Source organism: Terrapene carolina, unplaced genomic scaffold, assembly GCF_002925995.2.
Source record: "Terrapene carolina triunguis isolate 2854851 unplaced genomic scaffold, T_m_triunguis-2.0 Scaffold68, whole genome shotgun sequence".
Lineage (NCBI taxonomy): Eukaryota > Metazoa > Chordata > Testudines > Emydidae > Terrapene > Terrapene triunguis.
Genome location: NW_020664419.1, coordinates 36397372 through 36504767, shown reverse-complemented (window position 1 = coordinate 36504767; position 107396 = coordinate 36397372). Strand labels below are relative to the sequence as shown.

Below are 107396 nucleotides of genomic sequence, written 5' to 3'. Positions count from 1 at the left end.
TTCCCCTGTGTCCTGGTCAAATTCTAAATCTGGGGCATTACATTCTGCCTACCTAAATGTCCCCGTTTCAGCTGGAGAAATTGCAAAGCCTGCCCTCTGTTCACAGATGTGCTAGACAGGAAGGTTTCCGGGCACACTTAGTTAATATTTTGCCACCCAGCTGCAGGGAAGGTTAAGATGATTTCCCTACCTTGAAGAAGTTTGCTCTTTCTGTTGATGTTGCTATCTTCTCTCTTCCAGAGGTGACTTACAAATGGTGCTGGAGAATAATTTGTTTGCATTTAACTAGACCCGCTTGCACCAAATGAGATGCACGCAAAAACATTCTGGGAGATGTTGTTTAGGTTAGAATGAGACTTGAGAGTTTATGTAAGGGTCTGCAAGCCTCACACAAGTGAAATATTGGCAAGGTTATGTTACTGCTTAGTTTAAAATCTCATGGGGAACAAGCAGCACCAGAAGCTTGTATTTTTCCTTGGGCCCATTTCCTGCTCGCAGTCTTAGTTCACATTCTGTACTATTCCCTTGAGTCTTCCCCATCAAGGCAGGCAAATAGTTTCCTCTGAAAGCTGACGGCCTCCTGTTTGACCTCTAAAGAATGTGATCCTTGGGTCAACTGCAGTGTATCCAGTAATCTGCTCTCCTTGAAGCTGATTGTAGACCTTACAATGGAGTCCAGCAATGCAAGTATGTTCCTTATCTGATTTCCTGAGATTCGTAGCAGGATGATGGTGGTGCTGCTATGGGACCACCTGTCTGATCACACTCAAAGCAAAGCAAGCACTTGCATAGTAAAAGGGATCTGACCTAGCAAACCTTTCCCTATTGAATCAACTGGATGGTCCAAGTGAGTAAGAACTGCAGGAAAAAGCTGACAAGGTAACCAAGATTGCTCTGCCTGGGCTGTAACAGAATGAGAAGGATCTAGGTGCAAAATTGCTGACTCACACACTACACTCCATTAGGAATGCCTTACATTACTTTTTCCTGTCATCAGCCATTGAAATGACTGAGCCACTGAAGAGCAGAGATACTGCAGTTGGATGAATAAGGAAAGTAAGGAGATTTTGCCACCCTTACTCACACTGAGCAGTACCTTTCTCTAGTGCGACCCCATTGAACTGGAGGAGTAGAGTACTACACCACGTGAGCAATGTTGGCAGACTCTGGCCCTTTAGCTTTTACATAGTTACCTGATAGTCCAGGAAAGGTGGCTGAGGTTTATAGGCAGAAGGGCAGCTTATAGGGTACATGAGATTTTACGTCACATCTTTTAAAAAATCTCATAATTTCTGTTCTAACCCCATGTGTATATCCTCACGTAAAGGGTCTGGGTAATAGCATGGTCCTCGTGCTGCAGTCTGCACACGCGCGTGGAGGGTAGCATGCAGATCCTGGTTGCGGGTGGGCAGGAATTGGGCCCCCTTGAATGATGTTCTTGAGAAGATTTGCCAAAAAACATATGGAAGACTCTGGAATTAGAGCATCTCTGAGTCTGCAGATGAAACGGCTTGCAGGCCAAAGAAGACCAAGACTAGCCAATCATCCTTACAGTGTGACACTCTTAGTTCACAGTTCTTCAGTATCAGAATTATTTGTATTTCCAATAGCATTTTCAAAGGGGCCACCAGTGGAAGCTTTACAAGATATTTTGCCTTCAGCAATACATTTTCTTTATACACAGCTAGATCCTGCCAGGTGCTGAGCCCTCTGGCCTGAACCAGCAAAGCACTTAAGCATGTGCTTAACTTTAAGCACATGAGCAGTCCAATTAACTACCCACATGCTTAAAATTAAGCTCTTGCTTAAATGCGTTGCTGCCAGAATGTTCAACGCCCTGCAGAATCAAACCCCTAATGTCCACACGTCATTGGAGTTCTAGGACAGCAATTAAAATATAAACAAGCCATAGTGCTCTGCCATTGGCTTACTGTGTAGCCTTGAGTAAGTCCCTTGGTCTTTCTGGTTTAGTTTCGCTATCCGTAAAAGGGGGATAATACGAGGATTGATCAGTTACTATCTGTGCAATGCTTTGAGCATATAAAATGTTACGTGTGATTATCCCATTGACTTCAGTGGGAGCTGAACAGGCCCATAAAAAGAAAAGGACACTCGTCATCCATTCAAATACTAATTGGGCCCAACCCTCTTTACACAATGTAATTAGACATGATCAGACCAATGACATCAGTTGTTCTGAAGCATCCAGCCACTGCTGCTTCAGTTACAGCTTTGGGACTCCTCTAATGTCTTTACCCCAGGATAGATATACAGCTGCAACTTCAGAAAAGGGTTATGCAGTGAGTAACTGGAGTACCAAGTCTAAGCTCGTTAGCAGGTGTATGTATATCTGGGCTGTAGGACAGCCAAAGGTCTGAAGGTTTGAGAGACTGCTTGTCCACAGTGGCGGATTAGCCACTGGGCCAGAGGGACCTATGCCCAGGTGCCCCTGACAATTGGGGTGCCCTGGAAAAAATGGGCACCCCTGCACCCCAACCCACTCTGCCCACCCAGCACTCCTGCCGGCGAGTGGGATCGGGGCAAGGGGGCTTGCCCCATTCCCCCTGGCGCTCCTGCTGGAGAGCAGGGGAAGCCCCCGTGCCCCAACCCCATTGCCCCTGCAGGAGCACCAGGCAGACTGCAGGTGGAAGGGGTGGGCCCAGGGCCCCACAAACCCCTAATCCGCTTTTGCTTGTCCCAGAACTTCTCTCCCCTGCCTTGCCTGAGCTGTCAATTCTCTGAAATTCTCCCACCACTGCACTAGTAGGGGTGCTGAGCTAGACTTGCAATGAAGGAGTTAAAGTATCGGGGTGGTGGGAGGGTCAGTGTAGACCAGAACTGCTGTTGGTGGAGCTGCAGCATTGGGATGATGGGAGCATTTTAGAAAATTATCCATGAAGGTATAACCTAAAATGCCACGTCATTTCAGAGAACTTGCTCCAAGTGTTGAGATAAGCTCTGTGCTGCTGCCTTGTAAGCATTCACTGGGTTCATAACATTCTGATTTTTAAAACAAAAATCCTTACTAATATGCCAAAGGCATTGAATCCTCCCTGAGGCCTTAGTCCATAGTAAGGTTGACATTTTAAAGCAAGTTACTTGAGTACAGAATGTTAGACCCCTTTTCGAAACAGGAACACGTAACTTTTATAGAGACCATCACAGTTTTAAAAGCAGCTCATCTGACTTGGTTGGAACTTTGAGCTGGGAACAACCATGAGGCAGTTCAACCACCAGATAATTTATTAAAGACAGCGTTAAAGACATTAAAAATTGGGCTTTAGACTGGAGCTGCTGTTGCAGCCGTATCTATATCATCATCTGCATCCTAAAATGGTAATATAGATGATCTAGGAAGTTTTCAAATGCAAACATTTTGGTTACCATTGGCAAGATTCCCTGGATCAGCTCAGCTCATCAGTTTTGGAGCAGGCCTCCCCATTGAAATCATTAAGGGAATTCTGCTCAATGACTGATAACATGATATATTCCATTATGTTTTTCTAGCAAGTCGAAACCTGATGTACTAGTAGTTTGTGCATCGAAAGGTGCTGGAACTAGGGGTGCTGTCGCACTACCTGGCTTGAAGTGGTTTCCATCATGTACAGGGTTTACAATTTGGTTCAGTGGCTCTCAGCACACCCACTATACACATCGTTCCAGGGCCCCTGTGTGCATCGACCGAAGGATTTTTTTTAAAGTAGTAGAGTGAGGAAGTAGTGTACATACTACAAATAAATAACCTCCCACTTCAAAGCTCTAAATCCTCACATTGACCTTACCACTACATTGTGTCTTTGAGTACATCTGGTTAGCTACTGGCACTTTTCTATTTTTTCCTCATTTCCTTTCCCATTTTTGCAACAACTACTGTCGAAGACAATCAATAATGTCCCCTTTCTCTTTTCCCACTACAGTTCAGGAAATAAGTACTTTTGTTTTACATGAAAGAGGCTTTATTTCCTCAATGTTTGCTGTGGGATATTTGTCCATTTAACTACTCCTTTCAGAAACATACATTGCACAAGAAAAGTGTAAGATTTCTTTTATCACCTTGTGCTCAGCCTACTGTATTCTAGGTCACTTTTTGCATGTAAGTATCTGTGCTGGGCTTAGCCGTGTCAGTGACAAAGCATATTGCAAAAGTTCTTAATTTTTTTCATCTCACCTGGCATTATTCCTGGCATACGAGAAGTAACTTCACTGAGGTAAAGAAAAGATGACTTTACTATTAACTAAGGGAGACTAAATCAAAAGTCCATCAAGCTGCTTTTTTCTTCCCACGTAACCTGTCTGATAAAGAAACAAAGAGTGAAGCTACTTTTGATAGAGCTGCGAGCCAGACACCCTCACACTACTTTAGAACAGAGTCATTTCATGATAAAAATACACAACAGTGAAAGATCTTCAAATCCCTGGGGTATGTTTGAGGTGGAGCATCTTGATTCCGACAGACAGAATTGTTGTCACCCGAAACAAGAGGTTCCCATAGCCAATGAAGTGATGTGAAACTGAAGCTTCCGCTGTAAACAAACAAACACTGACTAAAATGTCACAGTGGTGATGGGGGAAAGTAAGCTACTTTTAATGCAGTTCTCACTGTTTTCTTTTTTAGGAAAGCCTGCTCTCTTGATTCTCTTTAAAGTGTTTTATTAGGAAAGAGGAGGGAAATCAGAGACATTTTGCTGTACATTCACTAATGTCACATATAAACACAATTTAAGGTTCAGGAGGGAAATATATATATGATCTGTTACAAAATTTCCTATGAGAAGAATTTGATAAAATAATCTATTCCAAAACTAATAACCCTTTTGTCCTTCAAGAGAAGAATCTGCAGTATTTTCCCAGCATGCCAGTCTGCAACATTCAGAATCAGTCTTAACTGATTTCCCCTTTAAAGTATATTCTCTTTTGACAGTACTTAGATCCACGGGGATAGATTTATTGATTTTTAAATACACACAAATCTATGACAGATAAATAGGCAGCTACAAATGCTCTTAATGGCAAATGTTTTGTGGTTTGAAAGAGTTACCAAAACTGTAGCATGAACTTGTGGATTCCCTGATGTATCCTTGTCAAGGATGGTGTTTGTATGAGCCTTGATTTCATTCCTATACATGTGTGTAATCGGCAGTGCCTGAGATAATGCAACAAAACCCCTTATCACTCCTGTAATTCCAGTCTTTGTTTCTGTTTTACACAGTCTGCCAAGTGCTCATATGCGCTGCAGATAAGTTTGGTTGTTTGAATTGTACATAGTGTGCAGACTCCCTAATACTCTCCCAGCTCCTTTGCTAACTTTTGCAACCTGTACGTTGGCCCTACTCCCTCTGGTAAGATGACACACAGAGGAAAAGAAATGCTGATGAAAAGCAGAGACACCCTAACATCACATCTACTTAGGCTGCTTGTGTGCTGAGACCACTGAATATCATGCTGATCGATATAGTCTCATTGTTTCCTTGTACTTCCTGTTGGTCTTTCTGTAACCAGCTGCTGACTCTTGTCTTAAATTTTGATTGGAAGCTGATTTGATTGGCAGAAGGGACTGTCTTTTGGTTCTGTGTTTGTACAGTGCTTAACACAATGGGGTCCTGATCCATGACTGGGGCTCCCAGACCCTATCATGCAAATAAATAATACTAAAGATATGTACAGTACACTATAGAGGGAAACATCTATTGGAATTCTCAACAGATGGTAATATCACCAATTTTTGACAAGCTTGTACTTAAAGTATGACACCAATTAAGCACAAATTTTTAAATTCAGACACACATGCCAAAACCATACTAGTCAGTAAATGCAATAAAGCACGATGAAGGATTCTTTCTGCACAGGAATTCCCATTCCATCAGTACAGCAGTCCAAGAATTTAACTGATCAAGGCAGCACAAGCATTTCATTTTAATTTAATAGTTTTAATCATGTGCTTCTTTGGAAGGTTCCATGGATGGATGGCACAGTGGTTAAAGCATAGCATGGGGCATCAGGAGAAATTGGCTTGATTCTGGACTCTGCCAGAGACTTCCTTTGGGACCGTGGTCAATTCACTTAACCTTTGTTCCTTGGCTTTCCCCATCTGTAAAACAAGGAATATAATGCTTTGCTTCTGTACAGGATTACAAGGCTGTTTGAGTCTTAATTGATTAGTGTTAGTAAAATGCTTTAGAGATCCTGAGATGGCAGGTGCTACAGAAGTGCAAAGGCTTATCAGTAATTAAAATGGGTTAAAAACTCTGTGACTAACATATACATAATCTTCCGTTTTGCAAGCTCTCCTGAACAGGGCAGGAGCATGCTACCAGTTTGCCTTACATTAGCAGCACAGAAGGCCTGGGCAAAGATTTTGTTTTCCTCTTCATTCTCCAGTATTGCAAAATGGATGCTACTAAATTAGAACCTCCCTGCCTTAGTAATAATAAAACCAGTAGGTCAGATTTAAAGTGCTCTGTTTGCCCTTGTGGTTCTTGGAAGAACTCCCGGTCTCTAAGTCGACAGTGCAGCTGTTCACAGAAAATTATTCAGAAAGATTAATAAATTCTGTAGCTGGTTCTCAGAATATATAGCAAGTCTGACAGTTTGAAGTACCATATGGATCAAGCTGTTCAGCTGAAACAGAGACCAGGCACCTTTTTACCATGCCACTGTAATATTTAATGCATCAAATGTAGGTAGGAAACTATACTGGAATGTAAAAGGAAAGAAATCAATCTAATTTCAGCCCTATCCAGAATGATTTTTCCCCTAGTGTCCTAAGATGATCTGAGGGGCTGGGGATTATAGATTGTGACTGTCATCATGCAGCAAAAATGTTATCACACACTTCAGAACTATTGGCTGCCCTTGCTCAAATAAAATCAGAGCTTTAGCATGCATAGAGATGAAAACAGGATGGCCCCTTTCAAACCAGGAACGATAGGCACAGGCAAGGCAGTAAGGTGAAACCAGCAGGGGCCAACCCACACAGAGCTGCCAGTATTAAATCCATCCTATAAACAAAATGCCTTCTATACTTAAAACCTCCAGAAGCCCTTTAGTTTTTAGATGCACCACTACCGCTTGCTTTGGTCTTGCGGTTGTTAGAGGGTTCAGAAATGGAATTGATCCTTTAGTGATTTAGACCTGGTCAAATGTGATGTTGCTCTTTTATCTTTGGGGAAGAAAAACTTTGGCAACAGTTCATGGCAGCCCAATGAAAAGTCTGATTTATTACATACACAGCGCTCAGGGACATGGGAAGAGATGATACAAGTTAGACAAATACCGGTTCTGTAACAATCACAACCTTGAGCAGGAGGGAATCATCCTCACCGAGGACTTTGTGTGCAATACAAGTTTAAACCTCAACTCCTGATACTGTCAATCATACCAAGGCACATCTGGTATGGTGGGTTGGGACATGAACTGCTACAGAAACCAGAGAGTCCATTTCACTTATAAGCAAGCAGGATTAGCACTGGTTCTATAATTGAAAGCCAAAAACATGGTTCACAGAAACTCCACGTCCTTACATGTAGTTCAGTAAAACTGAATGCACTGGGAAATGTACTGCAACTGGCTCTCCAGGATTCTGCTCATGCAGGAAAGTTGGGAGAAGGGATTTTGAAAATGTCAGAAAATGAAAGTAAAAAGTAAAAAGTTTAACAGGTCAAAGTGGCCTGACTCAGGTGCTAATGTTTGCTCATCCAGCCTTAGGTTTCTAAGTTACTGGACACCCAACAAACTGATTGGAGCATGACATAGTATTTCCAGACATGGATAATGTAACTGCTCAGTTTAACTGCATGGTTTGGCACCCTGCAGTGCTTTGAGGTGCCTAGAAATAATTGCTGCTTCTGAGAATGAGACCCAGTAGCAAGAAAGAACAAAAACATTAGGTAAGATCCATTCTATGAATAAATGTGCTTAAGGTTAATGAAATCAGATTAAATTTTTTAAAAATGTACTCCCCTTACCACAGTATCTGAGTGTCTCGCAGCCTAATATAGTTATCAGCACCCGTTATTCATCACTTCCGATTAAATACTATTATAACCATTTTACAGATGAGAAACTGAGGCACAGAGAGGCTTGTCTACATGGTACTCCAGTAAGCTCCAGCAGAGGTGTCAACTGTAATGCACACCAGTGTCTCACACACTAACGGGGTCATGTGGGCCCCGCTGGCATGCACTAAAAATTTCAAACAGTCCTGCATTAACGCACACTAGGGAACTTTCAGTGCAGGCCCACATGGACCAGTTAGCATGCGACACATTGGTGTGCATTTGAGTTTACCTCCCTGATGGTGCCCATTAAAGTACTGTGTAGACAAGTCTTAAATGACTTGCCCAAAGTCATGTGGAATCTGCGGCAAAGCAGGAAACGTGAACTTTGGTCTCCTGAATCCTAAACTGGTGCTCTAACCACCAGACCATTCTTCCTCTAGGATAGCCAGAGAAGTCAGCAAATTCAGATACATGGGGCTCACCGCAACTCAATTCACTCTTGAGGCATTCGTTATGGAATTACAATTAAAGCTGATTTATGCCATATCGGCACAGTCCTTGGCAAGGGGCTGTGCAGAGATGCACCACCCTTGAGTTTGTACCAGGAGACATTCTGTCTGAAGAAGGCAACATGCCCGATACCAATGCACAGAAGAGTAGCTCACTTTCTCCCCCCCCCCGCCCCCATACCAGTCATGCTCTGCAGGTCAGTGTGAAAGGGGATGCAGGCATAGCATAGAGTCAAATTCAGCCTGCCTTTTCTATGGACCACATGAGCAGGAGGGGAAAGCTCTTATGACTCTGTCCCTGCCCCCCGACACATACATTGCATATACATAGAAAAGACTTGCAAAGTCTGGCCCTTAATGTGTGTGCCATGTGGCAGGGCTAGGGTTGATGAGGGAAGAAATGGTTACTTACCTCACAGTAACTGTGGTTCTTCAAGATGCATTGTCTCTACCTATATTCTATTGCTAGTGCACATGCATCCTACACACTTGAGTTTGGATTCTTTTGCCCAGCAGTGGTTGTTGAGGGCCATTCCTGCACCTTGAGTGTCTTCATGCTTCCACCCAGGGCATAAAGAGCAGGGCGACCCAATCACTTTTCAGTTCCTTCACCAGCAGCCTCCATGACTTATCAGATTCTATAATAGCAGGCAGGAAATGCAATACACATGGACAACACATCTCAAAGAACCACAGTTACTGTAAGGTAAGTAACAGCTTCTTATTCGAGTGCTTGTCACATGGATTCCACTTCTGGTGACCCAAAAGCAATGACCCAGACCACAGGAGGTGGCTGATAGGAGTCTACCTAAACAATGATTGTAGCACAACTCTACCAAAATGAGCATCAGATCTTGACTCTTGGAATAATGCTGGGTAAATGTGTGCACTGAACCCCAAGCAGCTGCCTTCATAGTTCTAGTTTTGGAACATTTATCAAAGAAATTCAGAAGCTGCTTGCACTCTCACAGACTGAACCTTCACTCTCCCTGCTGGGTCTATGTTGGCTAACTCATAGTACAGTAGAACCTCAGAGTTACGAACACCAGAGTTATCAACTTACTGGTCAACCACACACCTCATTTGGAACCGGAAGTACGCAACCATGCGATAGCAGAGACGAAGAAACCAAAATAAAACAAATACAATACAGTACTGTGTTAAACGTAAACTACTAAAAAAATAAAGGGGATGTTGAAAAAATATTTGACAAGATAAGGAAATTGTTTCTGTGCTTGTTTCATTTAAATTAAGCTGGTTAAAAGGTGTCCATACCTCTGTGGTTCTACTGTACAGCTTAATCCAGTTACAGTGTCTGTGTTAATATGGCCTGATCTTTTACCCTATCCCCATAACTTATGGCCTATCTGGGGGACATCTTAAATGGCTTAGTTCTATCTGAATAGAAAGAGTGTCCTCTAAGAGCACCTAGGGTGTGAAGCTTATTATTATTATTTATTTGAATTACCAATGCTTGGCCATGGCTTTGCAGCAAGTATAGGTAAGTTTGGGTGACTAACACTGATGGCTAGGTAAGCATAAGCAAGTTTCTCTCTTTCTGGAGGCAGAGTAGTAACAAGGTGACTCACCACCCTTGGCACCCCAAGAACCATCATAGGGAAATACTCCCCTTTGTGTATATAAAAATGGCTTATTGTAATGATTTCACTTGTTCAACCTTTTCAAACTGGGAGGAAAACTGATGAATGGCCCTTTGTGGCAAGCTATTTATGGGAAGCTGGGCTTCCTGAAGAGCCCACATGCCCTGTGTTTGAAGGTTGTCTAAGTAGGCTCCCCAGTGGGGACATATCTGTCACTGACATCTGTGATGGCAACAGTGGCAAACCTGCTGCCTTGATGATCATGAAGGGCTGGTGATCAGCCAAGATGGTGGATGCAGATGACTTTCTCCTGTGGAATTTTTGGTGCTTTCTTGTGTAGGCCTGAGGGGGATACGGAGTGATGTTTTGTGAAGAATATTCACCCATGGGTGATAGTGTTTTTATCTTATTTTTCTGTCCAAGTTCATTCGAGATCATAGGGATCGTCTTGTTTCACCCACATAGTTATTGGGGCAATGAGTGCACAGGATTAGGTACACACATGTGATAGGCACACATAGGACCCATGGATCTTGAAAAGTGTATTGTGTATGTGTATGTATGTGGTGTGTGTGTGTGTTGATCATCACAGCACTGGAGATATGTCTGCAGGTTTTCCATCTGTTATGGGAGAGTTGGTGCCACTTTGAGTTGGTGTGTCCTGGTCTGCGGGCAGCTTGCTTTTGACGATGAGTTTGGCAAGGTTTGGCAGGAGGGGAGATTATTTGAAGGCCAGAAAAGGGGGTTCAGGAAAGATTTATTTCAGAATGCAGTCCCCATTAAGTACGTATTGTAACTGTTTAATAATAAAGGTTGAAAGAACTGGGTATGTTTATTTTGGAAAAAGGAGGAGATTGGGGAGGGAGGGGGGGAGAAAGATGTGATAGATTTCAAGTATTCGTAGAGTACTACCATAAAAAAAAAATAAAAAGGTGGAGAAAAGTTGTTCTCTTGCCACAGAAGGCAGGACAAGAGGCAATGGGTTCAAACGACAGCACAGTAGATTTAGATTAAATCTCAGGGAAAACTTCCTAACTGTAAGACAATGGAATGAACTGGGGGTTGTGAAAGTTCCTTCACTGGAGGTTTTCCAAAGGAGGCTGGATAGCCATCTGTCTTGGATGGTTAGACAACAAATCCTGCATTGGCAGGGGGTTAGACTAGATCCTTGTGGTCCCTCTAATCCTATGATTCTATGATACCCCGGATGGCTTCCAGTGCGGGGTGGTAGGTGATAACTACAGGGGTGCAGTCAGAGGGTTTTTTCCCCTCTCAAGCTATTTAAGTGGCCTGTTCCATGATGAGCTCTCTCTCTCTGGTGGAGCATCCTTGTTTGCTGAAGGCAGTTTTAAGCGTGCTAAGGTCTGTATCCCAGACTTTCTGCTCAGAGCACATTCTAAGGTATCTTGCCTGACTGTAGATAACATTGCTTAGTGTTTGGGGTTGTTACGGATTTGTGAAGTGTGGAGATCCATGGGTTTCTTGTAGAGAGTTGGCTGTAGGATGAAACTAGATAAATCACTATGCTCTCACAAACTCACACAGAGAAATGATAAAAGACAAAACCACCATAGCACTAGTGGGCAAACAAACGCAATCATTCCATATCCAACCTTAGTCCTTGTCCTCAAAGGAAACCCTGCACTATACCTTCAAAAGACGAGCCTGGGATCTTAAATTCTTAACTTTGCTAGAGACACTAAAGAGACACAGGATTTATGGCTTATTACAACAATCTAGCCCACTAACTGCCCTTTTTTGTCCTATGACTGTAGAGATGTTAGTGGGCCACTTCATTTTGAATAGCCTCTCACAATATGAGTTACTTATACTGATCAATCTGTTCCACCTTGTATTTAAACTGTGACTGAATACTTTCCCCAGACCTGACGAAGAGCTCTGTGTAGCTCAAAAGTTTGTCTCTTTCGCCAACAGAAGTTGGCCCAATAAAAAATATTACCTCACCTACCTTGTCTCTCTAATATCCTGGGACCACCATGGCTACACCACCACAAACAATGAAAACTCAACCTCATCTCGAGTTCCTCTAAGCTGTCTATTGAGGAAACCTCCCTACTGGCTTCAGAGGCTGGAGATGAGAATGAACGGTCCTCCTCAAGAGAAGCTGTACCAGATGGTGTGCTTGGAGCATCCTCAAACTGTTCTCTGGTTGGTGTCACTTACGTTGCTCTTTACTGGTGTTGGAACATACTGCCAATGGAGATACCTTAGCTACTGCCACTAGTGGGGAGTGTGGTACCCAACAAACCAGTAGGTCCTTTGATGCATATAGGAATTTGGTGCTGAATATGTCTGTGCCTAAGTCAGATGAGTGGTGGAGGTCAGTACCAGAGTAGAGTGTACCGGGAGCCTTGGAGCTAAGAGGTGATTTTTGTAGCGTCATGGAACATGGTCTAGAGGCACAGTCACTGGCACCTGACGGGGTATGAGACCCCTCTGCTGGGCCTTGTGCTATCCTTTTCAACCAAGGATTAAGAGGATTTGTGGCTCTTCAAGGAAGGAGCCTTTGCAGGAGACCTTGATCTCTCCTCTTTCTGGTCTGAGTGCCCTTTGTTGTTCTTCTCCCAGAGCAGGAGCACCTATTGCTCATAAGTTTCTGCCCAAGGCATTCCGAAGTCTGCACTGACCGCTCCAGCGGAAGAAACGTTTTCACACTAGACTCCTACCTCTTTCAGTTCTCTTAGAAAAGGATTTATATATGGCACATCTTTCAGCTTAGCCCAGACACACTAAACATCTAGTGTGACCATCATTAAGAGGCATTACTGACTGACATTAAGGACAATTCTTAAAGCCTGGAGATGTGTTTAGTTATTGTGACTGATCCCATTACCAGAGCAGACTTTCAGGGAAAATAAATAAGATTTCTATTTAAGAGGAAAGGAAATTAACTGCTAAGTCTCAGGTTACAAAACAAAGGGTAAACTACACAGCAAGCGAAGAGGTTTGAAGATTGCAAGTTTCAACTTAGACACTGGTGGTGAGCAGCAACTGCAGGCATTTGGGATCACCCGGCTCTTTACGCCCTTGACTGGAAGGGCGAGAACAATCAGGCTGCAGCCGTGGTCCCCAACTGACACTGCTGGCCAAAAGAACCCAAACTTGAGCGTGTTCGGCACATGGATACAGACAATGGAATATATATGTACAAGAAGTCAAACAACTGAGATTTTCATGTAGAGAAGTAAACATGCGATTGTTTGCAATTTCTTTAAGTGGAGTGAGGTGGAGGAAAAGGAAATTTTGGTACAAGAAAGTGAGCAGCACTTGAAGGAAACCTCTAAATACTGCAGGAGGTTCTGCTTTCAAGAGATGGTATTCTCCCGATTTCCACTGAACCACTACCCTGCCTAGTAAGCAGTTGGGGAAATAGTTGGAAATGCCATTGTTCAGATGCAATGTAAAACTCCAGTCCCAGATATTCCTATTCATTGCAGAACTTCTATATGAAGGTGTCCCCCTTAATGGTCTAGCTAAATTGCAGTTTGGTAAGAAATTTTCTACTTACAATTTCAGTTAAGTACAATACCATGATTATAAACTGTTGTGTAGCATTGCACCAAGCTGTTGTGAAGCTGGCAGGCCTCACCCGAAACCCTCTTAGGAATAAATTGCATCCCCATTGTATTTATCACCTTAAGAGTATTTGGGGACAAAGGGATATATGTGAATATCTTCTGCACATTCTCATCACATTTATCCTTCTGAAGTTACACTCCAGACCATGTTGCATCCTAAACAGAAAATTGTAATTAGTAGCCACCCTCATTATATTTTCCCAACTTTGCAAGGAAGTCCTCAGAAATGCCTCCCATCCCCCTGCCCAAATGCAAGTTCAGCATCCAAATGGTTTGATTCAAGCCTATCAAAATAGGCAGTCAAAACCAGGGGTTGGGGGAGGATTATTTTCTTAAGTCTTCTACACAGTCATTGCTTCCCTGAGCAATTTCAGCCCAAGATGTATAACTTTCCCAAAAAGTACACCATTGACAATACTGGCTTTGAACAAAAGAGTCAACTTTACCTATTACTAGCATAGTTGCAGCACTTACTGAGTACATAATGCTTTATAAATAGTAAGCTTCAACATGTCTGAAAGGTTTGTATTATTCCCCATTTTAGGGAAGGGTAAAAGTGAGGAACAGAGGCTGTGCAAGGTACCCAAGTCCAAACATACAGCAGGCTAGCTGAGGAGAAAGCAAGTGTCCTGACCCACCATAAAAGTGGTCTACCTACTAGGCTACTCTGCAAATGGCTGTAAAATTCAGCACAAGTATCTTTTATATAGAAATAACTTCAGCTATGCTCAATTTCTTGACAATGAAGCAGTGAAATAAGCAGAATGTGTAATGCTTCTATTTTACCCTCAATGTTCTTGTTACTTTCAAATCTCTGCTTATAAAACATCCAGGAAGCAACCTTACTATGTTCAGTCAACTGCTGATTATATTGGAAAGTATCATATACTGATGAAGTTTATTACCTCTTCTCCTTAGTGAAGAGCTTTTTTTTTTTAAAAGCTTCCTCCTTAATTATGTAAACATGCGTAGAAATACTAAACAGATGATCAGAATATAAAGCAAGGTTGATGCCAGTGTTTCACCATCAAATTGAATGAAAACTGCAGTTCAAATTCTATTCTTTACTCTCCCAGCCTCAATTCTCTCCTTTCTCTCTTCCACTGCCACCCTAATTCAAGCCTCAGACAGGAAACTAATACACAATAACTTAACCTTGTCTTGTGATGTTGTAACATGACAGTGTCCTATTGTGGGGAAAAAAGAACCAAGTGTTAATTTCTCCCAAACATCCCTTAAACAATTTTTTGCTGTACTATAAATAAGACTATCACTGTACTTGAACTTCAGGAACTTTACTAACTAGACCAGGAATTCCTCTAACGATTAGATAAAAGCTGTTGTGATGAAAAGGCAACAGTATAAAAAAAACCCAAGACTCCTACACACATTTAACTCTTGAAAGTAATCCTAGTGAATACTGTCATTCAATATAAAAACATTCTTATTTCTCAATAATAACTAAATTGAGAGAATGTTAACATTAGAATGTTGTTTTTAAAATACATAAACTAATAACTTGAATTTACCTTGCCATACACTTAGGATTGTTGGGAGATATTTTGGATCTCCAAGTTTAGGAATGGAGATGTTTAGATTACAGCAGAGAAAGGCGTGAGACTGCAAACATGGGAGGATAAGGATTCAATTCGTAGTTTAAAAAAGGTCCCAAACTCTTTTTATGCTTATTGGGGTAAGAAGTGGTCCTCTGAAATTCAAACATTGCAATATTAGGTACAAAGTTTGGATTTACATCTAGAAAAGTGTGTCAAACTACATACAATACTTGTGACAAAAAACTCAAACATTTGGGGATTATTTGGGAATGCTGACTAGTCAGGCCACACTTGTTTGACCTTGAAGTGTTAATTCATTATTGCACTTGCCTGTAGCAGCCTTGTTTCCAAGGGAGCTGCTGAGCAGCTGTCACATTTGCCAGCAGGACTGGGTGTTACGATGAGTAAGAGAATGTGTTTATTCAGTGGCACAATCCAACTTTCCAGACATGAGAACTATTCAGATTTGAGGGCACTATTTATTGCTTTGTGGTCCTGGCTCAGCAACTGAAATTACTTTTAAAGTGTGTAATCAATACGTAGAGCTATTTTAAAAGCTGTGCTACAGTTAACACTTAAAAAACTACACAGTTTTACACTATTTGGGTCAAATTAATTTTATTATGCTCGATGATGAATTGCCACCAGTGCAACATCCTATTCACTGTACATTTCAAAAATTCACATACTAAAAGTTTCAATTTGATAAATGGAAAACTGAATGATTGAGAAGTTCTTATGAATTCCATACGTACAAGTGGCTAGCTGATATTCCCTATGCACATAGTGTCGAGATACTAAAAGCCTCATGCTAGTTTGTTAATTGCTAAGGCTATCTGGACAGAGTCATTTAACTGGAGTATATAGAGAGGCCTTCATTACAATGTTTAGTAATAGTGAATCAATTGCATGAAACACTCTCTTCTGCCCATACTGCAAGTGGTGGAGCACTGAAACATGCAGCCATGACATTATTTTAGCTTAATTGCACTTGCAGTCTTCATGCCTAGATTTAAGCAAATATTAATTTGGACTTTGTGCAATAAAGTGGATATATTTTTATAGAAGATCAGAATCAAATGCCTTCTTTGCTAAGCGATCCATGGATCAAACACAGTTATCCCAAGTATACAGTGTTTAACTTCCAGCTCTCCCAACACAGGGAATGGAGATTTCTTGATGAATGCTAATTATGCATTAAAGTACAGAAATCCCAACTCCATAGGGGTTAAACATGCCCTATTAAGCAATGTATTAGGAGAGCATCTGGGCCTTGTCCACTTAACTTTAAAATGCCCTTAATGCTATAAAAGAGAGAAAAAGCTAGAAGTTATATCAAAGCCATAGAATATTCTTCATATGGACATTCTTAAACCCACTGGACAGTAGCTTCCCCAGGCCTCACCCATAGTCAACTCAGAATGTTCACGCCATTACAGCAGCAAAGCCAGCAGAAGTATTTCTAGCAGCAGAGGGCAATGTGAATATTACTGATAGAAAATGAGACCACTTGCAAGAGATTTCCCAAGTTACATGCTTAAGTTACACTTGGAAGGGAGTTAGCATCGCTGGAATAATTGAACTCCTCTCACACCAGTTTTCAGCAACATAACCTTTTAAATTCTTTTCTTCTCACTCGATTAAGTACTTGATCACTAGAGACTAGATAGCTGGGTTAGAAATCCCAAGCCACATCATGCAGGTCCAGCCTGTCAAGATCAGGCCAACACTGGGTTTCAGTCAATACAACTCTGGATAACTTAAATGTAGTTTGGTACCTTGACTATAGTCAGAAAGTCTCAAGATACTATGTGTTAACTATACTCCAAATATGACTGACTTAACTAAACATTCTGTATCAGTGAGATAATATGGTTCTTTAAAAAGAGTTTCTACCTAAATCTTACTGCAAGTACAATAATTAGTGCTGCAGACATTAAATACCCAGGCTAAAGCAGAGTAGTGTATTTTAATAGGCAGATACTCCAATTTTTACCTCACTATTAAGTACATCTTATATAAAGGTGAAAGCTGTGAAACAAGAAACCCATTTTCCAATTATGTACTCAAACACTATTATGAATAGGGCCCTTGATTTTTATCACAACTCTTGGTCTTAAAGCCAACGTATGCAGACAGAATATTGCAATAATAAAGTTCAGTACATATTTAAAGTGTATATTCTGATTTATATGCTTTTTTTTTTTTTTTTTTTTTTTTTTTTTTTTTTTTTTTTTTTTTTTAAGTGTAGGACTGGTGTCTTAGTGTTTGGTATTACCATAACCCATAAAGACTGCAAAGTAACACCACGTAAGTTTACTTTATTAGTATACCAGTGCCCTACACATTTTAAAATGAATTTAAACCCAACATTATTGAAGCAAGCATTAAACGCAGCTCTTCAGCCCAAAAAATACGTAAAATTGATTTAAAAAAATCAAATGACTGTAGCAACAGCCAGATTACAGTATAGCCCCAGCAATTTAGGCTCTTCCTCATTCTGAAAGACAGCAGGACCAAACTGGTTTGCATCAAAGATGCCTTCACCATTGCTATAGTAAAAAGTCATCCTGTTTAATCTCAGGCAGAGAGTTCCCTAATTAAAGCCTTCAAATATCACTGCTATCCAATAGCAGACAATATTGCTACAGTATAATGTTATTAATTTTCATAACTAGCTGTGTATTTTTGTAGTTTTACGAAAAGCATACTGCAAAGATTCAAACAACTGCAATGTTGTGATGTATTGAAAACCGTGCAATATTATAATCAGCCTCAACATTCATGTAGCATTGTATTTGAAATGAAGGGGCTAAATAAACTAAGAGCTGCATCACTTAAAGAATGTAGTACTATACTAGGTTTTAATAAGAAAATTTAGATACAGAAAAGTAGGGTATGAAAATAGTGTTTTCCTTCTTGCATTATAACTAAATTACATTAAGGTTTTTGTCAGTCTCACATATTACATTTAAACTCCCTTATTGATGGAATGGAAAGTATTCACATGTACACTGAGCATCCAGATGTAAACTTGCACACATTAATAGGGAGTAGCTTTGTAGAGGATTATGACAAACCTTTACAGATTAAATGAGGTATTGCACAGATTAATAAAAAAGCAAAAGGCAACAAAAATATACAGCAAATTGGTAGAACATTTACATGATAATTTTACAGAATCCATAGACAGAAAGTAGTGTTTAGTATTTCATTCACCTTAAAAAATATATATATATATAATAATATAATATATTGATCAATCCTCCCATTCGTCGTCATCCTCAAAGTCTTCTTCATCATCTTCATCCTCATCTTCATCTAGAAGAGGAGCAACAGTCATTTGAGTATACAAAATTTACATGACAAAACAACAGAGGGTCCTGTGGCACCTTTAAGGCCTGGTCTACACTACGGGATTAATTCGGATTTAGCAGCGTTAATTCGTATTAACCCTTCACCCGTCCACACAACAGAGCCATTTAGTTCGAATTAAAGGGCGCTTTAAATCGATTTCTGTACTCCACCTCGACGAGCAGAGTAGCGCCAAAATCGATTTTGTTAATTCGAATTAGGGTTAGTGTGGCCGCACACCACCGAATTAATGTGATTAAAATAAATGGGGTAGTGTGGCCGCACACCACCGAATTAATGTGGTTAAAAACCGAATTAATGTGCTTAGTGTGGCCGCGCACAATCGAATTTATACAACCTGTTTCCCAAATTCGAATTATCTAAATTCGGATTAATCCCGTAGTGTAGACATAACCCAAAGACTAACAGAAGTATTGGGAGCATAAGCTTTCGTGGGTAAGAACCTCACTTCTTCAGATGCAAGAAGTGAGGTTCTTACCCACGAAAGCTTATGCTCCCAATACTTCTGTTAGTCTTAAAGGTGCCACAGGACCCTCTGTTACTTTTTACAGATTCAGACTAACACGGCTACCCCTCTGATACATGACAAAAAATATTACCTTTCCATTAGAAATCAATCCAGTGGCTGCACAGCTGAAGTATAGTTACTAGCATCACAAGAAATGAAATTTACAACTCTAAATTGCTCTCATTATCAATACCTAATATACGAGTTCCAGTTCTGGGTGTTTTCTTCTCCAAGGAAGAAAAACAAAAACAAAACAAAAAACAGTTTTTAGATATACACCTCTATCCCGATAGAACGGGACCCGATATAACACGAATTCGGATATAACGCGGTAAAGCAGTGCTCGGGGGAGGGGGGGGTGGGGCGGGGCTGCGCACTCTGGTGGATCAAAGCAAATTCAATAACGCGGTTTCACCTATAACGCGGTAAGATATTTGGCTCCCGAGGACAGCGTTATATCGAGGTAGAGGTGTAAATGTAAAAAATGTATTTTCAAATACTCCTGCCCTCCCGCTTTTTCTTTGAGTGAGGCAGGGTGAAAAACATGTTCTAAATTAGGTTTTCTACTTTTGCAAAGCTGAAAAAAGCAAGTTAGATGTTTGCCTCTCCAAATTTAAACTCCTACCAAAGGGGTTTCTTCTCCCTTCAAAAACAGACAAAAGTATTTCTATCATGTCCACAGAGCACTTGTGGTTCATGGAATACTTCTAACTTGTGTGTGAAGCTATATCTGCCTAAGCGTGAAGTATGTATCAGTCTTCGAATAGCATTGTTTGCTGCTCGTGGTAGTGCAGTCCAGAATTGCTAGAATTATTTTTTGATTAACTGAAGTTTTTTTTTTTTTTTTTTTAAATCAGCTAAGGAGGGCATGGCATTGTACTTAATGTCCTTGTGATGTTTCTCTGGAGTAAATTCAATAATGATCAAGATTGCAGAGGACATCAAAATTAGAAGGTTCCCACACAAAGATAGAACCAAAATAATCAAAATGTTCACACACAGAATCAAACTGCAAAGTGACTTGTGGATATCAAAGTAAGGGTATCTGCAGGCAGCAAGGGAAGATTTGGCAAAATGAAGCGATACAGCAAAACAGCTGTACCCACAGCATTAATAACAAGATAGTGAGAAAACTAGCCAAAAACTATCAACCTAAACCTTACTTTTTGCATGCACCCAAGTATTAAAAATTGCAACAAGGCAAACATGAGCAAGTGATGGTAGTCACTTGTTGGTTGGGCAGCACGTGACATTCAAAGAGCATAGTTACAGTTCTAACAGATGCATCTTCAGTTAGAAACAGATCCTCTGGCAATTAAAAAAGGTTTTTCTGAATGAAGGACTCCTGTATGCAGTGTTCATTAATCTGGTATTGCACCAAACACTGGGCTGGCCAAAATAATTATATTTAAGATCAGACAATTAGTAATCACTTTCTATATTCTAAGATTTTACATCAGGTGGTGGCTAGTCTTAACTGGTAATTTTCAATACAGCATTACTGCAAAGTACAAAACACTGGCCATTGCCTGATGAAGTATGCTAGATTACTGCAGATGGGTCAGTGGCTAGGTCTGGCATATTCTGTTTCACTATACATCTAGAATTCAGTATAGTCATCAGGAAAAAACAAATGTCATTAACATTTCATGGTCCACAGTATATTAACACCTACACTTTGACAAACCAAAGCAAAAGTTCCCACAAACCTACCTGAAGAATGAATGGCTTTGCTCCTTTTCTGCATAACCTCCATTAATGCACCCACAATTCCTGAGGTGGGTGCAGCTGTGGGTGGCACAGGCTCTTGGCCATCAGATACCTTGAAAGAAGAATACAATGCTATGATATAATTAAACGGAGAACCTTTATATTTCCAGGCAAATCCTCTTTTAGAAAATTGAAAACATTTTCAATTATGGAGGGAGATTAGAAATTTGTTGAAACTACAAGCTCAGATCTAGCTAGAGCTAAGAAAACTAAGAAAGAAGAAAGCTCGGAAACTCCATGTTTTCTAAATACAAGTTCTCCCACTGTTTCTTTGCATGACAACATAGTTCCAGTTAGTCAATACTGTGATTGACACAGTGATGATTAAATACATACATCTAAACTCGGCAAGCCTTATCATCAGGAAGAGACCTCCATAGCTGAGGGAAAGTTCCGTAATGTATCTGAATAGCAAGCCTTGTTCAGTTGAATAATGCTCTATGTTCGAGATAACACAAAACTTATGACATTTTTTTGCTAAAGTTTGTTGACTAGGTCCTAGCCTACGCAGATAAATCCTGCATCTCCCTAGTAGGGATTTATAAAATTGGGTACTGCACCCATGTATTAACAAGTCTATTATTTATACATCTCCATACTTTTGCATGGTGCTTTACAGAAAGACCTGGTCTGTCCCAAAGAGCTTAGAACATGCTCAGAAAAACCTAGAAGCAGACCAGGCAAGGATCCGGGGTAAGGAAAGAAACAAATATTATGTGAGTATTGCACTATCAACAAATGTTAAAAAAAAAAAAAAAAAAAAAACTGAATTTGTTTTTTTAAAGACTGTGTGACAGCAAGATGAGAGATGGTGCAGAGCGGTTTGAGAAGGGATCTGACAAGAATGAGTATGCCTGCTGCACTGGAAGAGGGACTGTTGGAGCTACAGACTGAGAAAAGTGACCAGAACGAAGGGTGTTTGCATACATGCATTAGGAGAGGAGTTGAAAGCTGGAGCAGAGCTATGAGGATGTGAAACAGTAAAGACAGGGAAACAGTGACGAGAAGTGGAGCATAAGGAGAAATCCAGGTGTTGTCTCCCATGAAACTCATTCTCTACAGTTCTTCAGAAAACTTTATTAAAGCATGGATGCTCCTGGCAAAGGTCACCATAACCTCATGAGCCATGCTGACATTACTAAACCAACATTTAATAAAAAATGTAATTTGATTGCAACGTCAGAGGTGTGGGACTGCACGTTAAATCTATACTAGATAATTCCAATAAATTAAATTTTAATTTCTGTTTTCAAACTAAAATCTGAAAGAATTATTCAATGATGATTATTTAAAATGTCACTGAAAAAGAGATTTGATTTGCCTAAAAAATAATGGAAAAATTCTCTGACGGACACAACCATAGATCACACCAGAGTTTTGTAGCCAAAATCTCCTTTAAGGATTTCAGAGGTGGGCCAAAAGTCAAATATTAGAAATGGAGAATCAATTTTAATTATGGTGTGGCAACAGCCAAGCCATAACATTAAAGAAAGGTGGCCTAGGATTTATCAAGAAACAAACAAATATACAACATGCCAATTCCCCACAACCCCCACCAAATAATAATAATAAAAAAAAACCCCAACCCATTGGCTATTGCTCTAAATTAGTTTTGGAAATTTAGAAGACGACAAACAGTAGATACTTACCGACTTCAGCTGTATACCCTGTCGTATCTGGTCTAAGAGCGCATCTCTTCCTGAGCTGGATACAGGTCGACTGTTCTGTTCTACTTTCTTTAACTGGGCCCCTTCTCTGATTTGATCTAAGAGTGCTGCTTTGTTTCCTGCAGGAGCTGGAAATTGATTATCAACCTCTGAAGTGAAGCCAGGTGGTGGAGGAGGACCAGGAGGGGGAGGTGGTGGAGGAGGCGGCGGAGGTACACATGTTCCACTTGCTGGTGGTGGAGGCGGTGGAGGTGGGCCAGACGGTGCAGATGATGAGTGCACTGGAGGTGGAGGAGGATACATCCTGTTTGGAGGAGGAGGGGGCACTGCTGCACCTGGTCTAGATGGAGGTGGGGGTGGAGGTGCTGCTGTGGGAGCTCTTGAAGGAGGAGGTGGTGGAGCTCCTCTTCCCCTTGCAGGAGGAGGAGGAGGACCTGAGCTATGTGGAGGTGGTGGTGGTGGTGGAGGGGGTCCTCCTCTGGATGGTGGTGGCGGTGGTGGAGCTGAAACAAAACACATAAGATAGTGCCTAGTTATATACTACACAAAATTCTTATCCCAAGTCATTCCAGCTGAGATGCATAGGAAGGAGTAAAATGTAACAGTGCCAAAACACCTTTGCCATGTCTTTTACAAGGATCTCTGTGCCTATACAAATTTTACTAGTCCTGATCTTGGTACGCTGAAAAATATTGTCCATGTGTCATCCTTCTCGTGTATTTTACAAGAAAAGAACTGATATTATACCAGCTATCAGCACTGCACTATGTTTGTAAAAAAACCAAATAAGCTATAAACCATAAACTGGGTCTTGATGAGTGGCTTGTGTTATCATTGGGTATGAATTTCCCTGAATATCCATAGTCCTTTTTGTATAGGGAAATATTTTAGGAAGTTAACATTAAGCTTTCCAAGACATTCACCTCAGATGCACAGGTAAGATTTCAAGACTATTTAGTTTTTGCTAAGTTAAGGATGAGCAGGTCGAAAATACTCATTAAATGGAAACCTAGTAATTACCCTAAATATGGAGAGAATAGTATATTTTTTCAAAATAGGGAAATGTGTATTTTTAAAAGCATGGCTTGTTAGTAATTCTGTAACACTTTTCTGATAATACTAACAAGAGCGACCATAATTACTTTCTTGCTAAGGCAAGATGGCACACAATATTGCACGTACAGTTATGTTGTTGTGCAGGCCAATAGCAAACAATTGCAATCTTAAGAATTTACTCTCAGCAATGCACATTAAACCAAACCTGTTAGGATTAAACAGTGCTGCAGATACAGCATCTCAAGTTATAGGCAATGTTTCTTGTTCAACATTAGTTTTTAATATGGCATTTAATATACCTCCCAAACTAGTGTCTATTAGAACCTGCTCTCTACCCCACATAGATTATGTACACAAAATTGGATTATATGCCAGTTAGTCTATGGTTTTGTCTAATTAAGTATTTCAATGCTTCTAATTTCCATATTTGAAAATACTCTGTCCTAGAGACAGCATATGTGCATTTTGATAGTTCAGCATATTTTATGTTATTCAATAACCCATCTTTGTACTCAGGCTTTTTCTGAGACAAGTTTTAGAGTTAATATTGGATGTATAGAGAGTTTCACATTGGAAAGATCTTATTTTTCTGTGACTGTGTCCCCTGAGCTCTCCAGAAGTGCTTGAACAGATGAACATTAGTCCTGGATGGACACACACATATAACTGTGGAAAATTTAATTTTGATGCTTCTCCATTTATCTGATAGAAAAAATGCTCTATGGCCATGTGATGTTTCAACTCTTACAGTTTGAGTGTCATCACTCAAAGTGAATCTGAAGTTATAATTAACTTGTAGATGCGGATTTGTGTTTTTTTTTGTTGAACTGCCTTTCATCTTGCTCAGATGACAAATTTATTCTTTATAACAATATCCTTATGTGAAAGAATGACAGAAGGAAATGACTTTTTAGATGTCTGCCTGAATAAATTTTTGATAACTCTTTAGTTTAACTGAATTTTATATTGAAATGAGTTTATTTGAACAATAGTTATCTTCAGTAGCATAGTATCACTTGCCTTTCAACTGGGCTTCTTCTAATGGCTCGTGTGATATTATAGTTTGTGTACTTTATTTAAATACTTAGCTAGATGGATGGTCTTTAGGTTGTTTGAGATGAATGTGCATTCTTTTCATTTGTTATGCTTTGGAAGAAGTCATGTTATGTGAAGTCCTGGGCTCTGGAAGGGGGAAGTACAAGAGGAGGAGTTGAAGGTGTAAGCTCAGCTCCTCTGTCCTGCGAAATGCAGAGCTAGAGCTCCCTCCCTGCCTCACAAGAAGGGGGGAGTTCATAGTAAGAAGTTTCATAAAGTTTACGACCAGAAGGGCCATTATTAAATAATTTAGTCTGTACATCACAGGCCATTAAATTTCATCCAGCTGCCCCTATACCCAAGTCAATAACTTGAATTATAGTAAAGCATTTCAGTCCTCAAAAGAGCAAACTGTTATATTCCACAGGGAAAGAACAGGAGAGACCGAGGTGCTACCAATGCTTGCAGTACCTGCAATGTCAGGAAACTGAATAGGTGAGAAGCCCACACAAACCTACCAGCGATCTATGCTACAAGGAAAGGTGAAAAAATTAGGGCTGTCAAGCGATTAAAAAAATTAATCACAATTAATTGCACTGTTAATAATAAAATATCATTTATTTAAATATTTTTGGATGTTTTCTACATTTTCAAACATTGATTTCAATTACAACACAGAATACAAAGTGTACACTGCTCATTTTATATTTTTGATTACAAATATTTGCACTGTAAAAAAAGAAATAGTATTTCAATTCTCCCATTACAAGTACTATAGTGCAATCTCTTTTTATCATGAAAGTTGAACTTACAAATGTAGAATTATGTACAAAAATAACTGCACTCAAAAACAAAACAATGTAAAACTTTAGCACCTACAAGTCCACTCAGTCCTACTTCTTGTTCAGCCAATTGCTCAGACAAACAAGTTTGTTTATATTTGCAGAAGATAATGCTGCTCGCTTCTTATTTACGTCACCTGAAAGTGCGACATTCGCATTGCACTGTTGCAGCTGGTATCACAAGATATTTACGTGCCAGATGCGTTAAAGATTCATATGTCCCTTGATGCTTCAACCACCATTCCAGAGGACATGCGTCCATGATGACGACAGATTTTGCTCGATAACAATCCAAAGTAGAGCGGACTGACGCATGTTCATTTTCATCATCTGAGTCAGATGCCACCAGCAGAAGGTTTATTTTCTTTTTTGGTGGTTTGAGTTCTGTAGTTTCCACATCAGTGTTGCTCTTTTAAGACTTCTGAAAGCATGCTCCACACCTCAACCCTCTCAGATTTTGGATGGCACTTCAGATTCTTAAACCTTGGGTCAAGTGCTGAAGCTATTTTTAGAAATCCCACATTGGTACCTTCTTTGCCTTTTGTCAAATCTGCAGTGAAAGTGTTCTTAGAACAACATGTGCTGGGTCATCATCCGAGACTGCTATAACATGTAATTTATGGCAGAATGCAGGTAAAACAGAGCAGGAGACATACTATTCTCCATGTGAGTTCAGTCACAAATTTAATTAATGCTTCAATTTTTTAACGAGCATCATCAACATGGAAGCATGTCTTCTGGAATGATGGCCAAAGCATGAAGAGGAATACAAATCTTTAGCACATCTGGCACATAAATATCTTGCGACGCCAGATACAACAGTGCACTGCGAATGTCGGACTTTCAGGTGACATTGTAAATAAGAAGCGGGCAGCATTATCTCCAGCAAATATAAACAAACTTGTTTGTCTGGCTGAACAAGCAGTAGGACTGAGTGGACTTGTAGGCTCTAAAGTTTTCCATTGTTTTGTTTCTGAGTGTAATTATGTAAAAAAAACCAAAAAAACCAAACAAAAAACCAAACAAAATAAACCACATTTGTAAGTTGCACTGTCACAACAAAAAGATTGCACTACAGTACTTGTATGAGGTGAATTGCAAAAATACTGTTTCTTTTGTTTATCATTTTTACAGTGCAAAGATTAGTAATCAAAAAGAATATAAAGTGAGCAGTGTACTCTGTGTATTCTGTGTTGTAACTGAAATCAATATATTTGAAAATGTAGAAAAACATCCAAAATATTTAAAACATTTCAATTGGTATTCTATTATTTAATAGTGCAATTAATTGTGATTCATTTTTTTAAATCACAATTAATTTTTTTGTGTTAATCACATGAGTTAACTGCGATTAATCGACAGCCCTAGAAAAAAATCCTAGTGTCCCTGCCAAGATGAACTGTGGGAAATTCCTTCTAGACCCCACATCTGCTGATCATTTGTCTCTGAGCATGTGAGCAAGACACACCAGCCAGGCATCTAAGAAAGATCATTATCTGTACCTCCTCAGAGCACTGGTCCATCCCATCTCGTGTCCAGAGTTCAGATGTGGCCAATTCCCCCAAAGGAAAAACTACCAGAACACATCTGGCCAATTTTGCACAGGGGGTGGGGATGGGGCTTCCTGACCCCTGTGTGTGACTGGCTGATGCCCTGAAGAATGAGGTTTGATTATAGTCAAATCACCAGGAAGAGGAATTTGAAGCAGGAACTGCAGGAGGCACAGGGAAGATTGGCTGGGAGCCCCTGAATCTCACTGGGAAGATTCAGGGGCTCCCAACCATTCCTCCTGTACGTGAAGCAGGAATAGCATTGACAAGAAAAGGTATGTGCCAACAGAGTTCAACATTCACTTCCTCTCCTCTAAAGGAGGGAGGATCTCTCCTTGCTATTACCTCCCCCTTCCTTCCAAAAAGAAGGAAAGGAAGATATTCTACTCCCTGCCCACACCTCAGTTTCATAGATCTATTGCATCAGAAATCAATGCTGCCAACACCCTTGGTATCATGAGTATGGGCTGTATCGGGGGAATTTTCCCCTTTGGCCGCTAGATGTCACTGTCACCATATGTAACATCCTCAGTAATAGCTATGTATATTTTTCTGGATTACTGGAAAAATATACAACTTTGCCATGCTTCAGAATTTGTGCTGCCTCCATAACTTATTGCAGTCCACTTTCCTTGACAGAGTGGTGTTAAAATCTCTCTGATTTACAGAGAAAACTGATCTACCACGTGCATTAGATTCATATTTAGAGGGGAAAAACATGCCATCTCACAGACAGCATAGTGAAACCACCAACATGATGACTGGAAATAAGAGTCCAAGGTTCTATGAGGCTCACTTGCATGCAAAGTAAGAAATTTGTTGAATAAATGTTACATACCACCAAGGGAATGGCTGAATGCCTTATGGATTTTCAAAACTGTACAACTCAAAGAGCGAGAGTAACCTCACACCAGAGAACAGAATGACGGAGTATCTCAGAGGTTTATGAGAAAAAAAGTAAGTGAAACATTCCAAGCAAAAGATAGCTTTTATCAAGACTGATATAACTGAACCAAATTACTCTATTTTTGCCAATAGTTATGTTCAAAGTTTCTTAAAACCTTCTAATGAAAACCCCCTTGCTAGCCCCCCCCACCCCCATCAATTCTGCAAGAGTTAGGGGAAATAAACCCAAGACAAATGACTTCTATTTCAAAATCAGCTAGCATCAGAATGGACTCAAACCTCTACCCAGCATCCTGTCAGGCCTAATGCCATCCATAAGCACAGAGAATCTTGCAATAAAACACAGAAAATGAAAAATTCGGGGTGGGGGAGGAGAGGAGAGGTGGTTTTTCAGTGAAAAATCACAAAACACTTCAAACCGCAGTCAAGATTAAACATTATCTTGTACATTATGTATAATAGTTATAGATAAAAGCATTCTAGCTGACAAAGTTAAGACCTTTAGGACTATTGAGCTACTTCTAACACAAAGGAGGCCCCCCATCTTATTTCTCATGCATGCTAACATGAGGCAGCAGCTTTTTAACTACACCCATGCAAAGTGGTGGAACTTTAAAGTTAATATACACGTTGTAAAAGCTAGCATTGTACGCTATCTGTAAAACACCAAGGACAAGTAAAGAAACAACTCAAAGACTAACATGGTCAGGCAGTTTCAAAATTTGGTACTTTATACATATTTTAAGATTAAAGGAGACTCAAACTTTTAAAGGAGAGAAATACAATTGAAAATTTGCAAATCCAATATTTTGAGATAAAAAGTCCTAATCCAAGCCAAATTTCAATGGTAAACCAACACAGAAAGGTAGTTTTTGACTACTTTTTTTTAGTGTCACAATTACTGTGTATTTTATTGTTAATAAATGAGTTTTTGGCCTAACACTTCTTATCCATTAAGTAAGGGTCACGCAGTCACAACATAACATATTTTTTAGTGATATAGGCTTAAGTAACAGCTCAATACATACCACTCCAACATGGGGGACCTAGAGAATAAATGTAACAAGTTACCATACTCTGAACCTGTAACTGGCGAACAAATACGAAGCAATTTACCAAGCAGCCTAAAACTGCTACAATTCCAACAGCATTAATATCGGTACTCCTTGAAAAATAATCAGGGAATTACTTTGAATTTTGATAATATCAATGTATTTTTAGCAGAATGACATGTCATATTACACCCTCCCACCACTATAGTTACATTAAGATGTTATGAAAAACAGCAGATAAATATGATGGCAACAAATATTTGAATGGAGAGAGGTAAACAGTGGTGTGTCCCCCTGGGGCCTGTGCTGGGACCAGTACTATTCAACATATTCATAAATGATCTGGAAAAAGGGGTAAACAGTGAGGTGGCAAAATTGGCAGAGGATACAAAACTACTCATGATAGTTAAGTCCAAAGCAGACTGCTAAGAACTACAAAAGGATGTCATAAAACTGAGTGATGGGCAACAAAATGGCAGATGAAATTCAAGGTTGATAAATGCAAAGTAATGCACATTGGAAAACATAATCCCAACTATCTATCTATATAAAATGATGGGGTCTAAATTAGCTGTTACCACTCAAGAAAGAGCTCTTGGCATCATTGTGGACAGTTATCTGAAAACATCCACTCAATGTGCAGTGGCAGTCAAAAAAGCTAACAATGTTGGGAATCATTAAGAAAGGGATAGATAAGATGACAGAAAATATCATATTGCCTGTATATAAATCTATGGTACGCCCACATCTTGAATACTGCATGCAGATGTGGTCACCCCATCTCAAAATAGATATATTGGAGATGGAAAAGGTTCAGAAAAGGGCAACAAAAATTATTAGGGGTATGGGATGGCTTCCGTATGGGGAGAGATTAATAAGACTGACTTTTCAGCTTGGAAAAGAGATGACTGGGGAGGAGAGGGGGGATATGATAGAGGTCTATAAAAGCATGACTGGTGTGGAGAAAGTAAATAAGGAAGTGTTATTTACTTCTTCTCATAATACAAGAACTATGGGTCACCAAATGAAATTAATAGGCACCAGGTTTAAAACAAACAAAAGGAAGTATTTTTTCACACAACGCACAGTCAACCTATGGAACTCCTTGCCAGAGGATGTTGTGAAGGCCAAGACTATAACAAAGTTCAAAAAAGAACTAGATAAGTTCATGAAGGATAAGTCCATCAAGGGCTATTAGCCAGGATGGGCAAGGATGGTGTCCCTAGCCTCTGTCGGACAGGGAATGTTCTGTTCATTCCCTCTGGGGCACCTGGCATTGATCACTGTCAGAAGACAGGATACTGGGCTAGATGGACCTTTGGTCTGACCCATTATGGCCATTCTTAAATACATTAAGTAGTATCATGCTGGAAATGGCTCATTTATGAATAAAGTTCCAGTAGAAACTTAACTCAGAGACCCTTTGATTACCAAGCAATAGTTCTGCTACCTGAGTTAAAAGGAGAACAATCTGCAGGCCTCTGTATATTAGAAGGTTCATTACCTATTGTACTAGTAAGCTTAAGTTCTTTACCTTGAACTGACAGCAGCAATGGATTTCTTGAATTCTATCTTTAAATATTTATGATTTTGCAAGACCAAAAATAAAATATGCAATGGAAACTACTTTAAAAATTCAGATGGGAGATATTGCATAGCTTTGCAGTCAGTGAAAGTGAAATTACTTATGACATGCAAAACATTTTGATCATAAAGAAAAATATTTTAGAACTATACACATGGGTGACACTGGGACACTTATGTAGTGTACTATAATGCACAGAAATCTCAAACTCAATATCCAATTTCTATTCCAATGTAAAGGCACGAGAAGACTTCCAGAAACTGCTTCAGATGAGTAACATTTTTTAATCCTTAACTCAAATAGCTCAGTCTGATGCAATAATTGCTGAAGACTTACCTTGCCTACGCAGCTCATTTTTAACAGCTTCTACTCCTCCTGTTTTTTCAATGAAATCATATATCACCTTCGATGTTTCTTTGTCTTTTAACTGAGCCTCTGAAATTCCACACAGATCAAATAGTTTTTTCAGTTCCGGGTCCAAGTTGTTCACCTGCAAATCAGACACTTAGTACTATAATTTATTTATGGATACTGTTTTTTCTCGCCTGAAGTAAACAAATAGAAGAAAGATTCTTATTTTACTTATAAACCATTTTTTTGGTTAAAAAATCCCATCTAGCTAAGAGGAACAGCTAAACAAAAAATGAGACTCAAGCACAGCTTTCTGTGCTGAATTCCTTAATAAGAACAGACTTTTCTTGGTGTGGAAAGAAAATATTAAGCACAAAATTTAAGGATTAGCTAGTCTTCTACAAATACCCCCCCCTCCAAATCCTTTTAGTATTTTCCCTCCACATATAATTTTTCCAGAGTACATCATTCTGTAGCATCACAGTAGCCATGATTTGCATGGTTTGCGATGGAACTTTTAGTTTTTGATACCATTCTTGGACACCTTAGTCAAAAACATGATGCCTTTAACCATCTGATATGTTAAGTACAATACTGAAGTTACTTACGTCAAAACCTGTGTTTGGATCCCAACCAACGTGTCCAATGTGTCTAAAAAAGCAAAATTAAAGAAATCCATTTAATCCATGTCAGAGAAATGACAGTCTTGTGGTTAGAACACTGGACTAGGACTCCAGGAGCTCTGGGTTCAATACCAGGTTATGCCACAGTCTTTTTGTGAGACACTGGGTAAGTCAACAATTAACACCTCTCAGTGCTTCAGCTCTCCATTTGTATTAGGCACTACAAAATACTTTTTCTCCCACCTGTTGTCTTGTTCATCCGGATCATGAGTCACACTCATTTGGTGGAGAGGATCGAATTCCACTACTTTTGGTTATGGAGTGTGGCATAAATTTAGGACTCCATACCCCAGAATAATACATTGACATTAACTGGAGGCTTGCACAAAACTCAAGGATAGATTTTGGCTTTTATACAGTAACTACACTTCTGGCTACTATTATTTAAGTTATTTATTGTCACATTCAATACCACACAGTGGGAAAGTATGCTGGCCCTCCTTTGGGCCACCACCATTTTTGCTCTGTTTCTTTTCCTCACCTACTGCTCCTTTCTCCATTTCTCTCCTTTTCCTTCTCTTAGCGTTTCTGTTCTACGCTGTATTTCCTTCCCTAAGCAATTCCCAGTTCTCATCAGCCCAGGTGTCTCTCCCACACCCTTCCAGCCACTAAAATAGTTAGTGTTGACATTTATGTGCCAGCATTTTATTTGACATTCCCATGAGATTAATAGGAGACAAGAGTTCACACCTCTCCAAGCCATTGTTTCAGGCTGCCTGCAGAATCAGGAAGGCAGCACTACATTAGTTTATAAGCATTTCATATTTGGAACATCTTCTGACAAAAACAAGGGCTTAAAAACACCTTTTTAAAAATCAAGCTGAGATTCTGCACAAGCTGAGTAAGTCATGATAGTCACAAAAATACATCAGGGGGGATATCCAGCTGACAAACAGCATACTTCAGATTAAGTTAATCAAGACAGGGACTGCCTTCATATGTGCCTAGCGCACTGGGGTCCCAATCTTGGTTAGGGCTTCTAGGTGCTACTCTAATACAAATATTCCCTTACAAGAATGATACAAATTCGATTAAGACCAAAAAGTAACAAAGACCATTTTTACGCAGTATAATTAGAAGTCTTTTAGATAAGACAGTCAAAATGAACAAAAAGTCTAGTCTAAAAAACCCCTTATTAATCATGCTATTATTCTAAACATTCATATGAAGTGACATGAGCTATCTCCTTGTAAAATGATTTAGCTATATTTACATAAACCTACTGTCTCATATCAACATGAAATATAATTATATATACAGTTTATTCCTAATACTTATTGTATAAAGTCAGCTGAAATTATCAGAGAAATTAAACATTTAAGCTAGTTGCATATTTCACACTGCTCCTCAAAAGACTTACAGCTGGTGGACAGAAGATCATGACTGGCACTAAATTAAAAACATTTGTATGTTCATTTGTTTCTTATATATTCATGGTTATTCCCAGTGGTATTAAAAACAGTTTTAAAAAAAAAATCTTTGGAAAAACAAACGTGGAGAAATATCACACAGATTACCTTTATGTATTGACCAAATTTATTTTGGAAAAATGCCACATTACTCTTTCCAATAAACAAACAAAAATTAATTTTTATGAAAATGCTAAAATATTTCACATACAAGTTTTATGATTGTGTGTAAGGTAAGGTCTTGTCTACACAAGAAAGTTGCAATAGTGTAACGAAGAGGGTTGTTTTTTTTTAAACCAATTCCGTTAACTCATGGGTGCACAACTAACTAAATTGGTTTCAAATGACATCTTTAGTTAGCCAGGTTCAACTTTGATTTATACAAGATATATGTAACATGAATTATGCTTAGAGCTGGCAGAGAAGCCAAATTTTAGGTTTGTGAAATTTGAGTTTCAGGAAATATTTTTTGGCCTGATAAAAATGTGGCATTTCCAAAACAAAATATATTCCCTGAAATCCCTGGCAGGTTGAAGTAGAACCAGGAACCCTGAAAGCCTTTGCAGGTGTTGACTGAAATGGACATGATTCTTATCACTTCAGTGCTGCCCATCATCAAATAGTGAAACCGACCAGATTCTGGCTAGTGTAACAAGACATGATGTTTCATTTTTGAGGAATCAGCAAATTCTGATGAAAAAATGTTTCACTGGAATTTTCCCAACCAGCTCTATTTATGATGTTCAATAGTTCAGTACTTTAACCACAGTACTTATTTATATCTATGCTGGACCAAATTATGCAACATCTACTGTGCTGTCTTGACAATATCAAGCATTAGAACTTCCCTATGTTTGTAACAAAAGCAGATATTAAACATTTATCCCACAATATTAGGTCACTTTTACTGGGAAGCTTATAATGTATGTATGTATATATACACATTACACACACACCAGAATAAGACCACGTCCCACCAAAGTAAAAAACAATGGAAAAAATTTATAAATGAATTTCTTCAGTAGGAATTTTGCCTTTGTGACAGATATGTGATTAGCCATTGGTGTGGCTGCACTAGTGCACACAGAGTGTTGGTTTAAGCAACGATAAACTCCACTAGTGCAATTGATCATTTATTATGATTTTGCTTATCTATGCTAGGGATATACATCGGTGGAGCTCCACCATTAGTGGGCCACAGATGTCTACACTGGGGATTTCAGCTAAAGCCTGATGGTCACTTGAGTTTTTCCTTCTTTTAGGTCACACAGTTCAGCTTTTCCCTATTGTCTGGTTTTCTGGCAGTAGTGCTTCTTTTATTGTTTGTATTCTGGTCGGGTCTAGGAGCCCATTGTACTAGGCACTGTACAAACAGATAAAATGATTCCTGCCTCAAAGAACTTAAGCATCACATTTGGGAAAAGGATACATTTTATCCTCTCTTTCCTCACCTTTATTGAGCTCTCACTATAGCCCACATTCTTTCCAAACACTATTACATGAGATTACTATAACGGTAGTGCTACTAGTTCCATGGGAAAGTTTACCAGGCTATCCCAGCATGCTAGTGATGGAGGATGAGGGTTCAATAAAACAGGATTGCTGGACAAGGGCATAAGCCCACACTGAAGAAAACCTTGATTTTGTATTAAGGGAATTGAAGTGGATGCCTTCTGTAGCTAACTCAGGCTCTTTAAATTCCCATTGCTATAATATGAAGCCTAGTGGATAATCGTAGAAACACAGGGCTGGAAGAGACCTCGAGAGGTCACCTAGTCCACCCCACCCTCCCCTGGGTTTTTGTTTGTCTAACCTCTTCTTAAAAATCTCTAATGACAGGGATTACACAACATCCCTTGGTAACCTATTCCAGTACTTAACTATCTTTACAGTCAGAATTTTTTCCCTAATATTTAACCTAAATATTCCTCCCTGCAGATTAAGCATCATCCTCTTCATAACAATCTTTTACATATTTGAAGACTATTACCAAGTCTTCCCCCATCCTCCAATCTTCTTTTCTCAAGACTAAAAGCTGCACATTTTTGTTTTTTAAAATGTTTCCTCACAGGTTACGTTTTCTAAACTTATTTGTATTACTCTCCTCTGGACTCTCTCCAATTTGCCCACATCTCTCTTTAAGTGTGGTAGCCACAATTCAAGCTGAGACCTCACAAATGCTGAGTAGAACTGAGCAATTACTTCCCAGGTTTCCCATACAATGTTCTTGTTAAATACATACCAGAATGACATTTGCCTTTTGTGCAACAGAATCACCACTGTTGACTGATGTTCTATTTGTGATCCACTACAATGCTCAGATTCTTTTTTTGCAGTACTGCCTAGCCAGTTATTCCTGATTTTGTATTTGGGTATTTGATTTTTTTTCTTCCTTAGTGTAGTGCTTTGCATTTGTATCTACTGAATTTCATCTTGTTTATTTCAGACCAATTCTCCAATTTGTCAAGGTCATTTTGAATTCCAATGCACTTGCAACCCCTCCCAGCTTGGTGTCATCTGAAAATTTCATAAGTATACTTTTGACTCCATTATCCAAAATTATCAAAAATATTGACTAGTACCAGACCAAGGACAGATCTTGGCAAGACTCTACTAGATATGTCCTCCCAGAGTGACAGTAAACCATTGATAACTATGGAGTACTCTTTTTTTTTAAGCCAGTTGTACACTCACCTTATAGTAATTTCATCTATACCCCATTTCCCTAATTGCTTATCAGAATGTAATGTGGGACTGTGTCAAAAGCCTTACTAAAAATCAAAATATATCATCTCTACTGCTTCCCGCTATATATTAGGCCAATAAACCTGTCAAAGAAGGAAATTAGGTTGGTTTGGTATGCTTTATTCTTGACAAATACTACTATTACCTTATTATCTTCTCGCTGATTAACAATTTATTCAGATGTCTTTCTGAGTATCAAAGTTAAGCTGACTGGTCTATAATTCCCCAGGTCCTCTCTGTTCCACCTTGTAAAGATAGCTACCATGTTTGCCCATCTCCAGTCCTTTGAGACTCTCACCAGTCCTCCATGAGTTCTCAAAGAAAGTCACTAATGGTTCTGAGTTTGTTTGAGCTAGTTCCTTAAGTACCCTAGAATGAAATTCATCAGGCTCTGCAAACTAACACATCTAACTTATTTAAATATTCTTTAACCTGTTCTTTCCCTACTCTAGCTTGTGTTCCTTTCCTCCTTATTGTTAATATTGCGTTAAGCATCTGGGTCACGATGGACCTTTTTGGGAAGACTGAAACACAACAGGCATTAAACCCCTCAGTCTTCTTGGTGTTATCTGTCATTACTTCTCCTTCTCTGCTAACGAGTGGATAATGCACTTTAAAAAGCAGTGAAATTAAATCCTGTTAAATTCAGGAAACTGATAAGAATTAATCTAAAATAGTACGAATGTGAAATTTTAAAAAAATAATATGTGAAATAGGATCTAACATATTTCATGTGTAAAAAGAAATGAAATTAGAAAAGAACTGTTAAGCTATATAAAAAGATACGATACCTAACAAAATGTTAAGAGGAAGATTTGTTGATTAAGCAGTCAATTTGAAATTTAGGGCTAATTTGCTAACAACCATTTAAACAAGCCATATTTATGTGGCTGAACTGTTTTTCTAAGCAGAAAATGAACAGTAATACAAGTGTCCTTACTGGAAGTTGCTTGGAGTTCCAATATCTGCCTTTGTCAATTTCTTCTTTTTCACTTTTCCTTTTTTCTTGATCTCTTTGGTATATGAAATATTGTTGACTTGTGAATTATAAAATCTGTTAGTTGTAATTTCTGGATTTTTGATATCAACAGTTGCCATTGGTAGACTTGGACCTATGAAGAGAGGACACGGATTTCACTACTACACTTAACCAAAGTGGATTACACATTTAACCTACCAACTGGATCATTCTGTATTGCTGACATATAGATATTGCACCCATTTGCTCCCCAAACGTGGTACTCTGCTTGAGTTCTGAGTGTAAGTAGATTACAAATCAGTAGAGAGGCTCAAGATAAATTATTCATTATATAGGACTGAACTTTAGTCTGATTTGGGGGTACTGCCATAACAATTTCACAAACAGGACATTTGTTTTGTGTCATTTTTGTATAGAAGAAATCAAACAAAACAAGAGTAAGAAAGCTCGTTCATTCCATGATTTTCATTGAAGCATAACAGTAAGATTTGCTTGCACATAGATCTGTGTTTCAAATAGGGAACACTAAACCCTATATAGTCAGTAGCAGTGTACTACCACTATCACCATATCATGGCAAACAACTGATCTCTAGAGACAAGAAACCTCAGACTACCAGAGTGTTAGCCCGTGATTGAAATTTTTGTGATGGACGCCTGTGATGTTCACTAGACCCTAGACAATCTATTTTTAAAAAGGACAGTAGATAATCAGAAACAGAGTAGCTATCTGGCTGAGAGCAGCCAAAAATTAAACAACTCTCCCAAAGCCAATTCCAACGTAGTTTACTCACATAAGTGGCCCTATTGACATGAGTAAGGTGAGTAGGGATTTGGTCCTCCGACTCATCCAGTCAATATTTCCACTATAATAAAGAGGATACTAAGGTAGAGGAGAGTCATGACATGTGGGGGGAGGGATAGCTCAGTGGTTTGAGCACTGGCCTGCTAAACCCAGGGTTTGCAAGTTCAATTCTTGAGGTAGCCATTTAGGGACCCAGAGCAAAAATCTGTCTGGGGATTTGTCCTGCTTTGAGCAGGGGGTTGGACTAGATGACCTCCTGAGGTTCCTTCCAACCCTCATATTCTATGAAATTCTCAGATGGTGTAAGCTGTTATCTCTTTATTGAAGTCAATGGCGGTATGAGAATTTACCAGCTGAGGATCTACCTGTACATCTATACAAACCAATGCTGTTAGTGAGTCATTCTTTTGTACTATGTCACTCAAGAGGAGGATATTAATGTAGTGGTTCAACTGATGATGCATCAGTGCAAGTTAAAGGGGCTTTATAAAGACAGATCTATTTCTCCATGGCCATAGGTTCTTAGGAAACAATAACTAGAGTTCTACAGAAGCACTCTACTTAGTGAAGCGGTCACACCTCATGTGCCACAAATTGTTTTTGAGTTGCCCAATTAACCTCTTAGAGCTATTCAGAATTACTTACTCCTTGTAAGATACACTTGTAGCACAACTAACCAAACAAATAGATGCAGAAAAAATAGATTCAGATGAAGCAGCAGCCTTAAAAAGCAGGCTTTGGTGAATAATCTGGTTACTGGAAGGAGACATATATGAGACAGTTTTATGCTTACTTCCATGGGTAGTCCCATTGATTTTGAAACATTTACTCACTCAGTTCAGCAATCCACATGAAAATTTTTGGGAAAGGACATTAAAACTCATGCTTCAAGGCCCAAGCTAATCTACAACTATTAGATACCAGAACAAGACTTAATATGACAGATTATCCCACGTCTACCTCCTACAGTGTTTTTACACCTTCCTCTGAATTCTGTTGTTGGCCATTGTCGGAGACAGGACACTGGATTAGATGAGCCTCAAGGTCTGATTAAGTACGGCAATTCCTCGATTCCAGTACACGTGTTCACAGGATTGGGCTTTAATGTTGTAAGTAAATGGCAGCCACAAGGATCATTCTAGCTAGTCCCTGCTCAAGCTCAGGAAGGTACGGCACTGGTGGATCAAATGACTGTCAACTGAATATAACCTAATGTATCAGATATCCTTAAAAATCCTTTATAGTGTTAGAAATGCTTCAATTTTTAAATTTTGTTTGAACCATGGGCAATTTGAACACATCATATGATAAAGACTGAATAATGAAGGTACAGAAACAAAGGTAAATCTGCAGCTTGTTTTTCTAGAATACCTCTCACTGTAGGAAAAAAGTCATCTTCCAAATACACCTGTCTGCATTTCTAGAAGTCAATATTATTTCTCTCCACCTTCAATTAATTATAGGTGGAGCTGATAGCAAAACCGAAAGTTAAGGCTGCTCAACACTTTGCATTATAAGACCCGATTTTCAGTTGCTTATAACTTTAGAAAACTTTAATCTTTTGGGCTGAAACCACATATGCTTCAGGCAGACCTGGGTTTGGAAAGTATTGGCTAAAACAGTTCAGCCATTTCAGAAAACAAAATTTGGGAAAAACATTGGTCTTACCCATGTTGTAAATTCCTACAACTTTTCATTGACACACTAACATCTCTATGCTTTGGAGCAGGAGTTTGAAGTTTGGCAGGGGGTTGTCATAGTACCAGGGATGTACATTTTACAGTCCCCATGAAGTCTGCCCAAGTTTATCCAAGCTATAAGCCACTGAAAAGTTGGTTTGCACATGTTCAGTATAGAGGTTTGTTAGAGGCTGGCAGCCAAAATCCATCCCTCACTGCTCCTAGTGCTGACCAGTCTGTGCATGCGCCATCTCCAGAGTGGCTGAGCATATTCCATCCTGAGGCTGCAGGGCTGAGCAGGACTTTTTCAACAACTGGACCTCACCGCAACTGAGGGCTGTTGTGGTACTGGCACCAGAAATGAGAGCAAGACTTTCTTCTGTTCAATGCCCCTCCTGCTGGCTCCCAGACTGCATAGAGAAAGAAGCAGACTCACCGGAACGCAGATGGATGAGGGAAGAGGTTGGGGGAATAGAAAGAAGACTGGACAAGCCGGCAGGGAGGAGGTAGAAGGGGCCAGGCCGGAGGAAGAAAAGAGAGAAACAGAACGGTGTGTAGTCACTACAGGATATTCCTCTCCAGAATTTAGAACTGAACCTAGGATCACTAGTCTCAATATTCCTTGGCTGTCTAGCAAATACAATCACACAAGGTGACTGATTAAAGTTGTACAAGAAACCTTAATTCTGGCATTTCTTAAGTTTTGGGTACGTGACTTTGCAACTTTAGCATATGTTCTTCTAAGAGTTGTTTTGGATGTAATATTAAATATAAATTGAACATCTGACTTTGATAATACTGAGTGCTCTATTTTTTCCAGTTTAACTAGAATTTATTTTCTGAAGGCAACTGACTACATTCAAATACAGATATTCCTGATACTAATGAATTCAGGAATTATTTATCTTACATTTTCCTTAATATAAGGTGGTTATTCAAATGTATTTTTGGTAGTATTAGCTAATAGGTCTCCTTTTTCAGTTGCCTGTTTTTTTAGTGGACTTTCCTTAGCAGGGAAAGATTTTTCTCTGCACAGCCTTGAATATGTTAAGTATTGTTTGACGCCTGAAATTTGTCCTTTGAAAGAAAGCTTGTGTATTATTGTTTCAGAGACTTACTAAATATAAATGAAAAAAGATAAGATTCAAACTAATCGTATACTCAGTACTTGGATACTGGGGCAGTGAGGACATATTGCTATAGCTGACAGGATTTTGTAGATCACATTTAAAACCAGTACTTTAAAAGAAGCTCACTGACTCAGCCAAATCTTAAACCAAAATGAAATTACATTTATATTTACATGATGCATTAACAATTACATGCTTCCTTATATAGATGAATTTCAAAATGAAGTCACTACATAAATCTTATTTAACTATTGATTTTACTCTTAGTTTTCATGATTATGGGTATGCATTTGCATGATAGCAGTAGTTTTAATATATTACTCTTAAAAAGAATTATTCCAAAAATTAAATGGAACTTGTAACATTGTCTTGGGGGAGCAGGGGGAAATATATTGCATTTTCTTTTGAGATCAAAACATTTAATATCTCACCTTTTCTGACAGAAAGACTAAATCTTCAAATATTCAGTATGTTGAATGTATGCTGCCCACACACTGTATGTAAAATGCTATAACTATAAATGGTTGTCCATTCAAAGAGTTAGATAATTTCATAATTAATCTTTATTCAGCTGTAATATTTGAAATGTTAGTCAGGTTCCCTGATATTAACAATACCCATTCCAAAATTCACTGAATAACTTTTAGCCAGATGAGAATGCTTACCACCAGGTTTAGACCTTAGTTGTCCATGAGGAATACAAGAACCTCTGAATGAACTATCATTTTCTTCTAGTACTGCCATATTTATATCCAACAAAATTTTCCCCATCATAACACATGCACCTTCCCCATCAGCTGTAGACAGCTCAACAAATGAAGATGAGAGAGGCAAATAGAGCTCATCAGTTGGAAGTACTTGACAATATAGTGTCCCTAAGCATCCACTGATGTTAATATCTGTGATATCTTCAGAAGAGACTCCAGAAAAAGTAGTACAAAACATTTCAGTATTTTGTATTTTATAGAATTCTCTGTATTTTAAAGCTTTGCATGTCATCTGTCCCAGAGTGCAGACAACTCTAGAATAAATTTAATTGGTTGTAGTAATGTATTAGAGCTGAAATAAAAATTGTACCACGTGGTTCTTAGAATCTCTCAAAACCTAATTCTCTGACAAATCCCTTTCTTTTCTGATCCAGAATTTTACTATGATGTCAGTATAACCACGGCAACTCCTTCAATTTGCATAAAGAGACTTTGCTATTATCAGTGAGAGTAAAACAAATCCCAGGAAATTACAGGCTAATGCATTTTACATAACCATTAATGCTACTTTGGTTTTAATCCCGCAATTCTGTTTGAAATCTTAAATCCTTAATATCAAAAGGTCATCCAAAACAGAGGATTTTTTTTATTGGAAGTATAGCTCTACAACCAGCCTTCTCTACATGTGCAGAAAACTTCAGAGACTTTTAAACATTTTGGGTGAGATCCTGGCCCCAGTAAAATCAATGACCACTAACTTTAATGGGGCCAGGATTTCACACTGTGTGTGTGTGTTTATATATATAAAAAAATGGTTATATTCCAGTTCACAAAATCTTTTATAAAAATAGTCATGCATTGAAACGATACAGAAAGTAAAATAATTGTTTCCCTAGAAAAAGGAAATGTATTTTTGCTTTTTACTAGAACCTTCTAGGAGCAGGAGGAAGTTATATGAAAGAATAGTTACTTAACCTACAGTAACTGTGGTTCTTAGAGGTGAGTTGTCCATAGGTATTCCGTTCTGGTGCACCCCTTGCACATCTCAAGTTGAGAATATTTTGACCAGCAGTATCTGTTGTGGCCATCCCTGAACCTTGAGACCCTAGTACCTCTTCCTCCTGAGAACAAAGTGTGGAGCGGGGCCAACTAGCCTTCAGGCCCTTCACCAATACAGAATCCAGGTATTATCAGAGTCTGTAGTAGCAGGAAGGAGGGCAGGTTGTGGAATATATATGAACAACATGTCAAGACCCACACTTACTGTAGGGTAAATCACTGTTCTTTCTTCTTTCAGTGCTTTTCCATGTGTATTCCACTTTGGTGACTTACAACAGTGAAATGATGTAAATAAGGAGGGTGCTTGGCGTCTACTTGACTAGTGACTCTAGAATAGCTTTGCCAAAATGGACATCTGACCTAGATGCCTAAAAAAATGCATGTAATGATCCCCATGCAGTTGCCCTACAAATATCAGAAGTGGGTACATTTCTCAAAGAAGCTGCAGAGGATGCCCGAGCATCCTCAGAATAGGTGAAGATCTGTATATAAAGGAAGGTCTAATTTAGCTAGCTTATAACATGCCCCAATACAATTAGCGACCCACTTAAAGCGTCTAGGTGAATATTGCCTGACATCCTACGGATAAAGGTCATAAACTGCCTTGGGGAGACCCCAAATAATTTAGTTCCATTAAGGCAAAAGGAGAGGGCCGCAAATATATCCAAGGTGTGAAGTCTATCCTTCCCTTATTCCCATGCCAACCAAGGGAAGACTGAAGATAAATGGATCATCTGATTCAGATGGAAGACAGAACATCTTTGGTAAAAATTTAGGATAAGCCTAAGGAGAACTTTGTTTTTGATGAAAGACAGTGTATGACGGCCCATTCATGAGTGGCTGCACTTCCTTACTCTGTAGACTGATGTAATTGCCACTAGGAATACCATCTTCCCGGAGAGAGGAAAGTGCCCAGGAAGGGGGAGCTTAGAGGAAATGAGACTAGGCCCCTCAGGAACTTACCTACCTTTGGGAGTGAGAATACCGTGTGCCTTTTTGTAATTGGGTGATCAAACACCTATAGTGTACTGAGGACCACTGCATCAGCCAGAGTGACCACGGTTGATGGTGTCACATTATGTAGTGAAGTTCACAGATCTGTTTCAATCCTGCAAATTCACAAATCTCTAGGGTGGTCCCGCAGGTGGCAACAGCTGGGGTCAGGACATACCCCCTTTTGTACACTGATAGACAGTTTGAGACTAGTGGCTAGGGTGTTTTTGTCCATTCTGGCAAGATGGCTGATGAAGGGTTAAAATCCATGTGCATTTTATATAACAACCTGGTATATGGATTGTGCCAGCTCTTTTCCAGACCCAAAGTCCAGAGTTTGGTCAAGAGACCAGAGGCCTACCAAATAGTGATCAGCTAAGAGAAAGCTGGGGTAAACAGGTAATCTTGTTTTGCTAAAGTAAGACTAGTCAGCAAATTGCCAGGTGTTGGAGCGGAGAACTAAATAATTGTGTCTGATTAGAGTTGCAAATTGAACAAAGAATCCCTGTTCCTATTGTGTTAGTTTCTCCTGTAGGGAAAAGTTCTTCCCACACAGCCAACCTTGAGTTTATGAAAGGTGGAACATGTCAGTATAAGATAGGGCCTCCTCCCAACTCCCTTTCCCAGGGACCAATGCCTGCCTTAAAACACAAGGAAGACAATCTTTATTGCCATATACTTTCACTGTTTTTTTGCTTTAGCCCCTAGGAATGTACCTGTTGGACAATCAAAGGAGTTGCTTCATTCCTATGACCCCAAATCAGAATTCAACATGTATATATATTTATACTAATATTTTATCAAAATATTAATTAAATGTTAACTTGCTAACTTGAGACCATGGGCAGAGACATTATGTAACCTTTTAACCATTGACGACTGTGTTATCTTGTCTTGCTGCTAGACCTATCCCGGGGGGTGTGGAACTGCCTACCCCGTCACTTTCCCCCCGCCCATGGAAAAGCCATATATTCTACTGTAATCAATTGATTGACAGTGTCTCTGAGCCTAATAAGCAAGGTGACACTCCGTCAGCGCTGTACGTAATAAACTCCTATGCTTGACCTCTACACGGTGTGGATTTATGTTCCTTCAGCTGAAGAGTATGCAAAACGACTTCTGAATAGAATGAGCGAGATCATGAAGTTTCACATGAAATCAAACCACTCTACGCTCAGGATTTTGCACTCACAGCGTGTATGGAATGCCTCTAACTGATCCAAGTCTGCCTGTAAGAAGGTCCACGTTTCTGCATAACAATACAGGCAGCATGCAAGTTTGATAGATCCTTTTCTCAGCTCAAACGTATTTGCATCCATAAATGAGACATGGACTTCACGCAAGAAGCAGCAAGCCCTATTCGTTGAAGAACATCTGGTTTGCTACAACTGTTTGAATTCTACTTGCAGCCTTGGTAGATGAACTAGTTCATGCTCTCCACAGTACTCAAGCGCCCCTACTCTTAGGGCTCTGGTGGCCCAACCCCAAGGTTCTGTACCTTGGTCTTCTGCCATAAAACGCTTAATCCCATAGTATGGACAGCATCTACCCTCCAAGGTCTCAGTCTCTTCTACAAGCAAGGCAGTGTCGTCAATGTAATCTTGGTTGGTGAGTGCTTCTTGACCAAACTGATTCTGATGTATGAATCAGCAAGTTCCAATATCCAGTCAGCAGCTCATCAGACTAGTGGCGGGGTGAGAATGCACCCATGCCACACACCTGATTTTGTGCAGAAAAGTGGTGAAAGCTGAGGACCAATGCATACTCTTGCACCGGTACTGGTGTGAAGGTTTTGCACTAGCTTTCCCAGAATATCTGGAATGCCAATTATCAGTATGATCCAAAGTGCTGACCTGTTGATGAAATCAAAAGCCATTTTAATGTTGACAGATGCCAGGAGAAGCAGGTGGTTAAATTCTTGATGCAGCTCAACCAGAAGCTGGAGGGTAAGAACAGCATCCATCATTGACCATCCAACAGTGAAACCTGATTGCTGTACACAAGCAATACCTATTAAGGAGCACCTGCATCCTACCAAGCAGAATGTGAACGAACGCCTTTCCAGGGACCATTAATGCTATTGGCCTGTAGGTGCACCACAATGTGTGAGATGCTTGTCCTTGTTCAGGGACACTGTGATGCCATCTTTCCATTTTGCTGCTACTCTGATGTCCACACTTAACAATAGTTGTGGCAGGCCAATGCTCACTGGTTCCAAGGCACCTTTGATCAGCTCGAGTGGAATACCATCAAGTCCCGCTACAGGTCTGTTCTGCAATTTTTGGATGCCCTTTTGTAATTCCAGAGACTAACACTGATCCTCTGTCACTTGAGCATCCGAAGCTGTGTGGTTTGCCAGGTCACATAGCTCTGGACAGTCATCAGCAGGTCTGTGGTTCAACATGCTTTCATAATGTATTTTCCATCTGTCCAGAACTTCGTCCACTGATGAGCAGGGACAGCAATCTGGTTTCATAATAATGTGTTAGAAGGCTTTTATGGCTGCCAGCCAGGGGGCTGATGGTTCTGTACGCAAGATGTAGATTGTTGTACTTAGGCCATCCTCTGCTTCATCAACCAGGGGTTTGATGTAGATCTCATGGTCATGTTTTACAATGGGCCAGAAAATGCCTTTTTGTTTCCATGCTTCTACTTTTGCACTAATATCACACCCGGAGTTCAGTAGTGGAGGAATTTTGCTCCTTCAACAGTAATTTGATTGCTTTATGGCAAATGGGCCTCTGTGACAATGATGATTTTGTAATGGGTGAGTTCTTTGACAAACTGTCCTGTACCCAATGCTGTTCAGTGTTAACGCATTCCATGTGGTGACATAGAACGTGCGTCTAGCATCTGGTTTAGACTATCAGGAAGCTGCGGTCATTGGGGTATTTCATTGTTCTGGGAAACTGGAATTAGCGGTAGCATTAGTGATGGCTGAATCGACTGTCATCAGATCTGCCTACCAAAGTTTCCTGGGCCAAGTTGCTGCTTCCGGGATTTATTACCACGAGAGGTTTCTTAAGCTTTCTCAAGACCCTTCATGTTAGAGGAATTGGTGGGTAGGCATACATTACCCTCAAGACTCCTGGGATGAGGAAAGCAACGGATTGTGATCCAGGGCTCAGACCTTCCCTGGAACAGAAATTGACACTTTGCCTCTGAGGCAAACAAGTCCACGACTAGGAGACCTCACTGGTGGAAGTGTTCTGTAGGTTGGAATCCTCGACTGAACATTTGCGATCTCATGAGAACTATCTGCTTAGTGATCTGCTAGGGTGTCTAATTCTGGCACCCTAGCAGATGATGAGGTGATGTGATGGCCTAATGCACCAATTCCTGACAGAGAGGGAGGTCAATCAAACCCTTGCTTGTTCATGTAGAACATTGCTGCAGTATTATCTGTCATAGCTCGGCCCTGGATCATAGGCAGGAAAGCTACACAGGCTAATCAAAAAGCTCTAGAACATTTATATGTAGCAAAGGGTTAAGTCTCCTTGAGTGTCCAAAGGTCTTTTTGATTTGGTCTTTGTGAGCTCTCCACAAAATGCAAGGACAGCTGTGAAATTAATGAGGGGCTTAAACCAACAAATTTTGCAGAAAACTTTTTTGGAATGAAATTAATATTGTCTGATTTTTCTGCTACGAGCTACTTTAAAGAATTCTGATAGCAAAACCTTTCAATAAGTGTTAAAGTTTAAAATCTTTTCTTCTTTTAAAAAGAAGAATGAGGGACAGTTCCGCTTCCCTGTTGATGTTTACGTGTCTTCAGCAGGGAAGACTGGGCAGGCCTAAGACATCAAATATGCTCAGCCCATTCCTTCTCAAGCTCTTCCACAGACTCGGGGGCCTCCTATGTGGCAGCCTCTTCAGCAGCAGCATTGGCATGAGACCAACCAGGTTCCAAACTCCTCCCCAGGACTTGCAGAGGAGTTCCACTGCTTCCCTCCTGCACGACAGCAGCCTCTGCTCCCTGAGATCCTTGGAAAATCATTTCCCATGAATCACTGCTTTCCAGCTTCAATCCCATTCAGCTCCCAGTGTGCTCGATATCGGGGGGGGGGGGTAATCCCCTCCCTCACCTTCACCTGTGCACATACTTGTGCCTCCTCCTACCATCTGACAGAAAGATCCACCCCTTATGCAACTGCTTGTTTCCTCAAATCCCCTGGAGAGGCTGAAGGCTACCCCACTTCTGTCTTCAAGTCTTTCTGGTGGAAATAGCATGCCTCCTTTCTCCCTGCAGCCTAATGCTTGACTGCCTTCTCCGTATCTATGGAGGATTCCATCCCCACACACCACCCACTGCCTCCCTTCTCTCCCAGTCCATGGTAGTGGTAGAAGTGGAAAAAGAAAGCATCTTTCCTGGCTTGACTGTTCAAGGTTTCTCCCCAGACCCCATGGAGCAGTCTGGGGTTGTTATGCATACCCCATTTAGTGCTAGATGCTCCCCAAACCCTTGAAAAATATTTGGGAGTGAAGGGGCAAGCCATCCAGCCCCCATTTCTCCTCATTGCCATCTAGGGTGACCAGGTGTCCCGATTTTTGGGTCTCTATCTTATATAGGCTCCTATTACCCCCCAACCCCCGTCCCTATTTTTCACATTTGCTGTCTGGTCACCCTACTGCCATCGCTGTGTGGAACTGAAGGGGGACTTCTGAATATACACAGGCTCCCATTACTCCTCAACCCTGTACAGGGGCCTGGGAAGCGAAAAAAGGGACTTTTTCTGGCTGCCCATTACTTCCTGGCTCCATGTAGAGATTCTGGGATAAGGAAACACTCTTCTGGTCTTAAACTCAAACAGCAACTCTAGTGCCTTGAGAAAATTGTGCATGTGTGCTCTCCCACTCAGAGCAGGGCCAAGAGTGATGTCTCATAAGTACTGAACATGAAGACAAGGGAGTGCAAACGACCAGCATGACAGAGAAATCAACTGTACACAAAGTGCTGTCAAGTGCATAAAATAACTGAACTGAGAAAGTAGATTTTTTGCTTTGCAGTTATGGTAATCTTAGATGCTACAAATAGGTTCAAAGAGTTTTCTGGAAGATCAGGCTGAGCACATGCCCTCAAGTTTCTAATAGCACTTTGAGCTGAGAAGACAGTAAACTTTACAAAGTGAACTAAAGCAGTTTTGTCTTCCTAAATTAACGGGTAGTTCCAATGCCTGTTCTGCTTTTACACGCTGCACAAAACTGACAAGACTTGGATCAATTTCATTGTTGCAGTTCAGAACCTTGTGGATACTTGTGAAAGATGAAAACGTCAATTTTACGCAGTTAAAAAAAAAAATCACCGCCTATTAAGACGTAAGCACACCTGTTTTTAAGATAAAAGGCCCATCCTCTGATTTTATTTTTGTTTGCAACTTGATTGCTGCAATTTGGAATCAGTTTGTATATGAATCTATGGTTTGCCTTACTTGTAGACAATTCCAAACCTCAGTTCTGATCTCATTCAATAGCTGCCCCTCATCTTCACTGGTAGTGATCATGAACTACTGTACAGGTAAGTAATCATGTAAACATTAAAATTCTGATTTCCTGGAACTGATCCTTTCAGGACTGTTTAATACAACCATTAGGTTACCTTAAAGAGAGCCAAAAGTCAGTGATTATGTCTAAACATGAAGGAGTTAAGAAAAAATTGAAGTAACCCTATGCAAAAGCTTACCATTTGGTGGGTCCCGTCTTTTTTCTGTTAAAAAGAAAACAAAAAAGTATTTATTCAAAAGGTAAAACTGAATTCAACATTACACATATCTCCATAACCTGTAGTTTTACAAACTACACAGACTTCCTACATCTGAATTTCATTCTTCTAGTAATATACAAATTATCCATAATTGCCATTTTGTTTTATTTTAGCAGTTCTATCGTACAAGAACAGAGGAAAAAATACCAGATTTATGTCATTTATAAACTGACTTAAAACTGAAACACAAAGTTTAGCACAACAGTTCAGTGAAATCATTTATATATCAAAAGAGCCCCCGATCCTATAAGAGTTTACAATTGGGACTTCTCATGCTTACAGCTAAGCATATGCTTAGTCTTTGGAGAGTCAAGGCTTTAGATTATATGCCACAGAGAGCCTAATCATCAAGCAAAATTAGAAGTTACAAAACTATAAAACCCATATTAGGAAAGAATTAGCTGTTTGAACAGTTTACATTAAGTAAGACTGTGTGGAACTAGCTAACTTTCTTCCCAATTGAAAATTTGATTCAGGCCAATTTGAGGCCTTAACATTTTGTACGGTGAAGTGTTCACATAATGTTAGTTTTCAAATGAAAAATTAAAAAATGTGTTTGATGCAAAGATTGTTAAAGCAGAACTTCTAAAGAGAATGCACTCTACTCTGTAAAGTCCTCTCTGAACAGACATCATGCAACTTTAGTTATTTATGTGAAAGTACTCACAATCTGAAGCACTTATATAGTGCTTTTATCAGTAGATCTCACAGAACTTTATAAAAGAGGCATCACCCCAATTTTACAGATGGGGAAACTGAGGCACAGAGGTGAAGCAACTTGCCCAAGGTCACCCAGCAGGCTAATAGCTCGGCTGGGGTTAGAATGCAGGTCTTCCAAAGTCACAGTCCAGTGTTCTATCCACTAAGAAACACTGTCCCCCACTGAAGCAAAAAATATTACATTTTGAAATATTAGAATTTAATTGCAAGTATTTCATATAGGTCTAAAGCTGAACAAGCCAAATAGGGCCAACTTGGCCACCAACCTACACCTTTAACTGGCAACCAGAGGGGTCAGCTGTGATGTTGAACTCTACCATTTAAAATGGCTTTCCCTCCAACAATATTATTCTCTACTTCACCTATATGCACTCTTCGGTTTGTAAATGCTTATGTGTGAGACATATTTGGGATCAGCTCATTTGTTTTTTGGAATTAAAGTGGGAAGGTTTATTTTAGATTTACTTTATTGCACAAATGAATGTGTGTTTTTATTCATCTATATTAGCTTCCTGATTATCCCTCCTAATGCAGCAGGCAGCTAAATTTTAAGTTTCTGGTTTAAAATTAGTCATCTAAATGAAAGCAGCCTTGATGTTAAAGGCACTGAGCACCCACACTACAAAGGAAGTCAACTGAAGCGGCATGTACTCAGCATTTTTGATTAAGTATGGATTTAAGATGACTAACTTCTTCAAAGCAGGGTGTCTAATTAAAACTTTCAGAGCTACCTATTTTCCAGTAAGACAACTGAAACTGATCATAAAAGCTCTGGTGAGTAGCAACTGGATTGCGGGGGAAGTGGCAGCTTTCCTCCCGCAGTTAGATGTTCAAAGAAAAGCTCCCAGCTGTTACTCTAGAAATGGCCGGACAGCTTTTAAGATGATTCTAGAGATCTAAATTGGGAGCCGATGTAAGACTTCTAGTTCTGTTCCTTCAGAAATTAAGGTGAGGGCAGGTAAGGATATCTTTTCAGGAGAGGTAAAGGGAGATGGGGCTGACAAGAAGCAAAGGGCACGGCTGCAGGTCTACAAGAAGGTTAAATTACCTTCCCAGCCAAAACCTGTAGCATTTTAGAACAAAAATCTCTCCCTAACACTCCACAAACCAATACTGCTTGGGTGTGGAGGTGGAAGATACAGTAAAGACTCTTTGCTCCTATTTCCTTTTGTTTTATCCATTTAGCTACATGGCCTTAAGACTTTTGTTTTGTGGGAGTTCTCAACTGTGCTTAATTAGGAGTCAGTCACAGCCATGCACCACCAAAAACCTCCAGTCACCCAATCAGAACATGTTCAGTAATTGGTGTTCTTTCCCTCCATCCTACCTCTCGTTTTATTCTCTCCTTCCTTCACCCAGATTCTCTTTCTATCCATCCGTTCCTTCTCCAACTCAATTTCTTTCTCCTCTTGTTTACTACCCAGTCAATCTATCCTCTTTTTTGTTTGTTTACCTGCACTCAGACCTACCAGACCATTTTGCTACACTCTCCCCTCCACACTGTTCTTTCCCTTTTAAGGAACATCAGGGGCCTCCCCTCTTCTTCCTGTCTTCCAAATCTCTATTTTAGCCTTGCCAGATGATGAGTTCCTGCGCACCTCTGGGTGGCTGTTGCTGCTGCTCGTGGGCACCTCTGTTAAAGATCAGTGTCCTTATCACATGAAGAGGCTGGCAGAAAACGAGGAAGAGCAGGAAGCTGCAAGTAGGCATTCTATGTGCAAGCCTCAGCTCCAAGACCTAGTTCACAAGAGCATAGAATTGTTCCGCGCAGTCTCTTCCAATGATGAAAAGCCTCAAGGGACAACTGGAAACTTTCCTAGTAGTCCTGCGGGCTAGTCAAAGCCTGCCAGGAGTATTTTGGCAGTGTGACCACTTGCCAATATGTCAGGTGGCACCTGTTCCAGGTGAAGTTTATTCTGAGAGATATACTAGAGTGATAGGATTCTTGTAAAAGGCAGAAAAAGATTAACATTCCAATGTTTGGCATTATCAAAGTAATTCCTGGGAAGTCTAGAGTATCACCCGTTACCAAGACTGCCCAATTTTTATGACTATTCTATCCATGTGCATAGACAGCACTAAGAGCATTAGAATACATTATTTCTACATCTGATTAATCAAGGTGGAGACTCATCAGAAGCATTACGTAAGCATATCAATTTACTAATCAAGCTATATTTGTTTAGTCTTTAGATAAGTGAGAAATACAGTAGCTATTAATTCAAACACCCAGAATTAGATAAAATCCTGTCTGAGGTATATAAATTCAGAACTCCATCTGGTGGCTTGATCAGAGAACTTCACGAGTTTTGTACATGAAAGGAAAAAAACCCCTAGAAATGAATTAAAAAGGAGAACAGCAATCAACTGAAAACGATATAATTAAGTAGCTGTTGATTATGTAGCCTTAATTAAAACAGAGAAACTTTACAAAAAGGATGAATAAGTCACAGTGTTATTATGGTGCATAAAACATGAAATTCAAGCACACAAAGCAGTATAGGTTAATAATGGCGTGCTTATATTGTGTGCTAAAGTAAAAGTGTCTTTACATGAAAGAAATACTATATTAAAAACTAGCATTATTTTTATGAAATCATCTTTTTCGTGTATTTTTGAAGAAAGTTTACCATGGCCAACATCATGCAGAAGTCTGCTCTGCAGCCATATATGAATAAGGGTTTTAGAGTTTTAAAATGTTGCTTTGCTTGTAGTAGTATCTTTATGAAAGTGAAACTTTGGGCTTGTGAAAGTTGCAAGGCTTATAGCTTTGGAGAACATATTTACTCAATGAATAGTTAAAGCAAGGCACCATTCCTACAAGTTTCCACCACTGTACCCCACTAACATGTTCTAACTCTGGACATTCACAAAGGTACTTAACTATTGTGATGTCAAGTGTCACAATGCCTAACTTTTAAGTGCCTAGATAATCACAGGAACAACACTGCAGTTCAAAGCCTGAATTAGGCACGTAGGCTTCCTATAAAATGAATGAATTGAGACAGGCACCATAGACAGTGATTCACAAAAGCCAGCATGGTCAGTGAGGAGCCACCTAAGCTAGCAATGGGAGATGCCAATGAAATCGGTGTGTTCTAAGTCTCGATCCTCTCTTGGCGATAAGTGCCTATTCTCTACCAGTGATTCACAGCTGGGAACCTCTCTCCTGGAGTCAGGAGGCAAAGGCACCCAAGGTGTTTGTTGTGAGAAGGAGCTAGGTGCCTGCCTCACTTCACACAAAACAGGAGGTGATGGTGGTGCCCACCTTATCACTGTTAGCTCATTATTTATTTTATTTATAATTAATAATAAAATAGTCAAAGAGTCATTAGGCACATGCACGTGCAAAAGCTAAGGAATGACCCTGGAGCGTGGTGGGAGACGCAGGGTCCAGACCCCTTGCTCCAGTGACTATTTATCTGAAGTGGAACAACTTGAACAGGAGAGACTGAAGCAGTCCCACATCAGAATATCCCATTGCTCTAATCATTGAGCTCTAATTCTGAGAAATGGGGGATCCCTGTTCAAATCCTCACTCCCCCTCAGACAGAGGAGGATTGAACGTGGGTATCGTCTCCCATATCCCAGGTGAGTGTTCTAGCCACAAAAGCTAAAAGTTATAAGGGGCACCCCCCTACCATCTCCTCCATCAGATTCTGAATGGGATCCAATCTGGTAGGTGACTTCTGAGCACAGCTACCGGAACAGGCCTGCATGAAAGATTGGCGTCCAACTACCTATCTTCCTCCAGTTTGTGAATCTCTCTGGGGCTGAGATGGGAGAAGGTATCCAGACACCTACAGCGAGGCAGTAGTGCATATACCCAGAGGCAGAAACTTAAATGTTTAGGGAACTTTTACTTTGAAAATTCAGGTGCCAAGTTTAGATGCCTACAGAGTTTGGTAGGAGTTTTGTGAATTGAAGCACAGCCTAAAACTGAGATTTAGGTGCTTAAACCCAGATTTAGGAACCTACACAATTTAGGGAATCCCACCCAAAGAAATGTAGGCTCCAATCCTGCAATGAGCTCTGCCTGCATGGGGCCCCAATGAAGAACAGAATTCAATAGGGAATGCATTTCAGGATCAGGCCCATAGCCTCTAAATGTATTCAGGTTTTGGCCTCTGATTTGATTACCAATTGTTAGGGCAGCAGATTTGTCTTTTTTTTTTTAAAATAAAAAATAATGGCGCAGTCATAGTAAATTTAGTAAAAGTCACTTGACTGCCACCTGATTTTTGATAAATAGCCTCTTTGCGTCATCAAGGGGACATCAATCATTCGCAGCAGCACCATCTACCTCTGGAGCCACAACCCTAAACTTGGCTCCAGTGTCCCTTGGGGCTGGACCTAGCACTCTGCTCTGGGTGTTGCAACCAGGTGCACGGGGGGTTGCAGAACCCTCCAGGTTTCACTCACCCAACCCTCCGTCACAATGGGAGGGATGGCTGAGCCATACCTGAGCAGTGCTGTGACCTGGTGCTCTAAGACAACACCTGGAGCAGGGACACAGGAGCTGCAGAAGCCGCCACTGCGGGGTGAGACACAAAAAACCTCAAACAAGAAAAAAAAGTATCAAATTTTCTGAGATTATTTCATGCCATAACACACAGGTAGCCTTACCAATTGTGAATAAGACATTTCTCCACTAATAACTGGATTGATGCCAACAATCAATTTCACATGGACTACTGGACATACCCGATAGTAAGAGATTTCAGTTACTAATCATTTGGGCCAAATTTAAACAGTAGAGTTAGTTAAGAGAAGCCCAGAACTGAATGGCTGGTTAGTTTAATTTGCCCACAATTTACATAAAGATTTCCAGTTCACAAGTAAACTTTCTTTACCCCTTCCTGTCTGTTCTTTCAAATACCACATATTAGCAGAGCCTCAAATTGCAAAGAGACTTTAAGATGAACTAATTTTTGTATTCCCTTCATGAAATTTGTACTGTATATTTTTCTATATCACACACATGAAATAAGCTTACACAGGGAAACTAACTTCTGAATATGGCACTAAGTTCTTAAATAGCTTTCAGATATAGAAGTATCAACTAATCCCCCCTACACCCCTAGCCTAACCTCAATTTAATGACATGTTAAATTGAATATTTACCAGATTTTCTTTGCCGTCGTCCAAGCAAATCAGTTACTGTTTTCCGGAATTTTTTAGCTTCTTCTTCATTAGCAAAATTAAGACCAACCTGACATGTCTGAAAGAAGACATCATCAGTTTTTCCCCCCCCACAGAGACCAAGAAAGTTGTTTAAAAGATTTTTTTTTAAAAGCTTAAATTATGAAATATTCTAAAAATTAAGTGAACAGATTTGGTTTATGAAGGAATAAGTTGGAAACGATTAAAACTCATCACCTTATAGTTGTAAGTGAAGAATGTAGAAGCAAATATTAAAGTCCAATTAAAAAATATATTCAAATTGTGGATTTTTTTTTTCCTAGCAAGATGTGTGAAGTCCACATTTTGTCAGATCTGAGCAATATTTCAAGTACATAGAATGACAAAAATGAAAATTTTATGTTAAGGGTACATAAAAATTGCTTATGTACTTGAAAATGCTTGTTTGGTGACACTAATGAAGCAACTGTCAGTTGCAACTGAAGGTGTTATTTCTTTGCCAGAGAAAGAGCACATTAAAGAGGTGTTCCTGTTCCATTTGTAGTTTAGATTTTCTATTTTATCACTGACATTAGAAAAAGTTCTTATTTATAATTAAATCTGCAACAAGTTGCTAGAAAGAAGATATAGGTAATACTGTACTTTATAAAATTACGTGATTTACAAAGTGAAAGGTGAAAGAGATATTAAAAGAAGCTATTGTACAAAGAAAAAAGGCAGGACAAACATTTTAAAAATAGCTATTCAAGAATTAAGTAAATATTGAAACTTACATCTCCAGCAAAGGTATGAAAATATCCTTTAGGACTATTATATACAAAATTATTGTACAATTCCTGCTCCCACAATAGTTTCCCATCCTGTAAAGGAAAGAAATGCAGATATTGAAAACTGAAGATAGTTATAATTATTAAAAGACTGACTAGACAAACTTGTATTGCAATAGTGCTCAGAGGCCACAACTGGAGACCACAGCCCTATTTTGGTAGACACCGTACACACACACACACACACACGAAGAAGAGATGGTGTCTTCCCCACCGAGCTTACAATCTAAGTCAGATGATTATTGGACCTTGCAGGAAAGCCAAATTATTCGTACAGGTTACTATATTATACAAGAGTTCAATATCAAAAGAATAGGTGGTCTCAGTCCAGTGCCTAATGATCAAGTGACAAAAATCACAGACGTACGGCTCCTTGGTGCTCAAGTCTCTTTTGAACATGGGATTTAGGCATCTTTGAAAGCTTTATGTGTCTGAATTGAGACACATTGACAGGGTAGAATGGGAAAATCTCCTGTATAGCTACGTGCTATAGGGTATACTTTTGTTTATTCAGCACTTTCCAAAACAGATACTCTCAGGTTGTGACGCTTACATGGTCTAGACCAGGGATCAGCAACTTTTGGCACATGGCCAGTCAGGGAAATCCGCTGGCGGGCTGGGACGGTTTGTTTACCTGCAGCATCCGCAGCTCCGGCCGATCGCAGCTCCCACTGGCCGCGGTTCACCGTTCCAGGCCCATGGGGGCCGTGGGAAGCGGCGGCCAGCACATCCCTTGGCCCACAACGCTTCCCGCAGCCCCCATTGGCCTGGAACAGCGAACCGCAGCCAGTGGGAGCTGCGATCGGCCGAACCTGCGGATGCTGCAGGTAAACAAACCGTCCCAGCCCGCCAGCGGATTTCCCTGACTGGCCATGTGCCAAAGGTTGCCAATCCCTGGTCTAGACAGCTGCTCAAAGTTGGCATACCAGTGACACTGCACCAACTCCCCATGATTTCCTCTAGAAACAGCTCACAGGAGCCTTTCTTTAAAATTATGGCTCAGATGAAAGGCAGCTTAGAAATAAAAATTGTCTGTCACATTTTAATTTAAAATATGAATTTTAAACTATCAGATAGTTATACAGCATACTTAAATATGAAAAATGCCCCCTACAATTTCCTCCCCTCCCCCATCATCGAAACATAGGGCTAGAAGGGACCTCAAGAGATCATCTAAACCATCTCTCTGTGCTAAGGCAGGAATAAGTATACCCAGACCATCCCTGACAGATGTTTGCCTAACCTGTCCTTAAAAACCTCCAAGGATAAGGATTCCACAACCTCACTAGTAACCTGTTCCAGAGCTTCACTATCCTTACAGTTAGGTTAGATATTCGGAAAAGCTTTCTATATCTTCCTTGCTGCCAGGGGTGAAAGTAAAACACAGGACTTACCGGTACGGGGGCCGGCGCCTTGGGCAGAAGGGGCGGGGCTTGGGGGGGGGGTCAGCATTCCCCAGCCAGCCCATCCGCACTACCTGGCCCACGCCGCGACAGCGCTTTAAGCAGGATCCTTTGCCATGGCAGCGCGGTAGGGATCTGGCAGGGCTGCCAACGGGGGGCGCAAAAGGGGCAGCGCTTTAAGGTCAGCTGGGTATGGGCCAGTACTAGCAGCCACTTTTTACCGGCACGCCGAACTGGCCCATATCAGCTTACTTTCACCCCTGCTTGCTGCAAACTAAGAGGATTACTTCTTGGTCAGGGAGAACGACTGATCATTTTGTTAACCCTTTAAATATTTGAAACTTGTGTCTCCCTCATTCCTTGCCTTCTCTTCTCTAGAACTGCACGTTTCTTCTTTTACCTTTCTTTATAAGTCATGATTTCTAAACCTTTTATCATTTTGTTGCTGTCTTCTGGTGCATCTCCAATTTGTCTACATCCTTTCTATAAGTGTGGTGCCCACAACGGAAGTGGAGGCCTCACCAGTGATAAGCAGAGCTGAACAATTACTTCCCATGTCTTATATATGGCACTCCTATTAAATACATTCCAGAACGAAATTTGCCGTTTTCACAACAGCACCACACTGCTGACTCATGTTCAATTTGTGACCCACTACATCACTCAGATTCTTTTCTGCAGTATTGCCTCGCCAGTTATTCCCCATTTTGTATTTGGCATTTGATTTTCATACTTAAGTGAAGTACTCTCCATTTGTCTTTACTGAATTTCATAGTGTAGATTTCATATCAATTCTGCAATTTATCAAAATCATTTTGAATTACAATCCTGTTCTCCATAGTGCTTACAACTCCTCCCAGCTTGGTGTCATCCACAAATTTTATAGGAAGACTCCATTCCATCATCCAAGTCATTAATAAAAATATTAATGATTACTGGACCCAGCACAGACTCCTGTGGGATGCCACTTGATAGGTCCTCCCAGTTTGACAGTAAGCCATTGATTCTGAGTACAGTCGTTCAGTCAGCTATACACACCCCTCATAATAATTTCATCAAGACCATATTTTCCTAGTTTGCTATCAAAATGTCATATGGGACTTTATCAAAGTCTTACTAAAATCTAATATGCATAATTCTTGCATTACTCACTTTATAACATCCCTTTATGAAATTCATACAAACAATTCAAGGAAATGTCACATTTAATATAAAATGACCTTATCTTAGCAAATAAAATTAGACAGAGAAAGGTTTCTCACCTTGATGTCAAATATTCTGATAAAATAAGACCTTTGTGGATTGTCTTTTACAAGGCAGGCTACTCCACAGCATTTTTTTGACCACATGGCATTGCGATCAGCTGCATATATCTGGACAACTGCTGAAGACATTGTCTAAAAAAAGAAGATGAGAAAATTCACATTGGTTAAAGCTTAAAATTAAGAGTTCCACATTCCTTCTTCTAGAGAAATCTACACCTAGTTTGATTCTATGGATCAGGCAGCAGCACAAATCACCAGTTGTAGCAGAGCTCAGAAGATCTAAACATTTATTTTTTTTATATCCTTATGTAAGCTCCTTTAGATGTTCTTTTAAAAAGAATAGGATTTTGAGAATTCTTAACCAGACACCAGCTAGTAGAAATAAATACAAGCAAGAGGCAGATAGGTAACTGGGGTGATTGTGTAGGTGATGGAGTTAGCATCAATTGGCAAAGCACCTATGCAAAAGTTAATGCAAAAGCTAGAACACTCAATGTAGAGAATTTAATTAGGACTTGCTTACACTAGGATTTTTAATAATGTTTTTACATGTTAATTAACGTGTGTCCTGTCAACTCTAGAATTTACAATGAGGTTAGTTAACACACAATTAAAAACAATTGAAGGGTGTCTCCAATGGGATTTTTAAAGACGAGAAACAGCTTCATTTTTCAGAAAGTTTTGCTTTTTTCTGCAGAATCTTGGGAAAAGCAGCAAATTCCTACTCTTCTGCATCAACCACCATTGAGGGCCTCACACATGGCAATTTATGCATTCCATTGATACTCCACATTACTCAATTTCTGCAAGATTGATAGCATAAGTAATTCTTAGTCTCATTTCAGGGTCCAGAGACTTGGAAGCTTACAATCTAAGCTGGCAAAGCTCTTAACTTAATGTTTACTGTACCAATAGATGTTGCAAGTCAACCACTATGAATAGCAACAATTTTAGTCTAACTTGAAAACCAGTTTATTTTTCCAATTTATAAGAACCGCATGTATCATAGCCTGAGAACATTGAACCAAGTTTTAATTTTACATATCTCAGAACTGTAGAATTGGAAGGGAACTCGAGAGGTCATCTTGTCCAGCCCCTGCACTCATGGTAGGATTAAGTATTAGACTATCCCCAACAGGTGTTTGTCTAACCTACTCTTAAAAATCTCCAATGATGGAAATTCCACAACCTTCCTAGGCAATTTATTCCAGTGCTTAACTATGCTAATAGTTAGAAAGTTTTTCCTAATGTCCAATCTAAACCGCCCTTGCTGCAATTTAAGCCCATTGCTTCTTGTCCTATCCTCAGAGGTTAAGGAGAACAATTTTTCTCCCTTCTCCCCTGTGACAACCTTTTCTGTACTTGAAAAATGTTATGTCCCCTCTCAGTCTTCTCTTCTCCAGACTAAACAAACCCATATTTCCCCCCCCCCCCCAATCTTCCCTCATAGGTCATGTTTTCTAGACCGTTAGTCATTTTTGTTGGTCTTTGCTTGACTTTCTCCACATAATTTCATTTGAAGTATGTTGCTTGATGTCATCTGATTTCAAGGGTTCAATTTCTGACAAAATCCTGAGACATTCTGCATTCCAAAGCATCCCATATTTACCATGGTGATGTAATTATGATGTTTTGTACAAAATATGCCTTGAGGTATTATTCTAAAAGTCCTGATCTGCTAAACATTAATATCTCATTGGACTGTATGTGAAGTTATAAAGTTTTGCTATGTATGTGTCACTGAAAGATACTGTAAAGTTGGAAACACCCACAACTAGCCTTTCAGGTACAACAATGAAGAAGCTAGACAGTGCTAATGGCCCATCAACAAAGACAATGGACCATGGAAAAGGCTTGTCCTCACCTGGGAACACTTCAGACAGATTATGGATAATGGCTGCCATGACTCATCGGGAGCACAGAAGGGCTTCTGATTAGATCACATGATTCTGAACTCTTCTGGTACCTGTACTTTTCTACAAACAGGTCTGGAAACCTGGCTTGGAACAAAGGGGTTCCCACCCTATAGAAAAACTATATACGGGGAAGTGACATCATGACCAGGACTTGCTTCCCTACAAGATAACACCTGGAAACACCAGAGGAACAAAGACTGAACTGGAGAAGGGGTCCCAGGCGGGAAAGAAGAATGCCCTGCCTGTGTAAGGAAGCTAAAACCTGCTTGTATCATCAGTCAGGGTGAGATATTACAGATTCAAATCCCATCTAGTTTGTATGAGATAGATTGTGATTTTGTTTAATTTCCTAGGTAACCTGCTTTCATCGGTTTGCTATTACTTATAATCACTTAAAATCTATCTTTCTGTAGTTAATAAACCTGTTTTATGTTTTATCTTAACCAGTGTGTCTGAGTGAAGTGTTTGGAAATCTTAGCTCTGGTAACAAAGGCTGTTGCATATCTTCCCCACATCGAGGTTAAAGCTGACTAATCCAAGTGAGCTTGCACCATACAGACCTCTTTGCAGTGCAAGACAGTGTAAGTCTGGGTTTATACTCCTGTGGGGGTGCAAGGCTGGGAGCTGGGAAATTGGCTGGTGCCTCCATTGTCGGTCCATGAGTGGCCTATGTAAAGCACTCAGGTGACTCAGTTGGGTGTGTGGCGCCACCGGCTGTCATGCTGGGTGATAACAGGGCCCAGAGGGGACTGGCTGTAAGTCACTAGCAGAGCAGGGGCAGAGGCCAACCCAGCTGAATGGTTTGGGGGCACAATGGTTCCAACAGCTTCCTGGGTCCCCCCCAGGGGTACAACCCGTCACATATCCTACAAAAAGCATGCCCTTTTAAAAATAATTCTCGCAAAATAAATTTTTTATGTTTAAGGGACATTTTTGCAAGGGAGAAAGTGGACTGCTAACTAAATAAGGGAAACAGTGAGAGTGACTATACACAGAGTGCTGTCAACCATACAAAATAAATAACTTTTGCTAGCTTTTTCAGCTATAGTAAGATTAGGTGCTACTGGCACCTATTATCATTAAAAGGTGATTTTCAAGTTGACTGTCCCTTTAATAAACTATCTTCAAACCGCATTACTCCCAGGAAATATGAAGTCATTGTAACATGCCCTGAATGTCAAGAAGCTGGTTCTGTTGGACTTAAGGAGAACAAAAGGAAAAAGCAGCAGACCCAGAATAGAGAACCCTCTACTGAGGGCACATACCCATGACTTCTCAATAAACTGGTTTAGGAATTTTCAGCTTGGATGTCACAGCTGATTTCACTTGTTACCTGGTCTTCAAGATTCAAAGAACCCAAACCATAAAGAACTTTTTGGGTCAAAACCAGCATCTTGAATTGTACTCAAAGATAAGCTGGGTGCCACGTCAGTCAACTTAAAAAGCACCTTTAGTCCTATAACACCTTACCCCAAATTGATTCAATTATAGTGGCTTGATGGGATATTATATAGATTTAGATCTAACTTTTAATGAATTGCATATGCTTATACCCTTCATGAAATCTAAACCCAGTCTTTTATAATCTTCGTTAAGGTTTTTGAGCTGGTGTCACACTGAGATGGTGAAAGACTGGCTCTGAACTTCACATTTAAAGACAGATTTCCACCCTCCTTTAGCTAACACCAAGCTTTGTTTAGATATTATAATTGCTGATCAATAACTTGCAACCCCGTGATCATAACAACGGATTATTCCTAGCCCTCTTATAGAAAGATACAATCTGGATTTTAATCACGTTTGTAGGTATAAGATATAAAGCATTTCTAATGTCATCTTGAGACAAGGAGCTCAAGAAATAATATTTTTGCAATATGTATAAATATAAAAATCAGAGAGTGTCAAAGCTTACACATTTGCTAAACCACTGTTTGAAAAGAAAAAACAGTCATTTAGAAGAAGGCGGCAACTAGTTCATGGTAATTCCAGATACTTTTAAAACCACGAAGTGGGAGTTTTAACCCCACTCCTTACTCCTGAACTCAGAGGCAAACTTCTTAAAAAAAAAAAAAGGGGGGGGGGCAGAAATGTTACTCAGACTGGAAACCACATAGAAACAAAAAGGTTTCTAAGTAGAGGGATGTGTTTACACTTCATTAAGTTTTGTATTTTATTTCTAAAATAGAGGTTAGATGTGCAATTATTTCCTGGATATTAAGTTAATGAGCATGAGATTCAAATTACAGTTCATAATACTACACACAAATATTTTTTTATTGTATAATCCTCTAAATACCTGGAAAAATTACTTGTGTTCATGTAGGAATATTCAAATATTACCATTTTACTTAGTTAATTGGCTTAATTATGCAATTTATCCATCAAATTTAAAATTACAAGCTATCAAAATACCTAGCAGCTCTACAAACCCATCTGAGGAGTGGTGGTTTATTCACCTTCCTAATCCAAGCTCTCTGATAAATTCTGTGTTGGGCAAGAATTAACGACAGAAGAGCTGCTTACCATATAGTAACTGAGGTTTTAAGATGTCAGCTTGAATCCCACCGTAGGTGTGCATGTGCTCAGGATCAATGGTCTTTTGATCCATGGTGTCTGTTAGGGCCATGCATGAGCTCCCTTTGCGTCCTTTTGCTCCCACGTGAGGGCAGAACAGCCACACAAACACCCTTCCCCCACCAGTGCCATCAGAAAAAGAAGTCTGTATTAGTGGAGGACTCCTAAATTGGAGCTGGAGGGAGGGTTATGGGCTGTACAGTGACAACATCTGGAAAAAAAACCCAACAGTTACTGTAAATAACCTCTCTCTCTCTCTCTCTCAGATGACAGAGTGGATCCCACAGTAGATAATTGGCAAGTAGTACTCCTTCCTCCTCCCATACGGTAGAATGAGGCATATCAGCTATATCAGTCAAACCATGATTGTAATACTGCTCTCCTGAACTTGGTAGTTAAGTCCAATGCATTAGGTTTGATAAATGTCAGTGGGTTACTTGACTTCACTTGCAAATTTGGGAAATTGGCACATTTCTGAAGCAGGCAGGCAGATGTTGGTGGAGCGAGTCTTGATGTTCGGTGGAAGCCATTTAGTAGCACAGTAAGATATATAGTGTTATCCACTTAGATATTCTTTGTGATGAGATGGCCTGGCCTTTGGAACTGCCATTTATAGCCAAAAATAAATGGAGAGAGAGTCTGAATAGTTTGATTCTGACAACGTAGTAAAGTAACGCACAGGAAACACCTAGTATGTAGTTCTGTCTCTCATGACATAGCATGGTGCTTCGGGAAGAAGACAAGTGAACTGATTGATATGGAACTCTGGGGATGAACTTAGGGTGAGATTTCAGCACCACTTTCTGAAGGGAGGGTCAGCCATAAGTGCTTGAAGTTCACTCTCCTGACAGACATAATAGCAACTAGGAGATGATCTTCAGAGTATAAAGTAAGCAGAATTCTTCAAGTGGCTCAAAGGGAGGCCTTGCAAGTCTCAAGAGGATGACGTTGACATCCTAGGCAGGAGCAGGTTCTCTGACCAGTTGGCAAGAACGTACTAGGCCCTTGAACTTCAAAACAGTCAGGTGAGAGAAAATTGAGCACAACTATACAGGAGGATGGCAAGCTGAGAATGTTGTGAGGTGGACCTTAATGGAGTTGAACAAAAGGTCAGAGTATTTTTATTGCAACAAGTAGTTGAGGAGCATCTTCAGAACCGTAGCCTGCACAGGGTATGTTTCACGACCCATATCAAGAACTTTTTTATATTGAGAAGTAAGTCGCTGCTCAGTGTCTTCTTGTTCTGTATCAGGAATTCCTGGACTTGTTTACAGCAGACCCTGTCTGAGGTACTTAAACATCATCTAGGCTGTCAGTAACAGGGACTTCAAGTCTGGCTGAAGCATCTCATTATGGTGCTGTGAAACCAGGTCCAGGCAGCCTTGGAGCTGGATAGGCAGCAGCTGGACACCTGTAGCAGGTCTATCAGACAAGACTGCGTAGCTCTGTCTCATTTGACTTTGAATATCATCCTGGGGATGAGGGAAAATTGGTAGAAAGTAGGGCTGTCAAGCGATTAAAAAAAAAAAACCATTTGCAATTAATTGCACAGCTAAGCAATAATAGAATTGCATTTATTTAAATATTTTTGGATGTCTTCTACATTTTCAAATATATTGATTTCAATTACCACACAGAATACACTTTATATTTATTTTTTATTACAAATATTTGCATTGTATTTGTGTTGCCATGCGAATGCCTGTTCTCTCTTTCAGGTGACTTGCCAGTATTTATTGTGTTTTTAAGTTAATTGTGGTTTAGATTGATTGCTGAGGAGAGGGACAAGATTGAGCCTTTAAATGAACAAACAAACCAACCAACCAACCCACCCCACACTTCAACTGCAGTCCCCCTTAATGCATTTGCCTTAAAACACAGCGGACAGAGTTTTTACTAGACAACCTTTGTTGTGGGCTCTAATTTAAGACAACCTGTCTCTCATCCCTGAAATGCCTGCTCTACTTGAAAGTTGTGTTGTGAATATACACTGCACATATGACTTTTTAACTCTCTTTACGGTTATGCTGGCCAATTTTTCTGCCTGATAGAGTATTTATTGAGAGAGAAGTCCACAACATAAAAGGATATTGCAACCTTTTACTTCACCATTCAAATAAAGGTGATTGAGAAAGTGCAATGGAGAGCTACCACAATACTTCAGGTCACTCAGAAAATGTGAAGGATCTTAAGAAGGGCTAGAACAGGAGTCATGTCCAACACATTCACCCTGAAGACAAAACACATTTAAAAAAAATAAAAGGCAAGGGACGAACAAAAAGACAACCCAACCCTTTGGAGCAGCACTGAGAATCTGTTGCAATCAACACAATAGGAATAGAAATCACCTGCAAAAGTTCCCTACTCAGGATTCCCCGGTTGTGGAAATCCCCAATGACCATATAGTCATGCCATGGTGGGGAGAAGAGGAAAAGAGGGAAGAAGAGGAAAGGAAGAGGAGTGGCTGGAGATGTAACTCAAAGAATACAAAGTTAATGCTCAAGAAAATGGAAAGTTGAGATTGACTATTTTAAGATTCCTTCGCCTTCAATGTTTCAAATTTTTTCTAACTGGGAGCTCTCTCTTTTGGGGAGAAGTTGAAAAGGTAGGTAATGTCATGGCTTTTAATGCTGGATGTGTTTTCTCTGCATAATTTATCTATAGGTTTTTGTTAAATTAACAGTTGTGATGCTTTGTATTTAGTTTTTAACTTTGAAGTTTTTAAGACACCTTGTACATGAATACATCTAGAAGTCCAGGATATAAAAATTTAAATTAAAAAAGGCATATAATTCCTTTAAAAGATCAGACTAAGAAATTACAGCCCATTTTAAAATGGATTTTTTGCACAGGGAAAGAGAAACCACACAATTTATTTCAATGAGATACTGATTTCATACTTTTATTTGCAGAAACATATCCACAATCTACTCCATAAATTAAACATACTGCTTATTTTTCCAATGAAGCTGCTTTCAGGTGTTTGTACATTTTAAGTCACCTATTATTAAGAAAGTTACCATATACACCCCAAAAATTCCTCCTTGAGAAGATGCCGTAAGATAAGCAATATCACATCCACATTTTCTGAAACTACCTTCACATTTTTGATCATATATAACCTACACAACTTGCAAAATGTTATTAATGCAGTTTGATAAGAACTCAACCTGCTATATTCAAGGAAATAGCAATCCCCATCACTTTCCCCAATATTCAGACTACCAGAGCTGCTCATATTGTGGTTCACAAAAGTCCTACAATTAAGGTGTGGCTAGACAAAACACCAAACTTCAGTTCAAATCAGACAACCCCAGGATTGATTCAAGGAAGAAAAAGACCCTTAACTAAACAAATCATAATTTACCACCCCCACCCCCCCCCGCAACCTCAATCCCAAACTAGAAAACAAGTATTACTGAAGCCTTCCAGAAACAGGATGTAACCATAAACACATTCCAGTATAATTATGCCACTCAAAGCTCTCCAGTAAATATTTGACTAATTCATCTGTCTGCCAATTTGTCTACAAAGATTTACTACACTAGATAACAGCTTGACTTCCTTCTACCAATAAAGAGTGGCATGTGAATATTGTAAAGACCTGTTTACATCATTCACCCATATAATCTCAAGTATATTGTGTTCCTGCCTATAAACCTAGAAGATATGAATAGACAAAATTTGTAGCTGCACACATGACATACAATAGCTGTGTCATGCTACTGAAGTTTTAAGTTTCAGCTACTTCCAAGTGAAAAAAAATCTGACATTTTAGATTGAACATATATGTACCTTGCAGGTGCTCTTCTTTCCTGCTCTATAGAGAGTATATAGTTAACACTCTAAGAAGTTCAGATATGCCCTGCCTTATTAAAAAAACTTTTTTTCAAAACACTGGATATTCAGCCATATTTAAGTGACAATTTCTGATATGGGGTTTAAATCTAGGAAGTAAAGAACATTTCCTTGAGCTTTTTTCTGTTAATTTAAGGATTTTGAACCACCAGTTTATTAATAAAGACAGCCCAAAACCCTGACATTAAGCCTTTGGGCATGTAGCACATTTGGCTGCCAGCACTATACTTAGTGGACCTGGATGGATAATTTTACATCAAATCCCTCACAAAAGTTCTATATGGCTGCCTCCAAGCTTGCGACTTTTGTAGACGTTGTAGCACACAGAGCAGTGCTTGAGATGGGGTCTGTTCTGTCTTGGAGTGGAGTTTGCTTGCCCATCATGGACAGAGCCGTCCCAGCAGAGGCAGAGCTTGAAGATAGCGGACTTCACCTGAATCCCAAAAGACAAGTGTATGTGGGAGTGGGGCACCAAGACCCACAACAAACAGAAGCTCAGTGAACTTTTCTTTCCCTTAGATTCAACAGCCACAAACCTTGGTAAATAAATAATTAAATTAATTAATTAAATAATATATGGAGATACACCTATCTCATAGAACTGGAAGGGACCCTGAAAGGTCATTGAGTCCAGCCCCCTGCCTTCACTAGCAGGACCAAGTACTGATTTTTGCCCCAGATCCCTAAAATGGCCCCCTCAAGGATTGAGCTTACAACCCTGGGTTTAGCAGGCCAATGCTCAAACCACTGAGCTATCCCTCCCCCCCAAAAAAAGTTTATAGAATATTCGGGTTGAAGGGGACCTCAGGAGGTCATCTAGTGCAAAACCCCTTGCTCAAAGCAGGACCAATCCCCAGACAGATTTTTACCCCAGTTCCCTAAATGGCCCTCAAGAATTGAACTCACAACCCTGGGGTTAGCAGACCAATGCTCAAACCACTGAGCTAGTGTGCCGAAGTACAGGTGAATTACCTTACCTAGTTAAAACATGAACAGAGGCAATTTTCTCTAACTGCATTCCTGCCTGATGTTAGCTAGAGTTACAGTTAGCTGCAATTGTTACTCATCCATCTATTGGCCTACTATTTTTGGGTGGCAGGCAAAAAGATGTACTTCCATCCAGAAAGATTCTAGCTCCAGATATGCACTTTCTCTACATTGGGTATCCAAGCAGGCAATGTTTGAAGAATATCACGAGGTTCCAGTGTTGATCTCTTTAAATGTGACAAGATTTCTCCAAGTACATTCCTTTACTCCTTCAACAGCTATATGTGTGATGAGTGGCTCTCATCTAAAACCCCATTTTTCAGAAAAATATAGCTTAAAACTTTTTTTGGTAAAACACAGACAAAACCCCAAAATAGGTATAATTATGATTTGTCAGGTATAATTTAGCAAGATGCAGACTCTGCCTTTTTATCTAAGACATCTTTAAGTTTTAATAAAGTCATATACCACTGTGTAGTGCTTTCCACAAACAAAACCAAATCCCAATAAAATACCCTCAAGTTTCTCTTTGCCAGCTTAGCCAGCAGGAGCAAAAAGTTACTCATCTTATGCAGGAACGATGCTTCTTCGAGATATGTCCCCCTATAGAAGGTCAAAAGCCTAACGGGAAGAAATTGTCTCAAGTAAAATTGTACTCCATTTTGCTTATTTTGCCAGCTTTGAATTAGTAAGAAGAAATTGTTTTGAATTTATTCTTTACTGATTGTGTTAATGATTGTTTTTAGAAGGATAGAAGTTTTATAGCTGTAATTGCCTTATTTACTGTTTGGTGTGAGTGAAGAAACGGCTGTGGAGAACTCCCAGTAACAACCAAAATAATGCTGATTGGAGCAACCTTGAACAGCTCCGGTGTAACACAGCAAGGTCCAGAGACTTGTATGGGAACTTATTACTATAAAAGAAGGATGTATTGCCATGGGACTTTGGGTTCGCTCCGCATCAACGTTAGAGCTTCAAATGCGTTCGACAGAGCCCAGCTTCCCCTCCCTCATGTGCAGTTTCAGCTGGCCACTGAAACTGACCGAGCAACAGTAAGGACTGTTAACTATAAGATCCAGCTGCAGAATCTTGTGTGTGTGAGAGAGAGAGAATGGAAGCATATGCTGATTTCAATGCTTAAATTGTACTCTCAAACACGTGTATTGCCTTATCCCCTTTAAAAAGATTCCCTGTGCTTCTTATAAGCATAACACTATGGGTACTCCACTGTAGGTGTGTGTGAGCCCACATGCTGTTGACTGGAGAATTTCAACAGCAGTCGGTCCTGCCTGCCTGCCCATATGGCACCCATCTGCCCATGAGGCTAGCCAACATGTATGGGCATTCCCTCCTCAATTCCTTCTCTATCACAGAGTCAGTGGAACTTTGAAATAGAGGGGAGGAGAGTGGATCATGGAGCACCCACAGGGGGACATCTCCAAGAGCCATTGCTACTGCACTAGGTAACTTCTTCAAAGTGTCCCTATGGGTGCTCCATTGTAGGAGACTCCTGAGTGTGACATTGTCAGGGAAGAACAGTAAAAGGGGAATGCGCCATCACTGCCGCTATCTCCCCTATTCTTCTGGCAGAGGTAATGGTGATGGGGAACTCTGTCTTCATAGAAAGGTGAGTTAATGAATAACTGGCCATGGGTTCAAATGATGGTCTAGTCAGGCCCTTGAATGCAATGGGACCTCAGCCTAGTCGAGTGGGGGCCCTGGGTTGTGAGAAGAGGTTTGCTATACCTTTAAGAAACTTCTTCGTAGTTGGGTGGGAGAAGATTGTGTAGCCTTTTATCTGTTGGTGGAAGGTTGAGATTGCTGCTAAGTGAACCCTCAGCGAGCTGACAAAGAGACCCTATTTTGTTAAGGATAACAGGTAGTCTAGGAGGATGGCTGAATCAGGGGTAACACCCTTGGGTTGACACCATATCTAAAATCTCTTCCATTTTTGTACGTAGGTATGACGAATAGCACCTTTTCTACTGTGCAACAGTACCTCCTATACTTTCTCAGAGCAAGATGCCTATGTTGTGGAACCACGAAGGAGCCATGCTTTGAGATGTAGGACCCGTGGACTGGGGTGGAGGATGTGACCTTCGTTCTGTGACAGGAGGTAAGGGGTAATCGGTAGGGTCAGCAGTGGACTTAATGATCCCTTACCTATCACAGCTGGCATGTCAGTCTGGACCAGGTGGAGGCAATCAGAATGATATTTGCTTTCTCCCTTTTTATCTTTAACTTCGAGCAGCAGAGGGAATAGGGGAAAGGCGTAAAGAAGACCCTTATCCCAAAGAAGGAGGAAACCATCTCCTCTGGACTGTTGTCCAATCTCCTTTCTGGAGCAGTACTGCGGACATTTCTTGTTCTGGTCAGTTGAGAACAAGTCTATCGCCGGCATCCCCCATTGCTGTAATATGTCATGCAGAATGGTCAGCTCTATTTCCCATTCATGGCGATCGGGAATTTGCGACTGAGATAATCGGCTGTCATGTGTATTCCTGGTAGGTAGGCGGCTTATAGTAGGTTGTTATGGGAGATGCACCAGTTCCATAGCTTCAGAGGTTCCATGCACAGGGAATGAGACCTGGCTCCTCCTTGCCCGTTTATGTAGTACATACAGGTCATGTTGTCCATGACGATCTTCGTATCCGTGTCCTTGATCAGTGGGAAGAAGTGAGCGCATACATTTCAAACTGCTCTGAGCTCGAGCAGGTTGATGTGGAGACAAGAAAGAACATAATACCGTCAGGAACAGCCATACTGGGTCAGACCAAAAGTCCATCTAGCCCAGTATCTTCTCTTTCGACAGTGGCCAACGCCAGGTGCATTAAAGGGAATGAACAGAGCAAGTAATCATAAAGTGATCCATCTCGTCGCCCATTCCCAGCTTCTGACAAAGAGGCTAGGGACAGCATCCCTGCCCATCCTGGCTAATGGTCATTGATGCCCCTATCCTCCATGAATTTATCTAATTCTTTTTTTTAAACCCTGTTATAGTAGTCTCTGATGGGGACCATTTGCCCTGTATCATGTGACCATTGACATGTGCTCCCCAGCCTATGAGGGACGCATTGGTGGTCAGGAGAAGGGAGGGGGCTGACTGAGTGAACAGGATCCACGTGCAGACATTCACTGGGTCCTTCCATCAGTCTAAGGATTTGCTGGGAATGGGTGATGGGGATGGATCACTTGATTACCTATTCTGTTCATTCCCTCTGGGGAACCTGGCATTGGCCACTGCTGGAAGACAGGATATTGGGCTAGATGGATCTTTGATTTGACCCGGTATGGCCATTCTTACGTTCTTATGATTGCTTAACTCTGGTGGTCATTGAAAGGAGCTTGCTTATATTGTCTGTTTGGTCTGCATACTGAACCAAACCATGCTTGGAGGCATCTCATGTGTAGGCTGGTATGAGCAATGACCGATTTGCCTGCGGCCACATGCCCCAGAAGCTGAAGGCAGTGCCTGGCCGAGACTTGAGAACTAAATTGTATTGTCTCTATCAACGAGGAGAGACTGAGAAATCCGTGATGTGGTATGAGTGGCCTCGCGGGAATAGAGTCAAGGTTGCTCCTATAAACGCTAGTCTTTGAACTGGTCTTAAGGTCGATTGTTTGTTTGTTGATCTGCAGGCCCAGTCTCAGAAACCGGTCCCATGTGACCTGAGTGTTGGGCCTATGCAAAGGATCATGCCCTGAGAAGGCAATCATCCAGGTAAGGAAAATCATGATGCCCTGAGCGTGTAGATGGGCTGCCACTACCAAAAGGACCTTGGAGAATACTCTGGGGGCTGATAAGAGGCAGAAAGGGAGTACTCTGTACTGGTATTGTTCTGGCCTAGCATGAAACTGAGGTAACGTCAGTGCCTCGGTATGATGGAGATGTGAAAGTATGGGTCTTGAAGGTCGAGGGCCAAGAACCAGTCTCCTCCTCCTAATGCTAGGATGATCGTTAAAAGGGTGACCATCTTGAATTTTTGCACTTTTATGTATGTTGAGTACTCTGAAGTCCAGTATGGGTTTCCAGCCTCCCTTTTTCTTTAGTATCGGGACGTAACGAGAGTAGAAACGTTCGCCCTTGAGGTGCATGGGTACCGGCTCTAAAGCGCCTATCCTGAGGAGATGGTTCACCTCTTGATATAGTAGACTCTTGTGAGAAGGGTCCCTGAAGAGGGACAGGGAAATGTGTTTGGGAGGAGGAAGGGAGGAAATGGATGGCATATCTACTCTGGAAAATTTCTAACACCCACTTGTTGGAGGTTATCCGCTCCCAGGTGCTGCAGAATGGGATGAGAGGATTTCCGAAAGGAGGAGTGGGGATTCCCAGCGTGAGAGGACAAGGAAAGTGTTCTATCGGCACCTCGGCAAATCCATCAAAACTGCCGCTTCGAGGCTCAGGGATGAAACGAAGACTGTTGTGGCCCCAACTGTTCGCCCTTAGAGAATTTTGATTTCTTTCTCTGTGGCTTGTACGATCTCGGAGATGGATATTGAGATGTGTACTGTGATGATCTGGTCTTGAGCTATAGCTGAAGGCTGTATTTTCTCTTGTAGCCCGGCATGTATATCCCCAGGGACTGAAAAGTTGCTTGAGAGTCTTTCAGCGTGTGAAGGGATGCACTGGTCTTCTCGGCAAACAACTTTGTTACTTCAAAGGGGAGGTCCTCCACTGTTGTTTAGATCTCCTTAGGGAAGCCGGGCGCATGGAGCTAAGAGGCACTCCTCAATAACCACAGCCATGGAGATTGAGCATGCTGCCAGGTCTGCCACATCCAGTGTGCACTGCAGAGACATTTTCACCACCAGCTGGCCTTCGTTGATAATGGCCAAGAAACGGTCCCTGCAAGAGTCCGGGAGTTGGTCAATAAAATAGTTCATCTTTGCAGGTGGGTAAATAAAAATTCCATGCCCTTCGACGGCACATAGTACTTTTTGTCTGCCTGTTTGCACGTCGGCGGGATGGATACCAGGGTCTGCCATATGACCCTAGCAGGGTCTAGGAGCACTTTGTTAACCTGGAGAGCCATCCTGATAGAGATGGAAGAATGGAGAATGTCCACCAATTTGTGATGAGGCTCAGTCACCTCATGCAGCTGTATTTGCAGGGCTTCACCCACTCTTTGAGCTAAGTCCTGAAATGATTTAAAGCGGGGGTTCTCAAACTGGGAGTTGTGACCCCCCGAGGGGGTCTCAAAGTTATTACATGGGAGTCGCGAGCTGTCGGGGTATGGGGATGGAGGCTGATTCACCTCCAGCATTTAGAATAGTGTTAAAGTATTTTTAATTTAGAAGAGGGGAGTCGCACTCAGACTTGCTGTGTGAAAGGGGTCACCAATACAAAACTTTGAAAACCACTAATTTAAAGTCATCTGCCAAAGATGGCGGGGGGGGTCAGAGGGGAGGAGATCACTGCCTCGTCAGGTGATGACGATGAAAGGCGGGCTTAAGGAGTGTCTTCCTTTTCTGCCTTGGCCTCCATTTCCTCCCCCAATAGTTCAGGAGGGTCCAACACCTTTGATGCTGCTACTGAAGGAGGATACCTCTTTGCCTGCTGGTATACAATGCTACAGGCCTGTGAGGCTTGTTGTCTCTGGGCCTGCCAGGGGTCCCATTACGGCCACTGCAGGTAGGGGGCTGGCGGCTGGGAACCATGGCTTCCCGAACCACAGAGGTTGAGAGCCTGGCTGGTACGCTTGTTGTCCATGGTGAGAATGAGGCCCATAAGGTGGACAGTATGAGCGGCGAGAACCTAAGTGCTCTGGCTCACTATTTGAGACCAAATAGGAGAGAGGCAGTGCACGGCCTGGAGATGTCACTGAGTCTGCTAGTCCTGGCGAACTCTGTACCGGAGCCTGGTGCTGGAAGGGGAGAGTCTGGTGTGTTGGAACACTGAAAGGTCCAATGCGCACCTGTATTCCGTCAGTGTGGATGGTACCAGTATCGGTGCCAATGACTGTCAGTGCCAGGAGCTTGTACCAAGGTTGTCGGAGACATGGATCTAGTTATATGGTCCGTCAGTGCCCACAGGCACCGGGGTCAGTGCTGGTGGCCTTGTGAATATAGTTGTCCCCGGGGCGGAATATCTGTTTCTCATGCCCCTACAGTCCCGGTATTTCCTTGCCCATGCCCATTGGGTCTTCGGAAGCTCCAATTGTCTACTGACTCGGTACCGTGCATAGGTATAAACTGTAGGTGGCTTCGGTGTTGTCACTGAGCCGGAGACCATTTCTGGCTCGATCTAGGGACTCTCAAACCTTTTCTTATAGGTCTTTAGTGAGTGGCACATCTTCTTAGAATCACCTGCCTTCAATGTAGAAGATTGCGGTGACAGCTCTCGCTGGGACTCCAGGAGTTGAAGGGCCAACTCCATGAGCAGGAGTTTTAGCCATAACTCTGTCCTTCCTGGACCTGGGTTTTAGCTGATGGCAGCAACCACACATATGGATTGTGCTTCTCCCCGGGACAGGGAATACACTGCGAATGCCCACCATTACTGGGATGAATTCTTGGCAGTTCTGACACTTTTTGAAGCCTGGGAGCCAGACATACCCTTGTCCAGGCCCCCCCACACACACACACACCAGACTTGGCAGTAGGCAAACCCTCTCTTTTTTTGGCACAGTCAACTTAAAAAACCCCAACAATTAAGTAGTAAGAGAAAAGGTGCTTCAAAGAAGCAAACATTTGCAAAACTACAGAAGTGAACTATACATGGACAGCTCTAGCTCCATCTCTAGACTAGAGTGGCTGAGAAGAATCTGAGGAGGGAATGCCAGCACACATCAGCTAGCCTTATGGCCAGACAATCAGTTCGGACTGCTACTGAAATTCTCCGACAGTGCGGGGACATACACACACCTACAGTGGAGCACCCATAGGGACAGTACTCAAAGAAGTTGAAGATTATTGTACAGTGGGTTTTTAAAAGAGTTCTATAACCCACACAACATGAAGATGCTGATGTGTTTTAAACTACTATTGTGGGAAAGCTAAGTCAAACAGATGGGTTTTGCATTCAGGTCTGGACAGAGAGAAAGGGGGGTCATTTTAATTGCACCACAGCAAGTTTCATACTCCTAGTCCAGCTGCTGTGAGAGTTCTATCTCCTGCTGACAACTTTTTTTATGGTGAAAAACCACTGTTATGTGAGGTCACTGTCATAACAGAGATTATCTCCTTATAGTTAGTTTGTGTACTGTGCAGAGCTTTGAAAAAAATATTGGTACAGCAACCTTCAACTGGGTTGTATTTGATGGGAAAGAAATACAGGGAATAACAAATTTGTTGTTATCCTAGCAACAGTGGAGTAATTTTTCCCAGAAAGTTGTGGGAGAAGAATAACCCTTCTCTTTAAGTGACAGGAATCTGCCCAAGGACCATAGCAGTTCCCTCCTATCCTCTCACAGCCCATATAGTTCAAAACCCTTCCCTTCCCCACATTTCTTCCCCTTTCCTCCTGCCAAGTGTCAAGTTTACCCTCCTTCCAGCAGGCACCTTATTTCCCTCAGTGTCTCCATCAAATCCTTCCCTTTCACTAGAAGGTATCACTCTCTTCAGACGCCTCTCACTAGTTTCCCATTCACTGTGGAGTCTGCCAGAATGTAAAGACATGCAGAAGAGACCTTTGGGGGGAAAAATACACACACATCTTATACCATCCTTGCATATCAAAGCAAAATAGGCACAAGTTATTTAAACACCTTTAGATCCAATTAAGAGAAGGCACAAATTCTTCATAGGCCTACCCTATGTTAGCATACTTGCTTATACTAGTGTGAGTAAAAACTAAATTAAGGGTCCAGAGCAATACTGTACTTGTTAAGTTGTCTAGTGGGAGGAGGTGAGAAGTTTGAACACCAGGAATTCCTGACTCATAATCCTAGCTCAGGAGCTAACTGCCTGTGCCTTTGGCATGCTACTTTGGCATGCTACTTAATTCGTTTCCCACTTAAAAAGTGAAGATGATTACATCACAAAGGTGAGGTACACATTGGCTGCTCCGTGAAGTTCTTTGCATCAGAGTGTCTAACATGGTTAATATTCCTAGGGGGTTTGGAACACTTTTCAAGAGTTCTGACTCCATGAACTTCAATAACATTGGAATAAAAAACAGCTCAGAGTACTTTATAAAAGAGAATGTTGATCAACTAAATCTTATTTATTAAAGCTATCACTTTTATGCCAACACAAACAAGCACACCCCTTCTTAACATGAACCAACTTCCAGAGAAGGCTACTAAAAGTAAAATCACTACGAATGACAGCTAAAGTTATAAGCATTCTACTAATGCAGAGCTAGGCAACCTATGGCACACGTGCCGAAGGCGGCACGCGAGCTGATTTTCAGTGGCACTCACACTGCCCGGGTCCTGGCCACCGGTCCAGGGGGCTCTGCATTTTAATTTAATTTTTAAATGAAGCTTCTTAAACATTTTAAAAACCTTATTTACTTTACAAACAACAATAGTTTAGTTACATATTATAGACTTGTAGAAAGAGACCTTCTAAAAACTTTAAAATGTATTACTGGCACGTGAAACCTTAAATTAGAGTGAATAAATGAAGACTCGGCACACCACTTCTGAAAGGTTGCCGATCCCTGTACTAGTGTCCTGACAGCTCGCTCAAAAGCAAACCCAATTATTGTATATAAAAGACATTAGGATATACAAAAGTTAGGAAATATTTCAGCAAGCCCAACTCTTATTTCAGTAATTAATGTACAATAATTGCTTTGTTACTAACTGAAATGAGAGATAAGCAAGTCAGTAAATCTACATAGGGTCAATTTATAGCAAAATGTTTGAGTCTGTTAAGATGCCTACCCACCCTCAACGGCCAAATTTTGAAGGGCAGCTGTGCTTTTGGAAAAAGTAGCAAAGAAAATTTAGCAGTTATAATTACATCATCGACTGAATTCAAAAGCTATTGTGCATTGTGCACCGTGAAGACAAGCCCTTTGTTTGTGGTTGTTCTTGTACAAATCTTAACAAGTTTGAAGAGAAAAGTACTACAATTCCTTTTCAAGTAATATGTACTACAAATTTAAATTCTTTGTAGAAACTGTGGGTTTACTTACTGGGTTGTTTTTGAATTTTGTTACATTGTTCATTAATTCCCTCCACACTATACAACTTCACCCTAATCCTTTTGGTTGTTTTTCTTAAGACTGAGGAAGCAAGAATATTAGGGAGGAGACTCAAAACCAGGTGATGAAACACAGAGAATTACCACATGACCAGAAGTCATCCTGAACCCTCCTCACAAAAAACAGGACTCTATAAACACCCACGGGGGAAATTTTTGACACAACAAAAATTAAAGTAGAGCCCTAAAGGAAAGAGGAGGCTTAGAAAGGAAACCATGAGGTCTAATGAGAGATATTTAGAAATTGCCATCCACATCCAAGTGATAGTCCATCTGTCTAACAGCAGCCAGGATCAGGAATCAAATGGAGAATTATGAAATAACCTGCCAACAGAAGTTTCATCCAAACACTATCAGTTTGTTTTGCTTATGCCACGAAGCATGAGGGTTGTATTATTATGCATTTATCAGACACAAACAACTATGAAAAAGTTCTAGTTTTGAATTTTGGAGTTCTGGATTTATTCATTTTTTGAATCCTACTAACCTCTGTCTCAGTGCTACTTTGTAACAAGTTAATGAGTAACTAAAAGAAACACATTTTTAACTAATCAAATTTTAAGATTCTAGCCTTTCACAATTTTATTCCTAGATTCTTGTCATGCAAAAGAGTAATTATTTCATTTGCCATTTGTTATTTTGTGTGCTTTGATATATTTCCCCCTTATCAGGCTACTCTCTAAACAGAATGCTTACTGAATGAAGTCATACCAGGATAATATTTGGGTGCAGTTATTTTATTGATGGAGAATAAAAATAAGGAAAATTGAAATCTTGAGATGCAGCTTGCCAAGCAATGCAATGTTCAGATACAACAGGAGAACAGAAGCTCAGAAGCCAGGTTGGACTATTATGAAAAAAACCCCATGCAAATATGGGATGAAGAAAAGAAATTAACTCTTGAGTAATTGTAACTATTGTTATTCTTGACAGCATTTGCCTTTTTAATCTGGCATCTATTAATCACAAGCAGACATCAAAAGGGAAAGAAACCCTTTCCTCTTTTTCCCATACAGATGAGTCTTCTTTCAGAATCCATTCCAATATCTCTATTGATAATACACCTCTACTCCAATATAACACGAATTCGGATATAATGCGGTAAAGCAGTGCTCCGGGGGGAAGGGGCTGCGCGTTCCGCGGATCAAAGCAAGTTTGATAGAACGTGGTAAGATTTTTTGGCTCCCGAGGACAGCGTTATATCAGGGTAGAGGTGTAGCTTTTCCAGACAGCAGTTTACCATTACTTAAGACTATGAACACTATTACTGTGGAGATCTACAGGCAAAAAGCATAAAATACTGACTTGCATAAAATAATTTACCCACAGAATATGTTCACCAAGAAAAGGTAGCTAAACTTGTTTTGTCCCTTGTCCCCCCAACACCTTTGGCAGGGGTGACACAGGAAGACATTAAGTTTATAGGATTCAAGTCTGATTGTATAATACACATGCTTCTTTCATCCTTTAATGCTGTGGCTCTCAACCAGGTGTACACGTACTCAAGAGGCAGGGGTGAAAGTAACTTACAGGACTTACCGGTATTGCTGGAGTCCTGAGGGGGCGTGGCCTCATCCGGAAGAGGCGGGGCCTCAAGATTTAAAGGCCCTGGGGCACTGGCTGTGGCTGGGAGCCCCAGGGCCTTTAAATCAATCCGGGCTCCCAGCTGCAGAGGTGGCTGGGAGCCCCCGGGGCTCAGGAGCAAATTAAAGGGTCGGGGCTCCGGCCACCGCGGAGCTCCAGGCCCTTTAAATCCCGGCCCCAGCCCAGCTGCTGGAGGGATTTAAAGGGCTCTGGGCTCCTCACAGCAGCAGGGAGCTCCGAGCCCTTTTAATCCCGGCCCCAGCCCGGCTGCCGGAGCTGTGGGCGGGATTTAAAGGGCTCTGGGCTTTAAATCCCCGCCGCGGAAGCCGGTGCGGTCCGGCACGGTGTACTGGCTCTTGCCGGTACGCTGGACCGGACCGGCTTACTTTCACCTCTGTCAAGAGGCTATGTAAAGGTCTTCCAGGGTGTACATCAACTCATCTAGATATGTTCCTAGTTTTACAACAGGCTACATAAAAAGCACTAGAGAAGTCTGTGCAAACTAAAATTTCATAAAATTACTTGTTTTATGCTGCTCTGTACATTACACTGTAATGCAAGTACAATATTTATATTCCAATCATTTTATTTTATAAATTATATGGTAAAAATGAGAAAGTAAGGAATTTTTCAGTAATAGTGTGCTGTGACACTTTTGTATTTTTATATCTGATTTTCTAAGCAAGTAGTTTTTAAGTGGGGTACACAAGACAAATCAGACAACGGGTACAGTAGTCTGAAAAGGTTGAGAACCACTGCTTTAATGGTCTGCAACTATTCCATTGGAGAATATTCTGTTTCTTTAAAATGGAGCCAATCTTATTTTATCGATTACAGAAAAGTGAATATGTGCAGCAATGTAAAGCCACAAGCCCTGAACACAAAGAAAAAAGGAATTTTCTGTTTAGGAGAACATATGTCTACTTGTGAAACTTCTAGCTAAAACCCTAAATTATAAGATGTTTTTCCATATCAGGTATTAGCTTTGATACCTTACAACACAATGTACCATCACAAAACAAAAAGCAGACTCTCTGTACTGATGATAGTATCAATGTGAGCCTCTGCTAACTACAACTGTTTCAGATAGACAGGCAGCTTCTCAAGTTGGTAGATCTCAAATCCTTTAAGTATCTATAGATCAAAGCTCAGCACTTTAAACTCTGCCTGGAAACAACTGGACAGTATAAATTTTGGATACACTTCTCTGAAGGGAAATCATATTTTTTTAAGCAATGCAAGAGCAACAGTTTGACTTAAGCACTAAAACCATGGAAACATGTTTATTTAGAAGACTAAAACATGCATAATTACTATATCATAACAAAAAAGAAAAACACCTTAAGGATGCTAATAGATTCTAGAACCGACTGACTGATTTTCCATTTCTATGAAATCTGTGCAGTTCTGACGGTTTCCCCAACAACCACCATAAACAAGGTTATATTTTTCTAAACAAATATAATCTAAAAACTAGCAGCTCAGCACTAATGAGCAATAATGTAATAGCAAAGTAATTTGCATATGACTGAGCACAGAAGAGGTAATATAGCAGTCAGGCTTCAATATGATTCTCGTAAGTGTGTTAATACATTTAAGCAACTTTAAAACTTCAACTTAAAAAAAAAAATCAATGACACTCTTAATATACCATACTGTGTACCAGTAGGTGACAGATTTGATTTCTAGCCTAAGGAAAGGTTACAAAGCGGAATGGTACTCCGACCAATCACATTTGCTTCCTAGGTTAAGACTATGTATTAATTTGAGTAGCTGCACATATATTGATATTATATAAACTTTGTTAAAAGAAAATTATGGTTCAATGTCAAGCACTCAATTGTTAGGAAATCCAGAATTAAGGTTGGCCATTCAAGAACAGGAAAATGCATTATCAGCTTCTGCAGTTTTCCAGTGCACCTGTTCATGAGCCTTCGCAACTTTGTGCAATATACTGATTAGTGAATTACAACTGTACATTATGTCATAAAACATACAACCAACCTGAATTTAAGTTTTGTCCAGAAGTGAACTTTCCCATAACAGATACTGTTACAGCCTTCAAGGTGTCAATAACGCCACTCAGGTTTGTACTAGTAACCCAGTACACCACAGAAATAAAACAATATTACACAAATTAGAAATACAACAAGCTTCCAGTTTTTACTATTCTGACCCATAAAAACCATTTGAAGTTCACTCAATTTAGGAAAAACAAGAAGCTCTGAATACAAAATACACTCAATACCTTCAACCAAACAAAAAAACAAACTCAAAACCACACCACATTTTTTGTATTAAGTACAGATTTCCATTTACACTTCACTATTTACTACTCCTTTGGGCTAGTCTTGTGAGTTTTTTTAGTTAATTCAGACTACAGTGTGAAGCAAAAAAGTGCTGAGTGTTAGTGTTGTGGCTTCAATTCTACAGCCAAATAACTCCTAGGGAATATTCTCCTTTCTGTACCATAGTCAGAATGAAATATGAAAACAATTTTCAATCTGAAGTTCAATGGAAATTTAGTCAGCAAGTATCACAAGTCCAAAGAATATCAATGCATACTAATCACATTTTAGATCTGAAGTGTTATATACTTCTACATCCATTTGTGCAAGTACTGGAATCTTTTCTTAATTTACTGAAATTGATGAGCGACTCTTCAATGGTTAGTGGCTCTCTGATGCAACAGAAAATACAGTAGTAGTACTGGAGACAGGTCAAGGGCTTGTCACTCCTTGCATAAATGAAGGACTTTAGAAATAAATTTTAGTGGCTTTACTGAGGTAGATGTACAAATTGCACGTCAGCAATATATCTCAGGTGTGCAGCAATCTGCCTCATTGGTTTAATCAATTAAGAACCCGCATCTGTGCTGATTTAATCATTCAAGTTTAGAACTACACATCATTCATTTTTTCTAATTTAAAGAATTCATTTGTCATATCAACTTTGGACTTTCTGCCAGAAATCAAGCTAATACAATTCATATTTCTGCAGTGACATTTAAATTGTCTACAATGCAAACTGGAACTTTGGTTTGTGGTAGAATAGAGATTCATAGACTGAAAAGGTGATGAATGGGGGAATATAATGCCCAAAGGTGCAGGCCAAGGTTATTGCCCAAGGAAGGTCAAACCATAAGGCATGTTCTACTTCTACTGTAGGCCTAAAATCCTTCATTCTTAAATAAAGAGCCTGATTAGTGTAGACTTGGGACTAATTCCTAAATTGATCACCTCAACTTTCCCCTTCCCAAAACAGGTACATGGCAATTGCTAAGAATACAAAATAATAAGTTTAACTGACTAGTGAAATGACTGAAGGAATCATTTAGTCTCATTTTCCCTCTAGGAAAAAAAGGTTTTGTTTGATATATACTCTTAACGATCAACTAAAGTCAGTAGGAAAGACATTTGAGTAGTTTCATTTTTCTGATCTTACTGCTTCCTTTTAACAATTGAAGGAGGAAGCTAATCTGTGGTATTTCACTTAAAAAAAAAAAAAAGAAAGAAAACCACAAAACCACACCACTATAGGAGGTTCATAACTTTCTTTCTCTGTTTTCAATTAACCAAAAAAAGCAACTTGGGCTTTAAATAGAGAGGAGCTTTCTCAGATGTGGCTGTGCATATTTAGCATCATAAATAGGCTGGGCAGATTTTTTTTTTTTTATATAATTGACATGTCAATGTTTATTTTTAAGCATTTTTTATTTTTGTTGATTTATATTTTCACAGCTGCAGGAAGTTATGTTGGGGACAGTCATGGGGGGCAGAATTATTTAATGACATGCTGAGATTCAAAAAGTTAAGTCTTTACAACAGTTAAAACAAATTGTAAGCATCACATTGCAAAATATACAAAGCAAATATCCTTAAATCAAATTCTAGTAAGTTCTCACGTAGTATTTTTCTTACTTTGCTCATCTGTACATTTCAATCACCACCTATGGAAATATTTTGTCTGGGTTTGTATGTGTACAGTGAAATTAACATTTACTGATAAAAATCTAATCCTTCCAAGTCTGTTCACAAACCAAATGATGTTTCTATTGGCTTTTGCTGAGGGCAAGAGTGAGCAAAGGAAGAATGTTTACATACAAAGTTTGACCATATCTTAGAGAAAGAGATAAAAGTCATGAGAATACAAAAACAGGAAATAACTTGCATTACATTCAAAGCAATACTACAAAATTCTGTGGTTTCAAATCTCATCTTGAAAAGTAGCTGTTGCTCCATCTTCCATCCAATATTTGTTCCATTAATGTACTACTGGTAAGTCAAGTTTTTATACACTTGATAAAAACCTTAACATTCCGTATTAACTTTAAGGCATACAGTAATGCCTCACTTAACGTTGTAGTTATGTTCTTGAAAAATGTGACTAAGTGAAACGATGTTAAGTGAATCCAATTTCCCCATAAGAATTAATGTAAATGGGGGGTTAGGTTCCAGGGAAATTTTTTTCACCAGACAAAAGACATTATATACATATAGAGTATACTTTTTAAACAATTTTAAACATCAGCAATGATGATTGTGAAGCTTGGTTCACCTGCTCCTCTTGCTGTTCTTTCCAAAGTGCCGGGGGAGAGGGTGTGTGCTCAACCCCCAGCTTTGCCCCAGGCCCGCCACCACTGCACCCCTCCCTCCGAGCGTGCTGCGTCCTTGCGCCTCTGCTTCTCCTCCAGAGCCTCCTGAATGTTGCGAAACAGCTGATTGCTGCAGGCTGGAGGTGTTGCTGATCCAGCTGCCGGTGGGCGTGAGGTGCTGAGGGGTGTGTGGAGGGGAGCTGCCGGTCCACCCTGGTTCCAGACCCCCACAGCCAAACAAAGTTAAAAGCAAACATTGCGTAACTTTAAATGAGTTTATTCTCTAATAGATCAGTGACGTAACAATGAAACAACCTTAACTGGGATGACGTTAAGAGAGGAGTTACTGTATATTTTAAATTTAAGTCGGTCAGTACAAAGCCTGGTTCTAAAGGACACAATTTACTCATCTGACATATAAAGGGTTCAATTTTACTGGCATAACTAGTCTAACACAACTTACAAATTCCTTGAGAAGTTAGCAAAAAGACACTCTTTATTGAAGCTTATTTACATGGAAATTTTAAGTTTCAGGTGTTTTTCCTACAATTCTGTCTAAAAACTCATACTTTTAAAAAAAGATAGGAAAGGTATTTTTCCATATTTACAGAATTCAAACAGCTATGTGAAAGTTCCCTTAGTTTTTCAAAATATGAGAAAAAAAATCTCACTTTTTGGGTTATGGCTAGGTATAGAAGTTTCTACACAAAAGGACATTTTAACATTATGAGCATGTGAAAATATAGGTTAACGTTAAAAAATGGAAAACCTATGAGGAATATTTCTCACCTTTGACCACGAGCCTTGACACAACCTTCTAGCTTTAGACTGGCCATATCAAAACCATAGAAGCTCCACCAACCACACTGCCCAGCAAATTTATATGAAACAAGAAAGCTGGATGGATATTAAGGGCCTTAGTCTGCTCAATAAAAGAACACTAAGATCTTTGGATATAGAGCTTAAGAATAAAGGTCTCAATGGAGTGGGGGTACAGCTGTTAAGAAATGTTGACAGGATGTTATGCTTATTAGTGTATAATGCCATCACAATCTTGAAGAGGAATCTAGCATGAGTTCTTAGCACTACTTTATCCTTGTAAAATCTGAAACAAAGTGAATCTGCCATTAGGGCCTGAAACCCTGCAAACTGAAATCACTTTCCTGGTTACAGTGACCCGTGATGCAAAAAACCACCCCAAAATAAGCTCAAAGGAACTGAACGGTCCAAGAGAAGCTTTCATCACCTTTTTCAGGACCACATTAATATTTCACAACACAAGAAGCTTTTTAATAGGAGATTCCAAAGATGTCTAGCTCTGCATCAATGTGACAAGGGGCTGCAGAAAAAAGTCACTTGCCATTAACTCACTCATGAAAGGTTGAGCTAGCAGCCAAACATACTTAAGTTAGACTCAGTCAGGCTGCGTGGGACAAGTAAGGGGGCCATACAGGAGTGGTACAGTGCAAACAATCCTCTTCCCCTTGGCCCTCCTGGTACATTGCTTCCGAAATGTCAAGAAAAAAATCACAGCCCAGGTTGGAGTCTCAGGTCCACTTAGTCTGCTTGCACTGTTTGACTAGTGCACAGTGAACAAACTGGACAAACGGAGAATTCCCTCTATCCCAAGGTAATAAGTAACACCTTCTACCATCTGTGATTAGCTATAAGGTTCCAGTAATGACCTGGCCTCAGTTATGCAATGCCTCTTTCACCTCTTACCTGGACTACAGCAATGCAACACATGAGGTTACGAAGCCATCGGCCTTCAGGAAACTACAGCTAGGTCACAGTTCTGCGCTGTCTTCTAAGCAACACAGGATACTGGTCCTGCAAGCACATCAAACCTGTCCTTTCCCTCTACACTGGCTTCTTATAGAATTTTTTTTTTTTTTTTTAAATGGAGATATACCTATCTCATAGAACTGGAAGGGACCCCAAAAGGTCATTGAGTCCAGCCCCCTGCCTTCACTAGCAGGACCAAGTACTGATTTTGCCCCAGATCCCTAAGTGGTCCCCTCAAGGATTGAACTCACAACACTGGGTTTAGCAGGCCAATGCTTAAACCACTGAGCTATCCCTCCCCCTACGCAATTAAGTTCAAAGTCTTAGCCCTGATCTTCCAGACACTGAATTGTCATGGCCCAGGTTAGCTAAAAGAATACTTAATACATGGGAATGAGGACAGTGGTCAACAACTCAGTTTCTCAGGTGGAAAGGAACGTTCTACCATAAAACTAACGCTCATCTGTGCAGAGCTTTCTCAGGGGCTGGTCTAAGACTGTGAAATCAACTCCTACATAAACTAAGGTAGGATTATAAACTTCACCACCTTCCACTTCAAGTGCAAGGCACACTTCTTTGACCTGCTTTCTCTGTTCAACAAATAGCAGCATGTACATTTTAAAAACCTACCAAAAGAAAACTATATTGAACATACAATTCTCCTGCTAGGGAGAGAATGAAAGAAAACAAAACACATGTGACTGATGTTAGTCATGTCACTTAATGCACTATTTGAAGCCACTCAGATGCTATGGTAAGGAGGGATGTATTAGAGTAGCATATCGAATAGACAGGGGAGCCCTCTACAGACAGAAGTGGCATAGCCATTATCCACTGGGGGAAAATCTGATCTGCTTCTCCCTGACTCAGGAACCCCTTGCAAGGATTTATCATGAACCAATTCCGCTTCTCTGATACCGGTTATAGTTCAGGGAAACTGCACCAGTATTTCTCCCCACAACCATGATCAGGCCCTAAGTTTCTCAGCCATCACACTTCTTGGGCAGAGAACCACGTCACTCCCGCTCCTAACTGGGGGGTTTCCAGGCCACATTTCTCTGCCTACACAGTGTTATTCCCAGCAAATCCGACCCACTGAACAGGCCAGCATCTGTACTTTGCTCTCTCCAGAGGCAATCAACAGTGTAATTGACCACAGTTATAAGTAAGGCTACGATTATGTCATGGAGGTCACGGAATCTGTGACTTCCGGAGACCTCCGTGACATTTTCTGCCCCGGGGCTGGAGCTATCAGCGGGCAGTCCCGCAGCTTTCGGCTGCTGCTTGCAGTGGGCCCCCAGCAGCTCCTAGCCAGGCTGCAGGGGGGACCCCGGAGCTCCCAGTGACAGCAGGCAGCGAGGGGCCCCTCTGCAGCAGTGTAGCCACTGTGTGTGTAGGGGAATAAGGGGACCCCAGAGACCCCAGCTGCTGTGGGGGGTGTGTGTGTGAGAGAGGGGATCCCAGAGCCCCCAACCATTGTGGGTGCTGGACCCTCCTCCCTCCCCATTTTGTCAGGGAACTTTTTAGGTCATGGGCTTCCATGAATTTTTGTTTATTGCCCGTGACCTGTCCCTTATTTTTACTAAAAAGATCTCTGACAAAATCTGAGCCTCAGTTATAAGTTACCACACAGCTCTTTCTACAAGCACATTTATCCTTAAGGTGAAAGCATTACAGAAAAAAACATTAAAACAAGAAAAGAACTTGCATGCATGCTAATAAGCTTACCAGAGATCACCCCCAATTCCAACAAGGTCTCCCGTAAGGGTCAGTCCTGCAAACCCCACCAGCAGGTTTTTCTGTGGTTACAAGAAGTTCATAACAGATTTAACTCAGAGCAAGCATACCCATACATAGATTAGTGTTTCCTTTATTCAGCCTTCACTTAGGATTTTCAGGTTCCGGGAATGGGTAATCAGTAGACAATGGTCCTTTCCTCTGGGGACAGCATCAAAAGGTTGGGTTTTCACCTACTACTAGATACTTCCCAAGAAATCCACTTCACACGTCTTGTCCCCCGTCCCCCCTCCCCCCCCAAAAAAAACCATTCCTGTCTGCCACATTGTTCAATATAGTCCTCTGATTTTTCAGACCCACAATAATACAGAACCTTTGCACTGGACTCCAAAGATACTTAAACTTAATTCAATAAGGGTTTTCAAGGATATTGAAATCAGTCACACTTAATGTCCTTCTTCATTGTCAAGAATATAGCAACAAGGAATGTTTTGTGACACAGAGCTCATTTCCAGATCTGCAGCGCTTCCCGATCCAGTAGGCAAGAACTGATCACTTCCTTGTTATGTAAAAACAGTGTTTCAACAAGAGATTCCAGATCTCTGAAGGTCATTAAACCATACAGGACTACCCTCATCTCTAGAAGTTTATGTGCAACTGCTGTTTTTGGAGAAATCAAATTATCTGGGTGTGGTGTCCCACTGTGTTGGCACCCATATATCAAGTTGGATGCACATGTGGTTGAATCAATTTGGATGTCCATTCCCAACTATCAGATGTCCCTGAATTGACAGTAGGACATTATCCACGTGAAATGCAAGAGTATCTGTCATGCTGGCTTTCACTGGGATTTAATGATCCACTCTGGCTGCCTTACAAGGGGACATGCCATGTACATTAAGAATAGTTATGAACTTTAGACCCAACTTTTAAAGCATGGTCTGACCAGTCATTTGTTGACTCATGCTCACCCTTTTTACCAGACTAGCAACATTCTGGATCCTGTCATGGGGAAGAACACTGAGTTCAGCTACATCTAGCAGGACTTCTATATACTCCAATGCTGCAGGTACAAAGCACAGCCTTTGCCTTTCCTCCCATGGAGGAAAAGGTAGATGAGTGAGATAAAGGCCCAAGAAATCAGAGTGTGACTTCTCTCTCCTTTTCAAAAGGCAAAGAAGCCACCACTTGTTTCCCAAATTCTCTCCAGGGCAAGGCAGATCATCAATCTCTCTGGACTTCTTGGTGAAACCCCAATGCTTGCAGCCAAGTGCTTTGTGAGCATAGTCAGCTGCCTTCTATATTCACACATGCATTAAATGCTGCTTGTACCTAGGGTGACCAGATGTCCCAATTTTATAGGGACAGTCCTGATTTTTGGGTCTTTTTCTTATATAGGCTCCTATTACCCGCCACCCCGTCCCGATTTTTCACACTTACTGTCAGGTCACCCTACCTGTACCCAACATGGAGCCAAGTTTTTTGTTTTGTTTTGTTTTTTTAATTAAACGTTTTCCAACATTTCTCTTGGGGAAGAAAATGGACCAGAGTAAAGGCCTTCATACTAAAGTGCACCAGGCTATAAAGCCCTAGTAGTCTATGATGCAAGGGGCTGCAGATGCAGTCCAGCTTCTTCCCTTTAAATTCCAGTGGTGCGTCTCAGGATTTTTGGATGCACTACCATGAGTGTGGCTGATCTTTTCTCTAGATACTATCACTTCCAAACTCTTGTGGGGAAGGTGGGAGATTTATCTAGCACCCTCCTCGAGAGGTACACACTTTTTTGACCACTTCAAGAGAGCAGCAGAAGCTTCAAGAGGTCTGCAAGCTAATCCAAAAGAGAGTGCACGAGCTCTGCAGACCTACTGGACGGCAGTACCCAGACCAGATACCTCTTACTGGATATGTCTACACAGCAATGTAAGCCTAAGGTTAGTGGGACTCGAGTCAGGGAACCCTAGGCTTGAAAATCTACACAGCATTTTAACTCTATTTTAAGGATTTTCTGACCCATTCTTAAACCTATGGTTCTAGTGGCCATATTGCAGTGCACAGACCTGAGTCAAACAAAATAACTATCCCAGAGAGACTAGTGCCTGCTACCACTCCGATGTTGGCATTCTAGCCCTACGAATGTGTTGTACTATGGGAAAAATCTACTGCCCACCCAGTTTCATAACTTTGATGGTTCTACTGATGGGACGCAGGTGCAACATGAATACATAAAGTGCTTAATTAGCTACTTTGATGGCTGTCTCGGTAGAATGACTGCTTTATACTGAACGGCAATCTAATTGAGAATTGCGCTACTCGCCTCTAAACTCAGTCACATTGAAAGGAAAATGCCCATGTGCACCTGACTCTGAAGATAATAAGGACATCAGTCTCTAGAGCTGTCAAACTATTAAAATGAAACTTTGCAATTCTTAATTTTAAAAATGGAATGTTCAATTAAGGTGTTTTTGTTTGGCTGTCTTTTTTATTTACTATTGTCTGTTTTGAAGTTTGTAAAATAAAGGTTTCAGAAGAAAAAGCACACACATACACCCCCCGCCTGCTGCCAACGGCCGAACCGTAAAGTGCAACCCCAGGGCTTGGGATGCAGTGTGCTCCAGAACTGTCCGGGGTATCCCTTTTCTCTGCCCCCGCTGCACTCTAGGAGGCAGGGATAAGGAATCCCAGAGGGGCTGTGAGGAATTTTTGGGGCTGGCTCCCACTCACCGCCATCACAGTGCACTCTGCCCAGCTGCCTCTACACATGCAGATCAGAGACGGCAGGGGGGCCTGGGGGCAAGGGACAGAGAGCCCAGTTTCTCATATTTCTGCTTTTCCCACACCAGCGACTCTCCCTTTGGAATGAATCACACCCAGTCCTGTCCAGAGTCTGTCCATATTCCTTTCAGCTGATCAGAAGGGCATACAAGAGTGATACACTCTGGGTCTACACCAAGAGAAATTTTCACCTAAACATGCTGTGACACACATGGAGGTCCTCTGAAATATTTTATGAATACCATGGGCTGACCTGGTAATTGGGATGTTTATTGTCAGAAATATGCTGGTTTAGTTTACTAGCAGGCTGTAAGGAAAACAAGCAGGAAGGATGAAGGATAAGCTAAGGATAAGCTACCCCTTAGCAAACACTTGAGGGTCGTTATGGGACAATAACAGAGCCACTGGCTCCAAGGAGCTTGGCTCAGCCTCCCATTGAGCCTACAGACCCAGTTTTGACAAACTGAGCCAAAAGTCCGGGAACTGACAAGAGGGTCTCTCTCTCAAAAAGGGAGATAGTTGTTTGGGGAAAGCCAGGTTCCACAAGTGTGTCTGAAGAAGTGAGGCCTGCCAAGGCTACCATAACAAGATGGTAGGGTGTTAGGTAAAACAGATGTGTAGTTAGACTATTTATTGTTTTAAAATCCTTTCCTTGCAAGTACTTTGTTTCTACTATTAAAATTAAATACTTTGGTTTAAAAAAGGCTGCTTGGTCACTGTATTCACTATTCACAAAGGGAAGAAATGCAAGTGCAGAACTTGCTGGGTAAGCAAGATTGATGCACCAGGGCCTGGGCTCCAGTACCCTGTGTAAGAATGGGAGAATTGTGGTACTTCATCCCAGGAAAGGTAAAGTCACAAGGATAGACACTTGAGGGGGATGTACTCCAACTAATGAAAAAGAGGACAGATGCAGCCAGCCCTGTAACTGTGACACATGCAAGCAGCTACATGTGTCAGTTACTTAGGTCTCCCTCGTTTTCTGTTTCCTCCTGGTTTGCAGGAGCAATTCCTCTTTTGAACTTTTCCTATGTCAAGGACAGTTTATGACACTGGCAAGAGTAAAAAGGCAAAACTGACAAGATGATTGTCAGATTCAATGTGCTGCTCCAGCACTATGGGTGGAAATGCACCACATTATTTATAGAGCCCCAGAGACTAATCAGGAATGGGGCCCCACTACATTAGGTGTTGTACTAACATGAAAACAGAGTGCTCATGTTCCTCTGAATGCTTGTAAGAATGAAGATTAGAAGCAAAGTATCAATACTAGCTAGCTTGAGTTTAAACTATGTTGAAGACATTTCCAGGTATGTAAAGATATGGAACATCAGAGAGAAGAAAGAACTTAAAAGCTTCAAATTATTTTATGATTAGCACTTAGTACTTTAACATTAAATACTGCACTGATATGAGAGTGCTCAGAAAAGGTGTCACAAATTAAACAATCACTTTATTTTCATGACTAGAGCTGGATGGAGAAAGATCATTCTGTTTCAGTATGTCAAAATATGGTTTAGTTCTGCTTTGGAACAAAACTCAAATTTCAGAATTCTCTGCAAAAAGGAGCGGAATCCCTGCTCCAGAGCAGTGAACCCTGGAAGCCCTGGCTTCAGGACAGCCCAGGCTCCCTAGCAGCCCATAATATATGTTGCTGAGGAGCCCCTTTGAGAGAGATGGAGAGGGAAGAGGAGAAACTGTCAGGAAATTAGACAGGTTTTGAAATCTGCCTGGCAGGCAGTGTTCCATCAGAAGTTCAGTCAAATGTAACAGCATCTGTGATTTTAAATCAGCAAATTTTAACAAAAAAATGTTATCCAAATTATTCCAACCAGTTCTAAAGATCCAAACAATTATATATTGTTGCTCCCATCCCTCCCATGTAATTTTAATGGTATTAACTTTTCATTAAAGGCACATAAGAATTGTGATTTTGAAATTGTCAGTATTAATTTATAATGAAGTTCTTTTCTGCAGACTGTTGCTTTCTATTTGGACAGAATATGAAGAAAATGTAAGGTGCTTCAATGCCTTGTAATAAACCCTTGAATGCACTGGTTCAATCTATTAGAAAGCTTTGAAATATATGTAGGAAGGGCCCTACATATTCTATGGCTGTGGAGTAAGCACAGAACCCACACCTGCAGCTGTGTGAGAAGAACTTAAGGTATCATTTTAAAAGGCTTTTAGTTCTTTTGGTTGCAGAGGAAATCTTACAAACACGAACTGAACATAAGCCCATGGACAGTTGTCTTAAAGAGTTTGATCAGACAGCACAAAACAGCTATAAGAGTTCTTAATTACACAATTCATCTCAATGGGCTGTTAACTCTGAAATCTATGGTCAATTTAAATATTTGATAACTATAAATTGGCTAGGAAGGTTGTGGAATCTCCATCATTGGAGATTTTTAAGAGCAGGTTAGACAAACACCTGTCAGAGATGGTCTAGATCAGAGGTTCTCAACCTTTTTCTTTCTGAGGCCCCCCCCCCCCCCAAATGCTATAAAAACTCCACGGCCCACCTGTGTCACAACAACGGTTTTTCTGCATATAAAAGCCAGGGTTGGCATTAGGGGGTAGCAAGTAGGGCAATTTCTCAGGGTCCCACACCACAGGGTCCCCTGAAAAGCTACATTGCTCAGGCTTCAGCCCCATGCAGTGGGGCTTCGGCTTTCTGCCCTGGGCCCCAGCGAGTCTAATTGCAGCCCCACAGGGGGCCCCAGACCACTGGCTGAGAACCACTGGTGTAGATAATACTTAGTCCTGCCATGAGTGCAGGGGACTGGACTACATGACCTCTCCAGGTCCCTTCCAGTCCTATGATTCTATGATTTCTAAGCTGAAGTTATCAACAATGAAACATACAACCAATATGTTATCCACCAATGCTAAATAATGGTAAATATTTGGCTGAGTGTAAACGGTTCCTGTCAATAACTGCTAGGATGGTAATTGGAAGTCCAAAGCATCTTCGCCTGGCTCATCCACCTGCCCTCCCCCTCCCCTTCAAAAGGGCAAGTTACCTACATAACTATGTGGGTTTAAAATAAATCAACTTACATTCTGCAATAGTTGACTTAGGAACTGCTTCTACCTCATCCTCCCTGTCTAGAGAAATCTGCCCACTTGGCACTGAATTTTCCATTTTAGCATACAGACCAATGACAGAGAGGCCATGAAGACTGAGCTTACCTATTCTCAGCCCTGCATGTAGTGTTTCCAGAACAGGACTGGTAGGATAGCATAGAGCCTTGGCTGCTCAGGCCTATTCTGAAGTACAGGACTTCAGTTTCTATTCCTAGTAACATCATTCTGGCATCATTCACAGTAAATAAGACTGTACAAAAGTCACAGGTTGTGATTTTATTGCAGAAACTGCAACACACCACACCTTCTTATAGTTGCTGTAAATTTGACTAGTGTTCCACTCTTGCACGCCAGGTTCCAAAGCCACTTGCTCAAATTCAGCACTGCCACCCCTCCTTCACACTTGCCTTCTAGACCTAAGTGGGAGAGACAGTGTCTCTTCTGTGCTGCTGCCCTATTCTGAAAGATAAAGTTGCAGTTCAAGACATACAGCCTAACACATTGTAGCCCCAACTTTTGGATCAACCCTCCCCCCCAACACACACACAACTTTCTTACAGGCTTATAAATAAATGCACTTAATTTCAGTAGTAATGTTTATGACCTGCCTTGCTAACCTTTATTAATCTCTACCTAGGATCACCAAAATGTCTTCCATCGAGCCCAACTGTGACTTTAGAAGATAAGCAATAATCAGTAAACTGAATTTATAACAAAGCCATGGACAGGAAGTCACTAGAGACTAGCTAAAATACAATATATAAATAAAAACTATAACAGTAGCTTTGTCTGAAAGACAAAATGCAAGACTAGCAATATTCACTAAAAAAAGATCAATTCAGAGCAAAAATAAGCTTTAAATCTATTGTTAAAATGTTCATTAAGTTGAACAAGCGCGTAATGAAGTTACCTAGCAGTGCAATTTTATTTTTCCATTTGTTAAACGGACACATGAATTTAGGTGAATGCAATATTGTTAGCATGAACTCATCAGGTAGTCTCAACTGTTGTGGCAGCACACAGGGAGGGCAAATGTGATTGTGTGCAAACAAGGACCAAAAGCAACTCTGTTTCAGCACCCTGAATTGGCCCTGGAAGCAAACAAAAAGCCAACATAGTCTGCCAAACACAAAAACTAACACTAAACAAGCAGGCAGTCACATTTGGTACAGCTGAAGCTCCCAAATAATCTCAAACGTAGGTCTACTAAGAGAGTATTAAGATAGTCTAACCTGGAAGACTATGACCACTTCTTTCATAAAAGCCATTAATATAATGCCAGTTTCTAACAAAACAGGTATTTTTATAGATCAAAACCATCAGAAGTAATCAGATCACATGAGAACCTTTAAACCCAACTCTCAATGACAGGTAAACTCATTTGTTGTTAATGATGGAGCAGACACTGCCATCATCATCGTCTTTAGATGCTTATCCAAACAAGATCTGCTCTCTTGTATGGACTGAGACTCCGCTACCTTGTTGTCATCCATCCTCTGTCAGGCACCAATAGTGTCTGCGTCCAATGAAAGACAAACCTGCTGGCAATCTGCATGCCCACTGTTCTGAAGCCCAAATCACCTTGCTATCTCCTTACTGGTCAACAATACATGTTGAGTAACAAGATAGGTAACAGAACATGCAAAGTGTAAGAGCACTTACAAAGACATCTTCCAAGATAACACAGCCACACCATCCTGAAAGGGTCAACATTACCAACTTTACCAACAAATCTAAGACCTCCACATGGACACCCTACACCTTTATCACTTGGAAGAGAATCAACAAAAAGCCATCTGTGTGTCTATATGCTAGCATGGGATGAAACCCTCCAGGTGACATCACACCTACCACCTCAAATAAATCTGTCCCAAAGAGGAGTATTAGAACTTTACAGCTGAAAGTTTAGCACAAGAGTTAACATCAAACAATGGTAATGAGGCCCCAGATAACAAACCCACATATTTGAGATGCCAGCACCATGTTCTCCCCAGCAGTACTGTCTAAGGGCTTGTCTACACAGTGCTGCAAGTTTCTCGCTCAGGGGTGTGAAAAGACAATCCCCTTAGCGCAGCAAGTTTTAGAAGCACCAATGTAGACAGTGCACCAGCGCTGGAATCCGCACTCCCAGCACTGGTAGCTATGCCCCTCATGGAGGTGTTTTAAAAAAAAAAAAAAGAGTGCTGGGAGAGCTCTCTCTCAATGCTCTGCTGCGACTACACAAGGCACGTTAAGGCGCTGCCGTGGCAGCGCTTTAACATTGCCAGTATAGATTAGCCCTAAATCTATTATTAATATAAAAGAGTGTTTAGGGTGGCAATGACATCCCCCACCAGCAATGCACCCCATACCTCTTAGGTTGATTTTACTAGATGTGTAAACAGTAATAGCTTGAAGTCTGACAGAACATCTAATACAACGTATTAGTGAGCTACACTGGTAAAAACAGACTAGTGATGTATGTCCCATCTAGACTTGGACCTGAACGCAAACCCATGTGCACAGTCAATCCAGTCTAAATCCAAGTGATCTCAGATCCCAAGAAGTTAGATTAACTTGTCATAGTGAGAAATACTTGATTGTTTCTAGAAAATGGCAAGTGCTCACCACCTTGAAAAGTGAAGAAATACCATGTATGTTACAGAGAAGAAAGCGTGCATCAGCATAGCATACAACTTTAAATATGCTGATGTTGAAGCCTGTCAGGTCACCAGTACTCTAGCCTCTGCCTCATGTTTCATCTGTCATATAGATGCATAGCACAGCAATTTGAGAGGATGATAAAGAAGGAGACAGCGTTAAGGATGATGGTTGTGGAATACTGGATGGTCCTAATGAATCCACAGCACTACACTCAAGATGTCCGAAGACTAATCCAGAAGACTCCATAGGCAGACTTTAGTTACAGGTCCCAACAACAATAATTAAGGTGTACCTAATTGCAAACTGGAGTGTGCTGTGTGGTCAATAGAGCTAGTTGGGAATTTTTAGATGAAACATTTTTTCCATCAGAAAATGCTGATTTGCAAAACCAAAATTCTGTGGAAATGTATTGTTTTGACAATGTTTTTGTCAAAAATGTCTTGCAGATCCAGGATGGAATTTCTGGTCAAAACCAGCAAAAAAAGCACGCGCACAGAGCCTAACGGTTAGGGAACTCAATTGGGAGTGGGAAACCCAGGTTCAAGTGCCTGCTCTGCCTAATTTAGAGGCGGAGACCAGATTCAATTCCCTATTATCCAAAGTCAGTACCCTAACCACTGGACTATTGGCTATTCCAGAGTGGAGTCTGATTTTTTCTACAAACTTTTTTTTTAGGCCTAGTTTTCATTCTTCTACAGAAGAAAACCAAATGCTGAAACCTCAATTGTTTTTGCAAAATGGAACTCTTGTTTTCTAGGCAGCCCTACTAGTCAGACCATAATAAAAGCATAATCTTTCTTAAATTCCTAAAATCTTCAACCAATTTAAAAAATAACCAAGATTCAGAGTATGCCACAAATATGCGTAGAATCTAAGAAAAGATGGGATAAATTCAGTGTTGTTTGGCCACCACGGTTTAAAAGGTCAACCCAAAAGAGCTGCCATCTGCACGGACATCCTGACACTCTCAAATAACTATCTGTGTTTCAGTTTCCTTCTCTGCAAAATGTGGTATTTACCTCAGAAGTTGCTTAATTCAACAGTGTTTATAGTGAGTTCCGAGTGCCTCAGAGAAAGCATTATAGGAGAGCAAACTACTGGCTAATAATTAAAAAAAAAAAAAACAAATACTACTATATGGAGATATTCCTATCTCCCAGAACTGGAAGGGACCTTGAAGGGTCATCAAGTCCAGTCCCCTGCCTTCACTAGCAGGACCGAGTACTGTTCCTGACAGATTTTTTTTTTCTTTTCCCCCCAGATCCCTAAATGGCCCCCTCAAGGATTGAGCTCACAACCCTGCGTTTAGCAGGCCAATGCTGAAACCACTGAGCTATCCCTCCCCCCTAAGAAAAGTTAGAAAGTCTTAGGTGTAGTAGAATGGCTTGTAAACCAACAAATCTCCCCAGGAAGTACACCTCTACCCCGATATAACGCGACCCGATATAACACGAATTCAGATATAATGCGGTAAAGCAGTGCTCCGGTGGATCAAAGCAAGTTCGATATAACGCGGTTTCACCTAGAACGCGGTAAGATTTTTTGGCTCCCGAGGACAGCGTTATATCGAGGGAGAGTTGTATCTCTTTTTTTGTTTTTAAAGAGTAATTCGTATGCCTTTTTTTTTATTAGCCAAGCCACTAAGTTTTCTTCTGTAATCAAGCATATATGAATGCACTGACCTAATCAAATCTTATTTCTAGACCCCAGAAGTATGCATAGGCATAATTTACTATAGTGCGAGTGAGTAGCTCAAGTAGTTGGGTGAAGCTGGCCCTAAGTTAACCCTATAAATCTTTTCTCTTGTCTTTTCTCTTCCTTTTCATGCTTTATGACTACACATTTTGAACCATCTAAACACCTAGAATAAGGTGATAGTAATTTAATTACTATAATTTCATGTAGTCTGCCTACATGCAAATATTGCATACTTCTTGTTCAATCACCATATTTCCCATACGTCCCTTACAATTTAGAAAGTAGTCAGTTTGATCAGACCTCACTTAAAATGTGTAACCTTCATGACTTCTGCTAAGACTTGTGCATGATACCCTATTTAAAAATAAGTATTAAATTACAATATAAACCATACATACAATAAAAATATATTATAAAAATATTAGGTGCCTATTACTGATGTTCTAGGCACGACATACAAAGAACAGCATCAAGTCAATGTACTATACTATAGCCTATCAATGAGTTTTATACCAGATTAACAAGGGATGATTCTGAAAACCTTCAAAAATTATGAGGCGTATTCCATAGATCTGATTCCTCTTTAGCAAAGATCTGAACAGTAATCTTTCCATTTTTGCAGCCCCAAAGCAGCTTATCCTCTACCTTTAGAATACAAGATGCCATTTAGAAAACCTGAAACTAATTAAGGTGGCTAGGACCAGGTCTATGAATGGCTTTTAAAATCTTTTTATTGTATTTTTTTTTCCTGCAGGGATGATCGCAGCAACGGAGTTACTGCATCTGCAAGTTTGAATCCATTGTTTAGGCCAAGGGTAGGCAACCTATGGCACGCGTGCTGAAGGCGGCACGCGAGCTGATTTTCAGGGTCACTCACGCTGCCTGGGTCCTGGTCACCGGTCCGGGGGGCTCTGCATTTTAATTTAATTTTAAATGAAACTTCTTAAACATTTTAAAAACCTTATTTACTTTACAGACAACAATAGTTTAGTTATATATATTATAGACTTACAGAAAGAGACCTTCTAAAGACGTTAAAATGTATTACTGGCACGCAAAACCTTAAATCAGAGTGAATAAATGAAGACTCAGCACACCACTTCCGAAAGGTTGCTCACCCCTGGTTTAGGCTAACAAACTCAGGTGGAGAGACAAGCTAAAACCAAGTTAGACCCAGCTCTGCTAAGAGTTTTCCTTTAGCTTTGTCCTACTACAGGTGCAATCTGCCAGATTTGTTCAACCTTGTCAACTGATTAAACTTTTCTACCGGATGCTGCAATAGCTCTATTGTTGACTAGCTCCCATACCAAGTCATAGATTAGCTGCACTGCATACTGGGCAAGCCCTGGACACACATACCTACAAAAGTACTCAGCAGCAGGTAGAGGGAGAGGGGAGGAGGAACTGAGCTGCCGACAGCATTCCGAGAGCAGCCGTTGAAAAAGCAGGTCTGAGCAGATCTGCACCACCCAGGCCAGTGTAATGAATACCCCTGCCCCTTTCCCATAATGACATTCCCATCTCCTCAGCAGTTCAAGACCCTAAATCTGGCCCAACTCCCGAGTCCTCCAGAACCAGCAGGCGTAGACGCTGGCTCCATTGCGCATGGCAGCATCCCAGGAGCCAACAAGGGGGGGAGAGGGCGAGGCCTGGCGGAGAATTTCGGGGAAACAAGCCCTCCGTGCTCTGTTCGGGGGAAGCAGAGCAGCGGCATTTCCTACTTCAAGAGCCCTGGGAGCGGCAAGAAGCGCCCAGTCACCTGCGCCCAGCACCTCCGCAGCGCAGAGCGCTAGGAGGCGGGTAGCGCAGGGGCGGCGGCGGCTGCCCCTCGCCCCAGCTTCATTCATTCCTCACGCCCCTTCCCCGGTTCTCCTCGCGGGAGGCAGGAAGCCCCCTGAGCAGGGCACCCAGCCGCCCAGGGAGCGAGCTGTCCCGGTGCCTCCTCGGGCCAGCTCCCTGGGACACGGGGGAGCACCTCGGCGAGGCAGCTGCCCAAGGGGCCCGGGGAAAGGCCGCGGAAGGGAACTGCCCGCACCCAGCACAGGGAGCCCGCCGGGCAGGGCCGGGCCCCTCTCGGGGTGGATGAATAAACCCGCCCGAGCCCCTGGCCCCCAGCACTGCGCTCGGCTCCTCCCCAGGGGCTGCTGCCACTGCCCCGGGCCGCTCCCTGCCCTCGCCGCCCGGGGCTCACCACGCATTTCTTGCCCAGGAAGCCGAAGAGACTCTCGTTCTCCTGCGGGGTGAGGAGCAGCGAGCCCACGTTGCAGACCCTCCGCGGCGGCGGGGGCTGCTGCTGCTGGCTGTTGCTCATGGCCGGGGCCGGCCGCCGGGGCTCCGCGGTGCTCTCGCAACTCGCCGTCCTCGTCCCCTGGCCCAGCGGCCTCACAGCGGCTGCATAGCGGAGCCTCCTCTCCTCTGGGGGCAGCTGGCGGCGCCCGGCAGCCCAGGGACGGGACGGGGCGGGGCAGCACCGGCTCCCGCGGCCCGATCGCCCCCACCCCCTCGGACCAGCACTAAACTTCCAACTTCTCCCCGGCTCCCACGGCCGCACAATCCAACATGGCAGCGGGGGCGGGCGAGACCACACGGCACCGGAGCAAGAGGGGAGGCCGGGACTTGCGCCGCCGCTGCCGCCACACGCTGACGGAGCCCGGCTCCGCCTGCAGCCCCTGTGCTGGGCCGCGCCTGGCTGGTTGGGAACTAGTGCCGCTAGTGAGCAGCGCCGCCCTCACCTTCCGCTTAAATACCTGCCCCGCCGCCGCCGCCTGGTCCGACCTGCTCAGCCTGTGCGGCGGGCGAGCGCGGCGGAGCCGAGAGGGGCCTGGGGCGGTGCTGGGCTCTTGCCTCGGGGACTAAGGCGCTTGCAGGGATGCAAATAGGCTGGGTTGGGCGGGGAGCCTGCTGCTCTGCTAATGCCTGGGTGGGTGCACAGATGATGGGGTAGCTTGGGTTGGTAATGGCGGGGAGGGGGGAGCCATGAGTTGTGAGTGGCCTCTGTGGGCCAAGGGATGGGGGGGGGGGCCTGGGTTGTGAATGGCTGGGGGGGGGGGCGAGGGGATGGAGGAACGGGGATTGTGAATGGTCGGGGGGGGAGGGATTAGGGGATGGTGGAACCTGAGTTGCAAATGACCAGGGGGGCAGGAAATGGAGGAAGCCTGGGTTGCAAATGCCCTGGGAGGGTATGGGGTGAGGGAACCTGGGTTGCTAATGACTTCTGCCACTTCTTCTAATGAAGCTCTGTATTAGCTCTCTGCTATAGAACTGTCCATATATTGGTTCTAATCTGCAATGTGACAGTCGCAGGTAACATCACACACAGGTTTGGGGCCTGATTTGGCAACTCTCTCTGAAGTCAATGATTGCTGCGGTTGTTCAGCATCTCTGTAAATCAAACCCAGGACGCCTGATCTTGCTCCCACTGATGTCAATAGCATGCACAACAACAACAACAACAAAAACCCAACAACTCCAAGGAGCAAGGGAGAGAGATTTGACCCTTAAAGCCCATTAAAATTAACTGGAGTGTGATTGCATCAAGAACTATTCACTAAAAAAACCTCGATACATTTTCTTAGTTGTAACTTATTTTCATTATCTATAATTGGTGTATGAGTTTTCAAGGAGATTTTACTTTATGGAGTATTTGAAGGGGTATTGATTTTGAGTGAAAGGGAGAAAAGAAACATTAGATACAAGTCAAAAATTGAATTCAAGGTAATTTTGTAGTGACCTGTAACTTAAAAATCCTATGAATTTTTTTCTTTCATTGTAGGAAAATTCTCTTTTCAGAATACATCTGGCAAATTTTCAAGCCAATCTAATTTCCCAAACCAAAGTTGTAGTGTGGGTAAAATAGGGTTGTATACATTTCCCAATAAAACCCTAAGTGTAGAGAGGCTATTACAACTCTATAATAAATCACACATATGTGGAGAGCAGGAAGTAGGATAATGGGATGTTAGACTCTGAAACACAGGCCATTTGAAGCAAAAAAAACTTTTAGCTAGTAGTAATGGCAATAGATCCTTTAGGTTCTCTGTGGACCAGCTATTAGAGGTCGTCATAAAACGGATACACAAGTCAGTACTTTTTTCAATTAGGCTTCTCCTCCCTCCCTATGGCAGGGGTGGGGTGTCTTGGCGAGATGGAGGCTTAAGACAGCTATAGGCACACTTTAGAACAATTCACATAGCCCCCAATTGCAAAGGGAAAACAGTCGGCCTCCACCAGGGCTGAGATGAAAGCAGGTGTCAATCAGAGCCCCTAGCTACAATTTTCTCAGCATTTTAAAGGGAATATTGTGTCAGCTTCCCTCTCTTTGTTGGAGTTTGGCACCTACCTGGATAAAAATGAACTGAGGAGGCTTGGGGGGAAACCACAAAAAATTAATAGGTTCGAATTTAAGAGAGCCTATCGTGGTGTCTGGGAATGTGAGGGAGGCATAGTATTGTGGAAAGTCCTGAGCCTCGGATGTGGAGAGATTGAGATCAATGCATGGGAAGTGCAGATCTCTGGAGGAAGAGGAGATAACCTGGGCCTTGGTTATGAGAAAGTAATGTATTTTAAAAGGGAAAACAAATAGCTTAGGCCCTGATCCTTCAAAGACATTCAATAACTTGTAGCTGAAAGCCCGTGCTGTTGCATGGGTGTAGCAGTTGGGCCAAGTAATCCACCATCTGTGCAGTCTCCTTCATACAATCAATTAAATTTTGCATGCAAACTAGCTGTAGAGTAAGGGTGGTGATTGGTTGAGTTATTTCTTATATCACAATGGCCTAGGACGTGGCATGGCATCGATACATGCCTTGCTGTCGCATGGGTGTAATTGGTAAAGTCAAAATGGCTGAAAACTTAAAAAATGGATGGCAACAAACCGTGAATCCCAGTGATGACTGAACCTGGTGATGTTCTGAACAAAAAGAGCCCTCAGCCCTGCTTATTTCCATCACTTCACACTGACTTAACAGACATTCTAGGCTTCAGAGTGATGCAGACAGGTGATGATCCTGGAATTTTATTATATAGATACTGCAGTTCCTCATCCCTCTTCTGTGTAAACGTATGCACCCTTGAGACACATGCTGAGAGAAACATTTTAATGGAAGCCCCTTATTAGAATGTTGGCAGCATTACATTGACTGAAAATATACACAGATGATAACACATGGAAATACTCAAGCTACTGCAGCTTTTTTTTTTTTGTCTTACAAATAGTGCACTGTTTTGTAGCCAATAGCTACTGTAGATAAATTCATAAACCTGGCTTTACTGCTGGCCAAACCATGTACTGGAAATTGGACAAACCTCTGGCCATTAAAACCTGGCAGATTCATCTTTTGTATTGTTCCTTGTTCACTCTGACTGTTCTGACATTTTCTCCACTTCCTATTGACTGTTCCTCATTTCCTGTATTTCTTCTATCCACTCCCACACCTGAGAGTCCTGATGCTACTGGCATTATTTCTTCCCTGCCACATGCACCTCTTTGGTCAACCCAGCTGTTCAGCAATCATTCCTAACTGTCATAGAACCTTCAAACTCCAATATTCCACCTCTGTTATTTTAGGGTCCTCACTCAAAGGATCTTACTTACTGTTTTAATTGTAGTAGATAGGCAGAGGGGAAATGACTATCATTGTGTGAATCCCATCTATGCAAAACTCTCTTCTGTCCCTGCCGCATTGGCATAGCAGTGGGATAGAAAATATCAGTAATTGGCCAGGGGATCAGGGGATCACTTTTTTGTCTCTGATAATGGCATTTGCAGCAGCAACAACAAAGAGCTGCTGTTCCCTGGTCCCAAATAAATCTCCTGCTAGGTCACCAACCAGAATTATGGGCTACTGTTTTAAGAGGTTGCAAGGCTCCTGAGAAAAGCTCTTAGGGGGATTGCTGTTCTATATACTGCCCAGGTGGGCTTCTGAACCTTAGATTTTTTTTCCTGAAAAGTTCTATTCTTGTTTCTCCTGGGCTTTGTTCTAGATTTCTCCCTTGTCCTCTTAAGATTCAAGCTGAGTGGATTGCTGGTGACAGTGACTACAACTCTGTCACTCTTTGTGGTAACTGGTGGCTGTTCTTAGAGTCATACAAATGCATTTGTTTTTGAACCTACTTATAAAAGTGCCCATCACATAACACCATGACATACATTCTTCAATATGAGCAAGTTCAAATATTTTTGTAGGCTTTTTCTAAATGTGAAATTTTAGTGATTTTTTATTTCTTGTTAGAGGACTTATCTTTGTAAACAAAACATATCTGTTAATATTGATTGTGGTAAGGTATATCTTGATTTTAGTAAAGCATTTGACAGTCCCACATGACATTTTCATAGGCAAAGTAGGGAAATATGGTGCAGATGAGATTACTATAGGGTGGGTGTACAACTGGTTGAAAGACCTTACTCAAAGAATAGTTATCAATGGTTTGCTGTCAGATTGGGAGGGTGTATCTAGTGGAAGTTCATCAGGGATCAGTCTTATATCCTAAGTTCCCTGCAAGCTGTGCGGCTGCACAGCAGCCTATTAAGCGCCATGCAGGCAGTTAGGGAACTTGCCCAGCTGGGATCTGCTGTGGCTGGGGGAGAGGCACCCCTCCCCTGGCCCGAACCCAGCTCCTGTCCAGACCTGCTATGGCTGGGGGAGGAGTGCACCTCCTCCAGCCCGAACCCCAGACCGGCCGGGGGAGGGCACCCCGACTCCAACCCAGCCCCGGCCCGGACCTGACGCGGCTGTGGGAGACGTGCCCCAGCCCCTGACCTGCCGTGGCCAGGGGAAGGGCACCTATCCTGTCGCCCCCCTCCTGGAGCTGCTGCAGTGGGGAGAGGCACCTCTCCCCTCCCCCCCCCCCAGCCCAGGTGCTGCTGTGGGGAGAGAAAGCTGAGGGGAGTCCTGTCTCCCTGCTGTAGCCCTGGGGTAGCCTGCACCCCAAACTCCTCATCCCTGGCCCCACCCCAGAGCCCGCACCCCCAGCCGGAGCCCTCACCCCCATCCCAACCATCTGCCCCAGTCCTGAGCCCCCTCCCACACTCTGAACCCCTTGGCCCCACCACATGAATTTTGTTATGTGCACTAATATGAAGGTCACACATCACCTCTATATTGATGCACATAACAAAATTCATTCCACACATGTTGTGGAAAAATTAGAGGGAACACTGCTTATATCCAGTTGTTAACCTGAAACTCAGAGTAAATAGGACAACTACAATTCTGGTTTCAGCAGCAGGATCTTTTCACCCCTCAGGATATATCACCTGGGGTTAGATAGAAGTTGGTGTGCCTCCTACCTCCCTTGTGTGGTGTAGTGGACAAAAGAGATAGAGGACTTTTCCAAAACAACAACAGATTTATTTAAGGGAAGTAACAACGGGAATGGGAAAATCATGAACTGTAACCAAATAACAAGTGAGTTGTGGTTTAACAGAGGTGAGTATAAAACCAGGCCCCAACTAACCCAAACCTTGGCAACAACTGAATAAAAGAATACCCCAAGATACTTTACTGTCTCTAGGTTTTCTTAACCAGCAGGAATGAGGTTAAGATGCATTTGTCTTCACAGGTAATCCATGGGCTCATGGGATGTGGAAGCTGAAGTAGTGGGACCCAAAGGTGAGAGCCCTCAGGATCCTGGTGACTAGTCCCAAAGGTAAGATGTTGGTGTGATGGTGCCCCCTATAAGGCTTTATGTATGTATGCTTATGAGTGTATATATATGACACAACTGGAATATGTTTTATGCTACATATGCCATATAACATATCTCTGTAAAGGTTATGATCTACTGAATCTATTAATCCTATTGGTATGCATGTATCATTTTTGTATTTGAAGTTATGAATATTGGCTGCATACTTGTTTGATTCTAAGTAGGCTGTAGTGAAGCAGTTGGTCAGCTTCCTGAGAAAAGACTATTCTCAGTAACTGCCCAATCAAGAAACACTTAAGCCAACAATGAACTTGGAAACACCAATCCACATCTAGGCTTTCCTAGGAATGTGGCTTGGCTGGTAATGAACTCAGTCATGCATGGACATGTGACTTGCCCTGGTGACTCCAAAACTCCATTTTGTAGCTGGACTTTGCATAGGAGAGAGGAGGGGGTCTCCACCCACAAGAGAAAGTCTATTTAAGCCCAGGGGAGACCCCTCCATGTGGTCTTCAGCTGGCTAAGGAGAGGGCCTCTCCACCCCCAAAGATACCTGAAAGAAACTGAAACAAAGGACAGTGACTGTAAAGGGTGTGAGTGATTGCTGGACCCAGACTAAAAGGAGATTAGTCTGTAAAAGGAAGCATTCTGGAACTGGTGAGGATCTTATCCGTATTCAGTTTCTTACTGTATTAGCCATAGACTGGCTTGTTTTATTTTATTTTACTTGGTAATTCACTTTGTTCTGTCTGTTACTACTTGGAACCACTTAAATCCTACTTTCTGTATTTAATAAAATCACTTTTTACTTATTAAGTAACCCAGAGTATGTGTTAATATCTGGGTGGGCAAACAGCTGTGCATATCTCTCTATCAGTGTTATAGCGGGCAAACAATTTATGAGCTTACCCTGTATAAGCTTTATACAAGGTAAAACGGATTTATTTGGGTTTAGACCCCATTGGGAGTTGGGCATCTGAGTGTTAAGGACAAGAACACATCTGTTAGCTGCTTTCAGGTAAGCCTACAGCTGTTAGGGGACGTGATTCAAACCTGGGTCTGAGTTTGCAGTAGGCTAGCGAGTCTGGCTCAAACCAGGCAGGGCACTAAAGTCCTAAGCTGACAGGGCAGAAAAGCAGGGGCAGAAGTAGTCTTGGCACATCAGGTGGCAGCTCCCAAGGGGGGCTCTGTGATCTAACCCATCACAGTTGGAACTCAGGAACATGGTGTTTAAGGTAAGTGACTAGATGTTAATAGTCTTTAATGTCTTTACAGCTGCTGGTGATCTTGATCCGATTGCCTGGTCTGGTGGTCTTGATCCAAAGATCTGACACCGCACAGAAAAGACTGCACCTTGACTGTCTCTATAAAGGACATCCCCCGAGCTATGGTTGCTCAGACTAATTTAATCTTTTTAAAGACGCACACCTGTCTAACCTATACTAATAACAGTAAATGTAATAACAAACAGCTAAAAATGCATAGGACTATATTGAGCATGAAATGAACAAAAAACATGCAACACTGTACTATTAAATATTTTCATTAATGACTTTCATTAGTAATCATTAAGGATGGTCATCAATTGTTCTCCATGTCCACTGAAAGTAGTACAAGAAGTAATGGACTTAATTTGAAACAAGGGAGATTTAGGTTAGATATTAGAAAAAATGTTCTAACTAAAAGGGTAGTTAAGCTCTGGAATAGTCTTCCAAGAAGTATCCTCATCATTGGAGGTTTTTGAGAAAAACTTGGACAAACATCTTGTGACGTTGCACTCCGTAAGATTTTATGAACATATGCTAATGAGTGTGAATATAATGTAACTGGAATATGCTTCATGCAAAAGGTCTCTTGTAAGGTATCATTACAAAGCTTATAAACTACTGAGTTTGTTCATCCTATTTGTATGAATGTATCATTCTTGTATCTGAAATTAGAAATATGAAATATAACTCTGAGGTCCTATTGCAATTATGCAAAGTGTGGGCCATTAATGGTGGTTTGGAATCTTGATGGCTCCCATTAACCAGGACAATTGACTGAAGATGGCTCTGTTTACTTGCAAGTCTTCCTGTGAGTCAGGCCAGGAAGAATGAAGGCTTGGGGGTCTCCCAAGACATGTGACCATGTCACCTGGTACTGGAATCCATCTTAAACTTGGTGCTTTGCCATTAGAAGGAGGGGTGGGGACCCAGAGAGACAAAAGATTCTTGCCTTGTGCCAAAGCTATAAAGGGAGTGGAACAGAACAAAGGGGGCTGCAGCCATGAGAAATCCCCTAGCTACCACCTGAGCTGGAACAAAGACTGTACCAGGGGAAGGGATTGGGCCCAGACTAGAAAGGAGTCTAGTCTGTGAAAGAAGCTTATTGGAACATCTCTGAGGGTGAGATTTCATCTGTATTCAGTTTCCTACTGTATTAGGCTTAGACTTGCATATTTTATTTTATTTTGCTTGTTCTGTCTGTTATTACTTGGAATCATGTAAATCCTACTTTTTATACTTAATAAAATCACTTTTTGCTTATAAATTAACCCAGAGTAAGTAATTAATTCCTGGGGGAGCAAACAGCTGTGCATATCTCTCTATCAGGGTTATAGAGGGCGGACAATTTATGAGTTTACCCTGTATAAGCTGTATACAGAGTAAAACAGATTTATTTGTGGTTTGGACCCAATTGGGAATCGGGTTAGAGACAGGAGCATTTCTTAAGCTGTTTTCAATTAAGTCTGCAGCTTTTGGGGGACGTGGTTCAGACCCTGGGTCTGTGTTTGCAGCAGGCTAGCATGTCTGACTCAACAAGACAGGGTACTGAAGTCCCAAGCTGGCAGGGAAAATAGGCTCAGAGGTAGTCTCAGCACATCAGGTGACAGTCCCAAGGGGGTCTCTGTGACCCAACCCATCACACACCTGTCAGGGATGGTCTAGGTTTACTTGGTCCTGTCACAGTGCAGGGGGATGGACTTGATGACTTCTCAAGATCCATTCCAGACCTATATTTCTATGATTCTATGAATTCTGGTTATTAATCTCCCCAAAGTATTTTATGACTTGTCATTGGTTGTGAATTAAATGTCAGAATTAATCTGAAATT

General features: G+C 41.2%; 1 protein-coding gene across 1 annotated transcript; it reads right to left on the bottom strand.

Moving 5' to 3' along the window:
- Nucleotides 1-17563: 17563 nt before the first annotated feature.
- Nucleotides 17564-98996, bottom strand: WASL (WASP like actin nucleation promoting factor). The gene is made up of 11 exons (XM_026648714.2): nucleotides 98845-98996; nucleotides 58260-58394; nucleotides 55541-55627; nucleotides 54750-54846; nucleotides 48825-48848; nucleotides 36737-36908; nucleotides 31568-31610; nucleotides 30945-31098; nucleotides 22565-23085; nucleotides 20859-20967; nucleotides 17564-18583 (listed from the first exon to the last, which is right to left on the bottom strand). The coding sequence occupies exons 1-11, from the start codon at nucleotides 98962-98964 to the stop codon at nucleotides 18522-18524; spliced, it is 1524 nt and encodes a 507-aa protein (XP_026504499.1). The 5' UTR covers nucleotides 98965-98996; the 3' UTR covers nucleotides 17564-18521.
- Between the last annotated feature and the right edge of the window lie 8400 nt (nucleotides 98997-107396).

What these genes read in the sequence shown, in the direction of transcription:
- WASL (XM_026648714.2), bottom strand. Translation starts at nt 98,964, where the DNA reads ATGAGCAACAGCCAGCAGCAGCAGCCCCCGCCGCCGCGGAGGGTCTGC. An exon ending in TCAGAATATTTGACATCAAG is followed by an intron (nt 55,628 to 58,259) that starts GTGAGAAACCTT and finishes TTTCCTTTACAG; the next exon opens with GATGGGAAACTATTGTGGGA. An exon ending in ACGACGGCAAAGAAAATCTG is followed by an intron (nt 48,849 to 54,749) that starts GTAAATATTCAA and finishes TCTTTTTAACAG; the next exon opens with AAAAAAGACGGGACCCACCA.